The 144,179-nt window shown below is 38.0% G+C and overlaps 4 protein-coding genes across 4 annotated transcripts; 2 read left to right on the top strand and 2 right to left on the bottom strand.

The window, feature by feature from the left end:
• The first annotated feature begins 9,759 nt into the window (after nt 1-9,759).
• On the top strand, nt 9,760-10,626 carry LOC114269930 (uncharacterized). The gene has a single exon (XM_082908523.1). The coding sequence runs from the start codon at nt 9,760-9,762 to the stop codon at nt 10,624-10,626; it is 867 nt and encodes a 288-aa protein (XP_082764649.1).
• An 8,914-nt stretch (nt 10,627-19,540) lies between these two features.
• Nucleotides 19,541-19,924, top strand: LOC114269763 (uncharacterized). The gene has a single exon (XM_028211119.2). The coding sequence runs from the start codon at nt 19,541-19,543 to the stop codon at nt 19,922-19,924; it is 384 nt and encodes a 127-aa protein (XP_028066920.2).
• Nucleotides 19,925-50,875: 30,951 nt separating this feature from the next.
• LOC114269965 (formin-like protein 20) lies at nt 50,876-94,021 on the bottom strand. Its single transcript, XM_082908141.1, has 17 exons — nt 93,402-94,021; nt 91,735-92,441; nt 91,433-91,654; nt 87,620-91,353; nt 87,184-87,310; nt 83,094-83,165; nt 80,135-80,233; nt 79,921-79,962; nt 75,014-75,094; nt 74,873-74,923; nt 74,712-74,793; nt 63,480-63,574; nt 54,471-54,542; nt 54,277-54,393; nt 53,878-53,946; nt 53,728-53,794; nt 50,876-51,955 (listed from the first exon to the last, which is right to left on the bottom strand). The coding sequence occupies exons 1-17, from the start codon at nt 93,472-93,474 to the stop codon at nt 51,801-51,803; spliced, it is 5,865 nt and encodes a 1,954-aa protein (XP_082764267.1). The 5' UTR covers nt 93,475-94,021; the 3' UTR covers nt 50,876-51,800.
• Nucleotides 94,022-100,936: 6,915 nt separating this feature from the next.
• On the bottom strand, nt 100,937-108,266 carry LOC145812748 (uncharacterized). The gene is made up of 2 exons (XM_082907888.1): nt 107,854-108,266; nt 100,937-107,767 (listed from the first exon to the last, which is right to left on the bottom strand). The coding sequence occupies exons 1-2, from the start codon at nt 108,257-108,259 to the stop codon at nt 106,602-106,604; spliced, it is 1,572 nt and encodes a 523-aa protein (XP_082764014.1). The 5' UTR covers nt 108,260-108,266; the 3' UTR covers nt 100,937-106,601.
• Nucleotides 108,267-144,179: the final 35,913 nt, after the last annotated feature.

Genomic DNA, 144,179 nt, shown 5'->3' on the forward strand with positions numbered 1-144,179 from the left:
CTGCCGCCACAAGATCCACTGGGCAGACGGGATGAATCCCGGGTCAGAATTCAGCAACAAAATCGGCCAATGTCTGGGCCTTTATGGCAGTGCATGGCTGGAACTTGACGTCAAACTGTCCCAATTCGACCGCCCACTTGAGAATTCAACCAGAGAAGTCTGCTCGCTCGAACAAAACTTTGAGGGGGAACTCGGTCAAAACAATGATTGTATGAGTATGGAAATAGTGCACCAACTTCCTGGAGGCCATTATCAATGCCAACACAAGTTTTTCCAGCGGCAAGTATCTCGACTCTGCCGGTAGCAAGGTTTTACTTACGTAGAAGATAGAGAGGCGCTTGATTCCTTCCAACTGGACAAGTACCGCACTAACTACATGCTGAGAAACGGCCAGATAAAGGTAAAGTTCCTCGCAAGGCATCTGTGTTACCAACAGTGGTGCTGAAGACAGATACTCCTTGAGCTTGGCCAAAGCCCGGTCACATTCTTCATCCCATGAGAACTTTGATTTCAAAGCTTGAAAGAAAGGACGGCAGCGATCTGATGACCGGCTTATGAATTAGTTAAGCGCGGCGGCCATTCCGGCCAGATGCTGCAAGTCCTTAGCCGAGTTTGGCTGCTTTAATTCTTGTACGGCTCTGATTTGTGTGGGGTCTGCCTCGATACCTCGATTTGTGACTAGGAAGCTTAAGAATTTTCCGGATCCCATGCTAAAGGCACACTTGGACGCATTCAGGTGTAGCTTGTGTCGTTTGAGAATGGCAAACATCTCGGCCAAGTCGGACAAGTGGTCTGCTTGATGCTGGCTTTTGACCACTATATCATCAATATAAGTCTCCATTGTCTGGCCTAGCAGAGGAGCAAACATCTTGGTCACCATCCTTTGAAAAGTTGCCCTGGCGTTCTTCAAACCAAAAGGCATGACTCGGTAGCAGAAAAGTCCCCTTGGAGTAGTGAAAGAGGTGATCTCACGATCGGGGCCATGCATGGCAATCTGATGATGGCCGCGGTAGGCATCCAAAAAACTGAGCCTGTTATGTTCGGCCATTAGATCGACAAGCTGGTCTATTCTGGGCAAAGAAAAGTTATCTTTAGGGCAAGCTCGGTTGACGATCTTGTAGTGGACGCAAAGTCGTCACTTCCCATTCTTCTTAGGTACAACGACTGTGTTTGAAATTAACCAAGGGTAGTGCACTTCCTGAATAGCTCGTGCCTCAAGCAAGTTCTTCACCTCTTCTGCAACTACCTCGGCATGGTGTAGCGCCGATCTCCTCGTTCTCTGAATAACTGGCTTTGCCCCAAGGAAAACATTGAGGTGATGGCAAATAAAACTCGGATCGATGTCGGGCATGTCGTAAGGCGACCATGCGAAGACTTCGATATTTGCCATAAAAAATTCCACCATCTCGATCCTTTCTTAGGCGGTAAGGTTTGATCCGAGCAAGAAGAATTTGTTCAGGCTCTCCGTGTCAATCCGCATTTCCACCAACTCTTCAACGGCTTTGTCCTCAGCCTTGGTGCCCACGTCGTCAAGGACTCTCCGGTCTTCCGGTCTTTCAATCATTTGGACGAAGCCTTTGGCAACTCGGCTCCCGTTCACTGCCACGAAACATTGCTTCGACATGACTTGATCGCCCCAAACTTCCTCAATTTCCCTCATAGTCGAGGGGAATCTCATGACCTGGTGGTAGGTCGACGCTACTGCCTGCATAGCGTGAAGCCATCTCCTGCCAAGGATCAAGTTGTACGTTGATGACACCTGCAATACCCAGAACTCCACTTGCTTAACCACGGATCCTACTTTGATCGGCAAAATAATTTTTCCCAAAGGCCACTCCGGTTGCGAATTGAAACCAACTAACGGCGAACTTGTCGGGGCCAAGTCTGTATCTCGGAGTTTGAGTTGTTTGAACACGTCGTAGTACATAATCTCAACCGAGCTTCCCTGGTCGATCAAGATGCGCTTGACATCAAATTTTTTGACGCAGAGTGTGACCACGAGGGCGTCGTTGTGTGGCGTTTGAATGCGCTCTAGGTCCCTTGTGGAGAAACTAATCACGTCTTTCTCCTCGGTCTTGCCCCTCTTGATCGCGGGTTGGACCGACAAAACTTCCCTCATGTGTTCTGCCTTCTTGATCATACCACGGAGCTCGCATACACGCGCCGGCTCCACTATGCCGTGGATGACATTAACAACTCCTTGTGGGGGCGCCTCCAGGTCATCCGGTCCACGTGGGTCAACCAAAACTTGATGTACGACCTTCACACCCCCATCAATGTAAAGGTCCAAGTGTCCGGCTGCGACTAGTTCCTCCAAGTGTTGTTTCAGAGGCAAACAGTCCTCTGTCCGGTGTCCGAGCTCCCGGTGGAATGTGCAGCGGTATCGCGGATTGAAGCCTTTTTGCACATCGCCTAACTTAGCAGGAAATCAGACGTAATCCTTGTCACGGATTTCACTAAGTATGCAATAGATTAGAATCTTAAAGACCGTGGTGATGCCCGTCCGAGCTTTCAACCTTCTATTTGTATCAGCTACGTCGTCGTGGAGGTATTCATCTCAGTCATTCCGCCTACCCCTACCCCAGTTTCGACGATTTGAACCTCGGTCAGATTCCTTGGCGCGTTCATTTGAACGATTGGTCTCCTGTCCGACCGCATGCACCTTGCCAGCCGACCTCTTGTCTGTTGTTACCGGAGTTGCCTTCGCGGTAGATGCTGGCGCATCATCTTTTACTCAGATGTGCTCGTTGATGCGCTGCATTAGTTAGCCCATGGATGTCGGCTGGTGCATGGTAAGCGAGTCCCGCAGTCTATGTCTGATTGGGAGACCACGCTTATATTATGTGATTGCCAAGTTAACCGGGCAATCCAAGATCTTATTGAAGGTTTCCCAGTATCTGGAGTTGTATGTCTTGAGTGTGTTGCTCGGCTCCATCTTGACACTAAGAAGGTGGTCAACTTCCTTTGGCGTTCTGGTGTTGGTTTTGAAACGCGTCACAAAGGCTTCCGCCAACTGCTGCCACCTTTCGATGCTCCCCTCTAGCAGCCTCTCAAACCATTTCAAGCCCAGCTCACCCAAACTTGACGGAAAGATAAGGCACATAAGAGCGTCATTCCGCCTATGTCCGGCCATGACCTATCGGAAGTGGCTTACATGCATGTATGGATCGGTCTTTCCGTCGTAGAGCGTGAACTTTGGCTGGTGGAAGCCCGTGAGAAGCGGTGTTGTCTCTATCTCCAGAAAGAAAGGAGTGGCGCTCAGCCTCGCCAAATCTGTGTCTGGAGGAGGAGGCACAGCAAGGCGGGGTGGAGGCATTACAACCTCTTCACTGGCGTAACCCCCATAGGATGAGCTGGAACGCCGACACCCTCTGAGTCTCCCGCCGGCAAGCCCGCTCTTTCAAGACTACCCGCAAATCCTCTGAATGAGCGGAATAGGAGTACCTTGACGTCGTCGCCGGACGTGAGGGTTGGTAAGTGCTGTCATGCGTGCTAGACTTCTCTACGGGCACGTCAGAATTTCCAACCTTGTAACTTCTGGTGATTGAGAGGGACGGAGTGTGCCGCTGGCTCTGACTGCCTGAACGGCGGGGTTGGGTGCGTTCACTAGGGTCTCCCACTCTAGCTACACCATTCTCTTTGACATGCCGCTTAAGATCCTCCATCTCCGCCGCCATTCTCCGGATGACGGCGTCTTGGTTCCTTAGCTTGTGTTCCAGACGTCTGGCGTGCGATTCTCTCTGCCGCCGGTGACCGTCTGGACTCCGAGAATGACCAAAGCTTCTTCCACACTTATCCCTCGCGTCTCTTGAATGTCCTCCTGGAGAAGTCTCCAGGTCCACCATCGGAGGAATGACGGGGTGTCCTTCTCTCCGTCTAGCTGACTCCGGGGTGACTCCGTCGATGGCGGACAACGGAATCTCATCGTTGTTCGCCATAGACGGCGATCAGATGAGCTGGGAAGGCAAGGTTTTGTCTATCAAGTTCCCACAGACGGCGCCAATTGTACGGGGAGCAAATATTCCGGCAAGCCCGTACTCCTTTCTTCCAAGCTCTCTGTCTGTCCGATCGACCTGCGAACACAACAGCAGTGAGCTACCCGGCGGTGTGTGGCTGGAAAACCCCTCCGACGGTCAAGTTAGCACATACTCAGGGATAGAGAGAGAGGACATAATTAAATGTCTAAGTGTATCTCACCAAATGATCATCTCCCCAAGCATGGGGGGCACAGACACACTTATATACCTTCTGCGCCCCAAATTTACTCCCATTAGTCTCTCGACACGTGGTGCTGCTATCCCATCTGTCAGCACAAATCCAACAATCACCATCTAACCAAACTGTCATGATATCTTGGCGGAGCCCGACAGACCGGCGGAATCACTTCGGCCTCACACTGCGGTGCTGCGCCGCATGCCCGAATGCTCTCTAGCCGAGCTCCATACCGACCGAGCTCAGTTGCATTCCGGCAGAGCCAAGCTTGAAATAGGTCACGCGGGTAAAACAAAGGCCTTCTTGCCGAGCTAAAGGTGCGAGCTTTCCTGTTGAGCTAAAGGCGCGAGCCTTCCTGCCGAGCAACGCAAGTAGCACTCCCACCTGTGCAAGTTCAAGTAGCTTGGTCTTGGGCTTTAGCCGAGCAGCCCCATCTTCGTGCAAGCCCCAAGCTATCCTGGCCCAAACGGGCTCAGCCTTCAACTTGCTCGGCCCTTACCATGGCCCATTTCCAGCTCATAAAATCTCTCTCTCATATATATAAATGTATATATATATATTTATTTATTTTTAGATTTGTCACCTTATATCTTCACCAAAAACTCACTTTAATCATTTTGTTTTTAATTGTGACACTCAACTTCTCACATTTTAATCAAATTACAATGTCATCATTCTATCCATAATTAATGAGGTTGATAGAAATTAAAAATGAAGGGACTAAATTGAGATTACCAAAAAAGTGTAAGAACTAAGTGATATTTTAAATAAAATGTAATGATGCTGATAAGGCGAGGAAAATATCGTGTATGACTCACATAGCAAATTCTGTCAGCCTTATTAATCTCAAATAGATAAAAGAATGATATTGTAACTTGACCTAAAGTGTAAATAATTTATTGTCACAATTAAAAGTAAATGAGTCAAAATGAGATTAATATAAAAGTGCAGGGATACTAAGTATTAATTAACTCTTTTTTTTTTCCTTTTCTTTTTTAAATATGGATTGAAAGAAAAAATTGATGATTATGGGCTTATATGGTATAAACTTATTATAAGCTAAAATCTAATAATAAAAAAGTAGAAACCAAAAGCATTAGTTACCCAGTTTCTAAATATCAAATAGTCTAAAATAAACTGCTAAAATATATAAAAATATTTATAAGTAACTAAGATAAACTGCACTAAATAACCCTATATTACCACTAGGGGTGGAATTGTTAAGGGACTAGGGTCGTCCCGGCCCTGCCGAATGTATAGAAAATTTTACTTATACCCTTCTATAATCTTGAGTATTTATAATATAAATAGTATATTATTCTTAAAATAAATTTGATTTCATCCCCTTAAAATTTGAATTTTTTTTTTTGTTGTCCCTTGAAATCTTTTCTAGAATTTTTACTCATCCCAATATTTTTCAATTTCTCTTTATAATTATAAAACTAAATGTTAGAGAACAAGAATTTAGAAACGAAAAGTACAAAGAAAAAATAATGTGATTTAGATTTATGATGGGGATTCACACATTATTTTTCTTGATACTTTTCTACATCTGAGCTATTCGTCTTTAATATTACTGCACAATTTTTTTTTTTTTTTTGATCAGCAAAAAGAAGGAAACTTTATTGATGAAATGAGCAAAAAACAAGCAACAAAATACATCAATAAAGGAGGGAAGTGCAAAAAGCATCATACCTAACACTCCACAATCCCAACTAGGTTGGCACCAAGGAGGAAGCACAATCATCTGCTAGCACTAAACCCACAGATTGGCGAGAAACCAATCCAAACAAAGAAATAGAAACTAAAATAAAAAGCCAACCAATCACACAGCCTTCCTAATCTGCCAATTTGTATCCCAAAACTGCATCAATTTGTAGCAGACCACCCAATCACAACAGCAGCAAACCCAAATCAAGACTTCTATATAACTTGTGTAGCCCAAAACTGATGCGCTCTCCTAGTGCAACCCAAAACCAAACTGCCCAGACAGCAACCGTTAGAACAAACTGCTCCAGAAGTAGTACACAAATACTCCTTTTCACCATCAGTTACAGCAGATCAGGTCCAACATGCCCAGACAGATCAACATCAGCCAACTGTTGAGAAAAAGGGAAGCAATCCTTCCAGCAAATTGTTGAATACTCCATTAGCAGCCAGCTAACATCAGTGAAGAACAGAATTTTATAGCCAACTAGCAGCACAGAATTATGCAGCCAAAACCAGAATTGTGCAGCAACAATGGCCAATTCACAAAGCTGACTAACAGCACAACTACATGGGATCAGAGGAAAAACACAAACAAAACAGGGCACCCCCTTCAGCCAGCAACACTTGCAACTAGCAGAACTTGGCCTGCATCTACCTATTTATCAGAAAGGTGGCTGCTCTGATGGACTGAAATCCCTAGCAGCAACAAAAGCACCCAAAATGTCTCAATACAACAACACAACAGTCGTCTAACTTAATAGGTAACAACCTGTGAGCCAGTCTATTCACCAACTGAGATCCTAGACAACACCTGACTTGTGAAAAATTAAACACGACATCATTGACTGAAAATGAAGCATCCCTGAACTGAGATCTCATCCAAATTGCTAACCTCACCTTGATACATTCACACAGGGCCTGAAAATTGGGTTGGACTGCCTTAAACACACACTCATTTCTATAACTCCACACAGACCACAACACTGTTGCTGGGAGGGTCTTCCACACCAGATTTACTTTTTTCCTAAACTTCCAACCCATCCACCAGATTAAAAGACCATCTATGGATTTGGGAATAACCCATTGAATACCCCACCAATCGATAATAGCAGACCAAATTTTCCAAGTAAAAGAACAATGGAGCATAACATGGTCAAGAGATTCTCTGGCCTCATGACAGAATATACAATTAAGGACTTCTTCCCCCTCTAGAATTCCAAACCTGTGAAGCAAATCTTTGGTTTTCAGTCTTCCTCTCCAAGCTAGCCAAGAAAAATTTTTTGCTTTCGGTGGGGAAAAATTATTCCAGATAAGATCAACTGATCTGTGAGTAGGACCATCATTGAGCATACCCCAAGCATAAACAGCATTAACCTTAAAAATACCTGGCTGAGCAGCCTTCCAACCCAAACTGTCAGCTACATCACTTCTTAGAAGAGGGCCTGACCCCAGAGCAGTGGTTAATCTGACCAACTCGCCTTCTTCCCAAGCCCGAAGTGGTCTGTTGAAATTGAAAACCCACCCAGATTGAATTTATATCATCATTTTAATTCACTTTCTACACTTTTTAAATAATAATACACAACGTGATAAAATTTATACATCAATTAGATTTTTGAAACTGTACTATTGTAAAAATATATATTTCAAAAGAATGTGGAGAAAAAAATATATTTTAGTCCCCTTCGATTGAAAATCCTTACTACCACTACTCACATTCGTCACTTTCAAACCGTTATCTCACCAATGCCTATAGTTAACAATGATTGATCTTTTATGGAAAAATCTTTTACCCAAGAGAAGTTATTGAAGTGACATAGACACTCTTAAATTATAATGCAAGTCACAGAATGGGTCATGTGCTTCAATCAATTGATCCTATATCTGATATTGAAAATCAACACTAGTTTTTAGAAACTATACTTGAATTTCAAGTTAAAACATGTAACGAATAATTGCTCATGGGAAAGTTCATCAATTTTTTCCCTTTCGTTGGGAACCCACATATTACTACTATACCAAGAGTAGGTTCTAAGCCACCTAAACAGACTCAAGCAATACACCAAAATGGTTCAAAATCTCAAATAAATGTATCATATTGTATTCATGACTACTACCTATTTATCTGATGATGATAATATTTTACTCAACTTCTTTTATCTCTTATAGATAATTTATTATTTTCTAAATATAGTGTTTCTTTCATGTATACTCCGTATGAATGAGTCACACATAACAAGTGAAATATATTTAATTACAAATATCATGTAGTTTTTCTATAGGTCCCTATAACTTACATCGGAAGTATTATTTACGTTTCTCAAATCTGATAATAGTTTTCATGATTCAGGTTTTTTTATTTATTTTTATTTTTTATTTTTTAAATTAAGTGTTAGAAAATGCAAGTTTTGGATCGTCTAGTTTTTGAACCAAAAATCCCCATTGAATCACCAAGATTCCAATCGTCCTTCTAACAAATATCATTTTCTTGTTGTATTATTGTGTATTTCATATTTTCGATAAGAGAATGCAATAGGTCAATGATTTTTTATTTATTAACTTTCTGTATAATTCATCTACATAGATACTCCTGATTAATTCATTGTCAAACATAATCATCAAAAAAATTTGATGAAGGTAACTAAATAGATACTCATGATTAATTTATTGTTAAAAAATAAATAATATTCTATCTCAAGCCTCAAAGCTACAAAATTCCTTCCTCCATCTGTTAATAAAGGTAATGAATTAAAAACCGGGTTGCATAATTTATAACACCAAAAAAAAAAGAAAAGAAAAAGAAAAAAGCATTTAAAGTATAAATTATTCTTTTCATTTTTATAGTTTGATCCAAATTTTACTTTGATTTTTATTATTTGAACTTAAAATTCGATCCCTATACTTTAAATTCAGTTTCAGTTTGTTAGTTCTTTTCAAATTTTCGTTAATTTTTTCTACACGTATATTTTAAGAGATTGATAAGTGTTTCAAAATTATTAATTTTAACTTTCAACTTGAATGAAATGATCAAATTAAAATTAAATCTAAAATATAAGGATCAAATTATTTAATTCGAAACAATAAAAATAAAAATAAAATTCAAATCAAATTATAGGGGTTAAAAGTGTGATTTTACCCCCAAAGTAAAAATAAGAAGTCATCTTTTAATAATCTACTCTTTAAATGCCTCCCAAGTTTTTGACCCAAAAATTAATAACAATAAATGCCCCCAAGTTGACTTCATGGTAATTGCAGATTACAAAGGACACAATCCCTCTCTCCCCCTTCCCCAGTGGAGCAAGGATCTAAAGTTTTCTAGAGTAGTGCATTGTGTGGTTGAGATTTAATGATAAGTCACATCAATTTTTCAGCATTAAATCTCAATCACATAATACACCACTTTAGAAAACTTTAAGAAAAAAATACTCTAGAAGATCCTTATATCCCCAGTGAGTCAAAAACAAACTCATTGGCAAGAACAAGGCTTAAACAACTCCACCTCTGCAGTTGTTAGATGTTAGTTGTTGGCCAATCTATTCTTCCAAAACACAGTCCCCTCCAAACCACCATAGAGAGAGAGAATCAAAGCAATATAATTTGAAAAATATAGGAGGAAACATCAATGTCTTCCAATCTACTCTACTCATATACATACCCCCCATTGTTGAGACCATTTCATTCCCACCTCTAAACTCAATGGAAGAACAATTCCCATCAATCCCAATGGAGAGAACAAGCAAAATATTCAGAAGGTCAATCTTCACTTTCCTCCAAAAATACCAATACTTCACCACAACCTCTCTCCTCCTAGCCCTCCCCTTTTCAGCATCAATTCTCATGTCACAAGCCCTTCTCCCCTTCTTCCCTCTCCTCCCAACCATCCACAACCGCCTCCGGTCCCTCTTCTATGCCGCGGAGTTCCCTCCCTCACAATTCTTTTCTATCCTCAACCTCAATCTCTCTCAAACCATTGCTTCTTCCATTTTTGCCCTTCCCTTCACCCTCTCTTTCCTCCTCATGGCCAAGGCCTCCATAATTCAAGCTCTCAATCACCACTACCACAACAAACCATCTTCTTTATCTTCTTTTTTGTCAATTTACAATCCTATCCTTCTCACCCAATTATGCAACTTCCTTGTCATCCTGTCTGCCAATGCAACTTGCTTTTCTCTCTTCTTTATTGCCTTTAACACTCTAGAAGGTTCTGGATACTACTCCTCCACCTCCCTCCACCTCCTCTCCGCCACCGGGGCTATTGTATACTCCATAGTCCTTGCCAACACCCTCATAATTTGCAATTTAGCTTCGGTTTCATCCGGTATGGACAAGTGTGGAGGCTATCTAGCACTTCTCAAGGCTTGTCTTTTGATTCGTGGAAGAACCGGGACAGCTCTGGCACTGGCAGTACCGGTCAATATTGCCCTCTCGGCAGTTGAGGCCTTGTTTCAATACCGGGTTGTGAGAGCTTTTTACGTGGCTAAAAGTTCATTTTCTTCTATGGCTATAGAAGGGGTTTTAATCGCTTACTTGTATTCGATCATTGTTGTCATTGACACCATTGTGAGTTGTGTGTTCTTCAAGAGCTGCCAAAAGGCGTGTCGGATAGATCAAGAGGGAAGATGTGATTACCGGATTGAAATTGAAAGGCGCGATTTTGATAGACTTAATGCTGCAAAAGTGAAGAATTTAGAAGAATTTCCATGAATTTCATTATTGCAGATCGACAAAATTGGCTATTTTTTCCCCACATCATTGCCAGGAAAGGCTGCAAATTAGCTCATACCAACAAGAAGCAAAATGCTAGGAGTAATTCGGATAAGAAAACTCCATATGCATATATGTTCAGTAGGAGTAAATTCAAAGAAACTGTCAAATATGGATTAGTGTAAGTTTATTTACTCAAATTTCTCTGCTTTTCATTCATCATTTGGTTATTTTTTTTGTATACAGTGTAAAAGTACTTGCAAAGGCTTGTTTGTTAATCAGATTAGAATTGTGTTTGAACCGAGGCGATTATGACAATGTCAAGACAGCTGAAATGAATTTGATTTTGTCATCAATCAATAAATAATCCTTGGTTTGATCAAGAATTTGATGCCATGATGATACTCAATTGCAAGTCCGGTAAAAAAAAAAATTCATCGATGGAACCAAAATGCACCTCTTTCAGGATATAATAGCTGTTGGATATAATTTTTTTTATTTTTAAATTTTTTTTGTACAAAACAAAAATAACAAAAAATTAAAAATAGCCATCGTTTTCATATTATTTTTATTTTTGTGGAAAAACAACTTTTTAGATATTTCTTACGAACTGGGTTGCTTTTCATTTTTGTGCAAAAAAAAAAAACAAAACAAAAAAACTTAGATATTTCCTAAGTAGTGAGGTTGCCTATTTGCTGGTTTTTAGAAACAGTTCTCCAAGAAAATAAAAACAAAAAACCGGAAATGATAACAAATAGGAGTATTCACTCCGTTTACGGTAGGGATGGCAATGGATAACCTACCCTCTGGGTATCCATGGAGACCCAACCCAAATACATGGGTTTTCCCCTCTTTCTCTTATCCATTGGCTAGGGTAAGTGATATTCTTTAAATATCCACAGGGGATGGGTACCCACTAATTTCCCCATATGTTTTTTTTTTTTTTTTTAAAGATTCATAACCAAAACTAAATATACATTCAATCTTTTTTCTTTTATTTATTTATTTATTTTTTCAAGTTCACAACCATTTTTTTTTTTTTAAAGATCCACAACCAAAGCTAAATATACCTCCAATCTTTTTTTTTTTTTTTTTTAAGGTTCACAACCAATTTTTTTTTTTTTTTAATTTTTAAGATTCACAACCAAAGCTAAATATACATTCAATCTTATTTTATTTTATTTGGCTCAACAATAAAATCAAATACACATTAATTAACATTGTCACATTATTCTTGTCAAATTTTATGCATATCTATAATTTTTTAAATTTATTTAAAAAAATTAAGGACACTGTCTAGTGTAGGTTTCGGTTTGCTTTTCTATGTTATTTTATTTTGTTGTGTATTGTAATTTTCAGAATGATTTGCTTGTTCTGAAATTTTAATTAACGAGTATGAATCTATTTGTTTTATGTTATCACACAATTTATACAACATATATATATATATATATATATATATATGAATGTATTTGAAAATAAGGAAATTGTAGAGAATCAAAACAAGCATGAGTCGTGATTGGTTAGAAATGATGGGTTCAAAGATTTATTTGCTAGAAAAATAAAAAGGAGATACAAAGTCTTACTAAATAATTTTTTTTTTAAATTAAAAGAATTTTTCTTAATTATGAACGGATTTAACTGAAATCAGCTTGTTTCCCAATGTTATGCTCCATTTATTTAGATAGAAAATATTTTTTAATGAAAAATATTTTTTATAAAAAAAATTAAAAATATATTTTTTTATATTTGGTGGTGGTGGTGATGGAACGAAGGTGAAAGTAGAGATTGTTACATAGTGGTGGGGTGATGGCGGCGATGATGATGGTAGTGGCTATGGTGATGGTAGTGTGACAGTGAGAATAGTGGTGATGGTGTTGTGAAATTAGTAAAAATTTAATTGAAAAAACATTTTTTGTTTTTTAAAAGTAACAAACAACAAAATTCGTGAGGGACTAAAGGAAGAAGATGGAGGATGGATTGGGTGTGATAATGCATAGATATCTTAAAATGAGTGGTTCAGATTTGTTTAAGGTATAATTAGATTTTGGATAAATTAAAATAAATGGTTCAAATTTGCTAATAGAAAGATGGTTTAATGTCTAAAATATTCGTGGCTAACAGATCAACAAACAATTCCTTGTTTATGCCCTGATGCAATTTAATATGAGTCTTATAACACTTTCTTCAAACAGGTTCTTTCACATTTTATTTCTTCAAACAGGCTCTTATAACATTGTAATCAGGTTCTTATAACATGTAGGGGAGAGAGTGAGAGTGAGAGAGAGAGATAGTTCTAATTTTTTTTAATCTTCCACGTTCTTCCACATTTTTTTTTCAATTACCAAAACTTATTTGATTGTCTCAAAATTATATATTTGACTATTATAAAACAAACTTTTTAATTAATTAATTAATGTGTATTTGATTTTGTTGTTGAACCAAATAAAATAAAATAAGATTGAATGTATATTTAGCTTTTGTTGTGAACCTTAAAAAAATAAAAAATAAATAAAAAAATAAGTTGTTAACATTAAATATATTAAAAAAGAAAGAAAAAAGATTGAAGGTATATTTAGCTAAAACCTTTATAAAAAAAAATAAATAAAAAAAATAAGAAGGTTGTTAACATTAAATATATTAAAAAAGAAAGAAAAAAGATTGAAGGTATATTTAACTTTTGTTGTGAACCTTAAAAAAATAAATAAATAAAATATAAAAAATTGTTAACATTAAATATATTAAAAAAGAAAGAAAAAAGATTGAAGGTATATTTAGTTTTTGTTGTGAACCTTAAAAAAAAAAAAAAAAAAGTGGTTATTAACATTAAATATAAAAAATAAAAATGGGGATTAAAGTGGGTTGGGGAAAATCCATACCCATTAAAAAATGGGGAGGGTGGTACCCATGGGGAATGGGGAATGAGGAAAATTTATTATAGGGGAATGGAGATGGGGAATTAATATCCACCCCATTGCCCCCCATTGCCATTCCTAGTTTACAGGTGTCACGACCCAAACCCGGCCCTATGGGTTTAGCACCGTAACCGGCCAGTAATCCGAGATTACCGAAGGCCTGCCTAACAGTAAACCAGTAAAACAGAGTACAGGGCCTGGCGGGAGCCAATATAGTAAATGAATAATGTCCAATGAGCTGTGGCAGTCTACACATACATGCACAATCATTCAGAACAGGGATCTAATCCCTATTAAACGGTACAGTAACAGTCTATACAGTCTATACAGTAAACAAAACAGTTACAGGGACGGACAGGGAATATTAAAACACCCCAAAGCCGAAGCTTGAACGGCTTAGAACCTCACAGTGAGGCACAGTGGTTGGCTGACAAAACAAAAACTTGCCTGACGCTCCTAGCAGCGGTCCAGTGCCTGAACACCTACATATATATATATATAGGAGCAGTGAGCTAAAGCCCAGTGAATAACATAATACGTAAAGAGGTTTAGGATGAATGTCTTTTCAATATTTAAACAGTTCATTGATTCAATATATCGGCCAGTCAGTTTGTGGCTCATATTGATGCCGTAACAGTCATTTAGAAATCATAGTAATCGTACGTGGCACATCCGTTAGCAGTACTAGTAGCAGTGTCTGTACAGTAGCAGTAACGGTAACAATATAGTAACAGTACAGTAGCAGTACAGTAGCAGTAACAGTAACAGTACAGTAGCAGTACAGTAGCAGTAACAGTAACAGTAACAGTAACAGTAACAGTGACAGTACAGTAGCAGTACAGTAGCAGTAACAGTAACAGTAATAGTGACAGTACAGTTCTTATGGATTCAAGAGGTGTCTCGCACAGATTCTAGAGGTGGCTCACTTTGTAGCACTTAGTTCCGTGCAGCACTTTGCTCCAAGTTTCACAGATTATAACAGTCATATGTGGTACATCCAGTAGCTAAACAGTACAGTAGGTCTTAATAGACCGGGTCTTAATAGACCAAACAGTGAATGATGGCCATCATATCAGTAAACAGTAGTGGTTCCAACATGGGAACCGACAGAGATCTCTGTAACAGTAGTTGTCAATAACAGTAGTTGCTAAGGATGCCACAATACAGTTCAGAATATAGGTCATACATTCATTCATTCAGTTAACAATACCGTTCAGAAACAGTTCAGTTAAATTGTTCAGAAGATAATCAGTTTGAACATATCTTTACACAAACGTTACTCACAGAGTTCTGGGCTATAGTAAGCTAGAGCGTGTCTCCCCAGTCGCCAACCCTCAAGTCTTGTAGTTCAAGAAGGGAGCTCAAACATGCAATTTCTTCAACAATTTCTTCAATTAGCAAGCAAACCCAAGATGGAAGACAAGTTCTCTCACTCTCTCCCTCTCCTGGTCGGCTAAGCTCAAGAGAAAAGGCTGATGGAAATGTTTTGAGTCAAGTATGCAAGGCTCTTGCATCACTAGGTAGTGGGCCACTAAGGGTGGCAAAAGTGTAAATAAATCAAACTATGCAATTGATCAATATTAATCTAATTTAATCATACCTAATCAGTTTTCAGGTAAATATACCATAAACTCACATTAATTATGAGGATTATAAAACATTAATCGATTCCCGGTTCGGCCGCCGATAAGGCCTTCAATTAGCAGTTTAAACATAAAACATGAACAGATAATCAAACAATCAAACAGATAGGTTATGCATTTAAACAGATACAGTCAGTCAATTAATTCCAGACTCCAGTCAGTCAGTTCAGTACTTTTAATCAGCTCAATTATCAGTCATAATCAATTCAGTTTAACGGTAATCAGTGTCTATCGGTAATCAATCAGTCATTAATCGGTAAGCAGTATGAGGGTTGTTACAACAGGGTTAGTGAATTGGTCAGCTAAAATTCGGGTTAATGATTTACAAATCTCATGCCAAACAATTTTAGTGGTATATGAAAAATGCAAAATGGATGATGAAATGATTAAAAAGCAGTTTATTTTTCGAGTGATGCTGCATCCCCTAATATATTTTTTATGTTTTGATCTCTAATGAGCTGAGAGAGAGAGAATAGAAGAGAGAGATGAAGGATGAGAAGTGAGAAGTGAGATCCATTCCACATCATTAAGGGTGAATTAGGGGTGCTCAATTAGGACTCTCATATATTTTTTGTATTTTTTGATAGACTTTTACAAAATCTATTGTAATGTAATGGCAAAAAAACTAGCATGACATCTAAAAATCTATCCTATGTGTATTTTTTGTACTCCAAAAAATCGGCTTGGTCAATTTATAACGTGTCTAAAATCGAAATACCATCGATGCATTTATATCTTAGAGGGGACTTAAAATAATTTAAATAAGTATCTTTTTAAATTTTTTATGAAAATATGTGTGAAAAAAATAATATAACTTAAAATAGATAAAAAAATAAAAATATATATATTTTTATAAGGGATCCCAAATAGTGCTTAATCTCCTTTCTCTTCACTCATCGACCTCAACTCCCTTGCTTCCACTACACTGACCCCATGTATTGAAAAAATGCAGAGTTGGTGAATTGAAAGAATGTCATAGTGCAGCTGACAAAGTCAACCACGATAAATATTTATTTTACGATAAATTACTACGGTAGTCTCTATTTATATTTTAATTTTTGTGTCATTTTAATTCTGATAATTTTAATTTACTTGATTTTGATTTTGATTTTGAATTTATGATTTGTCTCAATTTGGTCTAATTAATTACAACTTTTAGCATATTTTTTAAAAGATGCACATAAGTGTTATGTGTCATATTTTGAAGGGCAAAATTATGAACTTGTTAAACTTAGTGAGTTAACTTTAACCAATTTAGTGATAGTTTTTTTGTAAAAAACACTACTAATATTATCAATTAGAATAAATTGAAATAAAATTTAAGATTGAGAGTCAAAATTGAGTCAATTAAGAATATAAAGACCAAAATGATGAATGGATAAAATATAGAGACTACCGGTATAATTTTCAGTTTATTTTAAAACAGATTCCATAACATGAATTTCTGGGCGAATGAGATTTCAGAAGCCAAGTCATGGCCACAAAAAGGATGCACATTATATAAATAAGAAGCAGGTATGAGAAGAAAATACTTGGTAAAAGGTTACATAATTTAATTTGTATGAACCAACTCCACGTGAAAATATTCAATTAGAGCAACTTCAACAAACAGGCAAAAATGGACAATTTATGTCACAATTTTTGGTTATCTTTTGTAAGCCGAAAGGGTTAACAATTTAATAATACTGATGATTAGAAATAAAAAAAATCTTAGTTTTGGTTTTGCCTTTGGACCGATTCCAATTTGCCAGAAACCTGCTTTGAGATCAAATTTGGAGAAAAAAAGGAAAAAAAAAGAAAAACGGAGGCAAATTCTTCCTCAAAAGAAATCAAATTTGTTTAAGTTGGTAAGTCTATTGACTATTGTGCCAACTATCTTCTCCCTACATCAATCTGCAAGAAAATCATCAATGGTGTAGCCAAAAATGCACATCTTGATGAAGATGTAGTACTTGGTGTGACCCTCACTATTTACAGATTCAGTCATCAATCTTCTACGAGGTTTCGACTAATTTTCACATCATACACGAGTTGCTAACCTTATATCAGTGACTACCAACTTTTTTTTTTTTATTATTATTTTTTTTATGTGAGTACAATTATTAGATCAATTTGATTTTTTTTTAATTGTTGCCTATGAAATGAACCAGTCAAATCATTAAAATGGGGCCAAACTGGATCAGCCTAGTGCAAATAATGGGTGGGAGACGCGCCATTTAAAAAAATTCCAAAATGGCTGAACACAACCCATAAATTTGGTTTAACACCCCACATTTTATAAACTTTTAGGGAATTTCGATTTACACACCACTAGTTTTCTCAATACCCACCATCATTCTAATTTTTTTTTATGGACAAAGTTCACTTTACTTCCAGTGGTTTAGGTCGGATGCAGTTTACTCTCATGGTATTTGGAAATCACTATATAACTCTCATGTGGTTTGTGGACTAAAAGCACCGTTAGTTTTTTTTTCTAAGATAGCAGGATGTGAAAGTTACGCTCCTTTATAGAGAGTGAGTCAGTTTTTATGACGAAAATACCATTTTTACCTCTTCAATATTCTTTTCCTATTTCTATTTTTCAACCATTAGCAGCTCCACTCTTCCTTCCTTACTTTTCTTCACCTCTCTCTCTCTCTCTCTCTCCCCTCAAGCCACCACAACCTATATCTATCGCACCACCACCGTCACCCTTCCCCTCATACGCCATCCTTAAACCCCTTCCCACATCAAATTGATTCATTTCCAAAATTATATTTTACACACACACACACACACACACACACACACATGTACAGTGAAGAAAGAACATGGCTATACAAATATATATATATATATATATGTAATAACTCCAACCTATGATTAACGTTAATCCATGATTTAATATGCCCAATAAGTTATTAAAATTAGATTTTGAATTAATTGCATATGTGTTGCATAATTTGTGTTTTTATCTATTCATTGTAGACATATCTGTTTGAATTTCTATTCTGTTCTGTAAATCGAAGGCCTTATCAGCATCCGATCACGAAATTGGCTTGATATATGTGTTATTTGGAATTTTTAAAATTTTATGATAGGTTTAATTGAAATTCGATTCGGAACGATTAAATTTGAGTAATTAATGCTCAATTAAGACTAATTAATGAATTCTTTAATCCAAGCCTAACTATGGCACTAGTGGACTCTAATATGCACCTATACACTCTCATTTCATTCTTTTTGAGCTACAAACGTGGGGACAGAGAGAGAGAGAGAGAGAGAGAGAGAGAGCAAAAGTGAGAGTGAGTTCAACAAGGGAGAAGGGGTGAATTGCTAGGAATTGTTGGAAACTTGAGGAGAGTTTAGAAATTTAAGCCTCTACACTTGTGAATCCAAAGTATAAGGTGAAAATTCAAGCCTTTAGTCTTGCTTTTGAGTTGGTAAGTTCATGAATACAAGAGAATTAAATTGAAATTGAACTAAAATAAAGGAGTATAAATCATACTATGTATGCATACATATTTCATGACATTTTGAAGTTGTCTTCAAAGATTTTCTCTCATGCATGTTGTAATTCTAGCATGGTTTGAAGAAATCATACCATTTCTCACTATTGGACCTCATTTGATCATGTTTTGGAAGCCATGAACCCAAGTGAATACATGTATGTCACGTTCATATCATGTTCTTACATTTCAAGTTAAATTTTTACATAATTGATTTACTCTTGGGCCTTGATTTTGTGCAAGGATCTTTAATTCTTAATGTTTTCAAAGTCTCAACTTGTTTTCTCAAGTTTTGGGGGCCAAAAGTTGTGTTTTGATGAGTTAGATTCGAGTTTTTAGCTTAGGAGTGCAATTTGGAAATTCCAGGTTTTGTACTTTCGCTCGAGCGACGACTTTGAGTGCGCGTACTCCCGCTTGAGCGACCAGAAGTCCGCTCAAGCGTGAAATGCAAGCTCCCAGAAGTTCTTATGTTTTGCAGTCCGTTCGAGCGACAAAAGTTGTGCTCGAGCGAGGGCATGTCTCTTACGCTCGAGCGAGCATCGAGCGGGAAAATCAAGCAACCAACACTTTTACAAAAGTTTACTGACCGCTTTCAATCACCATTACCACAACAAACCATCTTCTTTATCTTTTTTTTTTGTCAATTTACAATCCTATCCTTCTCACCCAATTATGCAACTCCCTTATCATTCTCTCTGCCAATGCAACTTGCTTTTCTCTCTTCTTTATTGCCTTTAACACTCTAGAAGGTTCTGGATACTACTCCTCTACCTCCCCCCACCTCCTCTCCGCCACCGGGGCTATTGCATACTCCATAGTCCTTGCCAACACCCTCATAATATGCAATTTAGCGTCGGTTTCATCGGGTATGGACAAGTGTGGAGGCTATCCAGCACTTCTCAAGGCTTGTCTTTTGATTCGTGGAAGAACCGGGACAGCTCTGGCACTGGCAATACCGGTCAATGTTGCCCTCTCGGCAGTTGAGGCCTTGTTTCAATACCGGGTTGTGAGAGCTTTTTACGCGGCTAAAAGTTCATTTTCTTCTATGGCTATAGAAGGGTTTTTAATCGCTTACTTGTATTCGATCATTGTTGTCATTGACACCATTGTGAGTTGTGTGTTCTTCAAGAGCTGCCAAAAGGCGTGTCGGATAGATCAAGAGGGAAGATGTGATTACCGGATTGAAATTGAAAGGCGCAATTTTGATGGACTTAATGCTGCGAAAGTGAAGAATTTAGAAGAATTTCCATGAATTTCATTATTGCAGATTGACAAAATTGGCTATTTTTTCACCACATCATTGCCAGGAAAGGCTGCAAATTAGATCATACCAACAAGAAGCAAAATGCTAGGAGTAATTCGGATAAGAAAACTCCATATGCATATATGTTCAGTAGGAGTAAATTCAAAGAAACTGTCAAATATGGATTAGTGTAAGTTTATTTACTCAAATTTCTCTGCTTTTCATTCATCATTTGGTTATTTTTTTTGTATACAGTGTAAAAGTACTTGCAAAGGCTTTTTTGTTAATCAGATTAGAATTGTGTTTGAACCGAGCCGATTATGACAATGTCAAGACTGCTGAAATGAATTTTATTTTGTCATCAATCAATAAATAATCCTTGGTTTGATCAAGAATTTGATGCCATGATGATACTCAATTGCAAGTCCGGTAAAAAAAAAATTCATCGATGGAACCAAAATGCACCTCTTTCAGGATATAATAGCTGTTGGATGTAATTTTTTATTTTTTTTTGTAGAAAACAAAAATAAAAAATAGCCATCATTTTCATATTAATTTCATTTTTGTGGAAAAACAACTTTTTAGATATTTCCTAAGAATTGGGTTGCTTTTCATTTTTGTGCAAAAAAAAAACTTAGATATTTCCTAAGTAGTGAGGTTTCCTATTTGCTAGTTTTTAGAAACAGTTCTCCAAGAAAATAAAAACAAAAAACCGGAAATGATAACAAATAAAAGTATTCACTCCGTTTACAGAGTTAGTGAATTGGTAAGCTAAAATTCGGTTTAATGATTTACAAATCTCATGCCAAACAATTTTAGCAGCATATGGAAAACGCAAAACGGATGATGAAATGATTAAAACGCAGTTTATTTTTTGAGTAGTGCTACATCTCCTAATATATTACTTATATTTTGATCTCTAATGAGGTGAGAGAGAGAATAGAAAAAGATAGAGAGATGAATGATGAAAAGTGAGGAGTGAAATCCATTTCACGTCATTAAGGGTGAATTAAGAATACTCAATTAGCACTCCCAAATATTTTTTGTATTTTCTTGATGAACTTTTACAAAATCTATTGTAATGTAATGGCAAAAGTACTAGCATGACATCTAAAAATCTATTGTATGTGTATTTTTTGTGCTCTAAAAAACCATCTTGGTCAATTCATAACGTGCCCAAAATTGAAATATCATCGATGTATTTATATCTTAGAAGATATTTGAGATGATATAAATAAATATATATTTTTATTTTTTTATAAAAAGATGTGTAAAAAATAAAAAAAAAATGATTTAACTTAAAATAAATAAAAAGAAATAAAAAAATGTATAAATACTTTTATGAGGGATCCCAAATAGTGTTTAGTCTCCTTTCTCTGCACCCATCGACCTCAACTCCCTTGGTTCAACTACACTGACCCCATGTCATCACTTACTACTACTAGTCAAAAAATTTCTTCAAAATAGCCAAATTCTTGAAAAACGCGGAGTTGGTGAATTGAAAGAAAGTCATAGTGCAGCTGACAAAGTCAACCACGACGAACATTTATTTTAAGACAAATTATGGCAGTAGTCTCTATTTATATTTTAATTCTTGTGTCATTTTAATTTTAGTAATTTTAATTGATTCGATTTTGATCTTAAATTTATGATTTGTCTCAATTTGGTCCAATTAATTATAACTTTTAGCCTATTTTTAAAAATATGCACACAAGTATTATGTGTCATATTTTGAAAGGCAAAATTTTGAACTTATTAAATTCAGTGAGTTAATTTTAACTATTTTTCATAAAAAAATACTAACGATATTATTAATTGGACTAAATTAAAACAAAATTTAAAATTAAGAATCCAAATTGAGTCGATTGAAAATGTAAAGACTAAAATGATATAATAGATAAAATGTAAGGACTAGTGGTATAATTTTTCGTTTATTTTAAAATAGATTCCATAACATGAATTTCTTGGTGAATGAGATTTCTGAAGCCAAGTCATGGCCACAAAAAGGATGCACATTATACAAATAAGAAGCAGGTATGAGAAGAAAATACTTGGTAAAAGGTTACATAATTTAATTTGTATGAACAACTCTACATGAAAATATTCAATTGGAGCAACCTCAACAAACAGGCAAAAATGGACAATTTATGCTATAATTTACTCAATCTCTCTTTCATTCATTTTGGTTATCTTTTGTAAGCCGAAAAGGGTTAATAGTCAAATGATACCAATGATTAGGAATACAACATTTCGGTTTTCGAATTGCCTCTGGACCGATTCTCATTTGCCAGAAATCTACTTTGAGATCAAATTTAGGAAAAAAAAGAAAAAAAAAGATTGAGACAAATTCTTTCCCAGAAGAAATCAAATTTGTTTAAATTGGTGAGTCTATTGACTATTGTGCCAACCATCTTCTCCCTGCATCAATCTGCTAGAAAATCATCAATGGTGTAGCAAAAATGCACATCTTGATGAAGATATAGTACTTCTTGTGAGCTTCACTATTTACAGATTCAGTCATCAATCTTCTACAAGGTTTCGGCTAATTTTCACATCATACACGAGTTGCTAACCTTACATCAGTAATTACCAACTTTTTTTATGTGAGTACGATTATTAGATCAGTGTGATTTTTTTTTTTTAATTGTTGTCTATAAGATGAACGGGTCAAATCATTGAAATGAACCCCAAACTGGATCAGCCTAGTGCAAATAATGGATACGAGACATGCCATTTAAAAAAATTCCAAAATGGCTAAACACAACCCATAAATTTGGTTTAACACCCCACATTACATAAACTTTTAGGAAAATTCTATTTACACACCACTAATTTTCTCAATACCCACCATCATCCTAATTTTTTTTTTATGGGCAAACTTCACTTTACCCCTTGTGGTTTGCGCCAGATGCGGTTTGTCCTCCTAACATTTGAAAATCACCACATAACCCCATGTGGTTTGTCGACTAAAGCGTACTATTAGCTTTTTTTGTCTAAAATAGCAGAATATGAAAGTCATGCGCCTTTATAGAGAATGAGTCAGTTTTATGGCGAAAATGTCCTTTCTACCTCTTCAAATTTATAAAAAATGCCATTATTTTCCTATTTCTATTTTTCAACCATTAACAGCTCCACTCTTCTTTTCTTTTTTTTCTTCACCTCTTCTCTTTCACTCTCTCTCTCTCCTCCCCTTAAACTACCACCACCCATATCCATCGCACCACCACCGTAACCCCTCCCTCATACGCCATCCTGAAATCCCCTCCAACATCAAATTGATTCATCCCCAAAATTATATTTTACACACACACACACACACACACACACACACATATATGTATAGTGAAGAAAGAACATGGTTATAGAAACATATATACATTCATATACATATACATCATTAGATATTTATTTTTCTAGAATCATATACATCATCATATATATTCATATACATATACATCATTATATATATATATATATATATATGTTTTTTTGGAATCAACATCATGTTTTTGGAATCATAAAATTATTTTGGATTTGTCAATATCATCATCCGAAACACAGAACAAAAATCACGGAGTTTATGAATTTGAGTATAATCAAAGAGCAAAAACCATGATTTGGGTTTTTGTGGGTTTTTATTTTTGATTTGGGAGAAAAAGAGACATTTTTCATGGCTCTTGTTCCCAATTTCGCTTCAGAAGGCTCCATTAATTTGCAAACGCAATTCCATATATATATATATATATCTGTGTTGAACTGATGCTCAATTTCAGGGTCTTTCATTTTCACAAACCCAATTCCAATCACTTTTTTGCTACTTGTTTCTTTTTCTTTTATTGATTTTTTTTTTTTTTTTTGGAAGTATATTTCATAGTTGGTAGGTGATTAAGTTACTAGATTGAAAGCATAGTTGGATTAAATTTTATATTTATATGTATATTTATTTATTTATTTAATTCAGAAGAAGAATGTATATACATATATATCTACCTTCTAGCTTTTGGGTTTGTGAAAAGAAAAGAAGAATGGAGAAGAGGAGAAGTAGAATTGAGAAGAAAATGAAGAAGATGAAGATGAGGGTATAACTGTCAATTTACATCTTCTGTTAACAGAAGTTAGTATGCACTTCAATTCAGTAACCACATGGGGGTTATGTGGTGATTTCTAAATGTCAAGGGGGTAAACTGCACCCGGCCCAAATCACAGGGGATAAAGTGAAATTTGCCTCTTTTTTTTTTTATTTATTACATCTTTGTCCCTCTATCAAGTTACTCTTTTGTCCTTCAAGCCATTTCTCAATACACCCCTCATTCATAGTCACTCACTATCACCATCAGTCTCCACCACCATCGCCGCCAGCGACCTTTCCCTAGCCTCTCATTTCCACAACAACCACGCAACCCCCACTGGTGAACCTCTTTCGATCTGGGTTCCCAAATCTAGAGGGAAATAAATCGAGAGATCGAGAGAGAAAGAGATCGCTATTGTGATGATCGGTGTGTAATTGCCTTGTTCTCATGAGTTATGTTGGACTTACCTTCGTTAAAATGTCGGACTTCAAAGTGTGGTCCGGTCAACAGTTGAGTTCATTGTTTTTGAAAACTACTCTTTAAAAATTTTCGTCTTTGTTTGTTTCAAATTCCGAGTTTCCACTTGTTCCGGAGGGTGCAAGATCGACTCTGGAATGTTGGGAGAGAAACCAAGGATTTTCCGGGCTAGAAGGCCAAAATCGCATGTACGGAGCCTTGGGCCGCACGTGCGGGAAGTAGGGGAAGGCTGTGTGCACACTGCAATATATACAGGTGCGGAGAGGAGGTGTGGGGGAGAACCGCACGTGCGGGGGTGAAAGCCGCACGTGCGGGGGTGAAAGCCGCACGTGCGGGGGTGAAAGCCGCACGTGCAGGAGAATGCTCCGCACGTGCGGGAGAAGGCGCTGCACGTGCCGCCAAGGGCGTGTTTTGTCTCGTTTTTCGTGCATTTCAGCTATGTATTGCCCTTGTTGCCTCCTTTCACTCATTTCTGATTATATCTCTCTCTCTACAATCTTTCTCTCTTTTTCTCTCATCTCTCTTTACCCAAACCCTCAAAACTTTGCATTTTCTTTTGATCTCAAGAATCCATTGGGATTTTGGTACTTGTTCCTTATATCAAAATGATGAGCATACCGAGAGCTTCGTTTTGACCGATGGAGATCGAATTCCGGCAAAGTTGATTTTTGGGCTTTTCTCCCCTTCTCTCTTGAGGTAGGGATTTTTTTGATCTTTTTCAATACTTCATCTATAGATAGACATATGGTAAGTTTTATTGCATAAAAATCATATTGTTATGGATTTTTTGAAAATCATGTTAGAGGATCTAAGATTTGGTAGTTGAGATTGAAGCCTTGTGAACTTGGTTGTTGTTGGGTTAAATTGGGAAGTGATTTATCATGTTCATGTTTGGAGGGAGATAAAGCCCTAATTTTTGTAAAATGCCTAATAGGTAAAAAGGGTTGAAGTTGTGAAATAATTGTGTTATAAATTAAGGGATTTGATTAATGATTTGGTTATTAATTTGAGATTAAATTGGGTCTTATGATTTTACTTTGTGTTGGGTTGATTATATTTGAATATAACGAATTGATAATTTGCTAATTGTTAAAAAGGACTTAATCATGAGATTAGAAATTTTGGGTAACAACCTTGTTGAGTTGCAATTGAGCAGATTAGGACTTTGTTATCTATGGGTTGAGTTATTGGTTAAATGAAGGAAATGAGTGTCATTTATTTTATATATATGTATATATATAATTGGTGTATTGTGAATTGGAAGAATTGGAAATTGAGTTTGGAAATTGACTTTTTTACAAATTAAGAAAGAACCTTGGTAAAAGTTGAAAACCTTGGAACATTATTGTGCCGTTGGACTTAATACCTAATAAGAATTGGATGATTGTATTTCGTGCATTTAATACATATTGCTTAGAGGTTTTGTCCTTGGTTATCGATGGATGATGACATGGTGAATGTTGAAACGGTTAAGTGTCTGTAGTACACTTGAGTTATCTATGAATGTTGTATAAAGTGATGGTTAGAAAATGTGTAATGCGTTGAAAATGAGAGGTACCATTACCTTCCAGCTAGCGCTTGGAGAATTGGTAGAGGTACCATTACCTTCTAGCTACTGTCTGGTAAATTGGCATTTCATTGTGGAAAGATGTATCATTGGCTTACCATGCTTGAGGCAGGTAGAGCGGAATTTATTTATTATTATTGCTCCGGTATATTTGAGTATGTTATGTGTCATGATGGTTGTGGTTTTTGGAAGGCCGAATTGCCTAAATTGTAGAAGCAGATAGTTATTGGATGCTTGTTGTGTTTCATTTTGTACTAAAGGTATACTTGCAAGGGCATGAATGGGTGGGAAGTAGACGTGAGTAATGTGTTGAGATTGGAAGTGATGTGAAAGATATCGGATAATCGTGAACATGTTTTTGAAAAGTCAAATCAGGTGCAAGTCTAAAAAGTGTGAGAAAGTGTAAAAGGTTTTTGGTGAAATTCTTACTTTCAGAAATTTGTTACTGTCATATAAATCTTGGTAAAAAGGTAATAAGAAGGAGGAAGGGTGAATTGCTTACGTTATGGAATGAAATGTATGGTTTTGATAAAAAGTACTTATATGCGTATATTTCTGTATAAACCATCACATTATTTATACAGTATGAGACTAAGCATTCATGATCATAGCTATCTATAAGTTGTTATTGTTGAGGATCATGTTGAGATCCCTACTAGACTATATGTTCATCCCACGTTGCTAATCTTTTTCAAGTGAACATAGAGAAGCGTTTCAAGGTCATGGATCTTCCTTATCTGTTGGCCACGGGGCCTTTTATTTGCAAGCGGAATGCCATTTCTGTATAAGGGTTGAGCCCTTTATCTTTTTTTAAGATGTAAGCTCTTGGGCAATTTATTTGGATATACTCCGGTTGCATTCATTTTGTGTTCGAATGAGAGAATTATTATTTATGTATTCCTTGTAAATATAACGAGCTTCTATACACTATCTCCGAAACTGAATTTATAGTAATGGTCTTGGTAATAGAAATCCGAGTAATAAAAAGTGGGGTGTGACAGTTATCTTCGTTTTCGCTGGCAACCGATGCAAACCTTATCGTCAGTGTACTACTGCAAAAACCTAACCTATTCTTTTTCTTCATCTTCTACTTCTTTTTTGTCACCATAAAACCCTAACCCAACCCCCCACCATTGCTGCAACTTCCCTCCCTCGCTATCTCTCTTCCAGTCGTGAACCCCCTCCCTTATCACGAATCCCTTTCTAGCCCTTATCCACAAACCCCTTTCTTCACCATTGCTGCTCCACCGCAACCCCTAGATCTAGGGTTTTTAGAACTAGAAGAAAAAGAAGAAGAAGAATGAGTGGTTATTTCAGATCTAGGGTTTGGAGAGTAGTGGAAAAGGTGGCGATTGAGCGATGCGGTTGGGGAGGTAACGACGGTGAGGGGTCATGACAGTAGAGGTAGAGGTGTTGGTAATGGATGGTTGTTGAGGGTTAGGGTTATGGTTTGGGATAGAGATTTGAAGAAGATGAGGGTAATTTTGGATTTTTTGAAAGTTGATAATGTGAAGTGAAAAGAAATCAAAGAATTGAAAATGTGTGTAGTGTGTATTGAGAAAATGGTGTGCACTGAGAGTATTGGTGATACGTAAATAGAATCACCCAAATTTTTAATTCCCTTAAATCAAATTATCAAAAAGGACAAAACTTGCCCATCTCTGGCAGCCATCATTGCCATATCCAGTAGCTACCCCAATTCCCCCACCCTTCTCTAGCTCCCTTGACCACTCTCCAACCCATTCCCACCTTCCACAGTCGCCACCACCACGACCTAGCCCCACTGCATCTCTTTTTTTTTTTTCTTCCCTAAACTCTAGATCTAAAAACCTAAACCTATTCTCTCTCTCTCTCTCTCTCTCTCTCTTGCAAGGATTGTAGTGGGAAGGTGGTTCACAGCAAGGAGAAGGCTAAGATGGGTATTTGTGATGGGGAGAAAGAGGGAGGTTGGGTTTGGGCGTTACGGTGGGAAAGGGGATTGTGGCAGGGAAGGATTTGGGTTGGAGAGACTAGGGGTGGTGGGGAAGGGTGGGGATGGACAAGGGGTGCTAGTTGGGAGTGGTGGGTGGAGATAAGGTTAGGGTTTGCGGCTTAGGTGGGGTAAGATTGTAATTAATTGGGGTATTGAGAAAAACAACAAAATTCAAATTTGGAAATGACTTGTTCAAAGAGATGAGATGTCCAACCAAATTTTTGTAGTGCATTTTGAGACACCCGAATTGGAGACAAGCTGTTTAAAATTTTTCAAAATGGATAATCATGACACCACTGTGGAATCCAATTGAACAACCCACCATGTGCCATACATTTTTATAGCAATGTGAAAAATAGGTGAGAATCTGCTTGGAACTTGCACTATTGAACATCAGATCTAACAGTTTTACCAAATTTGCTTGGTGAAAACATCTTTGGAACTTTTGCCAAATCTGTTGTAAGCATAATGGTAAAAAGTACATGGTGAGTTTAGAGTTCAATTGTTATCAAGCATTCAAAAACAAGAGATTGCATCCTTTACACTTGTCTTTCTGTCTTTGGACACACTTGGACAAATTGTTAGAAGTCATTTGGACTAACCTCTATGGTTCTGGAAAAACTAGATAATTTCTTCATTTTTGAGATTTTTTTCACAATTTTCAAAATTTGGATATTATTTGATATGTCACTAATGCCTTGGTATAAAGCATATAATATGTAGCCCATTAAATAATACTCAAATTTAGTCACTATAACATAACATTGCATCAATTGTGATAGAATCATATAATTGTTCAAGTTTTTCACTAAATTAGAGACTCCAAGAACCCATGGAGTACCATAAAAAGACACATACAAAAGTAGTAATCAAGTTGTAACATCTCAACCAAATCATTTGAACACTTCTCCAATAATTTCAATTTGAGTCAAATGCTTAAAATCACCACAATTGTCTAAGATAGTTACATGAAACCTATCTCCCAATCCTATCCTGTTTAGGAATGCACTATTGCTTCATTATCACATTTTCCATCAATTTTATTTTATTTGGTAGGTAAGCTGATTATATATATATATATATATACATGTTCTAGTGAGGCTCGATATATTCTTAGGGAACAAGAAAGATGACGGACCATGCCATCAAACCACAACATTCAATTCAAAGGCCTAACACTAAGAAAAAAAACTCACAATGTGATAGTTAGGCCAAATCAATAAATAACATGCAAAATTAGAAGGCCACTCTTAATTTTTTTTCATCAACTTAACCAATATGTAGATATAGAAGTGGGGCCATTTCCCTAAATAAGCCAATTATCAATTCAATTCCCAAACTAGGCCTAGTTTTGAAAGAATTCCCAAAATAGGCTAAAACGTGGTTTACAACCACGCTTTCAACGTTTGTGTACCTGCCCCGCGTGAAAATTGGGAAGTCTTAAAAGCGTGGTTACAAAATGCGCTTTTAATTAAGAAAGCGCGGTTACAAAAGGTGCTTTTAATTAAATTTTTTTCTTCTGAAATCGCTGTTCTGAACCACGCTTTTAACTTACATTTTTTTTCTTCTGAAAGCGCGGTTCACGCTTTTAACCAAAAAAAATTTCTTCTGAAATCGTGGTTACGAACCACGCTTTTAGCTTAAATTTTTTTTCTTCTGAAAACGTGGTTATGAACTACGCTTTTTGGCAAAAAAAAAAATTTCTTCTGAAAGCGTGTTTGTTAACCACGCTTTTTTATAGGATTTTTTTCTTTAAATGAAAGCGTGTTTTGTAATCACGCTTTTAAAACTTATATAAAATCTCCCCAGCCCCGTGTTTTGCATTCACACTTGTTTCATTCACCCTCGCTGCCTGCTCTCTCTCTCGCTACCCGCTCTCTCTCACTCTTACTACTCTCTCTCGCTCTTATTGCTCTCTCTCTGTCGCTGTGCTCGAGCTCTTTCTGCTTCAGTACTGTCGCTCTCTGTGCTCTCTCTCGTTGGTATGGCTTCTGTCTCTCTCTGTTGATCTACTTTAATGCGTTTTTTGTGTTTGTGAAAATGTGAATGTGGATATAATGTTGGTAGAATGGGGTTCATGAATGTGAAAATGTTGTGAAATCAGAAATAATAAATTAGGGTTAGGGTTTATAATTGTGAAATCAGAAATTACGATTACGGTTTGAGAAATTAGGGTTTTGAATTGTGAAATTTGTTTAAAAATTTGTGAAATCTGTTTAGAAATGTGAAATTTGTTTATAATTGTGAAATCTGTTGAATGTGAAATCAAATTTCTATTGAATGTGAAATCAGATTTCTGTTCAATGTGACATCTGTTGAATGTGAAATCTATTGAATGTTGAATTTGTTTAGAAAAATTTAAATATTATGTTTGAAATGAGAAAATGAGGGTTATGGTTTTCTATTGAATGTAAAATCAGAAATGAGGGTTTTGGTTTTCAATTAGGGTTTTGAATTGATGAATGTGAAATCATTTTTCAATTAGGGTTAGGGTTTTAAATTGTGAAATCAGAAATGAGGGTTATGGTTTCAGTAATTAGGGTTTAAGAAATTTATGATAAGTTAATTTTTTTTAATAATGTTATATGATTTTTTTTAGGAACAAATAATTATCTATAATAATAATAATTTTCTTGTATATTATTATCGTAACTAACTTTATAATTTCTTGGAAAAAAATATGGCAAAACACAAGAAAATCTAATTGTGTCTATATAAAAATTATCTATAATTAAAATTTCAAAATTTTCTATCCCTTTCTTTCAAAATTTCCAAATTATTATTATTTTTTCTTTTCACTTTCTCTTTCCACAAATTTTTCTTTTTAATCAAAACATATTTAAGGAATAATCATGCCATTCCCTTTTATTTTCATTCCAATAAATTAAGCACAGCCTAACAATATTTACGATATATTAAAAAAAAATAAAAATAAAATCATATAATATATATCAGTGTCATACAAAATTGAATTACAAGGAATTATGTTTAAAGTTGTCATGGTTAGTCTAGTACTAATTATCCCGAGTCCATAGATCCAACTGATCATTATATCATTTTTTCTTTCTCTATTATGGAAAGTATAAGGGGATGTTTGGCATAAAAGAAAAACAAGTTCAGCCAAAAGAAAATGAGGAGAAAATTTAAGGGAAAGGGGGAGAAAATTTTCAGTTGTGAGAGGGTGGCCGTGTCCTTCGCCGTGAATAGTCTGAGTGAAACCCAAGATGGTTGTCGACGACGTTCTTCTGATTGTGAATTACAAATATATTTTATAGGGTTTTCAATTGTGAAATCAGAAATTAGGATTATGGTTTCAGGAATTTGGGTTTTGAATTGTGAATCCTGTATATATTTATTGCACTGTGAACTGTGAATCCTATCTATTATTTTACAAATTAGGTTTTTGAATTTTGAATCATGAATCCTGACTATATTTTTTGAATTGAAAATTTAATTTCTGATTGCTTCTTAGTCCTGTCGATATGGTTAAATCTTGTTATTCTTTCACTTATCTCTTCAGCTTCATCATTAGGCCACTATAACTAGTACAAACAATTTTTTGGGTTGTTTTAGGAAATAAGTTAAAAGCTAATTTTTTGTATTTAATTTTTTTTTTTGGAAAAACGTGTAAAAAAATATTGAAAATGCCTTTTTACCTCGCCAAAAAATTACCAAAACATTAGAAGTCAGAAAATTTGATATAAATAAATGACTTTTTACAAAAAAAATTTGATATAAACATTAGAGATCAAAAAATTTGATCCAGAAAAAATTTGATATAAACATTAGAGGTGATCCACAAAAAATTAGAAGTCAAGAAATGACTTTTTACCTCTTTGCCAAAAGAGGCCTTTGAAGTCGTCCTGGAAAATGCTATTATCAAAACATTTGATATAAATAAAAAAAATTTGTTTAAAAATTATGTTTGAAAAAATTGAAATATTTGATTTATAAAATGACTCATTCTCGATAATTTTTACCCACTTGAATTATCCAATTGACTTATTCTCTATGCGCCTGCATTATGTTTATTCAATTAAATTTTAATTTTTTATGATAGTCGGATGTCTGAATCACCTTACGTATTTATGGACTAATCTTACAATCCACGCCAAACGTCCTTTCCACATAGATCCGACAAATCTCAATTAATACCTATAAACATGACACATACTGAGAGTTCAACTTGAGACCTGAAAGGAGCATACCTAATTTTTAGCACATAACGAGAGGTCATTAATATTAATGAAACTCAAGTTTGACTCGGTTCAGGTCGATAATTTTTTTGTTATGTTATTTATATTGCTTAAAATTATGAGAGCTCATTAATTTTTTATTTAGGTTATTTCTTACGTTATTTCCCTAAGTTATTTCCTACGTTATTTCGTATGAGGTTATTTCCCTAAGGGAATAATCTCATAGGAAATAACCTACCAAATAACTTTGTCATTAAGGTCCCTAATGGCAGAAGCTTTAGCAAATAAAAGTAACTTCTCTTTAATTGTCCTTAAGTCTCACTAATCGGACCACCAGTTTTACAAAATTACGTGAACAATGTTTGAAATAAAAATTAAGAACAAGTCATACAAAATCAGTCAAGTTATTTCAACTCAATGAAAAAAATAATAATTTCATAGAAAAAAGTTACACTATGATTTAAGATTTTTGTATGACTTGTCTAATTTTGTCCAATCGCGCTGAATAAATACAATACTTGATACAAATTATACTATAAAATTATATGAACAGAAAAATAAAAGAAGAATCTTCATAATGTCTTCACATTCAAAATTATTGATATATCTGTCTAGTTTATTGAAATACTAAAAAAATAGATCAAGATTTATCAAAATATCCTCAAAATAAGTGTTTTTTAAATTGTTACCATTTACATGCGTACCATTAAATCATTGCCCAAATTAGGGGCTTTTCCCAAATTAAGGCAAAATAATAATTTATTTCCTAAAGTAGGCTTAGTTTGGACAGAATTCCTAAACTAAGCTAAAACGCGGATACAAATCACGCTTTCAGCGTTTTTGTGGCCCTCCCGCGGACAATTTGTAAAATCTTAAAAGCGTGGTACAATCCACGCTTTTAATTAACAAAACGTGGTTACAAATCACGCTTTTAAGGAAATTTAATTTATACATAATTTTTTAAGTAATTATTTTTTTTAAAGTAAATCTGATTAAGGAAATTTGATTTATACATAACCATGATTTTGTTAAGTAATTCTTTTTATCTTCAGAAAACATGGTTGCAAACCACGGTTTTACTGTTGACCCGTGAATAATAACCACTTTTAAGAAAAATGTAAAAATTTAACAAAAAATTCAAAACCAGCACTCATTATTGTTTCTCACAGACACTCACACTCTCTCTATCTCTCTCTCTGACACACACACCCACAACACTCACACTCACATCAAACATATATAATTTGTAATATATATAAATTTTATTTTGTAAAATTCAGACCAATATTAAATATATATAATAATAATTGATAATAGCAAATAATAATCAACTATATAAAATGATTATTTTTTTACTTTAATTCTTAAAATGTAATTTTTTTTTATTTAGGTAAATTACATTGACACCCCCTCAGGTTTATGTTTATGATAGTTATTCCCCCACCTTTGAAAAGAAAAATTCATTGGCAAAAAAAATAAAATTAATTGGAAAAATAAATTATTCAAAAGAAAAATTAAATTAAAAAAAATTTATTTGTTCTGAATTTTATAAAATAAAATTTATATATATTAAAAATTATATGTTTGATGTGAGTGTGTGTTGTGGGTGTGTCTATCAGAGAAAGAGAGAGAGTGTGTGTGTGTGTGTGACAAAGAAGAGTGAGTGCTGCTTTTGATTTTTTGTTCAAAATGTGTTTTGTATGTGTAAAAGAGCATGATTTTAATCCTAATAAATAATGTAAAAAGCATAACACAAGAGCATGATGTTAATTTTGTATGTGTTGTAAGATTTGTTTCTTAAAAAGTTAAAAAATCTAAAGCATTATCATTATTTTAACTCATATTTTAATTAAAAAATCAATAATGATTGTTGGATTACAATTGCTGATTACTTAAATAAAGTTTTTGCGTCACAAGTAATTATAATTGAATGAGCTAAAATTCATATAATTCTTTTGCAAGTACAAGCAGATATAAGTATATTGTTGATATTTTAATGTTTTTTGTCTTAATTGAAGCAAGTATATGGAGACTGTTCCAATTATTTTCTACTGGAGGGGAAATATAATTCGGGATCCCGATGAAGGCGTCTCATATGATGCTGAGCCGAAAGGGATATATGCAGTGCAAATTGGCATCACGCTTAGCAATTTGGAGGAGATGTTTATGTCAAAGGTGGCAAGTTACAGGGAAAGTGTCCGATTGACGTTCAAATGTAGATATCCTTACCGCCAGTGGCAAGCACACAGCAAATATAAGATATTATCGATCAATGACGATGAGGCGTTGCACACCGTATTAAGTATCGGTGCAAGTTTTCAAGCACCAAATTGTTTGGAATTCTACATTGAGAAAGAGGTTATACACAAGATCTCGAACATGACATAGATGGATTCTCGTCCGTTCACTACATTGCTGACGCATGGGATTGACACAACAGCGTTTCAGTCTCCTATGTATGAATCAGATCAATGTTATCCACTGGGCTACACACAACAGTCATTTGAGGGCCATGGTGTAGAATCAAGTTCACATGGTGGATATGATTATGAATTTGACAATAACACACAAGATGTGCCCACATGCAGCCATCATACCACTCCGATTGAAGTTGCTGGTAATATGGCAGAAACAGTGAACAATGTGCAATTTGCTGACAGTGACATGTACGGTCCTGATGTCGCCCTAAACAATGATGACAATGAAATGTGTGATGAAGAAAATTTATTGGGCGGATCAGATGATGATGATGATGATGAAGATGACGCCGAGGCTCCCGTTGACCCTAAAAATGCCCCCATTCCACCTAGAGTTGAAATCCCTTTCTATGACAACATTCACATGGGTGGTGATTTTGACATTAGTACCCGTGATGTCATTCCCCGTAACTAGATCTGGAGCGCTGAAAATCCAGAGTTGGACAGAGGAATGGTTTTTGTTGATAAGAAACAACTTGTACATGCTGTGAAATTGTACCATGCAACAAATAATCGAGAGTATAAGGTCGTAACCTCCAAGCGAGACGTTTGGGTGTTTGCTTGCAAGCACGACTGCAGTTGGTGGTTGTGTGCATCTCTTAGTAGGAAACATGGTCTTTTTGAAATAAAGCAGTACAGGGGTCCTCACCATTGTTTATATCCACGAATGAACAGGGACCACACTAATATTAGCTCCAGTTACATTGCTTCTCATATTTTGGGACAAGTTGCGGTTAGTATAAAAAATAAATGTTTATATATATATACATATTTGTTTGTTTATAGTGTTTACACCCAGATAATCCAACTCATATGTGATTGTCATATGCAGAATAAACCTGATATGCCAATTAAGAATGTCATCGAAGATATCAAAAAGACCATGAACTATAGTATATCATACAAGAAGGCATGGCATGCAAGGGCAAAGGCAATTAAAATGGTATTCGGTGATTGGGATGAATCATATAGGCAGTTGCCTAAATTCATGCATGCATTACAGACATCTAATCCTGGCACCATCGTCAAATGGAAGCATAGATATATGGGGCATACAACCATTATGCCCGTCTTCCACTTTGTTTTCTGCTCTTTCAAACCCGTCATCGATGGCTTTAGATATTGTAGGCCTGTTATAACTATAGATGGTACATTCTTATACGGTAAATACACTGGTGTGTTGCTTGTAGCAACGATTGTCACTGCCAATGGCAAAATATTACCGCTTGCATTCGCTGTTGTCGACAGGGAGAGTTTGGAGTCTTGGTCGTTCTTCATTCAAAATATGAAGGAACATATTGTCCTGGACCGACAGGGAGTGACTTTGATATCTGATCGAGCTGAGAGTATTTTAGCTACTGTGAGGCAACATTGGTTGAATCCCTCGCTCCAATATGTTGGATATCATCGGCACTGCCTTCGACATGTTTGCAGTAACTTTAACACAAAGTTCAAAAATAAGGAGCTCAAACAACTTCTATGGAAAGCAGAGAGTGCTGATCAACGACGAAAGTGTAATGGTTACTTAGAACAGATACAGGCTATTAACCAAGAAGCCATCAATTGGGTCCACAAGATGAATCTTGAGGACTGGGCCCTTGCATATGACGGTGGATATCGCTGGGGGGTATTGACTAGTAATGATGCAGAGTGCTTCAACAGCGTATTGAAAGGTGCAAGGAACTTACCTATCTCAGCTATGGTTGAATTTACATTTCGACGCCTCGTCAAATATTTTGATGAGATGGGGGCCCAAGCTGAAACAGATGTACAGAATGAGTTCCAATACCCTAGAGAGATGCAAAAAACTATCGAGGAGGGTATCGCAAGGGGAAATACTTTCCAGTTGATATCGTATGACAAGTTAGTTTGTAATGTGAAAAAATTGTTATTATTATGTTGTTAAGTTAATTACACCTAAAAACATGAACTTGATTAGTTTGTATCAATATTGTCTTATAGGCCCCGCCGCGTATTTGAGGTGCAAACATCTTTTTGCCGTGGACGAGGTCGCAATAGACAGATTGTGCGGATGAATTAACCCACGTGCAGTTGTGGGAAATATGAGATAAGACACTATCCATGTTCCCATATGTTCGCTGTAATGTCTGAATGCGGTGACAATCCATTCGAGTACGTTGATCCAGTATATAGGCTTCCTGTATACATGAGGGTTTGGGAAACTAAATTCAATCCAATATCGCATCAAGATTATTGGGATGATCCACAGTGGACCTTAATGCCTAATGTACTTCGTCTGCGAGAAGTAAAATGGGGTCGTACATCCATGGCTCGTATTCCGAATGAGATGGATATATCAGACAGGCGTTTGACAGCTTGTTGCAGTCAGTGCCAGCAGACAGGTCATGACAGGCGAACATGTCCGGCGCGACTTGGTCGATGAAGACAATGTAATACTTACATATTGTAATATATCATTTTGAAATTCTTTATTTGTAATAGATCATTTAATTATGTATTTTTAAATTCTTTATTTGTAAACGGGATCGTACATTTAAAATGTGTATTACAAACTTGTGTACTTGATTCAAAATGTGTAATACAAAATTGAAAATGTATATAATTTATTCAAACTTGTATAATTTATTGAAAATGTGTACTAGTTTTTCACTGTGTACTTGATTCAAAATGTGTATTACAAGATTCGATACTTAATCACGTAGTTCTTCTACCATTTCAAAATTTTATATTTTTGAATAAATTTAATATCGAATGCTGCAATCATTGTTCATTTAAAAAATTTACAAATTTAAAAAAAATTAACCTATTATAAATTAAAATTTTAAAAATTGGAATGCTGCAGTCATTGTTCACAATTACAAATTTTATATGTAGTTTACAAAATTTATAATTTATTCAAACTTTTAGCATTACAAAATCAATATTTAAGTTTTGTCAAATATGCCATAAATGTAATCATTAATTTCAAATTGCTTCCATGTAAGTGGCACATAAATTTGTCTTTTCTCGAACCCATAAGATTTACTTCATTGTATTTTAAATCGTTAAGTACAAAATCAATAATTACAGTTTTTCTGTTATTATGTTATGATTAAATGAGATTTTGATATGGATGATCTAATATTTCACTTGTACAGGCTTCATGGCATATGTACCTGAGGAGGTTCCACTGTTCAGACAGGCACATCGGGCTGACAGTATATGGGAGCGTCCGGTATGCAATAACGTTTGTTGGACTTTACGCTTACAATTAAAATACATTGCATTTTGTTGTATATTTCGTGATAATGCTATTATTTAAACTGGTCATTCTGTTGTGTAGGATGAGGCACGCACCGTGTTGACATGCCGTCGGGCAGATTCTGGATTGTGGGAGCATCCGTTGGACCATAGAGTCTTGCAGTATGTATTAAGCGCGGGATTCTATGGTGTGTATCGTATCGGGCACATTCGACTGGACCACGCACTCATCGCTACTCTCGTCGAGAGGTGGCGCACAGAGACTCATACATTTCATTTCCTGATTGGGGAGGCCACCGTCACATTGCACAACGTATCCGTCCTATATGGTCTTCGGATTGATGGCCGAGCAGTTACTGGAGTTGACCCATCTTTCGCGAGGAAGCAGTGGATAGCCCTATGTGCTGAGCTATTGGGAGTAGCACCTACACCAGCAGATTTAAAGGCAGGTAGACTGAGGGTCAGGTGGCTGGCCGAGCAGTTTGCTCATTTTCCAGATCATGCTCTAGATGAGTTGATACAGCAGCATACCCGAGCATATATTTTGTGGCTTATTGGGGGGGTACTTCTCCCTGATAAGTCACAGAACCTGCTCAAGCTGATGTACTTGCCACTACTGAGAGACATTGACGAGATTGGGCAGTATAGCTGGGGCAGCGCGACTCTGGCATGCTTGTATATGATGTTATGTCGAGCAGCTCAGGTGGGTACGAGGGAGATTGGAGGACCACTTGTGTTGCTACAGGTTAGTAAGAATTTTATTACATGTCAATTCATATTGTATGCCATATATCAGTATTGTAATTGTGTTCAAACTATTGCAGATTTGGGCATGAGAGAGATTGATTCGCATTGCCCCGTCTAGGCGGCAACTGGTTGGTCCTGGTGAGCTTCCTATGGGTGAAGGGGACATGCAGTTGCCCCCCGAACCACGAGGTAGCCGGTAGAGGGTTGACATGAGCCACGAGGTCGTCTTGACCCACGTAGTGGTAGTTTATAGAGACCAGCTGGACCGGATGATCGAGGGCGAGGTATGAAATTTTTTTATTGCATTTTAGTTGTCTTCTTCATTGTATATGTTTTGAGTTTATGAGCAAAATTTAATTTATTTGTCATCATTGTAGTTCATCTGGCAACCTTACGCTGGGGTCTTCGGTACGCTCCCTGACTACTGCCGATTGGGTCAGGAGATATAAATGGCGAGAGTGCCACTTATTTGTTTTGACGTGGTTGAGTGGCATCTCCCCCATCGTGTCCTCCGACAGTTTGGTCGGGTCCAGTCCGTGCCGGATCGGTTCGACACTGAGTGGCAGTTGCACATCACTGATAAGCATGGCTGAGCTGGCACTGAATGGCATCTGTTTTATATGCCATATATACAGTTGTGGGATGCCCGTCGGGACAGTATTGTACAGGCTGACTACAACGATGAGGTGATCCCCTCTTTCGACCCTTATATGTTATGGTATCGGTGACATACACACCTACTAGCCGGGAATCCGAGCCACGTGTCTGAGTCTGGATATCAGGGAGTTGGGCCTTATCTTAAGGCATTAGTGAGTATCAAATTATGTGTCAGATAATTATTAAAATCATACTTGATTTACTTTCAGTCAACTTTAGCCTAATAATACGTCTGAATGTTTGTTCAGGTGGCTGGAGTTGGGAGGTCGTATCACTTGGCTGAGGACGTCCATTTCAGACGTGATGGACAGCATGCCTTGTAGACCGTTGCAGAGATCCGAGAGTTATTGTACCAAGCATTCTAGGTTGCCCATCGGGGAGATCGTCTGCATTACGGCCACTACGGTGTACACAGTTTAGCAGCTGCACCAGACACATCAGCGCCGTCCACGTCAGCGCCTTTCACTTCAGCGCCTGCCATATCAGCTCCTTCGACATCAGTCATCCCACCACATACTACCCCATACATAGCTGGCATACCTTATGTGCCTGACCCTGATTGGACACCGCCCTGATACATGCATGACGTTGTTACCCCACCCACCCAGTTACCACCAACAGACAGTTCGACCGCGACCATGAGTACACATGATGCAGTTCTGACTGACATCTCCCACGTTGACGATGAGGCCCATATTGAGCCCCCCCCAGAGTGCGTGAGAGAGGCCGAGGTTTTGGTCGTGGCGGACGTCGCAGCCGAGGTCGGGGTGCGGGCAGAGGCAGAGGTCGAGGTCCAGCTGCAGATCGTGATACAGTTGCACCAGATGATGGAGTTTCACAGCTCACAGCAGTATCCGATCTTCGGCCACAGACAGGATCAGGGGCAGCACATGCAGTAGAGGGGGGGTCACACTCACAGGCTCCACAGGATACGCATTTACGATTTGAGGAGCCAGATATTCAGAGAGTCAACCGTAGGATACCGAGGAGGGAGGTCCACGGTCGGGGTTGTGGGACTGGAGGCAGGTTAGGGCATTAACGGGTGTGATATGGACTGTATAGTTTATTTTATTTATAGTTTTTGTTATAGTTTTTGTAAATCAAACTTGTACAGATGATGTAAATGTGTCATACTTATTTATTCCAAAAATATAATTTTACAATTTTTTATTCTTACTTGTTTTGATGATTTCCATAAAAATGAAAAGGAAAACAGAAAAAAAGGATAAGAATTGATAGGATTTTATTAACGAGGGAGATTGGAGGACCACTTGTGTTGCTACAGGTTAGTAAAAATTTTATACAAAAAAAATCTGGGAAAAAAATGTAAACATTGCATAATGGATAGTTGTGGGGAGAAATATGAATAAAAAGGAAACAAAATAAATATCTAAACAAACACATAATTTTGTTTTCCCTTTTCTTTCACTTTTCTGAATGATTACATTCACTGCCTTTTTTTCATGTACAAACCAATGATAACCAAACAAAATGTAAACATATATATTTGTTGTTCATCTAGCTTAAACGTGTATTTCAACTATTTGTTATATGAACCTGTAGTTTATTAAGTATCATTATTATATTCCACATCAATAATGCATGAAATCATGAAAGTCTAGTTCAAGTAGCGTTCTTTAAAATAACAATAACGGACAGAAAGTAAAGGTAGAATTACAAGAACTATTCGAAAACAATTGAAATATCTCCCTTCATTGATAAGTCGTGGAAAAGCATTACAAATTACATGCATTACAGAAATGGTTTGGTCGTTTATCCAAACAATTTCATTCATTATCATCATCATTTGACATCTCAATATCAAATTCATACATAACATCCATGCTCCAGGCGAAGTACTGGTGTGCATCATCCATTAACCCATCTTCAGCACGCTCATTTGCGGTCTTCATTAGTCCAGACCTTTGCAAACGTTGGGTCATGCGATTAACCTCGTCGCGGATACGATGCAATGCCCTTTGCAACAACTGTGGAGTGTCAGTTGGCATACGCATGGCTAACCGGCGAGGAAATTTAAGATTAACTTTATGACATAGCTCAACGAGAACGTTTGCTCGAGTTTTGCGAAATTCCCACTCAGCTCTCATGGTATTGACGGTGGCACGTGAGTAACGCAAATTTGGATTTAATAGGTATTCAAATTCATCTCCATCTGCAACCCAATAGCGACCCATTACTGAATAGAGATCAACCACCGTATGTCTCATGATGATATCGCTCGAAATAGTTGTAAAACTTTTGTTGTGGTATGATGCGATATTTATACCATATATACACATGGTAGTTGTATGTATGAAATTATTGTAAACAACTATGCATCAGAGTTGTCACGTCAACTTTTATGACCTGAACAACTATGCATCAACTTGATAGGAGTTGTCACTTCGACTTTTACGAGTTGCATAATTTATTGTTATTTCAAAAAAAAAAAACATAAAAAAAAGTAAAAACGTCTGAATTAGTGAAATTGCTTAAAATATTTTAAAAAATCAATAAAAACTTTGGAAAAAAAACACAAAAATTAAGAAATTAGAATTTTTTGAAAAATATTTTATGAAAAATGAAAAGAACCAAGCTGATCAACCGGCTAAACGTCTGAATTAGTCAAATTTCTCTGCCTGAATTTTTTTTTTAAAAAATAAATGTGAAATTACAATTTAAAATATTTTTAATATTTTTGAAATATTTTTTCACAAATTTGTTTTACTTTTTAAGTGTATTGACATATTGATTAATTTATTGTTATTTTGTTATGACACCCCCTCAAAATTTTAATGAATTGCATAATTCACAAGGGCACAATAGGTATGGTACGATAATAAATTGTAGCTCGGCGCAGTGATACGTCCAACATTTCTCAGTGATGCTCGCCAGTGACTTGAACAGACGTAATAATTTGGATGCTTTGTTTTTTCCTCAGATGCTATGTGACTTTGTGCAGCGATGCATCTGACTTTGTGCAGTGATGCAGTGATGCATGTCACTTTATGCAGTGATGCAGTAATGCATGTGACTTTCTGACTTTGCCATGCTTATATAGTTTGTGACTTTTTTCCTCACATTACGTGATGCATGTGACTTTTTGCAACACAAATAAATGCTTTCTTTTTTTCTCACATTTCAGAATTCAACTAAGTCACATCAATACAACCACATGGCAATAGTGTTGATAAACAATTATGTGATGGATTGAAGGAGTAAAGTGTAATTTACCGAATATAAAAAGAAGCAAAAAATGCAAGGAGGAGAAAATGGGATGACTGTGAAGTTCATTAAGTGAAAATAAGATAAAATATATGCTGCAAAGTTCCAATCGTGTTTACATATCAGGTGACCATTTTATTATTTCGGTGAAAAAAACAACGATAGTTTTGCAGGTCGAAGTGAGTTGGACAGTTGTGTATTTACTTGCACTCTGTTTCATAGTTGTTTATGAAGAATATTACTTTAAAACAAAGAAAATTTAAGCATTTAATTTCATTTATAATTTTTTGAAAACACCAATTTGTACTGAAATCGTCAATTCCAAGTGACTACTTACTGTATTAAAAAAGTAAGCATGAAAAAATAGTTTCATGTGGCGATGTGACAACTCACCGCATGTTGTTTTATTTGACAACTCACTGCTCGAATATGAAGGGATTGCATTGTCATCCTCTGGCCTACAATTATGATTTTATCTGACAACTACGTCCGTGACTACATCACAGGTACACAAAGTCACGGGTGCTCAGGATTGCATGAAATGAATAACATAAAATAATATCACGGGTATCACTTCTTCCATAGTGCCCCAGCATGCATTATCGTCACTAGATCATCTCTAGTTAACCCTCAGTATGATGACTATAAATAGCGACACCCCAGCATGATGTTTGTTCAAGTCATAACAATAGTAATATATCTACAATTACTATTATTATTTGTTTGTTTATTTTATGAACAATGTCTTCAAGAGGTGCAGGAAGTTCACGCCGGCAAAGAAATCCGAAAGTGTGGCTGCTACCTCCATTTACTTATGACTACAAGAGCGAAAAGTACTCGAGTCTGAAAGATTATTTTGCTGGTATCTTAGCAAAATGGGCGTTCAGGGTAACGGAGCAAGAAGGATTGTTTAATGATCTACGTAACTTTGGGGCACCGGTACCTCATCGTCGTTCATTGACCATGGCTAGACGAAATGTGAGTGACTATGAAAAAGCAGTTAGCAGAATTAAGAAGGAGAACAACAGAATGTTGATACGGAGATGTCGACATTTCATGCTTCAGCTAGCCACCGAAATGGTAGAAGCAAGCAACAGAGATTTGAAAGTGATTGTGCGAAATAATATCTTAAACAATGAAAAATATCTCTCTGACTACTACATGTCAGATGAGGAATGAGAAATCAAACACCTTTATCTTTCATATATGTTTGTAGGTTGTCTCATATCTTCGTTACTGGAGTGTAAGACAATGTTGTTGTTCATCTAACGTACGGATATATTTCAAGTATTTGTTTTATGAACCTGAAGTTTATGAAATAACTACATTTATAACTGCACATTTATTAGTTCATGACTTTCTTTATTGAATTGCAATGAGTTAATGAATGTTCTGGATTAATGAATGGATTAATGTATGTTGAATTATGTGAATACTTAAAACAAATAAAACAAAACAGGTAGCTCGGTGAAAAGCTTCCCTTAACTGGGGCTCGTGAAATAGGGATCCTGTACGTAAAGAATTTCAATCTCCATCAGAAAATAAGAAAGAGTCGTCTTACAATTCCTGGAAGTCCAGTCAAAATGATGACTCTGGTAAGGAATGGGGGGCTGACAGATAACTAAACTTGGGGCGCTGGACAAACAAGCTCAAAGCCAAGTGGTAGGTTCAGTTGGGGGACTAATAAAGTTCATACAAACGAACTACCGCCTTCAACAACACATAAAACAAAACAGGTAGCTCGGTGAAAAGCTTCCCTTAACTGGGGCTCGTGAAATAGGGATCCTGTACGTAAAGAATTTCAATCTCCATCAGAAAATAAGAAAGAGTCGCCTTCCAATTCCTGGAAGTCCAGTCAAAATGATGACTCTGGTAAGGAATGGGAGGTTGACAGATAACTAAACTTGGGGGGCTGAACAAACAAGCTCAAAGCCAAGTGGTTGGTCCAGTTGGGGGACTAATAAAGTTCATACAAACGAACTACCGCCTTCAACAACACATAAAACAAAACAGGTAGCTCGGTGAAAAGCTTCCCTTAACTGAGGCTCGTGAAATAGGGATCCTGTATGTAAAGAATTTCAATCTCCATTAGAAAATAAGAAAGAGTCACCTTCCAATTCCTAGAAGTCCAATCAAAATGATGACTCTGGTAAGGAATGGGGGGTTGACAGATAACTAAACTTGGGGGGCTGGACAAACAAGCTCAAAGCCAAGTGGTTGGTCCAGTTGGGGGACTAATAAAGTTCATACAAACGAACTACCGCCTTCAACAACACATAAAACAAAACAGGTAGCTCGGTGAAAAGCTTCCCTTAACTGGGGCTCGTGAAATAGGGATCGTGTATGTAAAGAATTTCAATCTCCATCAGAAAAGAAGAAAGAGTCACCTTCCAATTCTTGGAAGTCTAGTCAAAATGATGACTCTGGTAAGGAATGGGGGCTTGACAGATAACTAAACTTAGAGGGCTGGACAAAAAAGCTCAAAGCCAAGTGGTTGGTCCAGTTGGGGAACTAAATTTAAAACCCAATTGGTTTTACTTGATTTGCTTGTCAAAATCACTATTTACAATTAATTATACACAAACAAATTGTTTTCTGCGCTTTTTTCAAGAAATTGACGATTCTATTAGTATAGAATAGCAATCAACGCAAGGCCAAAAATGTAAGAAACTTGACTTGTACCCAAATGACAAAAAATAATTCAAATAGTCATACTTTTCAATGAAATACACGAACGTTTGGTCATAACAACGAATGATGCATAGCTAAGTGAAACACAACATTGCCTACATAAGCTTCATTTTTTATTATAGTCTCAATTCAGAAAGTCACATGGCAACAGTGAATTCACTGATTTACCTTACAGTGAGCATGCCATTATTTTGTCCGTATATGCAGATGGATTATCAAGTCATGTGACTTGATGCACATGCTTTGGTTTTCTCGATTTTTTGCTCAATTTTTTTATTACAGTGACAACTCATTTCTTATTAATATATGTGGGATTCTCAATTCAGAAAGTCACATGGCAACAGTGAATTCACTGATTTACCTCACAGTGAGCATGCCCTTATTTCTCAGTATATGCAGATGGATTGTCAAGTCATGTGACTTGGTGCATAGGCTTTGGTTTTCTCGATTTTTTGCTCGATTTTTTTATTACAGTGACAACTCAACACCAATTTGATATATGTGGGATTCTCAATTCAGAAAGTCACATAGCAACAGTGAACTCACTAATTTACCTTACAGTGAGCATGCCCTTATTTTCTCGGTATATGCAGATGGATTGTCAAGTCATGTGACTTGGTGCATAGGCTTTGGTTTTCTCGATTTTTTGCTCAATTTTTTTATTACAGTGACAACTCAACACCAATTTGATATATGTGGGATTCTCAATTCATAAAGTCACATGGCAACAGTGAATGCACTGATTTACCTTACAGTGAGCATGCCCTTATTTTCTTGGTATATGCAAATGGATTGTCAAGTCATGTGACTTGGTGCACAGGCTTTGGTTTTCTCGATTTTTTGCTCGATTTTTTTATTGCAGTGACAACTCATCTCTTATTGATATATGTGGGATTCTCAATTCATAAAGTCACATGGCAACAGTGAATTCACTTATTTACCTTACAGTGAGCATGCCTTTATTTTGTCGGTATATGCAGATAGATTGTCAAGTCATGTGACTTGGTGCACAAGCTTTGGTTTTATCGATTTTTTGCTCGATTTTTTTATTACAGTGATTCTCAATTCAGAAAGTCACATGCCAACAGTGAATTAACTTATTTACCTTACAGTGAGCATGCCCTTACTTTGTCAATATATGCAGATGGATTGTCAAGTCACATGACTTGGTACACAGTATTTGCTTTTCTCTGTTTTTTCATTCTAGTGACAACTCATACCTTGTTCGTATATGTGAGATTGTCATTCAGGGGCATCTTTCTAAAGCTGTTCATAACCAACTATTTAAACGACTAAAGGTGAAGACACAACATTACAACTCATTTCGCCCTAGGAAATTATCATTCATTTGTTTTAAAAAATTAGCACGGCTACATGGTTCATGGGAGGGAGTGAGAATCGCAGAGGTGGTAGGAACTTGCAAAGGGGTGACAGTTCACGACGAGGAGGGGGAAGGGGAAGTGGCGATGCTGAAGATGAAACACCATTTACATTGTTAGATGCCTCTTGTGCTTATCATGATAGGTTTGGGAAGCGACATTTTGTCATGCCCAAGTACTATCGAGATTGATGTGGTTTGGTGGAGGATCCATCAGATAATCAAACAGGATATGGTTTAGCAAACGCTAGACTTCTGAAGTGGCTCGCACTATTTATAGAGTGAGTGCAAATGGAAAGATTATGTCCGAAAAATCGACTGAATGTGCCAAAAGCACGTTTTGTTGAGATCCAAAAGAAAGATCCTGATAATGTTGATCGACTATGTGAAAGACTACAACGTAAGATTTCTCAAATGCGCCATAGGTTAGCCCGTGATATGCAGCTATACATAGTTAAGAAGGATGCCCAGAAAAACAGAACAGAACCAAATGTTGCGGCTATCAAGGGTATCATGGAGGATCCTGAACTTGTCTCTGACGCTGAGCTTTCGGATTATTCAGACTCTGAGCCACCTATCGATTTAAGCGCGAATTAGGTGTTAATGTCTACAGTTCGGCAATATTAGGTCATGCATTAATATGTAATGTCTGTGTTAGACTAAGTGTTTCCGTAATGAGTTTGTCAGATTGTCTGGCTAATATTTGTCTGTCTAACTGTTATGTTTATGTATGTATTGTGTGTTCAGTTCATAGTGTCCAGAATGTATTGTTGTCGGAGACTTATGTCTGTACTATCTATGTATTTTTGTGGAAGACTTATGTGTTTTTTCCTCAAGGTTTTCTGAATTACATTATCACCTTCTAACCTAAAACAAAGACAACAGAAAAAAAAAAATTATTTAAATAAAAACGGCTTTAGTAAAGCCAAAACAAATTTCTGAATAAAACCTTCTAACCCAAAACAAAGACAAGAGAAAAAAATAAAAAATAAAAAACTTTACTTGAAAACGGCTTTAGTAAAACGAAAAGAAATTTCTGAATTGCATTATCACCTTCTAACCCAAAACAAAGACAAAAGAAAAAATATATATTTTTAAATGAAAACGGTTTTATTAAAGCCCAAACAAATTACTGAAGAACACCTTCTAACCCAAAACAAAGAGAAAATAAAATAAAAATTTACATCAAAACGGCTTTACTAAAGCTCAAAAAATTTATGAATTACATTATCACCTTCTAACCCAAAACAAACACAAGAAAAAATAAAATAAATTTACTTTAGTAAAGCCAAAAAAAATTCTGAATTACACCTTCTAACCCAAAATAAAGACAAAAGAAAAGAAAAAAAAATTAACATGAGAACGGTTTTAGTAAAACAATTTTAATCCAAAAAATTATTCTGAAATACATTATCACCAAAACAATGACAATAGAAACAAAAAAAAAAAAAAACCTTCTTCAGAGTTCAGTTAAACTGAAACTAAATAATTGGTGTAGTTTATGTAAAACGCGTGGTTCACAAACACGCTTTCACAACAAAAAAATTTTTGCCAAAAAGTGTGGTTCATAACTACGTTTTCAGAAGAAAAAAAATTTAAGCTAAATGCGTGGTTCATAACCACGATTTTAGAAGAAATTTTTTTTTGGTTAAAAGTGTGGTTCACAACCGTGCTTTCAGAAGAAAAAAAATTTAAGTTAAAAGCGTGGTTCAGAACAGCGATTTCAGAAGAAAAAAAAAATGATTAAAAGCGCCTTTTATAACCGCGCTTTATTAATTAAAAGTGCGTTTTGTAACCACGCTTTTAAGACTTCCTAATTTTCACGCGGGACAGGTACACAAATGTTGAAAGCGTGGTTGTGAAGCACGTTTTAGCCTATTTTGAGAATTCTTTCAAAACTAGGCTTAGTTTAAGAATTGAATTGATAATTTGACTTATTTAGAGAAATAACCCATAGAAGTGCCCCAAAAAAAAAAAAGAAAAAAAAAATGTGTGCCATTATGCACATTTTTATTTTTATTTTATTCACATAACATCCCTAACCTTTCTTGTGTCTTGCTTTTCGTACCACAAGAATTGAATGTCAATTTATGGTACGCCAAGCAACCACCTTGGTTTATTCATAATGTGCCAATAGGGGTGTAATCGGTTCGGTATAATTGATATTTATGTAAAAATACTTGTTGCACTTCAGTTTTATTACTTTAAACATTGATATAGATCGTTTCTCTCATCAAATCGTACAAACTGAACCGATTGAAACGTTTTAGTTTAGTACGGTTTAATCGATTTAGGACCTTTTAAACTTGAGTTAATTTTAAATATAATCATTGATCTATATAAAAATATTAAATTAGCTATTTGTCCACTATTTCAAACATTTACAATCCATCCTTTTAATAAATATTTTTCAATTCCGAGATTAACAAAAATAAAAACAAAAAAAAGTTAAAAAATATTAAGGTTTCAAGAATAATTAGTTAGAGTTAAGATTATATATAATAAGAGTTTACAAACTTAGGTTATAAAGATGATATGGTTAATTAATTAAGGTTGATAATTTATTATACTTATTAATATCATTATATTATTATATTATATATATTATAAATACAATATATGTTAAAGTGGTCAGTTTCGGTTTAGTTCGGTACACAAGGTGTTTGAACCGATACCGAATCGAAAATTGAAAAAAATCAAATTTAAAACTGCACAAACCGATTTTTATTAAAAAATAGACCAAATACAGCTTGTTTGGTCCGATTCAATCAGTTTGGTCGATTTTTTCGATTTTTCTTACATCTCTACTAGGGGTGCTCGCGGTTCAGTTGCGGTCGAGGAGCCTCCAATCCGCCATCCGTCTGTCGAATTGGCAGATTGGAAAAAATCAATCCGCATCCATCCGCCGAATTGGCGGATGCGGATTAAACGGATTGGCGGATGGATGCGAATCGATTTGGCGGTTTAAACTTTCACAAATTTTGAACGTACTACAACTTGTCAACATTTTTTTTTTTGGGGGGATAACAATCCAACTCAACATAATCAAAAGATTATTAAATAAATTGTCAAATACCAATAATAAATACATATAAGAAAATCATACATTGTCAAAACTATTTCATTACTTTTTTTTTTAATTCAAAAACTATTTAATTTGAAATTTTTTTTTTTAAATGACAAAATTAAACCTTATATTTTTCACAAAAAAATACCAAATATCAACATTTGCCATTTGATAAAAGGATTTCCAAATTGAAAACGCAACAAAATATTTAAACTCTTTTTCAATTGAAAACAAAAACAGAATATTTAAATAAATTGAAAATACAAAGTCTTACAAATTGCTAAAGGTGCTTGCGGTTTGACGGTTCAGTTGTGGCCGAAGGAATCTCAAACCCATCATCTGTTCAAAACTAGGCAGATTGAAAGAAATAAATCCACAACTATTCGCTCATCATCACACATCTTTCTAAAATATAACAAATCGATTCAATTCAGTTCAATCGATTTGAACAGATCAAAATATCCGCTGAACGCCGTAATCTCTGCATGCCAATGCCGAAGTTGGCAATATGTTATAAGATTGCATTCATATGTCACTCTCCTTCCTCTTATGAGTTTCTATTTGCACACCACAATTCTTCTCAGTTCACACTATCAATTTTGTTCAAATATCAATCACCGAATAAAAATTCATAGCTTGGATATGAATTAATGAATGAGAACACATAGTAAGGCTATACCTTTGGTAGTTCATATCTTAACCATATATTTTTGTTCAATAGTTTATATCAAATGAAATCATTTGTCAAGCTCCATATGCATGCATAATTTGTCTTGTAATGTCCCACACAAAAATTTCTTAAATGGATAATCACATTGTCACAAAAAACGCAAAGTCACCAATGGAAGAAAGTTTTAAAACAAATTCAGACAGATAGCATATCCTAGGATTTGCCAACAAGCACAACCAATTGTTTGGCTGTGTTTTCATCTTCTGTTTTCAAGACACGAATATGCACATTGTGAGAAAACTTGTGCTCAAGATAACTGACCAACATATAAAAGCTAGAAAACATTAAGAAATCAAAAACAAACTTTTATTACTTCCAAAATATAACCACGATGATTAAGATCTTCTAAATTGAGTTGCAAAATCTATCAGCATAAATGTAAAAATTAATCCAGCATGCTTATATCTAAAAAGAGAACGATGAAGCACATTGTGTTGGTAAAAAAGCCAGAATTACCAAATAGACTCGTCAAAAAGCACAAGAGTACAAGAAGATAATAACACAAGCTTTTATATCAAATAAATGAGAATATCTTCAACTAAAAGAAGAATCAATGAAAGAAAAAGCAGTTTTTCTAAGGCAACAACTTATAGCATGATTATATTACAATTGCACAAATGAGAGAACCACTCTCCTACTTCCTCTCTTCTTATCCTATTCCTTCTATACAACAATTTTGTGATGAATTTCGGTCAAAATCTCAATATTCTGAGGGGGGGAAAAAACAAGACCTATGTATCTATGTTACAATGAAAAGAATCAAATTTGAATGTAACTACAGGGTTAGAGCTCTGTACATGGTTCATGGTATACATTGTGTGGTGGTACTTTACAGTCCCGAGTACTCTGTTGCTGAAATGCCAAACGAATGGTGGAAGCCAAAATTGCGTCTATTATATTAGAACGATCCAATGTCACTGAGATCTTCCATATATGAACTGAGAAAGGGTCAGAACCGTTCTTCTGAAAATCATATAAAGAACATCCTACTATTTAGATCCCAAGCATCCATTTGATATCCCATGTGATAGATCTGCCAGCTGAAATAATCCGAGTGATGGGCAGGCATTCGCTCCAGCAAGTGCAGCTGAACTATTCAAAGATCTAGCTTTAGGTCTGCAAGCCTCTTGAATCCCCTTAACGTTATGTTTGGAAGGATTTACGGAGGGAATAGAAAAGGGAAGAGTAATGTCACAAGATTTTATCTTCTATTTCATTCACTTTTCCCTTCCCCTTTTCTTGCCCTCCAGAAATCTTTCACAAATCCAAGATCCAAACACAACCTAAAAGGCATACATATTACAAAAATACTGGATAGAGGGGCGCTCCTTGCCAGTCTTTGAAGACCCATCAGACCTTTGATGCAAGAACTCGACAACTCCCCCTGGTGGGGACTAACGCAAACAATGTCAGCTATTTCCACTCTTCTTTGTTAGATTAATTCCCTTTGCCTTCTCCATTTCAACCTCCTTCTGAGCTTTCTTCTTCTCCAATTCGGCCTGTTTACAGTTCTCATCATGAGCTTTCCGGAACAACCTCACAAAGTTTAAGAGGGTCACAGTAACTGCATAGATCATTAAGTCATTGAATATGCGTAAAGAAGGAAGTAATAGCATTGCAGCATAAAAAATAAAATAAAAAAAGAAGAAAGATTTATGAATCACAAGAACTTAAGAGCAAGATATATCAGGATAATTTCATGTATCAGCAAAACATTTAGGCTGTATTTGGATTTCGGATTTAGGTAGCAATTTGTGTAGGGAAAAGAAATGGCGAGGAAAATATGAATGAAATATAAGCTAAATTTTTTTCACACTTCCTCATCTTTTCTTTTCTTTTCTCTCCACAAATCCTTATTCAAATCTATGATCCAAACGCAACATTGAGTGAAAGTTGGGATGTCCCATAGGAGCTGAATAAAATCCATGTGTGTTTCACAAAGTATTTAAGCCGAGTGACATAATGACATTGCCAGAGAGTCAAAATATTTCAAAAATAAAGCCTGTTCTCCAGAATTGAGTTAGTAGAAGAATCCTTCACTTGGTATCGAGGGAAAAGAACAGGGTAGAAATGCGGATGCAATAGGTTTGAATTGCATCCGTGTTTCTACCCTGTGCTATTGTGTTCGTCCAAAAGTAGATGTATAAACCACAGAATATATGTATGTACCATGAACTTGTCACTATATATATATATATACATATATAAATGTAAGAGTATGCAAGCCAATAACCAACAAGGTCTGATACTTTTAAACCATCTTATCTGTAGATTTTGACAGAACTACCATAACATACACCCTCAGCTAGTCAAACTAAATTTTCAAATGAGTCTAAAGTGATCATCCTCAATTTTTTCCATGTGATTTCATAACTTGAAGCCCCTTTTCTAAAAAACTAGTCCAGTCTAGGAGACATTTTCAGTTCGTAAGTTCAAGTCAACATAACTTCCTTATACAGGAATCTCCCCAAACCAAAGCAATCTGACTGCGTTTATAGAAGACCTCTGATAAGCCATAAAGATCTTATGATTAGAATTTAGAAATAAGGATGTTACACAATTGTCAAAAAAACAAAGACTCAGAGGATTCTAGCATTAAATCGACAATTGCCAGATTCTACAAAAGAGTAAGCCAACTTTCTATTGCCCTATTCACCCAAAAAACTTTCTATTGCCCCCAATAGTTTCTATCAAAGCCTTGGAACAGCAGTCAGTCATTGTTATCACTGAAAAGGAAGATACCATGTATGTTGAAAAGCACTATTGTAAGAGCAGGTTTTTAATTTCAGTCATAAGAGCATCTCCAATTGTGTAGCTAAATTTGAGTGTTAAAGTGTGTTATATGACAAAAAAGTGATAAAAGTGGGGCCCAATTGTGTGTCAAGTGTCAAGTGTTTGTTAGTTTAGAGTGCGTGCTCCAATGGTGTAGTTAAGGTGTGTGTTAAAATGTATATTATGCAAGAGTGGGGTCCACACAAATATATATAAATGTGTATGTGAAGTAAATTAAATAATTAAAAAACTAACTATAGTGCACCGCTGGCGTTAGCGAGGGGTTTAACAATCTGATAACTTAGCAACACAACTAAAGAGCCCATTGGAGAGAAGTGCAAAAAGTGATGGCAGGTAACTGTAGTATTCTGACGCTAATGGGCTCTATGAGAGCCCACTGAAGATGCTCGTAGTGTGTAATGGCAAAAATTCCACACTTCATTTCCCCCCCTCTCCCCCGCAAATAAGAGAGTGCTCTCTTCCTAAAATTCTCTAAACAAGCTAAAAGACATTCATCTACTTCTCAACATAGAAGAATTTGATGATTTTGTTATCACATGCTACCTTGTTCAAATGGGCAACGGGCAGGGTCCTCACCGAAATAAAGGGCTAGTCCATCTGCGTTTCTACCCTGTCCACCAACAAAGAAAATGCTAGAAGATTTTAAAGAGGAAATAGAGAGGCACATAGATGCTTTGATGTAGAGATAATTACCACCACTGAATACAAATTTGTTACAGATGCCACCATTGTCTCAGCAGTACCAATGAATTCCTTCAATGTCTAAACAACAAATAACAATAATAATAATCTATTAGGTAGGGCGGGTACAATTACAGTACTAAAATAAAATAAAAACCTCTCAACGAACAAAATATTTAAAAGATTTTCTATATAGAAAAAGTAATTACTTCAACATTCAGACTGAAGTCGTGTTTATAATATTAGATACTTTCAGTGATACTTTTAATACTTTCTTCCAAAATTTGAAAAAAGAAATACAAATTGAAGTTCAAATCTTTGTCCAAAGGGACAATTAGAAGTTGTATCACTCAATGACACATAAGAATCTACTGTTGCAGAATGAGAAACATACAAAACATGTTGGGATACCTTATGGAAAACTTCAGATACAGGGCCGTCATTTTCAGATGCAACCAGCTCCTGCGTTACCTTTTCTAATCCTTTGATAATAGCTTGCATCTCTTCTGCTAAGGACTTCAATTGTATCTGCAAAGAAGTCACAATTGACAAAATTCAAACAATTCCTACCACATCAAATCAGCAATAAGAAAGCGCATGCGAACCTTCGATGCAGCTTCCAGACTAACAAGATCTTGATGAAAACCCAACAGGGCTGGTGACTTGGCAGCAAGGACCTGAGGCACAATACAAGCCTAGTACTAAGGCACAATGTTTTTTCTATCACAAAAAAGATCTTTTATAAATTAGTATTGTTCAAAAAGTACCAACAGATGCTCTACTCTATACACTAAGGAGTACACATAATCAAAATAAAATACCATAACCAAACTAAGCCTTGTGTCTATATGAATAATTTTTTACCATTACACTCTATCAAGGGCTATATACGCTCAATTAAATTAAGAAATATTCAAATAATTTTTAATACCGCATCCCATGTCAATTTAAGTCTCCCCCCCCCCCCCCCCCCAACCCACATTCCATTTTGGTGATCATATCACTCTTCCTTATTGTTGCATTGTACATGACCAAACCATCTTAGCATGTTCTCTCTTAACTTATCTTCAATTGGTGCTACTCCCACCATTTTGCAAATACATTCATTTCTAATTCCATCTTTTTTAATCTTTTTTTATTATTATTATTATTTTTTTTTTTTTTGGGATCAACAACAAAATTTAATTTTATTGACTAATCGAAAGGAAGAAATGAGGATATGGCATCCTCTACAAGTTAGAACAACAAAGTAAAAATACAAAATCCAAACAAATGACTTCCATCTTTTTAATCTTATTACAACACAACCATCTAATCATTCTCATATCAACCACACTCATTTTATGCACATGTTGTTTCAATGGCCTTATAGTTGTTCTATAAAATTTTCCTTTCAATTTTGTAGGTATTAGTCAATCACATAATATGCCAAACTTAGTCCTCCACTTGAATCAACCTACTTTGATTCTAGAGATCACATCATCTCTAACCTCAACATCTTTATTAATAATCGAACCTAGGTAATGAAAATGTTCACTATTATTTCCCGCTTTTCAATCTTCAATTCTTATTTTTACTTCCAATGTCACTAAAATTACATTTCATATATTCAATTTTATTTCTATTAATTTTAAACCATTTTGACTCAAGTACTTTTCTCCAAATTTCTAATTTAGTGTTTAATTCCTTCCTTAGTTTATCCACTAGAACAATATCATCTACGAACAACATACACTACATCACTGGTTGAATTCCAAGAATAGCAAAAGGGCAAACCCCATAACTCTCTCACACTCTCACAATGGAGCAATGAATGATCTACTGATTCACCTGCCTTCAAACACACACACACACCACCAATTGGCCTTAAAACATCCATTAGTGAATTGTTTGAGGTAAGGAAAAAATCTAAGGTAGTTGACCAAATGGAAACAGCACATTGGCAGATACCCATGATTTCCTAACACTGCTCTACAGAAAATAAGTCCAGTCTTTTATTCCCAACCCTAAACAAATCAGAGTGAACATTAACTGCACGAAAATCCAAAATAATGACCGCAAATAATTCGCCACAAGAGCCTTTTTTTTTTTTTTTTTATCAACAGCAATGCTATACAAATTTGAGAAAGCTATTGACAATGGGATATCCCTAAACCAATATCATGCCAAAATTTCACTCTATGGCCATTGCCACTCACAAAGATAATTGTTTGGTTTTGGAATTTACAAAAACAGTTTATGAGTTTTCAATCAGTTTTTTATTTTTTATTTTTTTTTAGTGAATTTTTTAAATATTTTAATCAATGTTTTTTACCTTTTAGATCCACTTAATCTAAATACACTAAAAAAGTATAAACTTTATAAAAAAAAGTCTTCTAAAAATTCACTAAATAGATACAAAAAGAAAAAGAAATACAAAAATTCAATACACTTTCATATTTTTTGTATTTGTTGAATTTTTTTAAAGATTTCTTCACAAATATTTTACTTTGGAAGTATATCTAGATTAGATGCATCTAAAAAATAAAATAAAAAAATTAACCAAGATATTAAAAAAATTTACTAAAAATAAAAAAAAAATACAGACTGAAAACTCAAAAACTGTTTTTAAAAACTCAAAACCAAACAGGCGGAATTCTTGAAAATTCAGGCCAACCCTTTTTAACCCCTTTCCATAAGCCAACACCACAAGTCCTAAACCTCCTTCAATGTCCATCCTCGGAGGACCAAACTTGCAATCCACTACCCTTTTCCATAACTGGCCATCATCCATGGCATACCTCCACAACCAATTAGCCAACATGGCTTGATGAAATTGCATGAAATAACAGATACCTAATTCTCCTTTGACTGGGTTGCACACCACGTCTCAATTGACCAGTTAAGACTTTAACTTATCCCCCATACATTCCCTTGAATAATCTACTAGCCAAGATCCAGCACTGGCAGTGATGAAGGATGTCAAACAAAGCTCAAGTTAAGGAAAGGAAGGAAAAAGAAAGAACAAAGTATTCAGTTTAAACCAAGCAGAGAATGTACTCCATAATGCAAGTGGAAGATATAAAAGTTTAAAAAAAGCAGTGATTTATAATTGCTCTAAAACTCGATAAATTTCAAACTTCTTTCTCACCCACCCACCCACCCACAAACCCCCTTTTCATCAATCTGCATCTAACAAACACTAGGGAAACCTGATATTACATACGACCTAAGAAGCATGGGCATGGGACATGATGATTTAAAAAAAATGGGGACATGAATACGGCAATAAATTTTTTTTTTGGTCATATATTTTTATTTTCTATTTAGATTAATATTACATCCACAAACAATCAAAATTAACAAAAACTAATACTAATTCGATATTTATAAATAAATAAATCACTTTTAATTAACAATTATCGTTTATATCATTTTTATGGATGATATCGATAGTATTTAAATTTAAGAAAAAAGTTATAAACATTCAACATCTAACATCCATCAAAAGCACTAAAGAAAAAGAGAGGGAAAAAAAAACTAGTTGGTGTGTCCCCTAAAAACAAATTAATTAAATAAAGTATGTGTCCCCGTCATGTCCCCGTGTCCGATCCTACGGCACTTGTTTTGAAGTATCGATGCTTCATTTCAATAAAACAATAATTTCATATTAACTTTTCAAATATATCAAACTTTTTATTCTCCCTTCTATTTATATAAGCCTCTAAGTCACTCCAATTGGAAATACTTTCACACATTTCGAAACAATTTCAGCCCTCTATTACTAAATCAATATAAAACTTTTACATTCATCAATGATCAAAACAAAAATGGCAAAAAAAAAGGAGGGGGGGGGGGGGGGGGGTGGAGTAAAGTTGTTACCAATGCTATTTTACCATATTGACCAACCAATACTTGTGAGGGGTACAAGATGGTAAAGGTTTAAATAGAATAATAGGCTACCATGCAAGCGGTCATCCACTGTGATGGTGAGATGTGTAGCATCACTTAAGATGTAAATACTACAAATATAAATAATGAAGATGCATTGAAAGGTGATTACCATGCTCAAATCCGCGGCCACTCTCCTATGCAATGTTATCTTTGACTTCACTCATGACACGTCTTTTTCTCTTGCCCAAGAAATAAAAATAAATTTCTAAATCAGAAAAGGGGGAAAGGGCATAGTTGCATCTCACAAATCTTTTTAGAAAAATATTTATAGTTTTATATCATCGGTAGTTTGATACATGTATAATGAGATTGTGACTACAATTAGATTATCTATAGGAAAAGTGAGTGAATTTTCAATCAAGGGTCAACTTTGAGTCTATCTATTTGCCTGAGTCGCGGATGAATTAATTAAACACATTTACGATGATGTCTCATGGTGTATGTTGTTTGCATATTATATTGTTTTAGTAGATGAAACAAAGGGAAGAATTAACACTAAAATAAAAATATGGAAAGAAAACCTTCAAGTCAAAAAGGTATAAAATTATTAGAACTAAAACTGAATCCGTTGAATGTAACTTTAGTAACAATACAAGTAAAAATAATAAAGAAATGACGATTGAAAACCAAGAGAGAACAAAGAGTGAATACTTTTTATGCTTAGGTTTGATTATTAAGAAGGATGGAGAGGTTGAAGATGATGTGATCCATAGAATAAGAGTAGGTTGACTCAAGTGGAGAAGTGATTCTGACATATAATGCGACGAATACCAACAACATTAAAAAAATAATAATAATTTATGCAACAACTATAAAGCAAACGATGCTATACAGGACAAAATGATTGGCAACTAAGAAACAACACATTCATTAAATTAGTGTAGTTGAGATAAAAATGCTTAGATGGATGTGTGGTACTTCTAAGAAATACATAATTAGAAATGAAAACGTTTGTAAAATGGTAAGAGTAGCACCAACTGAAGATATGTAGATAGAGAACAAACTAAGATGGTTTGGTTATGTACAACCACCACCTGTGGATGTGACAAAAAGAAAGAGTGATATGATACCATAAATGGAATGTTGTACTAAAAAATGACATGAATTTCAATTTAATTGATCGTATAGCCTTCGACAAACATAAATGATAAAAGAAGATTCATGTGACTGACCACACTTGATTGGGACACAATGCTTAGTTGGGTTTGATTTGATTAATTGTCTATAATTTGATATAACTAAAGTCTAATAGCTTATGACGAGAACAATAAGTGTCCCAATATAAGCATTTTTTAACAGCAACTACACTTACATGTGAAATACCTCAAATTTTTCTTCAATGCAATTTTTATTATTTTTTCCTAGTGTTATTTTCACTTTTTGCAGCCTATATATACGAATCTCATAAGAAAAAAATATATCATGCCCCTAGTCCAAAACAAGAATAAATATAGATAATAAAAATGTATGAAATAAGGAAGGAGCATTGCTTTGGTGCCATGGTAAAAACTCAAGCCACGTATGATGACTTGACTTCAAGTTTAAGAGCAACCACTATGTGCAAATAATGTCAAAGGTTAGATTTAGATCAAATAATACTATGCTCTTTTTCTCTCAAATTTAGCAATATATTCACATTGATATTTACCTAATTGCTAAATATGTCTGCAACAAGGGTTCCACATACCATAGGTACATGAAGGCCAAGCTAGTTTTATAGAAACATACAACTACATATTATTGTTTCTTCCCCCTCCTCAGGTCCTAGCTTTTCTAAGTTTGCAGCATCAATGTCTCTGCATCGTGTTCACCTTGTGTCCTGGGTTTGTGCTGATGCAGCTATGGGTCATTGCCATAGCCGAAAGCTTACGTACACTGGCCACCAATCAGCCTACACTGTCCATTGCCCCTCCCTTTTCTGGAACTAACACCACAAATGTTTTTTCTCAAACTAGAAAGGGAAGGTTTTTGTCAAGCCCCCCAACCTCATGTACATGGCTTAAAACCACTTTAACATTACCACTTCTTAGAGAAACATTGTTACCCTATCGGACCCAATGGCTTTGTCGACATCAAATTTTCTGGTGCTACAGCTAACACAGAAGCATGCCAACTAGGACCTAAACTTCCATGTGGATGGCAAAGATATCTCTGAGATCGACAGCGTGCTCGATCCAGTAGCTTTTTTCGCCTCTCCCTGTAAATGGCTTGAAACGATGAAGCCTCTTTTCTTGCCACTAGACACAAGTCTAGCATCAACACCATGATTAACCACCTGGCAAATCCCCCCATCTTCACACGCTTCGGCAGATCTTCTTTTTATTATGAGGAACACATTTTTTACTATTTTTACATCATCCTCTCTCTCTCATAATGCCTTGGACAGTAACCCGATGCCTTTTCTCTCTCTCTCACTTCCCCGTTGTCTCCCACATGGTCCCCTTTATTTTCTTTTCTTTTCTATATGCTCCACCCACACAACGCCTTTTTTTTTTTTTTTTATTCAATGGGCTGATCATTGTTTATGTTGAAAGCTACCCAATGCACTTTAATCTCTCTCCCAGGCACACCTAACGCACATATATGTTTATTATAATATTTTGTCATCATAACCCACACTACACAACCCCTTTCTTTTCTTTTCTTTATTCTCCACTCACAAAACATTATCATCACCTTTTGCACCTCACCCGTTGCTCCACATTTTTTCTTTTCTTTTATTTTATTTATGTATTTATTTAAAAAAAAAAAAAAAAACAGACAAACAAAGAGGAAGAAGACGAACTGCAAACTCATTTTATTCATATCGGGCCTCACCCCGATCACCATTTTACACAAAAAAAAAAAAAAAAAAACAACCACACCCACCGTGGGATTTTTCTCCTCTACTCTACTGCAGGTCTCTTCTTTTTGCCTCCGTCTTGGGCAGTCCTTGCCGGTGTTGCCTCCGTGTTTCCCACTCCACTGGGCACAATCACTACTCCCTGTTCCTCCACTGCAGCATATGGCGGCCCTCCAAATCGGAACATCACGGTGGCCTTCCGTTTCAGCTCCTTGTTTTCTGCCCTTAGCACGCTTATCTCTGCTCGCGCATCCTTATACATGCGTTGGAGCAGAGCCAGCTGGGAATTTAAATGCTGCACCTCATTTGTCCTACTCTGCAGCCGGTTCGACAAGTTTGTGACCGCCGTCATGCTTTCCACACATGCCTTCAAAGTATACTGATTAGCCTCCACATCCGTTTGCACTGCCATTTTTTGCTCCACCGACTGCATCGGAAAATTCAACGGAGCAAACCCAGTGTTGTTTGGTTGAGGTTCACGGGACACCGCACCAGTTATCTCTCTTGTGGACTCGTTGAGGTCGGGAAAGAGAGTAAGCAGAGGGCGGGACGAAGAGGCCATTTTCTCAGACAACAGAGTGTTACAGAATATCTCTCTCAGAAATCTCTCTCAGAAACTCTCAGAATATCTCTCGCAAGTTTTTTGTCTCCGCCTCAGCCTCAGCCTCAGCCTTCGTCTTATAGCCGAGGCAGCCACGCGCATTGCGCGCCTCTTACCACCAGCCGACAAACGGGCGCGCCAACCAAGGCACTCACGTGCCTCGCCATGATGAATCCGGCACACCTTTTGATGAATTGGGCTCGCCTTTTGATGGCACGCCTTTTGAAAAATTGGGCACACCTTTTGAGGGTGCAACTTTTACAACGGTCCGACATGACCCTATAAACTGTCCCGACATTTGATTCCGGTTAGCATCTACAACGGTCCGACATGACCCCATAAACTGTCCCGACATTGATTCCGGTTAGCTCCTTTATGGGTCCGACAAGACTCTGTAAACTGTCCCGACATTGATTCCGGTTAGCTCCTTTATGGGTCCGACAAGACTCTGTAAACTGTCCCGACATAGATTCCGGTTAGTTTCTACAAGGGTCCGACAAGACTCTGTAAACTGTCCCGACATTGATTCCGGTTAGTTTCTACAAGGGTCCAGCAAGACTCCGTAAACTGTCACAACATTGTCTTCTACAACGGTCCGACATGACCCCATAAACTGTCTTCTACAAGGGTCCGACAAGACTCTGTAAACTGTCCCGACATTGATTCCGGTTAGTTTCTACAAGGGTCCAGCAAGACTCCGTAAACTGTCACAACATTGTCTTCTACAACGGTCCGACATGACTCCATAAACTGTCTTCTACAATGGTCCGACATGACCCCATAAACTGTCTTCTACAACGGTCCGACATGACCCCATAAACTGTCTTCTACATCGGTCTGACACCACCATACAGTGTCCTCTACAACGTTATGACACCCCATACAGTGTCTTCACCAACGGTCTGACACGACCATACAGTGTCTCCTATCCTTTTTTATTTTTATGTATTTTCTTGTTTTGTTCCTCTCTTCAAACTCAAGTTGGTTAGTTTCTATCCTCCTTGAGTTTGCGGGGGGCTGTTAGAATTTACCTTCACCTACTCCACTACACACTCCACTTCACCTACCTCCACTTCACCACACACTCCACTTCACCTAACCCACTATCACCTCCACTACACCTACTACCACATTTTCTTCTATATATAGATTGTATAGGAATTGTAATGTATCAATCTTGTAAATCATCAATCAATCAATCAATAATACATATATGTTTACACACTGCAATACTACAAAAATGCAGGCACTAATTAAAATCCAAACCCTCACCTTTTCAGACATAAACTCCACTCAATGAGGGCCTAGCTTTAATTGATATGAGGAAGAACTCATAGTTACTAAGGAAGCATTTCTTCTTAAGAGGGAATGCCAAAATCAATGCAGCATTAGGATACTGCTAGTTGATGAATCTAGTGTTTCATATATCGATCCCATGCCCTTTCCATGATGTGGAAAGTGTTTAATGATGTGTCTACAGTAGTCTGTGTCCCAACTCCGTACTATGCAACTTCGAAGCTGAGCAGCCCTTGCAGTGGAGTAAAAGAATCTTGAAGTTGAAGTTTTTGATAGGGTTATGTTATTAGACAAAATTAGATTTATTATTATTATTATTATCATGATAAAAAGGGCGTATTAATGTCTGTAGTATTTCAGATTGTTTCAAATATTGGATCAATATTAATCCAGATGTACACACCGCAAAATTAAATTTTGGTGTGTGAATCATCATTTGGTCAGCTCAATAATGCAAACAATATAAGAGTGTTACAAAAAAAAAAAAAAAAAGGCTCTAGAAATCTATGGAAATGCTTGGGAAAAATTTTGAAAAAACAAAAAATCAAATGCAAGGCAAATAAAGGTGAACAATTCAAAGAAACACCCTAGAAATTGCTAAAGATGAAGCCACTGCATTGTTATGGTGTCAACCATCTTTCCCTTGTTTCAATATTCCAGAATCAATGGAGCCCATGAACATGCCTTAAAATATTGTAATGAAGACATCCTCTCAAACCCAACAGTTATGAGCCAAAAGGTAATATATTTATCAATTTTCTTAACATTTTCTCAGCAAGTCATAGAAACATTTATAAAATTTTGCAATATTTGTTTCAAAAAAAATCTATTATTGTTAAATTTTTCGGAGCTTAATACAGTAACTAACACAGTTAGAATGGACAACTTCTTACCAGAAAGATCTGATTCAATAACAAGATGGAGAAAATAGGGTAGCCATACCTTGCAAAGATAGTGCATCAGTGTCATCCTGCTGTTGGAAGCACGTGTATCAGTAAGTTTTAAAAGACTGTCCAACTTGAATCCAACTGCAGAACCTGAAAAAAATAGACATTTATTTCAACAAATTCATTGAAACACACGATCTTATCCTATGCCACTTGTATATTACTTTGCCTTTTTCTTTAAAGCAGGTCACGAAGTTATGATGTAATTGGGATACCCCCAGTAAAATTCTGCAACATGTTTGAAGTGGTAAAACAGTAGTGTGATGTACTTCACATGGAAAAAGTGGTTGCAGAGAATTGAGGCCGCACAAGTTCTTGTTTCACCTTAACATATTTAGCTTAGTAGCAGGAACCTTCTACTCGAGTGGTATTACTAGCTCCCGTTGAGAAAGAAACTCACTCCCAATTGAGAGAGAAACCTCTCAAACATATAAATCTCATAGAAACAAAAGAAAAACAACTTCAATTTATTCTAGTAGTTTCTATTTATATAATATTTATTTATACTAAATAAAGACAATTTGTAGTTGACATGAATTACTAATATTTATTCATATTTAATACATATATTACAACTAAGTAGCAAAAATAAATGTTAGAATATTTTTACATATTTAATAAATTCATATGTGCATGCTCCCATAGGCGCTCCCAACCTAAGAAACTTCTATATGCCCTCGCTCCGCCCCCCCGCTCCCATCCCTGTCCCCGTCCCCGTCCCCGCTTCATGCAACTAAGATATTTAGCATTGTAAACAAAAAATCTCTAGTCTCCTAAAAACATACTTACAAATGCATTCCTGAAAGGAAATTTGAGTAATCATCAACACTTTAGAAGTATAAAGGGAAGGCCTTTGGACACGAATCTTGTTACGATAAATTCTTGTATTATATTAGTGCTTGGGGTACTTTAGTCTTTTGCTTCTCTATTTTATTAGGGTTTATATCATTGTTTTTTTTTTTTTGATAAATATATCATTGTTTATTTTGACTCTCTAGAATTATGTATTCTTCGGATTAAAGCATGTTGGAATACAGAATATTGTATATTTAGGAGATCTCGTGATTTCTATAAATTACGATTATTTAGGGATTTGAGTTTTAGGATTTAATTGTGTAATTATTTAATTCCTTTTTCCTGTGTATCTTATATTGATTATAAATAGACATGGTCTTGCCCAAATTAGGGTAAGCCAATATTGTACAACTTTCTTCTTGGTATCAAAGCCAAAGAAACCCTAGCTGCACCTACCCATCACCACCGCTAGCCTCCCCTCCCTTTCCTAGTAGCCGACTCACCTACCCAGCCCCTTTTCACCACCTTACACCACCCGAAACCCTTTCTCTCTCCCTCGGCAGTCTTTTCCAGTCACTGCCGAGGTTCCTACAGCAGCCGACCAGGCTCTATCCTGGTTCTGTGCAGTTCGGCATCCTTCTAGGGTGGCCTGGGCTGGTTTCTAGGGTTATGTGTTACTGATGTAGTAAGCAACCTGTGTGTGTTCCTTATTACTTGGGCTACCGGTTTGTTCGGTAGCATCTCTTTTGTGTGACGCCGCTACTTTAGGTTCGTGGTGTTTCAGAATGTCTGACTTTGTTACACAAACCAAAAGCATTATGCCTCGTTTAGATGTTTCCCTTGCCTCCCATGTTCTAGTTCATCGGATTACTAGTGTGTTGCTTAATGGTCGCAACTTTGCTGCTTAGAGCCGGTCTATACGTCTTTACCTTGGGGGTAGAGGCAAATCTGGATGGCTTCTGGAAACCGTGACACAACCTCCCGCTAATGATCCTAAGCGGATTCAATGGGATATTGACAATTGCACCTTACTTGGTTGGCTGTTCAACTCTATAGAAGAACACATCTACAACGTGTTCATGTATTGTGATACAGTTCCTCGGTTGTAGAGTGCTCTTACCCAAATGCACGCACATGCCCACAATGATGCTAGTATTTTCGAACTCTATCAGGATATTTCTCATGCCTCTCAGGAAGCTTTGGGCTTTACCGTTGCCAAATTTTTTAGGTATTTTCAGTCTTGCTGGAAGGAGTTAGCACAGTATGAGCCATTGAGTGATTTTCCAACTGTTGCCGCTCCTATTATGTCTGCTTGTCTTGCTCGCCAACACACCTATCAATTTCTAATAGGTTTAAAACCTGAATTTGAGTCTCTTTATTTTCAGATTTTGAACACATCACCTATGCCATCCTTATATGAGGCTATTGCTACTATTGACAACGAGGAGTGTCGTCGTCGATTGATTCAACCGGTGACTCCGCTTCTTTCCTTCGTTCCTGCCTTATCTTCAGTTTCAGATCAGATGGCTCTTGCTTCCAAGTTTAGTTCTCGTGCTTCTAGTAGCAAGGTTATTTGCCACCATTGTGGCGCAGCTGGTCATGTCCAAGCACGGTGCTTCAAGCTTCATCCCGGGTTAAAGCAACGCTTTGCAAGGACACGCCCTTCAGGCCATCCCCATACTGCTATTATTGCTGACACATCTAGTACTCCTCAACCGATTCATTTTGTTGATCTTCATCAGCTTCAATCTCAGATTGATTTCCTTCAAGAGCAACTTGGTTCATTCACTATCATGTCTCCAAGTGTCCCTTCCACTGCCACACACGCTACAGGTACTGCTACAACCTTTCATGTTCGCATTGCACCTACTTGGGTATTGGATTCTGAGACCAATCATCATATGACCGGTGAGTTTTCTTGTTTATCATCTCCTGTCTCTACTACCGCTCAGACTGTATGTCTTGCTGATGGGTCTATTTCACATGTCCAACATAAGGGTGATGTGTCATTGTCGTCTGATATTACACTTACTTTTGTCTTACATGTGCCCCATTTTGTTTATAATCTTCTCTCTATTAGTCGCCTTGCTAAAAACCTTCATTGTACTGTTATTTTCTTACCTACTCATTGCTTATTACAAGACTTGACTTCGAAAAAGATTTTTGGTAGGGGATTTGAGCGCGACGGGCTATATTACTTTGGAGACCCCAACACCTTTCCATCCTACCACCTTTGGCCTGCAAGCAACTATGTTACCTGAGTCGTCTTCCTATGTGTTTTCTTTTTAGACTTAAGCCTTGTGGCATGCTCGTTTAGGACATGCAAACTTTAATTATTTATGTTTACTTTTTCTGTCACTTAATAAAGCTTGCAAGGATCATCAATTTCATTGTGTTGTTTGTGAACTGTCTAAACATACTCGTACTTCTTATATTCTTTGCATGTATCACACCTACTGTATGTTTGGCCTTATTCACTTTGATATTTGGGACCCTTCTCCTCTTTTGGCTTTTTTTGGGCATCGCTATTATGTGACTTTCATAGATGACCATTCTAGGTGTACTTGGGTTTATTTGCTTAAAAAGAAGTTTGATGTGTTTCCACTTTTTATTCAATTTCTACAAATGGTCAACACCCAATTCCACACCGTTGTACGCAATATTCGTTCTGATAATAGAGGGGAGTACATATCTGATGCATTTCGCTCCCAACTTAATCAACAAAGAATTTTGCAGCAACTCACTTGTACTTATACCCCTGAACAAAATGGGATTGTCGAACATAAAAACTGTCATATTATGTCTGTTGTCTGGTGTCTTCTTTGTGGGATGAATGTTCCTATATCCTACGGGCATATGGCTGTGCTTACTACGGTTAACCTCATTAATCAGACACCTAGTCGGATTCTTCACAGGTTGGCCCCTTTTCAATTACTTCGTTTAGATACTGTGTTATTTCCTCTTGTGCCTCGTGTGTTAGGTTGTACTTGTTTTGTTCAGGATCGTAGTCCTACTCGAACCAAGTTAGATAACAAGTCTCTTAAATACATCTTCTTGGGCTATTCAGCTCTCTGTAAAGGCTATAGGTGCTATGATCCGTTGTCTCGTCGTTTTTATCATTCTATGGATGTCACATTTTGCGAAGACATGCCATTTTTTTGTTCTAACCCTGTGTTTCAGGATTCTACCTCGAGTGCACCACTTCCTGATGTGTCCCTGAGTGCTCGCCTTGTTCCTATCATTGATTCATTTGCTCCTTCTTCATCGTCTGTATCTGCACCTGCCAGTCCTCCGCCATTACAAACATACTCTCGTCACCCTCGTGCTCAACCCCCTCCAGCATCTTCTTCACCCTCAAGCCTAGGTACTCCCTCTACTATTCACTCCCTAGCTCCTTCCCGTTATCTAACCCATGAATACCGTCCCCCTAATTGGTTTGGTTGGTTTAATAGTACTAATCACCCTATTTTCTAGTTTTTATGTTATGATGCCCTTTTAGCTTCTCATTTGTCTTTTCTTACTTTTCTTGGCAAAGCTTAAGTCGGTCTCTATCCTGCGGTCTGTGTTTAAGGCTCTCCAAAATCCCCAGTGGGTTGCAGCTCTACAAACTAAAATGGCTGCTTTGGAGCATAATCACACTTGGGATCTTGTCTCTTTACCTTCTGATGAGACGACTGTTGGGTGCAAGTGGGTTTTTATTGTCAAATACTTGGTTGATGGTATAATGGACCGATATAAAGCTCGTCTTGTTGCTAAGAGCTTTACTCAGGTTCCTGGCAAGGATTTTGGGGCTACGTTTGCACCGGTTGCTAAATTGACCACTATTCGTTTGCTTATTTCCTTGGTTGCTTCTTCTTCTTGGCCCCTTCATCAACTTGATGTCAAGAATGCTTTTCTACATGGGGACTTACTTGAGATGATCTACATAGATCCTCCACCTGAGTTTCAGGCTAAGGAGGAGTATGCTGGCAAGGTCTGTCGTCTGCGTAAGTCTCTCTATGGCTTGAAGCAATCTCCTCGTGCATGGTTCCACCGTTTCAGCTCTGTTATCCTATCCATAGATTTTATTGAGTGTCACTCCGACCATACATGCTTCATTCGTCATCAGCCCAATGGTCAATGTATCATTTTGTTGGCCTATGTGGATGATATCATCCTCACAGGAGATGACTCCATTGGTATTGCTAAGGTAAAACAAGAGCTTAGTCAAGTATTTGACATCAAGGACTTGGGTCCTCTCAAATATTTCTTGGGGATTGAAGTAGCTCGTTCTCACAGTGGGATACCATTGTCCCAACGGAAGTATACTTTGGATCTTCTTCGGGACACCGGTATGATAGAGTGCAAGCCTGCATCTACTCCTATGGATCCAAATCTGAAACTTTTGACAAAGTCAGGTGAGTTGCTTTCTGATCCATCTCGCTACCAGAGATTGGTAGGACGTTTGATCTATTTGACTAATACACGACCATATTTGACATTTGCTGTAAGTGTGGTTAGTTAGTTTATGCATTCACCTCGTACTGCTCACGTTGATGCTATTCACCACATCTTAGGATATCTCAAGTCATGTCTAGGTTTGGATTTATTCTTCAATGGTGGGATTCAGACAGGATTGTCCTGTTTTACTTATGCAGACTATGTAGGTTCATTGACTGACAGACGTTCTACTTCTGGGGTATTGCACTTTCCTTGGTACTTATCTTCTATCATGGAAAAGCAAAAACCAAGCAGTTGTTTCTCAATCATCTGCTGAAACTGGGTACCAAGCCATGGCTCATGGGACATGTGAATTACTATGGCTTTGGTCCATTCTTACTGAGTTACGCTTTGAGGAGAATAATTCCTCCAAGCTATTTCGTGACAATAAGTCTGCCATCTTACTTGCCTCTGACTCTGTGCTTCATGAGCGTACTAAGCATATTGAAATTGATATTCATTTCATCCGGGAAAAGGTTCGAGCTGGCATTGTATCTCCCTCGTTTGTTCCATCTTCTGATCAAACTGCCGACATCTTCACCAAATCTGTCGGACCATCCCTACTTCGATCTTCCATTAACAAGCTGGGTTTGGTTGACATCTTTGATCCAGCTTGAGGGGGAGTGTTGGAATACAGAATATTGTATATTTAGGAGATCCCATGATTTCTATAAACTACGGTTATTTAGGGATATGAATTTTAGGATTTGATTGTGTAATTATTTAATTCATTTTTCCTATGTATCTTATATTGATTATAAATAGACATGGTCTCACCCAAATTAGGGTAAGTCAATATTGTCCAACTTTCTTCTAAGCAACATGAGAGCAGCTATGAGAGTTTTGTTCTCTTCCTCCTAAGCAATGTTAATTAACATGGTATGACAGCAAGGTCATTAAACAGCTTCGAACCTTGGCATTTTGTCTTTTGACCTTGCTGCTATACTCCTCAACCATTGTCCCCGATCTATCTCGAACCAGCATCATTCCCACACCAGTCGATCTCACCTCGCGACTTGAACCCAGACTAGTTGAAGCCTCTTTGAATCTCATTGCACCTGTTTCATCACAGCCCTGTTTCACACCAGCATCCAGTCTCAGCCAAACAGCAGACCCCTAGTCTCATCTGTTTGCACCAACAGTCAATGAACTCTCTGCCATGAATAATCTGGTTCATTGCTGCATCCCAATTGATCTTCACCCCTATTGCACCCATTCGATTCTCGCCTTCAAAGTTCAAACCCAGATCACTCCATCATCTTCCTATCTCCTTCACAGTCTTCTTCCCCTTTGATACATACACCAGTATTCAAGCCATACCTTACTTGGATCCACATCCTTGCACTTTGAATCTTCTGACACAGTTAGTACAACCTCTTGCTTTGACAAGTTGACTCCCTGCTTTAACAAGTCAACCTCTGGCTTCACCAAAAAAAAAAAAAAAAAAACTGTGGCTTCAATTAGTCTATTTATTGCTTTATTTTCATATTTGATACCATGGCAGAAGACATATGTTTTATGGCTTTACGGTAAAAGGGATTACTTCTTTTACCTAGTCTCGTCCTAAAACTTGTCAGACAAGTACACAAAGAACACTTTCATAGCTCTTGATGAGTGCAATTCTTTTCATCACAAAAATCAACAAAAGGCCCAGTGCCCTAAACTTTTGGGTAGTCAGAAATGTGGAAAACAGCAGACTTTGAAGAAGACACCATCTGTAGAGGGTCTGTCCCAATTAGTCCCCTCATTGACTCTTATTGCTAAACAGTTGAATCCAATACATAAACTTCTTTCTACAAATTCCTTAGCTTACCTAATTCTTCACCTATAGGTTTGTCTTCATTAACTCCTCAAGGTATATCTCACTGCACTTATGTATTTTCTTCTGGTTCTACACACCAAGACTGACAATCCTTCTTTGTTCCTCTCTACTTTCTCTCCTCTTTTCTCTTCTATTGTTATGGTTGCCAATGGCACTCACATGCCCATGGCAAGTATTGGTTCCATTATAACTGCTTAACTATCTCTTTCTCATGTGTATCCCTCTAATTATCATTGAATTTGATCTCTGTTAGTCAACACTGTCACTAAACATATTGAGATTGATTATCATTTTGTGTGCCATAGCCTATATCCTTACCTTTTTGTCTCCTCCACTACGTAGTTAGCTAACTTTTTCACTAAATCCCATGCTGTTCTGCGCTTCTGCTTCCTTCTTGCAAACTCTCACTGATTTGTACCGTCACCTCTCGAGTTTGAGGGGGATGTTAAGATATATATTCTTGTATCATATTAGAGTTTTGGGTAGTTTAGTCTTTTGCTTCTCTTTTTTGTTAGGGCTTATATCGTTGTTCATTTTGACCATTGTATTATGTATTCTTTACTGCAACATTAGAGCAGCTATGAGAATTTTTTCCATTTCTCCTTTGCAATGTTAATTAACAAATCTAAATAATTCCTTTTAAGCATCTAATAAACCTCTACTGGAATTGACAAAGCTATAGAAACTACCAAATTTGCACTATCAAATTGAGCGTAACTTACAAGCTAGTAATGAACAAGGACACAAAGTCAATTCACTAAATACATATGTCACATTTGTTTGCAAGAAGTCTCCAATGTTTGCATATAACGATCAAAGTATTGAGGTCAGAATTCAGAGGCACAGATTGCTCAAGTCTCTACATATATATAGGTCACTAAATAGACCCTCACATAGGACCCAATTAAGTGACCGGCCATATGGTCCTCGCCATGATTGATAAGGATTATCAAAATACAATATGATGTATGCAGCTTGTACAGGTGTATATTAACCTCAGCAATTCAACACAAGAAACAATTAAATCAACATAAATTTCAAGTCACATCCTCTAACTGGAATACAGATACTTAAAGAGCCTCAGGTTCTGCACTGCAGAATGTTATTCTAGCATCATAAGTAAGAACGCACTTGAAAATTAGTAATGCTCTTTTGTTGTTGTTCTGCTCTTCTTCTTGATCATTGGTGAAAAACTCAAGTTTCTTTCCTATTTATTTTTCATAAGCAAATAAATTAGGATGCACTTTTTTCTTTTTTTCAAATACTAGGATACACATAAACTAAGGGGTTATACAAGCCCTAATCAGAGCAAGACGGAAGAAACCCCTTCAATTTGCAGAGAAGCTACAAAATGAAATTTCATGAGAGCTCTGAATCTAAGAAGCACAAACAGTTCTATCGAGGAGGCATGACGTGTCGAACATAGACACTCTGTGGACACTCCTAAAAGCGAGTCCAACACTTCTTCAATGTGTCTTAATTAAAATTTTAAATTCACAATATCGGACATTTTGCAGACCATTCAGCAATATTTCCTGAACCTTCCGAACACAACCTATGTGATGTGATTAATCTCATCATAATAACAATGTTTTTGCATTCTTTGAAATGCAATTTGCGCATTTTAAATATGTTTTGAAATAGTTGTAAGATGAATACATCATGTGTATTTCAATATTCTACAATTGTTTTGCATTATTTAGAATGAAATTGTTACACGAATGATATCTTGATGTTTAAGTAATAGAATATATGGTTAATAATTGTAAAAAATAAATTGATAGAGAGAGAATAAATTGTATGTATTATTTATTGATTGATCTAATGTTATATATATTACAATGATTCATGATTCCTATATATAGAAGAGGGTGAGTGTTTAGTAGGTAAGGAGTAGGTGAAGTGGAGGTGGTAGTGGTGTAGTGGGTTAGGTTTAGTGGAGTAGGTGAGGTGGTAGTGGTGTAGTGGGTTAGGTTTAGCGGAGTAGGTTTAAGTGGGTGAAGTAGGTGATAGGTTTTAACAGCCCCCCGCAAACTCAAGGGGGATAGGAACTAGCCAACTTGAGTTTGGAGAGAGTAACAAAACAAGAAAATAGACGAATACATAAAGAAAAGAGGATAGGAGACACTGTATGGTCGTGTCAGACCGATGGTGAAGACACTGTATGGTGGTGTCATAACGTTGTAGAGGACACTGGATGGTTGTGTCAGACCGATGTAGAAGACAGTTTATGGGGTCATGTCGGACCGTTGTAGCAGACAATGTTGTGATAGTTGTTGTGACAGTTTACGGAGTCTTGCTGGACCCTTGTAGAAACTAACCGAAATCAATGTCGGGACAGTTTACAGAGTCTTGTCGGACCCATGAAGGAGCTAACCGGAATCAATGTCAGGACAGTTTACAGAGTCTTGTCGGACCCTTGAAGGAGCTAACCGGAATTAATGTCGGGACAGTTTACAGAGTCTTGTCGGACCCTTAAAAAATACATTGTATGATGGTGTATATAGGCTGCCCAAATATATATATATATATGGATATATATAGTGAGCCCTCAAAAGTCGCGCCCTCAAAAGGCGCGCCCACTTCATCAAAAGGCGTGTCTGACAGAAAGCGTCGAGCCATCAAAAGGTGAGCCGGAGACGCGGCGAGGCACGTGAGCGACAGAGTGGCGTGTCGGCCTCGGCTATTTAACCAAGGTTGAGGCGGAGGCTGTGCAAACCAGTCTGAAACCGCCGAAAATCCTTTGAAAAAACTCTTCCGTTTCTGAGAAAGAGATTCTGGAACACTCTGTTGCCATTCTGTAACCAACCTTTCTCTGAAACACTCAGCAACCCATAACATGGCCTCGTCTTCCCGTTCAGCTACCCAGAATATGGCCTCTTCGTCCCGTGGTCTGCTCACTCTTTTTCCCGACCTCAACGAGTCAACAAGAGAGATAACTGGTGCGGTGGCCAGTGAACCTCAACCAAGCGCCTCTGGTTTTGCTCCGTTGAACTTTCCGATGCGGTCGGTGGAGCAAAAAATGGCGGTGCAAACTGATATTGAGGCCAATCAGTATACTTTGAAGTCATGTGTGGAGACCATGACGGCGGTCACAAACCTGTCGCACCGGCTGCAGAGTAGGACAAATGAGGTGCAGCAGTTAAACGCCCAACTGGCTCTGCTCCAGCGCATGTATAAGGATGCGCGAGCAGAGATAAGTGTGCTAAAGGCGGAAAATAAGGAGCTGAAGCGGAAGGCCACCGTTATGTTCCGATTTGGAGGTCCGCCATATGCTGCAGTGGAGGAGTATGGGGGAGTAAACGTGCTCGGCGGCGTAGGAAACACGGAGGCAGCACCGGCAAGGGCCACCCAGGACGGAGGCAAGAAGAAGAGATCAGCGGCAGAGTAGAGAAGGGATGTCGGTGTGTGGCCGTCTGCAGAAAAGAAAAACAAAGCCGTTGTTGTTGTGGGTGTTGGATTTGCGGGTTTTTTTTTTTTTTTTTTTTTCGCTGTAAAATTCTGATCGGGGTTGATCCCCGGCATGAAGAAACAACAAGTTTGTGGAATGATGAATTTTATTTTTTATTATAAAACTATTCGTCTTGTTCCCCACTCCATCCTTTATTATTTTTATTCATTCTTATATATTCATCATCACCATGCTTATCATTTCATCACCATCTCCATATACCATGTAAAAAATAAATTGATAGAGAGAGAATAAATTGTATGTATTATTTATTGATTGATCTAATGTTATATATATTACAATGATTCATGATTCCTATATATAGAAGAGGGTGAGTGTGTAGTAGGTAAGGAGTAGGTGAAGTGGAGGTGGTAGTGGTGTAGTGGGTTAGGTTTACTGGAGTAGGTGAGGTGGTAGTGGTGTAGTGGGTTAGGTTTAGTGGAGTAGGTTTAAGTGGGTGAAGTAGGTGATAGGTTTTAACATTATTGTTATGGTACTTCAATTTTCATTACCTTTGAATAAACTATTCATATATTTGATGTATAGTAAATTTATAAAAATATAAATTTTTAATGCGTGGGCATATCCTGTCTTGCAGTTTTGAAAACTGCCGTGTCATTGTGTCCATATCGTGCCCGTGTCCATACTACTTAGTTCTGAATCAATATAAAGGTCATTACCTCTCGCAGTTCCTTGATTTAATGTGTTCCCCAGAAATAAGATTTTCTTCATGATTTCCTTCAATTCGAGGGAATTACGAACCTAACAAATCAGTGAAAACCATATTAGATCAAAACAAAATGACGCTACTGCATGAAAAGCTTTGTTACCGGTGGAATACCTCTTCACATGCAGAATTCACAGTGTTTAAACTCTTCTTAAAATCTGATATCTGCAACAGATGTCAAGAATTTGACAACTGAGACAAATGCTAATTTAAGAAATACTCCAAGAAGAACCAACAAAATCGTTAGAACCAGACCTGAGAATTGAACTGTATCTTGAAAAGAAACACTCTTAGTTTAGACTCCACACGTGGCACCTTCATCAGCACCAAAAAGAACTGAATGGGACAAAGTGCAAGAATAAGATTAGGTAACAACAATATTAGATGGTTTTATTTATAAGTAAAATCTATTAGAGGCGGCGCCAAAAACAGGGGTGCCAGCCCTTTACATATGAAGTATACCTCAACAAGCTAAGCCACTATATCTCTACAGTAATATACAGTTTCCCAGAAGCTCAAAAGGAAACTAAAGCAAAAGGGAAAAAATCTCTCTGCCAAAAGTAAAGGGAGATGAGGAACCTGCCCTTCAAGCACTGCATCAAGTTCACATTCTCAAAAGATCTCCTATTTCTCTCCCTCTATAAACACTAGAAAACACACAAAGGGGCAGTCTCCCAAGCCTTCTTACATCTTCCTCTTGGACAATCCCAACTCCAAGAAGCAAACAGGTCCTTCGCAGTATGGGCCATGGACTTCAATTTTAACTCCCAAGAATTCTATTTTAGAATTCATGTTCAAAGAATACACCTAGAGAGCGGCCAACTGCTCCAGTTGCTTAGAGACTTCACGTGCCATGTTCACCAGCAGTGTTCCAGTCCCTGGCCCTAACCCAGTCCCCTATAAAGATGTATTCCTGATGTTCTTATGCTGACCCAATATATATATATATATGTAATAGCTCTTTCAAAGTTATAATTCACAAAAACATAACCTAAACATCTTTTCGAGCAACTCAAATCATAAAAACAGATATAACATCACATAATATGCCATTGTAGCCTCATCCACCAAAACAAGATTTTTGTTTATAAGCTATCCTCTGTTAGTAAAATCTTATTATTCATGATACAATTCAGAATATTCATGCATAGATCGATGTGAATCTATGGCCGAATTTATTTTGAAATGAAATTGATGGTGAAACACATAATTCACAATTCGATTCACGTTTTACAATTCATGTGATACATGAAACTATTGGGTCACACAAATTCTGACATCTTTTTGCCTCATTTGTTTGGTGAAAATGTCATAATACAATTTACAAGATTGTTTAGTATGAAAATAATCAAGACCTATGAATTGGTCATCATGGGGTTTAATAGGACCCAATCACATCCAGTCATACCCAATATAGGTTCTTAACTTATTTTCTCATTTTTTCTTCATCAAAAAAATGTTAAATACATTTTCTAAGGATGTTTAAGGTTAAAGTAACTTGCACCTATGAATAATCTATTGATATTTTGGTGAAACAAACATGGTTCAATACGAAATGGGACAGGTCAGTTACTAACTAGGGCAAACTTCACTTTTGGGCCATATGTGGTTTACCTCTTAACGTTTGGAAATGACCACATAACCCCCACGTGGCTCGTGGACTGAAATGCACCGTTAAGCCCGTTAATGATTTAATAAAAAAAATACTCAAATATCCTTGTATATAAGTAACTTAAGCGTGTGAATTATGAATATTTTCATCACTTGTTTGGAAGGCAAAGTGCACTTTGCCCCCTTGTGCTTTATTCCATGTGCAATTTACCCCCTTATGTCTGTCACGTGTTTCACACTTGTAGTTAAATTGGACAAAATATTTAAAGGTACACTTCAGTCCACAAACTACATGGGAGTTACGTAATCATTTCCAAACGTTAGGGGTAAACCGCACATGGCCTAAACCACATAGGGTAAAGTGAAGTTAAATATTCCATAGTTTTTTTATAAGTTTTTTTTTTTTTTTGGTTAAAAAATAAGAACACACACTTGTTAAAGCATTTTAGGTTTTGAAATAGAGTGCTGCTATTTACCTCTACCCTATTTCTTTGGAACCCCCACTTCTTTGAACCCCTGCCCACTTAATTGAGTCCCTCCCATTTTCTCTTTGAACCCCCACTTTAATCCCAACTATACCCCTCTTCTTTGAACCCCCAACTCATCTTTTGATAACCTTTTCTCACCGCCAGCCACCGTCGTTGCTCCACCGCCCCACCGCCGCCTTCCCAACTCATCACTCCACCGTTGTCGCCTTCCCAACCCCGTCACTCTGCTGCCATCGTCATTGTTTTTCCAGCCCGTTACTCCGTTGTTGCCTTCCCAACTCCATCACTTCAGCAACCATTCCTAATGACCCACCACTCCGTGAGCACCACCATTGCGCCCCCAAACCCTAGTGACCCACCATGCACACAGAGAGAGAGAAAGAGAGATCTGTGTTTAAAAAAGGGGATGGAGGTGGTGTTTGGAGGGAGCGGCAGGGTCGCGATGGGTAGGGGGCTGCATGGTAGGGGCTACAATGGTGGTAAGGCAACGGAGTGGCGGCCTGCGATCACAATCGCAACGTCGGGGATGGAGATCACTATTGTAGTGGCAGCGGCTAGGGTTCACAATTGAAGAAGATGAACGGCCAACGATGGAGGTGACGGGAAGGTGGACAGCCTATGTTGGAGACGACGGGAGGGTGAGCGGCGACTGCCGGATGTGATAGGGATGGCCGGTGGAATTAGGGTTAGGGTTTGGGACATTAGGGTTGAAGGTTAGGGATAAGGGTAGAAATTAAATTTTATATTTGGGCAAATTTGAAATTAAAAAAAAAAAAAAAAAAAAAAAGAAAAGCAAAAGAAAGCATGGGGGGTCCAAAGAAATAAAGTAGGTGTAAATAGTAGCACTCTTTGAAATAAAGGATTTTCACTTATTCATTCTTCTTATTCCACTCTCTTTATGGTTTCTAGGTCCATCTTTTTTTAGTATCAAGAGAATATCTTATAGCTTTTACATAAATTATGGTTGGTGGGATATGGACCCATACCACTTTCTATGAAGGTAATGCTTGCAAATTAGATAGTGTAATCATGTTCTAATATAAGAACTATTGCATAACATGTGTCAAAATCAACTTATTTTATTTTTTACATGAAGACGACTGTTTAATATCATTATTTTTTAAAAAAAATTTGTACCAAATCTAACAATTCTCAATTCAATTCAAAAAATTAAGATTTCGATTCAAGATATGCTTCTTGATTTGACAACCATGAAGCTACCCACCAAAACAAGAGTAGATTAAGGGGTTGTTTGGGATAAACTAAATAAGTGCACTTTTTGATTTTTTATGAAATATGGGTTGCGTTTGAAGTGATGTGGTAGAGAGGTGACGTGACTTAAATAAGATGAAGTGATTTAAATAGGATAGTGACTTTTTGACTTTTTGGCTTTTTTAGGTTATGCCAAACCAAGCCTAAATTTTGAGCCCAGAGAAAGCCAACCTTCCCACCACCTATAATTTAAACATCTCAAGATGGTGAAGCCGTAAGGGCCAAAATGAATATTATTAATGAAAATAAAGAACTAGGGTTTGCTCAAATTAGAACCAAAAGTAATCTCTTGTAAGCTACAAATGGATAAAAAATAGATTTCCCATAAACAATAAACAGTACTCAAATTGGATCCAAAGAAAAAATCTTGTAAACAATTACATTCTACATTGCCAACCTATTACACAGCTCCCCCATATGGCCTGAGTTTTTTGAAATCTTCCAATTCTAATGGTTTGTAATTTTCCACATTTTCCAAATTCCAATTACAACCAAAAATAACAAAAATGTTCTCCGTGATCATTCCAACCTTAATACTACATACCAAATTCCTATATTTTACTAATTTCCATAATATTGAATCCCACTCCTCCAACAAAGATGACCATGCATAATATCTTTTTGGCAGCTAAATCCCATGTTCCACCCTTTATTTCCGTTGTAAGGCAAGAACCTGTCGCCTTTCAGGCTCATCTCTTCCAGTTCTCAAAACATCAATAACACTACAAAATTTTCACCATAGATACCTCAAGCTCCTTACAATAAATGGGTCGCATGCATTGTCAAAACACCAAATAGGGAGCACCATAATTGCATTGTTTTTTGTCTTTGTTTCCTTTTTTTTTTCTTCTTCTTCTTTTTTAAACTCAACAATAATGTTACTTAGTTGTTAGGTACTAAAGACGGGGATTCTCTAACACTATCAAAGAAAGCAGGTTCTTATGTAATAATTCCTTGCACTATTTGCCTTAAAACATTAGTTACCCATTATTTTGCTTTACTTTTTTTTTTTTCTAAGTACTTTTTAACTTTAATATATGAGGGCACATCAACAGGTACACCATTAAAAGGCTTTTCCCTTATAAAATAGTAAAGGGGATGCACTCTTTCTTCCCAAAAAACAATTCAAGTATCACAGCAAACATGCAAGAAGGCAGTGTGCACACTGGAATTCACCAACAGTTACCCTAGACCTAAAGAGTCCATGACAACTAGAAATTTTAAAATAATAATAATAAAATCATATCCAAGAACCTTGAGGGAAAGATAACAAACAGATGCTTGCCGAAAATAATATAAATAAAAACAATAATAGGAACACAGACAAAACATCTAAAATGAGATTTCATGAGTCACAATACAAACAAAGGATTCACTCTTATAACCTTAAAGAACGTAAAAAAGAAGCGATACATTAAATACACAGGATGGGACAGATATATGTACGTATAATGTGAGAGTGGGTGAGAACGAGAGAGATCAACATATAAACTTTACTTCTGAACTTAAAATTAGCAAAATCATAAAAAGGAAAAAAAAAAAAAAGAAGAAGACAACATTTAAGACTTTTAAAGTTGTCGAGTAAACAGATAAATACACATCATATACAGCTACGCAAGACCAAATCAAATTTCATAGTGTCCACACAATTTAGTCAAGGAAAAATTATTCATTGATGCACCACAGAGAACACTTTTTCCTTGTCTAAACATTCAGATCTATATAGTCCACAAATCTTCTGAACACTACCATAATCAACAAATAGCAGAGTATCTGATCTGGTTTACAGACCTGTTCACATTTCCCCAGGATCTCCTTGTCACCAGTGTAGCCCTAAACAGTCATAAAATATGAAAATCAATACAAAAGCAAAGGGGGAAAAAAACAATGACCAAATTAAAATATTCAAACCACTTCTACACAGCAGAAATCCATATCATGTCATAGGAATGACAATACAGATAACAAAATATGAAGCGCATGATGCTTTATGATATAGCATCACCTTAAGAAGGTCCATTTCTTCTTTAGTAGGGCAGAATTTTATAAGATTTTCCACCTGATCAGCATCTAAAATTGACTCATCCATTGCTAGTGCTGCAGCCTGCGGAAGTCAAGCATAAATGTAGTTAGTCCTCTTATTGAAAGGGAAAAGCCTTAATATTTGAAGAAAAACACCAACCAACATCAATGACAAATAAAGTATCCTAGAGAGTATTAAGAAATACATTTTCATACTACACATTGAACTTGTCGGAATAAAAACCAAGTTTACAAAAAATATTGAATATCAACAAAGTAAATAGTAACAAGTAATTTCCATTTTCCTCCACATTAAAAACCAAATTTGTTTCTCATTTAATCTTGATTCGAAATGTTATTTATAATTTACTCCCTGTCTCAATTTATTTGTCCATTATAGAAAATCCAACTTATTAAGGAGATGTGTAATCATTACATTTTAATTCAAATTTTGAAATATTTTTCCCACCATTGCCCTTTTATTTAAATTTTAAAATGTGTTTATAATGATTTATAGGGGGCAATTTCGGAAATCTAACAAAATTTAGTATCCCAAAATAGCAAGTGGACAAACATTTAGGGACAAACTAAAATGGAAAAGTGGACCAATAAAATGGGACAGAGGGAGTATTTGTTAACGTGTTGGTGATATCTAGAACCATAACTTAAATGAGATATCTTTCAGATTATGAAATGGCATTGCATTGCATGTGTTAATAATGTGTTAAGATGCTAGAGGATGCCAAATCATATGAGTGTACAACAATCTATGTCACACTTACATAGGCTCTTCTAAATGCATTAAGTACCCGTGTCAAACATGAGACCCTTGGATAAGGATAAGGATAAGAGGTATGTGTCCAACATGTATCGTTGGATATGCATCAAGCAAACATGCTCATGGGATCGAAGTTTACTAAATAATTGCACGTAAAACTTCATTAACATGTACTTTTGGGATATGGTTGCTACAAAATGAGAGAAGCAACCATATTTAATGCTCTATGTTTGGCAAAACATTATACCTCTTGGCCCGGACACCCAGAGTTATCAAAAAAAAAAAAAAAAAAACATTATACCTCTTGGAAATGAGATGAAATCCTTGGAAAAAAGAATTTAAATCTTTGCTTTGAGATATAGCTGCACCAACACACATACCCGATCCATGTAGCATGAAAAACATGTAGTTGCACATATCGACATGCACTTCCGTTCTTTAGTTTAATGAAGATTATTTTACATATGTTTTCCCTGTGCACAGTGCATATTTCAGGCTCTAAGTTCCAATTCACAGATTTCAAGTTCATATCATGTGTCCTTCTCATTTGAATTCCTAGCTTGCCTTCAAATGCAAAATCAAGAATACAAAAATTATAACTCCAGAAAATCTAAGCATTCTTAAAAGACTTTCTGGTTGAGGAAGCAAAAGCAATCTCTAACTCTTTCTCTTCACCATTAAGATGTTTTCAAAATAATTGTTTTGAACTAAACAGCTAAATTGATTGACCTATTTAGAATGCATACAATTGTGTAATGTATATAACTTGAATCACATAAATGATCCACATGACTTGAATAATATTGTATGAGAATTCAAATAGATACTACAAAATTTTGATACTAGTCATGAAAGCCCAAACAGGCAAAATGTAATAACCATCCCCCGCCCTGTACTCCCAAATATTTTCTTCTCCTCTGTCACATTTCATCTATTCCTTCTTCCTCTATTCTCTTAAACACCAGTTTCCAAGGCTCCAATCACAGACTTCAACTCAACCTAAACTTATAGGTGCTCTAATCACAGAGCTGCATCTCACGCAATATGAACCAAAGCAACCAGAAACCTTTTCTTTTTTTTTTGGACTGAAAGATTTTTTTGTTGTCAAGCTGCAACGGTGATGAAATTCTTCAGTCTGAATTAAGTTTCAAGTCAAGGTTAGACATAGGCATCAAGCAACCCTGTCCCAACTTCCTATACACATACAACATATGTGTACCCACATAACATTTGTGTGTAACTTAGTATTTAAATCAATCAATTTTTTTTTTTTCTCCTACGGCCATTGGATCTTATACATGGGACTAAATTGTCATTTAAACAACAGAAATATAGGGTGTAACCATGTAAGATTACAAGCAATTAAGTGGTCATGACCAAACCCAACTAAGCCCGAATTATTTTTGGGCAACTTGAGCCAAACCCAAATTAATTAAGTGGCACTGGGAACCGTGTGAGGTTAGGGTGTAACCATGTAAGATTGCAAGCAATTAAGTGGTCATGACCAAACCCAACTAAGCCCGAATTATTTTTGGGCAACTTGAGCCAAACAAAAATTAATTAAGTGGCACTAGGAACCATAAGCATAAGTTCAAGCCTGGGTAAATGATAGCACTACAGGTTGCACTTGACTAGGCTTCTAGCTCGAACAAAACCACATAAGATCCTGCCCTATTTATCATTGTGGAACATGGCAATGTAACACATTTACCATGATTGCAGTACTTTCTTTAGATACTGCCTATAACTATTTAATCTCCAGTAATATGCATAAAGTTATCCACAAAAGAGGCTAGTTTGTTAAATAATGTAACAAGATGCCTATTATCAATCAATGATAGTCTGGCTAATTATCATGTCAACCCAATTTTGCATTCATGGGTGCATGCAAGTTTCTATTTTACATTTCCAAAACATGAAATGCAAATGGATTTACTTCCAAAATTTGATATGTTATCTGTAATGTATGCGTGTAAGTATCATTGTGTTTGTTTTATGCAAAAAAAATCTTTACCTCATTAATAGAAACCATCTGTATAGATTTCCTCAAAAATCCAGTACGTAAGTTTCCAAGAAAATGCCATGCCAAGCACCTTATTTGTGATGAAGAGAGAAATAAGGTTCCATGTACACAAATTATTAAGTTTGATTATGTTAACCTTACCATCATGTCAGAAAGCGGCATCTTTACTTTTGTGAGCATAATTTCAGTGTTATTGGCCCTCCTTAAATCAACCTACAATGTGCAAAGAAGAACATTCGTCAATAACATACTAAAGAGAAGAAGAAATAAGCATCAAATTGCAAAACTACTAACAATATTTGAGGGATAAATTGTGACAAATTGTTTTGAAACCATCCATTACTTTAAAGTCATCGTTCAAAAAAAAATCAATAAAATAAAATAATTTAATTGTGTAGAGATTTATTTTCAGAGAGAACACATATAAGGAGCACTACAACTAATCAAACTTTTATGTAGTAAGCATCACGATACTGAAAGGGCATTTTGGCTTAATGATAAGGCTTGCAATTAGCGTCCCTGATAATACAGGTTTCAGTCACAAAAACAAATCTCTCTAGAAAGAGAAAAGTTAGAGAGACTAGCACACTCACAAGCTTTGTGTGGGTCTCATACCAAGTAAATTTTGGGCCCTACCAAGGCTTGTGAGTATGTTAGCAAGAGTGTCAGTGTCCCCAACATTGTTGGCCCAAAAATGAGGATAAAGTTGAGTACATCTTGTCTTTCCCAAGCCCGCTTTAGCGGGAGCCTCATGCACTTGGCTGTCCTTTTAACCAAATAAGTTTTGGATACAAAGTGGGATCACTTCTCACTGCTTATCTTTGCTTACCATTGTGGTCTTTTTTTAAAGAGAAAAAGTTTGGCATGGGGTGGTACAGTTGGTTTCAGAAAAGACTAGCTGGGTGGAAGAGATAACATTTATCTAAAGAGGCGAGGTCTACTTTAATCAAGAGCAAGTTGCAAAGCCTTCCAAGTTATTGAATTAGATGGATGTGTAGTAAGATTAGGAAAAATAAAATTGGAAATAAATATATTCACAAAATGGTTAGCGTAGCACCAATCAAAGATAAATTGAGAAAGAACAAGCTATGATAGTTTGGTCATGTACAACGACAACCTATAGATACAACGATAAAGAAGAGTGATATGATCACCATAAATGGAAATGTTAGGAGGGAAAGACCTAAACTAACATAAGATGTGGCAGCAAAAAATGATGTGAATTTATTTCATTTAATTGAGCATATAGTCTTTGACAGAGCAAACTGGCGAAACAAGATTGATGTACCCAACCAAACTTGATTAAGAGACGAAGCTTAGTTTGGTTTGGTAATAGGCCTAGAAAATTGTATAATGATTTCCTTTGGGAAAGGTTAGGTGAGGAGTTTAAACACATTTGGTGGATTGAAATAGAGTGTTTGGTCACATTAATGAAGACGGATTGGGGATTAAAAGATTAAGTCAGTAAGGTTCTTAGGCAAATGGTTTAAGAGATTTGCTTGCAAGTAGGATAGGTATTGGAGAAGGGTGGTAGCTCCTAAGTATCGTTCCCCATGGCGTGATTGGCTACTCCAGATGTCTCCTTGTCACATGGTAGAGATCTTTGGAAAGGGATCTAGATTGTTTCAGGTGACTTTACGGGTCATATTAGTTTAGTATCTGGGAAGGAGAAATGGTGAAAGTTTGGTGCCACAGGATCTTCGGCTAGGTTAAGAGAAGCTTTTTCTACTATTTTAAATTTGCCATAGATTAGGATGATTCAATTGTACTTTATGTTCAAAAAGGTGGATAATCAAGTGTCTTGGGAGATTACTCCTAGGAGGAACTTACAGGATTGGGAGATTGATGAGTTTGTGGAGATTCTCCATTTGACTCATTTAGTGAGAGGAGTAGGGGAGAAGCAGGATCACATACAGTATTCACAAAGTTAAATTTGGGATGAAGTCTATCTATGAGGCACTTATGGGGATAGAGGGATATATCTCCCTTTGAATAGGATAGTGGTATTGTGGAGCACCTACTAAGGTAGTGTTTTTTGTGTACATTGGCACACAAGAAGATCCTTACTATTGATTATCTAATTAAAGACTTCGAGTTTTATTTAATTGGTGTTGTTTATACAAGCAAGACAGGGAAGCTATGCCTTAATTTTCTCCTTCATTGTGTTGCTGCTAGGGAGTTTTGGGCATTGATGCCAACCATTTTTGGGATGCCTTTGGTTTTCCCTTGGAGTGTTTTAGAGTTGCTGCATAGTTAGTGGAAGGTAGAGCAGGGGACACTCTTTTGCTTAATGTGGATCATTTCAGGAGAACAGAATAGTAGAACTTTCCAGGTATAGTGCAGGCACTGTACAGATTAAAGTGCAACTTGTTGGCTATTTTATATAATTGGCTTTCAGGATGGGTTAATCCCAACCTAGGTCTTTTTCTGACTCTTTAGAAACCATGAAAGTCAGGAGGCGTGAGGACTAAGGAGTGTATAGCTCTTAGCCTTTTGTTTTTGTGAGCTCTTTTTTTTTTTTTTTTTTTTTTTCCGTTCTCGGTACATGAGTTGGATCCCCTTAATGCTATCTTAATATAGATTATATTTATACAAAAAAGAAAAAGAAAAAGGTCATTAATCAACAAAGAAAAGAAAGAACGATATAATGCACTAGCAAAGACAATATAAACCAAACCAAACCAAACCAAACCAAGCCAAGCCAAGCCAAGCCTTAAGTCCCATCAAATGGGGACGGCCACATGAATCCTTCTTCTCCACGCGTTTCTATCAAAGGCCATTTCGTTAGTCAAATTAAGTATATTCATATCTCTATTTACAACGCTAGCCAACGTTAATCTAGGCCTACCTGATCCCCTAACACTTCCATCTACCGTCACTGAATCGCATCTCTTCACTGCTGCCTCTATTGGTCTCCGTTGAATATGACCAAGCCATCTCAATCGATTCTCTCTCAACTTATCTTCTATCGGTGCTACTCCTACCCATTCCCGAATACACTCATTCCTAATTCTGTCTTGTCTAGTCTTGCCACACATCCACCTTAGCATCGTCATCTCAACCACACTCATCTTATCTACGTGTTGTTTCTTGGTTGTCCAACACTCCATCCCATACAAAATCGCTGGTCTAATACCTGTTCTATAGAACTTCAAAAAAATACATATATTAAAAAAATAATCTTGCTAACATGATACTGCTATGAGGATCAATTTTCTGAAAGATGAATAGTTAGCTGCACTATCATCAGCGAATAACATGAAAAATGAAAATCTTCTAGGGTCATATATATTGCTTCTCTCATATGTTAGCATTGTATCAAGTATCAGCAGATTCCCCTATTTTAGGGCAAAAACAATATCATGATGATCCTGTATGGAAAAAACAGCAACCAAAGTAACAAAACATATCAACTCTGCAAATACAATTCCTCAATATGGGCATGCATGCAACTAATAACAAAAAATCACTTTTGCCGCCAACAAATCCCCTAAGCACTGCAGATCAAACAAGGAAGGAACAAAATGTGTAGGCATTAGAAGTGTTTACAAGATGACAGATCAAAAAGTCTACCAGAAAAAAATATGCAAGATTTACACACACATCAAAGCACTGGGATGGACATCATGCAGTATAAATTTCATTGGATTAACCAAAAAACTCATTTCTCACATTAAAAGGGAAAGATAAGGAGAAAGGTATTTCTATCAAGAAGATTTAAAAGTGATATGGCATGGGCAGGGGATGGGAGCATCAGTTTACCAGTATTACATCAATTCATCTTAGTCCAAGCCTCATCGCATGTCTCTGTCAGAACCTTATTTAGCCATATCAATTAATCAATATTTTCAAATTCACCAACTAATAGATTGGTTGACTAGGTTGTTATACAGCAACTATTCTTTGCATAAATCAATTGTTCTCATTTTATAACATTAGATGTGTATGCGAATGTGGGTGTAACTGACAGACAAATATAATTATTTATAAAATCTAGTTCACAAAGCATGATATTTGGACTCAAATCACAAGAATAAGTTAAACGAGTCACTAATAAGGCAACAAACAACAAAACTGCAACAGGACAGACTATGAGAACCATATCATGTTATTGCTACAACTTTCTCCAAAAAAAATTTAAGTAATCATCATTCAAAGAATAAAAATCTTCCAAGATGGAAATTTTCTACACCAAATATATATATTTAGTATTGAAGTAACTTTGCATTACCAGGTGGACTTTGTCAGTTTTAGACCCAGCGGGCTTCAGCCGGTCTCCTGATTTACCTCCGGCATTAGACTTTGGGACTGTGGCAGAGAAAAGAGTCTCAAGTTCTGACACATCAAATTCTGGCGCACTAGGATAGAGGGTACAACATCAGTGAGTTACAAGGGGGCTAATAACAAATAACAAAAGTAAGAGGTACAATCACATTTCAAACGCCATGACTTAGAACTATATGTATTGGCTTCCACTATCCAGTCTATGTCTCAGCAAATGGGAAAAAACAGATGCACATTACAGAACCAAACAACGGTAAATGACCTTGACCACAATACTGAACCACAACTCAATAACTATAAGGAATTAGAGAAACTGTAATTGTGGCCAACCACTAATATCATGGTAAACTAGTAAACTGGATTCATGAGAGAAGTTGTTATACATTTGAGGCTCTCCATGTCTTTGCAATTCCTCCCATAAGCTTCCTTGCAAAACCCTGGTTACCTTGCTCCAATGTAGAGGCTTTAAATTAGATCTTCGAGGGGCTGGAGCAGGTGCTGCAGAACATGAAAGCCCACGCCCTCTTCCAGGAGGTGGAGGAGGAGCACCCCCTGCTGCTGGTCCTTTGGAACCAAAGGGTGGAGGTGGGGGAGGTGCACCACCTGGAGGCCTAGGCAGTCCAGGTGGTGGGGGAGGACCAGGTGCACGACCTCCAGGAGGAGGAGGTGGAGGTGGTGCTCCATGCAATGCTGGAGGTGGTGGAGGAGGTGGGGCTCCACGGCTTGGAGGTGGAGGAGGAGGTGGGGCTCCACGACTTGGAGGAGGTGGTGGTGGAGGCGGTGCTCCATTTATTGGTGAAGGAGGTCGTGGAAGTGAGGCTCCATGCATTGGAGAAGGCGGTGCTCCACGTAAAGGAGGCGGAGGCGGAGGCGGAGGCGGAGGTGGAGGTGGAGCCCCATGTAAAGGAGGTGGGGATGGCGGAGGTGGAGGTGGAGCCCCATGTAAAGGAGGTGGGGGTGGCGGAGGTGGAGCACCACGTAAAGGAGGTGGGGGTGGTGGAGGTGGTGCTCCACGTAAAGGAGGTGGGGTTGGTGGAGGTGGTGCTCCATGTAAAGAAGGTGGAGGTGGTGGAGGTGGAGCACCACGTAAAGAAGGTGGAGGTGGTGGAGGAGGAGGAGGAGGCGGTGGTGGAGTCATCGCATGATGAGAGAGTAGGGGTGGCGTTGGAGGAGGAGGAGATGGAACTCCATACATAGGAGAAGGTGGAGGTGGAGGTGGAGGTGGAAGGGGAGTGCCACGAGGTGGAGGCTGAGGTGGCGGGGGAGGCGGAGCAACTCCAGCAAGTTTTGAAGTATAAAATGCATTTAGAATGGGAGGGGGTTGTAGTGACGGTGGAAAACTTGATGATGTCACTGTAGCAGTTGCAAAAGCCCCAATGTCCCAAGGTGGTGGAGGAGGGGGAGGAGGCAAAACCTTACTGACATTCTGCATGCTTGATGGAGGCGGAGGGGGAGGGGGAGGGGTTCCATGAGGAGTTGCCCTTAAGCTCATAGATGGCAGGGGTGGGGGTGGCGGAGGTTGTGGCGGAGGTGGAGAAGTCATAAAAACAGAATTTCGTGGTGGTGGTGGGGGTGGTGGAGGAGGTGGGGGAATACTCTTTGCTTTCACTTGCATAGTGGAAGCAGGTGGCAAAGAAAATTTAGACGAAGAAGTATGCAATGAAAAGCTAGAAAAGGGGGGTGGAGGGGAAGCTGGAGAAGGTGGAGAGGCTTGCCTTGCTACTGCTTGTGGAAGTATTGCAGGATCCTGTGGGAAAAGGACATTTGAAGAGTTATTGAAGGATGGAGGGGGAGGGGGAACAACTTTAAGTGTTGAAGTTGAAGAGGGAGAAGAAGCAACTTGAAGTGGTGGCATATGCAAAGACGGTAGATAGGAAATGGGTTTCACTGGTTCACTGTCTGCATTTCTCCAATAAACCACCATATGACTTCCAGATTCAGGAGTATCATCAGTTGCAACCACAGCTCCAAAGGAATCATTAGCAGCAGAAGCCTTCGATTTTCCATCTGCGTGAGAATCCTTCTCAAGGGCCAGTGCAGGAGGTGCGCTGTTATATCTTGATGGTGGATAAGGTACATACATTGAATTAGTGTAAGATTTGTCAGGAAGAATCCACCGAGACACCGTATTTGGCTTTGCCTGCCTTGCAATACTGCCCTGATGTTCTGGCTGTTTAATTTTTTGTTTTGTAGGAGATAAATCTGCAGCTGTTTTTCCATTTGAAGGTTGTTGTTTCTTTGGTGTGGGTGGAAGTGATTTATCAGATTTTTGTCTACTAATATGAGCACTCAACTTCTTCTGTGAATCCAGCCTTTCTAAGTTCTTCCGCACAGCAGAGTCTTCTGCTTCTTGTTTATTCTCCATCTCTTCTAGCTTGCCACTCATATCTGCAGTTACTATCTTTGGTGAGGGCGGAAGTGACTCATCAGATTTTTGTCCACTAATATGAGCACTCAACTTCTGCTGTGAATCCTGCCTTTCTAAGTTCTTCTGCATACCAGATTCTTCTGTTTCTTGTCCATTCTCCATCTCTTCTAGCTTGCCACTCATATATGCAGTTACTACCTTTGGTGTGGGTGGAAGTGACTCATCAGATTTTTGTCTACTAATATGAGCACTCAACTTGTGCTGTGAATCCTGCCTTTCTAAGTTCTTCTGCATAGCAGAGTCTTCTGTTTCTTGTCTATTCTCTGTCTCATCTAGCTTGCCACTCATTTCTGCAGTTACTACCTTTGGAGTGGCTGGAAGTGACACATCAGATTTTTGTCTGCTGGTATGAGCACTCAACTTTTGCTGTGAATCCTGCCTTCCTAAGTTCTTCTGCATAGCAGAGTCTTCTGTTTCTTGTCTATTCTCCATCTCTTCTAGCTTGCCACTCATATCTGTAGTTACTACCTTTGGCGTGGCTGGAAGTGACTCATCAGATTTTTGTCTGCTAATATGAACACTCAACTTCTGCTGTGAATCCTGCCTTTCTAAGTTCTTCTGCATAGCAGAGTCTTCTGTTTCTTGTCTATTCTCCATCTCTTCAAGTTTGCCACTCATATCTGCAGTTACTACCTTTGGCATGGCTGGAAGTGACTCATCAGATTTTTGTCTGCTAATATGATCACTCAACTTCTGCGGTGAATCCTGCCTTTCTAAGTTCTTCTGCATAGCAGAGTCTTCCGTTTCTTGTCTATTCCCCATCTCTTCCAGCTTGCCACTCATATCTGCAGCTTCTACCTTTGGTGTGGGTGGAAGTAACTGATCAGATTTTTGTATACTAATACGAGCGCTCAGCTTCTGCTCTGAATCCTGCCTTTCTAAGTTCTTCTGCATAGCAGATTCTTCTGTTTCTTGTCTATTCTCCATCTCTTCTAGCTTGCCACTCATATCTGCAGTTACTACCTTTGGTATGGACGGAAGTGACTCATCAGATTTTTGTCCACTAATATGAGCACTCAACTTCTGCTGTGAATCCTGCCTTTCTAAGTTCTTCTGCATGCCAGATTCTTCTGTTTCTTGTCCATTCTCCATCTCTTCTAGCCTGCCACTCATATATGCAGTTACTACCTCTGGTGTGGGTGGAAGTGACTCATCAGATTTTTGTCTACTAATATGAGCACTCAACTTCTGCTGTGAATCCTGCCTTTCTAAGTTCTTCTGCATAGCAGAGTCTTCTCTTTCTTGTCTATTCTCCATCTCTTCTAACTTGCCATTCATATCTGCAGTTACTACCTTGCTCTCTAAACTGCTGGGCACATCAGCAATCATGATTATGGAACCTGACAGATCCCTATCATCAAATGCAATGACTTCAGCTGAAATAGATTTAGAATAAAAACCCCCATCCTGTTTGTGATTTCCATCATCCGATGCACAGTCTTCAAATGCATGAGGCTCCAAAGCCTCAGTCCAAACTACTTTATTATTCTCCTCAAGAACTACTTTATTATTCTCCTCAAGAACTATATGAGTATCCAAGTTCCCCTTTCTGTCCTGCCCATCTACTACATTACTGAAGATCTCCTCGACCTCAAAAAATTCTTCAGGGGAAGCACTTTCTTCTTCATCCTCATCTTCACTTTCTGTGGTGATGATAGGTAGAACTGCATCAGCATCCGAAAAGATAACCTGATACAAATATGAGTATGCATTCAACCCATACAGCTTCAGATAAAGGATATGCCACCTAAGTAAAACAAGATCATACCTCTGCTTTGAACTCCTTTGGAAACTGGTCCTTTGCACCCCACAAAACATCAACTTCATCACGATTCAACATCAAAACATTTGAACGGACAAATGCAGTGTGGAACATAACTCTGAACATCATTTCCTCCCTTACTAGGTCATTGTCCAAGTGGATGCACTCAAGAACAACATCCCCTTGAACACGACAATGAATATCTATTTTCACTAGTTCACACTCTTCCTGCAGGTAGAAGTCATAAGTACACTACAAATCCTTGTCGCATAATCCTTTAGCTTTGAAATGTGTGAATTTGGCATTACCTGTTGGTAATGGCGAGCACGTTTCTTTGTCTTGGAAGTCGAAAACAGAAGCTTTGAACTTTTAGTGGCTGTGGTAGAAGAAGAGTCCTGACCATAAATGTGAACAACCGGTCGGCAACCCCTTCCTCCGTCAAACAAGGGAATAACTCCAAGAATAATACAATCCAAATCTAAGGGAGTATCTGATGGTGGCCAATCTGAACCCAAATCCCGTCTGGAAATGTACTGAAGATATCTCAGCTGAGAAGGTTGTGGATTTAAAGGAGACAAAAGATGAAGAAGTTGCCTAGGAGCTTGCTTGTATACCATTTCAAGAGTCTTCTGCTCACCACTATACTGTTTTCGGTACAACAGAAGACCAGCAAGAATAAATGCAAGCACAGGCCATCCTCCCCTTTCGCAGTGCATCAACAGTACATTTTGTTGACCCTCCAATGATAACCAGCTCTCACTGGACCGAAGGAAGTGGTAAATCATCTCTAATGGTAACAGTGGACACCCTTCATAATGCCTAGGATAATCCATCACTGTCATGTCATACTGAGACAATAAATCCGAAATTTGGCTCCTCCTTTCCTTTTCTCTAAAGTTAAAAACCATGAAAGAAGCATCCGGATAGTGGTCCTGTAGCTGAGCTACAATGCCACCCATGTAAATTTTGAATTCATCTTCTTCCAATACGTCAGTGGAGAAGCAACAATCGAACACTGCGAATGGAGGGAGGAAAAAAAAATAAAGAATCATATAACCAACATCCAAAATCAAAAATCATCACAAGAATCATACACAACAATTCCTGAAGGAATTGTCGAGAAATCCAGCTTAGCAATAATGCTCTATTTGGTTCATTGGAATGACAAGGAATGGAATGGAATTGTGATTCTTTAGGTTTTCCTATGGAATGACCATTCCTTTAAAATGGTGAAAGATTATTTCATTTGTAATGCATTTGTCTATCACTTTTTTAGTCCAACCAAACATGGGAATGAACATTTTAATGGAATGATCATTCCATTCCGCTTCATTCTAGTGAACCAAATGCTACCTAAGGCTATGTTTGGTTATTTGGGAAGGAATTAGGAAAGGGAAAGCGAAAAAGTAGGTGAAATGTGAATAAAATATACCTATATTTCACATAGTTTTACACACCTTTTTCCGTTCCCTTTCCAAATCTCTCCTCAAATCCATGAACCAAATGCTGCCTAAGAGTTTTACTACGCCAGTTACTGTACCGAGTACATTAATAAAGTAATATATCCTAGAAAACTCTCCCTGTTCTTCTACCTACGAAATTTCAATATTTGGACAAAAGTATAGCAAATTAGTAACTTTGTGACATAAACATGTTGTTGGGTTAATCCTCAATTCAAACTTACTTTATAGACATGACATTGAAAATTGTGAAATACTATATCAATTTGTGAGAATTCTAGTGTACTAGATACAAAATAATGAAACTTCAAATTAGAGATTAACGTACTAATTTCCCAATTTACAAAATACCCAATGTAATTAAGAACATTAAACAAACAAATACATTAAAAAAATAACATAATTCAGAAATTAAACGACTTGAAACCCCACCAAGAAAAAAATAAAAATAAAAATAAAAGAGGAAAGAAAACCCTAATTTGAAGTATGAGCTGAATGAGCAAGGAAGAACGAACCGTAGACGCGTTCGGAAATCTCGAGAAGACGATCAGGCGGCTTCCGATAGAAGAACCTTCTGAACAGCGCCATTATCTAATGGCGCTGTTGCTCCTCCGATTGGATCCAAAACGATGTTTGATTCAACGATAAGCCTCCATGCAGATCAAACGAACCAAATTCAATCGCAGAAACCAATTGATCAACGAAATTGAGAAACAGAGAGCAATAAGAATCGACCAAATTCAGAATTGGGAATAGAAATTGAATCGCAAGAGGTGGATTGGAATTCTAGAGAGAGAAGGAGTAGAGAGGAAGGAAGAGTGAGAGTGATGAGGGTTGATGATGAGGGTTTTTGGAGAAAAAGGGTGTGAAATGAATGAATGAATGAATGATTTCATTCCATTGTTTTTTAGCAAATCAAAAGCAATCACATGGAGAGAGAGAGAGAGAGAGAGAGAGAGAGAGCAAAGAGGGGACTGAAAAGGTGAAGAAGAATTCACTGAGACCCTCCTTTCCTTTCCCTTCGCTTCGACGGCTTTTCTCCCCACAAGGCCTCTCCCTCTCTCTCTCTCTTTTTCTCTCTGTTTCTGTTTGTGTCTGTAACTTGGTGGTGGGTTGGATGAATGTCCTGGTGTATGTACACGTGGGCAAGGTGACAGAGATTACATTACAAACAGACAGATGACGAAGAGAGGGTCTTTGTCTGTTTGTTCCGTAACCCCAAAAAGGCACGTGATCCCTCGGGAAAATTATCGGAAATGCACATGTTCATATTTTTCCATTAATTGTCCTTCATTATATTTTTTCATCTTTTTTAAGGGATTTTTATTAATAAGTCCAATTTAGAAGTGTTTTAATTCAAGAAGTTCATGAAGAAATTTTTTAAGCCATTTAGTTCCATATATGTATAGTTTTATTCCATAAAGTCCATTTTCTTGATTTTACACTATTTTCTTGGACACTTATGCCCTTATATTTAATTTTGATATCCTTATAAATATTTTTTCAACGATTAGCAATTTAATGATGTGAACATTCATATTTTAAAATTCACATTTGTAGGAATGTAAATTGGCCCGTGGGCGGCCCGAAACCCTCCCGCGAGCCAGGGCGGGCCCGGCCCATTGACAAAGTGAATATTCACATTGACATGTTAAAATTCATATTAATAGGAGTGTAAAATTGGCCACCGTCCCGTGATGGCGCGAAACCAGCCCGCGGCCCATGGGCGGCCCGGGGCGGGCCCGGTCCGGCCCGTTGACAATGTGAATATTCACATTGACATGTTAACATTCACATTGATAAAAGTATAAAATTGAGTCGCGGCCCATGGGCAGCCAAAAGCCCGCCCGCAGCCCAAGGCGGGCCCGGCCCAGCCCGTTGACAATGTGAATATTCACATTGACATATTAACATTCACATTGATAGGAGTGTAAAATTAGCCCGCGCCTCGTAGCTGCCCGAAACCCGCCCACGGCTGGTGGGCGGGCCCGACCCGGCCTGTTGACAATGTGAATGTTCACATTGACATGTTAACATTCACATTGATAAGAGTATAAAACTAGATAGCAGCCCAGGGGGGACCCGACTCGGCCCGGCCCGTTGACAATGTGAATATTCACATTAACATGTTAACATTCACATTAATAGGAGTGTAAAATTGGCCCCCGTCCCGTGGCCGCGCGAAACCCGCCCGCGGCCCATGGGCTGCCCGGGGCGGGCCTGGTCCGGCCCGTTGACAATGTGAATATTCACATTGACATGTTAACATTCACATTAATAAGAGTATAAAATTGGCCCGCAGCCCATGGACGGCCAAAAGCCCGCCCGCGGCCCGGGGCGGGCCCGGCTCGACTCGTTGACAATGTGAATATTCACATTGACATGTTAACATTCACATTGATAATAGTGTAAAATTGGCCCGCAGCCCGTGGGCAGCCCGAAGCCCGACCGCAGCCAGAGGCGGGCTTGGCCCGACCCGTGACAATGTGAATATTCACATTGACATGTTAACATGCACATTGATAGGAGTGTAAAATTACCCCGCGTCCCGTGGCTGCCCGAATCCCGTCCACGGCCCGTGGGCGGCCCGTGGCGGGTCCGGTCCGGCCTGTTGACAATGTGAATATTCACATTGACATGTTAACATTCACATTGATAAGAGTGTACAATTGGCCCGTGACCCGTGGGCAGCCCAAAGCCCGACCTCGGGCCAGGGCGGGCCCGGCCCGTTGGCAATGTGAATATTCACATTGACATGTTAACATTCACATTGATAGGAGTGTAAAATTGGCCCGCAGCTCGTGGGCGGCCCGAAGCCCGATCGCAGCCCAAGACGGGCTTGGCCCTACCCGTGACAATGTGAATATTCACATTGAGATGTTAACATTAACATTGATAGGAGTGTAAAACTTGTCCGCTGCCCGAAACTCGTTCGCGGCCCGGGGTAGGCTTGGACCCAAACCCGGGCCGGCCCGGGCCGCCCACAGGCTTCGGGCCGCCTATGGGACGCGAGTCAATTTTACACTCTTATCAATGTGAATGTTAATATGTCAATGTGAATATTCACATTGTCAACAGGCCGGGCCGGGCCCGCCTCGGGCCGGCCACGGGCCGTGGGCGTGTTTCGAACAGCCACGGGACACGGGCTAATGTTACACTCTTATCAATGTGAATGTTAACATGTCAATGTGAATATTCACGTTGTCAACGGGCCGGGCTCGCGTCGGCCCGAGGCCGGGCTTCGGGCTGCCCACGGGTCACAGGCTAATTTTACACTCTTATCAATGTTAATGTTAATATGTCAATGTGAATATTCACATTGTCAACGAGCCGAGCTGGGCCCGCCCTGGGCAGCCGGCGGGCTTCGGGCCGCCCACGGGCCACGGGCCAATTTTACACTCCTATCAATGTGAATGTTAATATGTCAATGTGAATATTCACATTGTCAACGGGCCAGACCGGGCTCGCCCCGGGCCGCCCATGGGACGCGAGTCAATTCTACACTCTTATCAATGTGAATGTTAATATGTCAATGTGAATATTCACATTGTCAACAAGCTGGGTCGGGCCCGTCCCGGGCCGCCCACGGGCCGTGGGCTAGTTTCGGGCAGCCACGGGGCGCGGGCTAATTTTATACTCTTATCAATGTGAATGTTAACATGTCAATGTGAATATTTGCATTATCAACAGGTTGGGCCGGGCCCGTCCAGGGCAGCCCACGAGCTGCAGGCGGGTTTCGGGCCGGCCACAGGCCGCGGGCTAATTTTACACTCCTATTAATGTGAATGTTAACATGTCAATGTGAATATTCACATTGTCAACAGGCCGGGCCGGGCCCATCCCGACCCGGGCCTGGGCTTCGGGCTGCCCACAGATCATGGGCCAATTTTACACTCTTATCAATGTTAATGTTAATGTTAATATGTCAATATGAATATTCATATTGTGAACGGGCCGGCCCGGGCCCGCCCCGGGCGATGGGCTTGTTTCTGGCCGCCCATGAGCCACAGGCCAATTTTACACTCCTATCAATATGAATGTTAACTTGTCAATGTGAATATTCATATTATCAACGGGCCGGGTCGGGCCTATTTTTTTAGCTTGTGGGCCGGTCTGGCCCGACTCGAATTTTTCCGGGCACCCACGAGGATCGACATGAGCCGGGCCCCTACACATTGACAATATAAACATTTATATTGACGGTGTGAACATTCACATTAAAGGTATTTTGGTAATTATGTCACCCATAGGATTTATTGAAACATAAGAAAATAATGTGAACTAAATGGAACATAAGTAGATGAAAAGGGTATTTTGGCCTTCTTATCTCAAATTGGACCTAATGGAATAGTCAAAAAGAATATGGGTTGGATGGAATAAAGCTCTTAGAAAATGGATTTATCAAAAAAGCTCCCCTTTTTCAATCGTACAACATAAAATTATAGGTCTTGTTTAGTTTGATTTTGAGAGAGTAATTTTAGAAAAAAAAAAATTTTATTTTATTTGATTTAATGATTTTAGAAAAAAAAATTTAAATCACTTTTTTTTTTTTATACATCAATCAATCACTTTTTCTTTCTCCTTTCTCCTTCTCAATAATTTTTTCTCTCACATATATCTACTCAACTATAATAAAATATCAAATCATCTCAAACTCTCGTACTCTAAAACTATTTCGAAAATATACAACCAAATAAATTAAGAAAATTTCTAAACTTTCTCCTCAAATTTTTTTTGAAAATCTATCTCCCAAAATCAAACCAAACACACCCATAATATCTCACATTTTCTATCAACAGGGATGAAATTATGAAAAGATTATAGAGGCTATAGTTTTCATTAATTATCATTCATCATATTCTTTCATCTTCCACAACCACTCAACATAAATTATAGGGCTTGTTTGGCTTACTTTTGGGAGAGTTATTTTTGAAATTTTTTTTTGAAATTTTGTTTGGTTTGTGGTTTTTTCTCAAAAAAATTTCAAAATCATTTTTTTTCTCTCACACATCAATCAATCACTTTTTCTCTCTCTCCTATCTCCTTTTCAACCACTTTTTCTCTTACATATATATACTCAATTACAACAAAACATCAAATTATCTGTTGGCTACATATTTTGTAAAAGCCAGTTACAGTTCGACACGTGGCATAGTAAGGGTAATAAAGGAAGGTTATTCAAGCCTTTAATCCTGATCGTACACGTGACAATAAACATTGGTCCTCACATGATCCGAGTAACACTAGATCAAATAAACGGGATGCAAGATGACGTGTCTTCAAACGGTTACTCATATTCAAATCTAAGTACAAGAGGGAAGCTCAACTGCCAGTAATGGCGTAATGGAGCTACTTGTAAGGAAGCATGACCAGCGATCATGGAGGAGCAGTTCGACAGTTCGAAGTGCAGTTCGAAGGTCATCACTGACGAGTATAAATAGCAGGGTAGCCCCCAGAAAGAGGGACAGACTCAGACCATACAAACCAGTCATTTACTTCATATATTTTCTTTCCAGTCATTTACATTTCCAGTCCTTAAATACCTGTTCTTTAAATACCTGCACTTTAAATACTCGCACTGCACTTCGATTCATAGGAGTAGCTTCAAGTAGATTCAAGTAGATTGCTGTTGTAAACCTCTCCGAGGCTGAGTTCGGACCGTTGTAAGTGTTCATTTTTATGAAATACTTCAATTGTTCTTCATATTACTGTTATTTCTCTTAATTTCTCCTAAGTCAAGCCACCAGTAAAAGTCCTCTTCATTGAGGCTGAAAAGAACTAAAACACAATCGTCTGATAATTGGTTGGCAATTATAATTTCTGTAAGGACTGATTGATCCTTGCTGGCACGCTCACATTCACAAAAATACCCTTCGAAAAGCCAAAAAGCCAACATATATTTTTGGCACGCCCAGTGGGACTTAATTAAAAATGGCTAGAAGAAGACGACAAGGAGAAAATGAACGCTTCGAAGAAGGCGTGGAAGGAGAGGTAGAAATACCAAATCCAGAGGATAATGTGGTAACACATCCTGTGGAAACTCCTATATTGTCAGAACCCATGGTCGAGCAGACCAGTACTTCTGGACAAGAACCATATGTTCATATTATTGGACAAAACCAAGGAATTGGACCGTCCACTATGCCAACAAATCCATGGGATGGTTTAGTGAATGCCATGGGACAACAACTAATGAACACAATGGAAAGGTGGGCAACATCCTTTTTGGATCGAATGAATAACCACCAACCAACAAACACAAGACAAACGGAGGAAGTTGTAAATGTCCCCCAACAAAGATTGGCTAGAGAAAAACAGCCTATGCAAGTTAATGGTCAAACTAGTACCCAAAACTTTGAAAGACCATCACCTCAGTCTTGGTATGAACCCATTTCAAGGCCTATAGCAGGCCAAAATACCTCAGCACTTAATAATGAAGCCACACAAGTTGGTGGATCTGGCCAAGTACAAGAAATTGGTGTAAGAATGGTTACAAATCCTATGTTCGAAGCCATACCTGGCACAAGAGGGTACACCAATCCCTTATTCGAATTTACACCCGGGGGGTTGGAGGGTTTTCCTACAAATGGTAGAGACACGACACCTGTCCCAGCACCTGTTGCAGGTCCTTTCGCAGGTCATGCTCAAAGAGGTTACCCATACCCTCAACAGCAACCTGCACCGCAAGGACAACCAGCCCCAAATTTACCACCTTATGGACCAAGAGGACCACAAGCACAAGTTTATCCACCAAATCCTGTGTTTGCTCCTCCAGTAGTGGTTCAGCAGGCACAAAATATGGTCCCTAGAGACCAGATTGTTGATATTGTTAGGGAGATATGTGGACCAATGGCTCGGGGGGTCCAGACTCCTATATACAGAAAACCATACCCAGAATGGGTAGATAGGGTACATGAATACCCAAGGGGATTCAGGATACCAGATTTTACCCTTTTTTATGGGACTGGAAATCAATCAACGATAGAACATATTGCTAGATTTGCTGCTCAATGCGGTGAATTCACTAACCATGATTATATGAAATTGAGATTATTTCCAAATTCCCTAACGGGAGGAGCATTTGTATGGTACATCAACCTTACACCTGGCTCCATTCAAAATTGGCAACAAATGGAAGAGGCATTTCATGCCCAATTCTTCCAATCAGAACCAGAAGTATCTATGGCAGATTTGGCTAGGTTGAGTCAAAGGCCTGAAGAAAAGGCTACTCAGTTTATTGCCAGATTTAAAAGGGCTCGAAATAAATGTAGAGTCATCCTGCCAGAGCCAGAATTCGTCAGATTGGCTCAAAATGGTTTAGAATTCAGGCTTCGAAAGAAGTTTGATTCAACTGAATTCAGAGATTTGGTCGAACTGACCTATAAGGTGTCTCGATATGAAACATTATTAGAAGAGGAACAAGATCGAAATAATGCATCATATAAGACATATTATAGAGATCCTAATTATGAAATAGATGCAGCAGAGATTGTAGGCAAAGAACCTGTAATCTGTGAAGCATTAATTCGTAAGGATACAACTATAGACCAGCAGTTTAAAAAGAAAGACTTTCACAGAAAATACTCTTTCGATTTAACAAAAGCAGATGACATCTTTGATCATTTGCTCGCGGCTAATTTCCTTAAGTTGCCTAAAGGAGTAAAACTACCATCTCCGGATGAACTGAAAGGAAAAGTATACTGTAAATGGCATAATTCTTGGTCTCACTCGACTAAAAACTGCATTGTTTTTCGAGACAGGATCCAAGAACAGATTCGGAAAGGAAGTTTGAAGTTCTCAGCTAAAACAGAAAAAGCCATGGGAATTGACAGTGATCCCTTTCCAGAAGTTGGAGAGGCAGCAGCCAATGTCATTACATCAGATTTCCAGAACTTGTCCTTGACAGAATTGGAGGAAGTCAATGTGCAGATGCATGTTGCTAATCAAACCAACGTCAAGAAGAATACTAGAAGACTACCAGTTATTGAACAAGGTTCCTCACACCAGATGGAATGTTCTGATGAAGAGTCACTGGATGATGATTCTTTAGAAGCAGCAGTGATGCAGAGAATGTGCCCCAGGTGCAGACTCAGTTACAAGTGGTTGAAGGGGCTTCCAACTGATGGGAAGCAATACTACAGGGATGTTCAGAGACGTCCTAAATCAACCAATGCTTACAACAAAAGGCCGTATCCGGCTAGTGATAGGCAGAGACCACCAGTGGTTGAGCCTGTGGTAAACAGAATGCATGACAAAGGCAAGGAACTCTTGCATGAATCCAGACCACATAACTATTATAGAATGCAGAGTAGCCATTCTGAAAGAAAGCTGGAGAGGAGTTCAGTCCATGGAATCAAAGCCAGAGATTGGCTCCCTAGATCAGTTTCACGCAGGTCAGAAAATGGTCACCCTTATCGAAGGTCTGAACCAGATTCAAAACATGAGGACAAAACCAAGCACTTACCTTCACGGCCAGTTTCGAAGATGGCTTCGAAGGTGGAAAAAGGCAGGTCAGCTTCTGAATCAGTAAGCTCATGGGTACCTGGGGTCCCGGATTGGTTTGTAATGCAAAACAAACCTAGGGAGGTACGGGCTTATGGAGATACTGTAAACCAAGGCAGGATGATCAAGCCTCCTATGGTGGCTCCGAACAACTGGGTACTGCTTAAACACCCAAAGACGAGGGAACCCGACATGATCCCAGTCATCTCAAGATCACAGAGGAGAAAAATTCAGCGCAGGTACACCCAGTACCAAAAGGATCTGAAGGAAGGTGGAGAAAATTCTTCATCAGTCAAAACGGAAGGGAGGAAGAACCTAAAATCAGACCATGCTCCAAAGCCAGTTCCACAGAGCACAGTGGTTTGCAGCCGAGAACAGTTGGCCAAGGTTCATTCTGAACTGAAAACCAGAGAAAAGGCCAGTTTGGTAGGGTTGGAGAAAGCTCTGATGGAAACAGATAGTGAGACTGAAGAAGAGATTAGCGTGAGTCAGAAGAAAGAAGTTGTGGAGGAAGAGATGTTTGAAGCCTTCATGGCTGAGCAAACGTTTCTGACTAAAGAGCCAGTTGAAAAAAATCCTTCGAAGGGATCAGTTAGTGATGAAATACCAGAATGCATCATGCAGGATGTTTCTGAGGGAGTCAACCAAAGTAACCAAGAGGGGAAACAAGTACAGCCAGCCATCCAGTTTGGCTCGTTTCCCCCAGTATCAGTAAACATGGTGCACATATTGCCACAAGAATTTCAAGCTGGAGATGAGAATCAAGAGGGGCAGGAAGCTGACCCAGTTCAGATCTCCAGTGAAGATTCACAAGCAAGTATGGTGCAAGATAACTTCGAAATGGTCATCCCGATGGAAGATGGATATGAGAGTGAAGAGGTGGTAAGCATCAATCTATCATATCCATTTGAGTACCCCTCGGATTCGATGACACAGCACGTCAGGCCCTTGTACATCAAAGCTTTCTTTGATGGGGTACAGCTGAACCGAGTCCTAGTAGACAATGGGGCAGCAGTGAACCTTCTCCCGAAATCTTCTTTGAAGAAACTAGGGAAAAAGAATCCCAGGTTGATACCAACCAGCACAACCATTGCTGGATTTGCTGGAGATAAACAAATGGCTCAGGGGATTCTACCCATTAATTTAAGTGTGGGAACCAGGGATTGTATGACAGCATTTTTCGTAATCGACAGTAATGCTAAATACAATGCTTTGCTTGGAAGGGACTGGATCCACACTAACAAGTGTGTGCCTTCTTCTTTACATCAGAAAATCATGATGGCCTTGGGCAATGGAGAGACAGAGGAGATCGACGCAGATCCTCAACCCTTCATAGCCTGTGCAGACTTTGCGGAGGCTAAATTGTATATTGAGGGAGTGACACCTCTCAGTATACTGTTGAAAGATGACAATTCAGCCGAAGTGACGGCTGATGAAGAGGTGACACACCTGAAGCACTTAGTCCAAAAAAGTGCTGGTGAAGAGGTTGTCCTTAGAGATGACAATGATGCCTGGTTATAGGCAAAGAGAGGAATCACCAGAAGCCAAGTCCTTGGCTTTGATCAAGTTTTCAGCATTGGACATAAAAGCAATAGTCCAGAAAGTTCAGGAGCAAGAGAGAGAGGCCATGATAATTGGCTGCAAACAGCAGCAGCAACAGGCTAGAGTCTTGACTCTTGGTAAGTACTGTGCCTTGGACATTGAAACAAAAGTCCAAGAAATACAGGAAGAGGAAGCCTTGTGGACAGATTTTGTCTATGAGGAGGAGGGCAGAGATATTGAACTGAAGAACTTAGGGGCAGAACCAAGCTCGAAGATCACTTCAAAGGCAGCAGAAACTAGAGGGAGTTCTCATGCACAAGATCCTTTAGAAGAAGTAAATCTAGGGGAAGGTTCTGTACAACAGCCCACTTATGTAAGTGCTTGTTTGAATGATCTGGACAGAAACCAGCTTTTGGTTGTTCTGAAGAAATACAAAGATTGCTTTGCATGGTCTTATAATGAACTACCAGGATTGGACAGGTCATTAGTGGAACATAGGCTCCCTATGAAGCCTAATTTCAGGCCCTATAAGCAGAGACCAAGAAGGATGAGTCCAGAAGTAATTCAGAAGGTCAAGGAAGAGATCCTTAGACTCCTCAAGGCAGGTTTTATTAGAACAGCCAGGTATGTTGAGTGGCTATCTAATATTGTGCCTGTAGTCAAGAAGAATGGCAAAATGAGGGTATGTATCGATTTCAGAAATTTAAATCTAGCAACTCCCAAAGATGAGTACCCTATGCCTATAGTGGACTTGCTGGTAGATAGTTCAGCAGGTCACCAAGTCTTGTCAATGATGGATGGGCATTCCGGCTACAACCAAATATGCATTGCAGAGGAAGATATCCACAAGACAGCGTTCAGATGTCCTGGGAATATTGGCACCTTTGAGTGGGTTAAAATGCCATTTGGTCTAAAGAATGCTGGAGCTACATACCAAAGAGCCATGAACACTATCTTTCATGATCTTATTGGAGGATATCTGGAATGTTATATTGATGATATTGTAGTTAAATCCCAATCCATGAAAGAGCACCTGTTTCACTTAGAAGCAGCTTTTGAAAGGATGAGGAAGTTCAAGTTAAAGCTCAATCCTCTTAAATGTGCTTTTGGGGTATCATCTGGAAATTTCTTGGGCTATGTTGTTCACAAGAAAGGAATACAGATTGATCAGAATAAAGCCAAAGCAATCATCGAAGCCAAACCCCCATCAAGTAAGAAAGAATTACAAAGGTTCCTTGGGCAGGTTAACTTTCTTCGAAGGTTCATTTCTAACACTGCAGGGAAAACTAAAATATTTTCTTCCTTGTTAAGGCTGAAAGATGAAGAGGAATTTGTGTGGACAGCAGAGCATCAGATTGCTTTCGAAGGTATCAAGGCCTATTTGGCTAAACCTCCAGTGCTGATGCCACCAAAGGGGAACAAGCCCTTGAAGTTATACATAGCTGCAGCAGAGGATTCATTGGGAGCTTTCTTAGCCCAAGATAATGAAGAAGGCAAGGAGCAAGCTATTTATTACCTTAGTAGGTTTTTAAGTTCGTGTGAATGTAAATACTCAGCTGTTGAAAAGCTGTGTCTTGCTTTGTATTTTGCTGCAATAAAATTAAGATATTATCTTTTGCCTACAACTGTCTTGGTAATTGCAACCACAGATTTGGTTAAATATATGTTATCTAGACCAATGTTGAGGGGAAGAATTGGCAAATGGATACTTGCCTTATCAGAATTTCATCTAGAATATGTCCCTCAAAGGGCAGTAAAAGGGCAGGTTTTAGCCAATTTCTTGGCAGACCATCCATCTCAAACTGAGAACCAGGAGATCATGGAACTTGGTATGACCAGTGTTGAGCCATGGCAAATGTGGTTCGATGGGTCGAAAGCAAATGGGTTAATTGGAATTGGTATTGTAATCAAGTCTCCACAGGGGACAGAAACTACCCATGGTTTTAGAGTGGATGAAGCTACCTGTTCCAATAACCAGGCTGAATATGAAGCCTTAATTGTGGGACTAGAGATTCTTATTGGATTACAAGTACATGCAGTTGACATATTTGGGGATTCTCAATTGGTGATTAACCAAGTGAAAGGAATTTTCAAGTGTCAAAGCATAAGTATCTTGCCATATTATGTTGTTGCATTACATTTGCTTTCTCAGTTTCAAATAGCAAATGTAACCCATGTTCCAAGATTCTTGAACAATAGAGCCAATGATGTGGCTCAAAAGGCTTCGAACTTCAAGAGAAGGGATAATACCCAAAGGGACATAAGCCAAACAACATATCAGAGATTAATTCAACCTTTGAATAAAAGGAATGTGATCTTGGAAGTCAATCATAATGACTTACAAGAACAAGATTGGAGGCATCCAATAATGCAGTACTTGGCTGGTCCATCTTCGAAGGCCAGTAGAAAAGTTAAATTGCAGTCTATGCAATATATGATATATGGTAATGCTCTCTACAAAAGGGGGGGAGATGGCTTATTGTTGGAATGTCTAGGCCCTAAAGAAGCATTAACAGCCATGGCTGAGGTTCATGAAGGCATCTGTGGTGCTCATCAACCTGGTGTAAAAATGAGATGGTTGCTTCGAAGGCATTCCTATTATTGGCCAACCATTCTTAAAGACTGCATAGAATATGCAAAGGGGTGTCAGGCATGTCAAAAGCATGGCACAATAAGGCACGTGCCCATAACTGACCTACATGCAGTAGTAAAGCCTTGGCCATTCAGAGGGTGGGCCATGGATATGATGGGAAAAATACACCCACCTTCTTCGAAACATCATTGTTTCATTCTAGTGGCTACTGACTACTTCACTAAATGGGTCGAAGCTAAGCCATACAAGGCTGTAGACCAAACAGAGGTTATTGGTTTTATTAAAGATTTGATCCATAGATTTGGAATCCCGCAAACCATAACAGTTGATAATGGAACTGTGTTTGATGGGAAGATGGTGAAGGCTTTTGCGGCAGAATTTGGAATTAGCCTTGTTAATTCCACACCCTATTATGCACAAGCTAATGGTCAAGCTGAGTCATCCAATAAGTCCTTGAAAAAAGGAATACAAAAGGTTGTGGATGACAATCCCAGGGATTGGCATAACCTATTGTTGGATGTTCTGTGGGCATATAGAACCTCACCGAGGTCAAGCACAGGGGTCACTCCTTATGCCTTGGTGTATGGACATGACGCAGTCTTACCAGTGGAGATTAATGTCAAATCTTTGAGAGTAAGATGTCAAGATCAATTGAATCCTGAACAATACCATCAAAGTATGTGCTTAGAATTAGAAGGCATAGATGAAGCCAGAATTTTGGCATTAAATAGCATTCTTTTCCAAAAGAAGAAAGCAGCCGAGAATTATAATAAGAAAGTCAAACACATTGGCTTTGATGAAGGTGATTTGGTATGGAAGACAATACTCCCAATTGGGATTAAAAGCCATAAGTTTGGCAAATGGTCACCTAATTGGGAAGGTCCATATCAAATTCATAGGGTTCTGCCTTTCGGAGCATACCATTTAAGAAATTTGAATGGTTATGTACATCCCAAAAAGATTAATGGCAGATATCTAAAACCTTATTTTCCAACTGTTTGGGAGACACAAGGGATAGAGTAAACACCATATGCAAAAACACAAAGCTTGTTCAAATTATATTCAAAATAGTGTGCTTTCATAAAGAATCAAGTACATTATGCCACAAGTTGGCCCAAAAATCATTACAATGCTTTAATTGTTTTTGTACAATAGCTTTCCTATTACTAAGGGAAGGAAATAATTGAATAGCTGCAGCCATGTTTTCTTTTCGATCAGCCAGTCCTTGATTGGTGATGTGCAATTTCTTATCAGTTCGAACCAAGGCTTGGTTTACTGCAGCTAACTCCTCTTCGAGCTGAGCTTTCTTCTCCAGAAGTTGGACTCGAAAGTGGGAGGCAGAAGAGTGTTGTTCTTTCAGAGTTGATACTTCAGTATGCACCTGAGAAACAAAACTCTGGTCCTTAACCAGCTTATCATCCGCAGCTTTAGCAGCATGGCAAATGTTGAGATAGAAATCAATAGTAGCTGCAGCCTGAGATAGATGACTTGAAACACTCATGGCAGACTGCTCAGCAATGTTACAGCATTGAAGGAACCCGTTCCTGATGATAGGCCTTTGTAGAGCCTCGAAGGGGATCCTCGAAAAGGAAGTCAACAGTTGCAAGCATGTGTCCAAATCTACTAAAGGTACAAAAGGCTTGTTGCTGGAGGAAGGAGAACTCTCGAAGATTTCCAAAAGGGAGTTAGCCAAGGCTAATGGCTCAGCTTCAGTAGTAGAAGTAGGAGAGGTAGAAGGAATGTCAAAAAGACTAGCTAGTCTTTCTTCAAAAATGTCTACCTCATCCCTTGACATGAAGGGCATAGAGAGTGTTGTGGTGGAAGACACAAAGGGCTGCATAGGGATGGGAGAAACAGATGGAGCATCTTTGGCAGCCTCTATGGTCTTGGCCACTAGCAAATCAAGTGAGGAAGGGCTGGAAGTAGGCATTGGTGATGAGTCATGAATTGGAAAATTATCGGCATCCCCTGAAGGAGAATCAACTGCCATGCGAGATGAAGTAGCAGTAGGAGGAAGAGTGAGGATCGAAGAAACAAACTGAGGCAGATCAAGAGTCAAGAAAGGGAGGTATGGCTCTAAGCCAAGGAAAAGAGATGCAGGGATACTCGGCCTCGGTAAAGACGTATCGAATATAGGCTTAGGAAGTGGGAGCGTGATTTGAATGGTTTTCACGCGTTGCATCTGATCAACTTCGACTGAAATTGGGGAAGTTTCCGTTGGGAAGATTAATGCAGTGGTCGTTGCTGTAAAAAGAAGAAAATGTGAGGTAATGTCAAGTCTTAGTCTTGAAAAGTCGACAAGAAAAGAATAAAGGCATGCAGAAACTTACTTGTCCCAAGGAATTGTTGCTGCTGCCTCTCCTCAGCTCTTTCAAGAACAACTATGGCTTTGGGATATTCTTGTTCTACAACCTCATGGATGGGATCTTCAAACGAGCTGGTAGCTAGAACAGTGATCTTCCTCCTCTTTTTTATTACTTGAGCAATTGTCTCGGAATCAGAATCTTCGGTAAAATCGGAAGGAGAAACGGTAATTTTTCTTCTCCTTTTCCTTTGAGTTGGAATCATTCGCTCCTCCATTGTCTTCTCGACCTTTTTAGGTTGGGGTCCAGACTCTTCAAAAGTGAGCTTCTCCTCTTCTTCCCTAGCGGCTATCCCCTCTTGAGCCAATTGAGGGTCTCTTTTGTTTCTTTTCAAGGGAGACTCCTGTTCTTGATCATTTTCTTCTTCCTCCATCTCTGGAAGTTCAGTTTTTTCCCTTTCTAGCTCAAAGAGTCTCTTCTTCTTTTGTTGTTGACCACCTTCATAAAAGAAGGATTAGAGATAAGATAGCAAGCATTATATGAAGAGGTTAGAGAAAAGGAGAAAGGGGTACATACTTCGAGTGACCCTGGGAGGAATTGAAGCAGCAGAAGTAAACTGAGTTGTAGCAGTTACTGTAATTGGAATAGTGGAAGAAATGACAGTCTCAGCTTCTTTGGGCTTGGGCACATCCAGCACCTCCAATAGGTTTTGAGAGGAGATGGCCAAATAAACTTCCATGTTGCTCACCCACCAATTTTGATATCTCTTCAATGCAGTACCATGAGGGGAGAAAGGGATGAACTCAAAACTGGCCAAATCATCCATAAACTTGAAGGTTGCCTCTTCTAATCTCGATTTTCGAACCTTCAAATCCCTCTTAGTAAGACTCAGATTGGTGTTGCTGCAAAGAGGTATTGGAACTCCTTGTGTGAGGCCAAATTGTCTAGCAAATTGAGCAGGACAATAAGGCTCAGCTATGCATTTATAGGCTCTGGGGTTGGTGGTCCCAATAAACAGTTCCCTAGGGATCAGTAGGGAAGCCCACATATCTTTATGAATAGGCAAAGCACAGAGCCTATCACTAAGGAAGTGATTTAACCAGGTTGGACCTATGCTAGCTTCGAAGGGACGGAAACGATGATCAGGAAGAGCAGCTGGTAGTTGATGAAAGAAGGAGAAATAAAAGGCAAAAGTAGCTGGATAAAGTGAAGCATTGGCCAGTTTTATGCCATGAGTGAGGGAGTGTAGCCCAGAAAATTTAAGACATTTGGATTGTAGTTCAGAAAAATAGGCAAAGAGCCAAAGCTGAAGAATCCAAAATGGTCCCCCTTGATTGGCATCTAGGGGTTTCTCACAAAAGAGGGAACAAACTCTATATACATGACCCAGAATGTATGGGGCTAAGGCTATTCTTTTCTGCAAAACCAAGGCTTTGGCAAGAGGAGCAAATTCGAGCATGATTCTTTGGGAGGAGGTGCAGAAAAGAAATTTGCAAAGCCAATATAATAAAAAGGAAAAGAATTCCCTATCAGTTACTGGACCCATTCTTTTGTTCTCGACTCTAACAAAATCACTGTAAGATACATTAAGAGAGGGGAGGGAGAAAGGGACTACTAAGTCAGGAAAATCTGGTGTGATGGGGGTACCAATGGGGGATACTCCTAATAGGTGGCAAATATCAAGAACAGTGGGAGCCATCATCCCACACCTAAACTGAAAGAAATTGAAAATAGGGTTCCAGAAACATAAAGCAGCGGGGATTAGAAAAGGGTCTTCTGGGATAGTTACCCTAGATAGTCGAAGAGCATCAAGAAGGCAGAGTTCTTGAAGGTCCAATGTCCTAGCAGGGACAACTCGGTCGTACCATTCTTGCCACTCTGGTCTCATCGTGGGCCAGCATCGGTGAGGACGATTGACTTTCCAGCCTTGCCAGTCGAGACCACCTTCATACAGAAGGCATTGATTCTCCAAGCGAGGATATAGGGCGGGAAGCTCGGAAGGGATCTCCTTGAAAATAGGTCCTAGCACGTACTCTCGCTGCACATGGCGACGAGGGATAAAGAAACGCCCATCGATAACACTTTTCTCATCACCCTTGTATTTCTCACATTCAGCATCAATAAGCCGCTTCAAAGCCACAGATGAGCTTACGCGCTCTATGGTCGGAACTTTTGATGGGGAAGAAGCCATTGATCGTGGGTTTTCGGAAAATATAGAAGGGAGTAGAGAGAAATGGAAATCCAAAGGGGATTTGAATGTGTAAGCAATTCCGGGGCACAGAGTGAAAAGGTTTTAAATAACTTTTGTGTGCGGGGATACATCTCGTAAGTCATTAAGTACTAAAACGTGCGAAAACAAGGAATCTCTTTCAACATCGATAATTTCTGGAGGGAAAAGCACATTGATGCCAGCTTCGAAGCCACATTTTTGCGCTAAAATTTCAAACAAAAACGGCTTCGAAATGCAGGAGCCGACTTCGAAGCATACTGCATGCTTAAAAATGTCTGAATATTCAAAGTATTGGTCTACTTCAAAAAATCTAAAGACCTGTTCGAAGTGATAACATTCGAAGCAAGCCCTAGAACTCTTTAAGGAAAAAAGGGCATTGTTCGGAACATCCAAACCAGTTATTGGTTTGAGCAAGAAGGAATTACCATAGTTTGCCCTTCGAAGCCAAAAGAGATCAGTTTCAAATTGATTGGCTATATCAACTATGACCATATATTGGTTACAGTTAATATAAAGTCATTAAAATCAAAGTACTAAAATGATATCTGCCAGAATTGTCAATTTTACTCCATGAATTGGAAGAAGACATGATTGGTTCTTTTAGTACTTCATTAAACAGTTGATTCGAAGTATGAAATTGTTCAATTCAAAGTTATGAGTTAGCTTTTAGAGATAAAAGGAAACAGAGTCAAACAGTGTTAAGTACAGAAAGACTTTGTTTATTACATTAAGTAACTCTATCTCGGTACAAATTCAAGCTCATAAAAATAAGGAATAGAATAAATAACAAGGTCATGAAATTTTGTCCAGCAATGGTCAATAAATTTCTGTTCTTTCTTTATTATTTCTTCTATTTCTTCTAAAGTCGATTGCATAAGCTGATGAGCCCTCACTTCATAATAGAGTTCTTCAGCCTTTGCTTCGAAGGCCTCTTCCCTCGATTTTTGTTCCAAGTCATCCATAACCAAACCATCCCAGTACGTAGAATCTTTATTCCTGAAGTCATCGAGCTCTTCGATGAGATTCTCTGCTTCATATTGGGCATGAATTCGGAGAGATAAAAGTTCATCCAGATTTTGGATGGTGATCTTAGAATTCTGATGCCAGTAGAGGAGCACTGGGAGTTGGTCCAAAAACAAATGGAGCTCTGCTTGAGCAAGAGGGTTGAGGACATGACCCCTAGTGAGGATATCACAAGCCCATTGGAAATTCTTAAGAGGAATATCATCCTCAAGAACATTGAAGGGCAGGTGGGAGAAAGCCGCAAGCAAAAGTTGAGCTTGCTTTCGCTCGGCTGGAGAAGGGGGTGACGGAGGTTGGTAAGGTGGAAAGACTTTGTCCATTGGAAGGGCAAGTCTTAGTTTTTCTGTCCAGGAAAGGATGGGAGGAGGAGAAGGAGAAGATGATTCTGCTTCAGAAGACGAAGGGGAAGGAGCAGGTGTTTCTATCTCAGAGGATGCAGATGCAGAAGAAGGTGTGGATGCTTCTATTATGGGAGATGGCACGGGAACAGAAGGAGCAAAAGCATTAATATAGTCAAGCCAATCAGAAGAACAAATCTTCGCCTTTTTGGCTAAAAATGAAGGGGTATACCCTTGTGCTTCTTCTGAACGTTGGGCAGGATGCATTATCTTCGTAGGCATGGAAGAAGTATACCAAGCCACAAGCAGATTCTCCTCCAAGCTACGTCGAAGGTCAATGGGCGCGTAAGGGTAGACCACTGAGCTTCGAGCGTAGGAGGGAAACTCCAAAGGGTCAGTAAACTCAACAAAATGATGATTGATTCGCTCCCTTAGATCATAAGTCTCAGGAGAGGACCAGATTGTCCAGCCAGAAGCTCCAGAGGATGAAGAGGTCACAATTTCATCCCATGCAGAGGTCTGTGAAGAAGAGTTTCCTAGATCCATATTTTCAACTTGTCGAAGCAAAGGCTCGAGGGTAGTTCGGTCAGAATACAAAGGGAGCTTAGGGGAAGAATTCTTTGTATCTGTAAGTTTGTAAACCAAGGGATTAAAAGCAATGTGTTCATAGTCCAGAGGTTTATAATCTACAAAAGCCTCCATTACCTGAATATAGAAGGGCGGGTAAAGGTGGCTAATGAATGCGTGGAGGTTCTTTCGAGGGGGAACAACATCACTCAAAGGCTCTTCATATGCTTGATCAATAGAAAGGGAAGTTGATGCAGCCATAACCTGTTCGAATACTAAGGTATTGGGATGTTCGACGAGTTAATGTAGATGATCTCCAAATGGATGACGGTTGTATTTCCAGAATATGGACTTCATACACGTTCTGGAAGCGCGGGAAAATTGCAATCCACTAATATCACCAAGTATTGGGTATATTAGTGCGGGGGGTAATGTTGGCTACATATTTTGTAAAAGCCAGTTACAGTTCGACACGTGGCATAGTAAGGGTAATAAAGGAAGGTTATTCAAGCCTTTAATCCTGATCGTACACGTGACAATAAACATTGGTCCTCACATGATCCGAGTAACACTAGATCAAATAAACGGGATGCAAGATGACGTGTCTTCAAACGGTTACTCATATTCAAATCTAAGTACAAGAGGGAAGCTCAACTGCCAGTAATGGCGTAATGGAGCTACTTGTAAGGAAGCATGACCAGCGATCATGGAGGAGCAGTTCGACAGTTCGAAGTGCAGTTCGAAGGTCATCACTGACGAGTATAAATAGCAGGGTAGCCCCCAGAAAGAGGGACAGACTCAGACCATACAAACCAGTCATTTACTTCATATATTTTCTTTCCAGTCATTTACATTTCCAGTCCTTAAATACCTGTTCTTTAAATACCTGCACTTTAAATACTCGCACTGCACTTCGATTCATAGGAGTAGCTTCAAGTAGATTCAAGTAGATTGCTGTTGTAAACCTCTCCGAGGCTGAGTTCGGACCGTTGTAAGTGTTCATTTTTATGAAATACTTCAATTGTTCTTCATATTACTGTTATTTCTCTTAATTTCTCCTAAGTCAAGCCACCAGTAAAAGTCCTCTTCATTGAGGCTGAAAAGAACTAAAACACAATCGTCTGATAATTGGTTGGCAATTATAATTTCTGTAAGGACTGATTGATCCTTGCTGGCACGCTCACATTCACAAAAATACCCTTCGAAAAGCCAAAAAGCCAACATTATCCCAAACTTTCAAACTCCAAAATTATTTTCAAAATATACAACCAAACAAATTAAAAAAAATTCTAAACTCTCTCCCAAATTTTTTTTTTTTGAAAATCACTCTCTCAAAAATAAACGAAACACACCCATAATATCTCATATTTTCTATCAACATGAATGAAACTAGGAGAAGACTACGGGGCCATAGCCTTTGTTTCTATGAAAAATATTATTTGTTATAGAACTTTAAAAATATATATATCATTTTGTACATAAATGGCTCTCTAGTACAAAAATATATATATCTTATTATTTTCCTATCTTGTCTTTTTTTTTTTTTTGGTACTAAATTTTTTTCCTTCATCTTATTAGAAATTGCTTCTATAATATTTTAAAAAATATTCTATATATATATATATATATATAATTTATATATCATATTATACATACATGTATACTTGTGCACAGTGGCGGAGGCAGCCAAGGACGAGGGGGGTCACGTGCCCCCTGAATTTTGGGATTTTTTTTTTTTTTTTTTTTTGCAAATATAAAGAAAGTGGGTGATTATTGATTTAATGGTTAAGACTTGGCCTAATAATCTTGGGACCACCACTTTTTGTATTATGTCAAAGGTTAGGTGTGTACTCAAATTTTCTCCTCCCAAACACATATTAATGTGTATTAATTGGGCGTTGTTGTTGTTGTTTTGTTGCAAATGTAAAGAAAATATTTTAAATAAAAAAAATTACAAAAATATTATTAGAGTGAAATGTCAATAACATTTTAAAAATTATGAGAACAATTACGGTTGTTTGAATGAAAATGAAGAGACTTTTATAAACCACATCATCTATGAAAATTTTAGAAAATTTTTTGAATGTAACGGTGATGTCATTATTATTGACATGCAAGTATAACTAATCTCATTATAAAGATATGAAATTTATTAGATTGTTAGTTACATCTGACATGTGAGGTTCACTCTCTATGTGTTTATTTACTATTAGTTGGTGACATCATATACTAATGATGACGTAGTATTACCATTATATTGAATTTTTAATCAAATTTTGTATAATTTTTTTTTTATCATTATATAATTTATTTTAAGACTTATATCCATATTTTTCTATATTGTCCATGATACACTAGTTATAAATAACATTATTTTTTTTTGATGTTCCTCGAAATCAATCGTAAAAACTTGCGTTAAATATTTTTGTAAAATTTTTCAATAATATAATTAATAGGTGCCCTCTCTAATTTGATTTTCTGGCTCCGCCACTGCTTGTGCATATGGTGATTTTTTTTTTCGGCATCTTCAGTAATAAAATTCTAGTTTCGTCCTATCTATCAATCATAATATTATAAAACATCATGTAACCATACTCCCGAAATAGAAAAAGATGATTATCGATAAAACTGTGTAAATTATTATCTAATTCGTTAAAATTATTCAATTTGAGAGGGTAATTTTTGGGAAAGAATTGGGCCGAGCTGTGAGTTGGGCCTTGCGGCCCAAAGTGTGAAGGAATCGGTAAGAAGCCGTAATGTTATTTCGGCCCAGTAGAGGTATAGCTACTCCGGCCCAGGAGAAGTGAAGTTATTCCGGCCCAGGAGAGATGTGGTCACCCCGGTTCAAGAATGTGTAAAGCAACTCCGGTCCGGTGGCAGTTTGAAGTGAGTCCGGCCTTGCATTTAGTCCGGTCGTGACATATTATGGCTAGGTCGGTCAGAACTTGCTACTTGGAAGTTTGATCTAAACACACCATGGTCGAACAGGGGAAAACCGAGATAAAGAGTTGGAGGAGAAGACCGAGCTAAGGACAGTTCGGCCTTCTCTGTGGCTCTGCGTAGCCAAGCTTATTTCGGTCATATAGTAGTTCGGCCAAAGTGAAAACCATCCCACTTGGTTTAAGCAGTGGGGGAGGGTGTAAAAGGATAAGCATTATCCTTAGGAGTATGAATCCTAAGAGGACTCTGCATGGAGAAATAAAAGTCCTACTAGGATTGTGCCACTCGAAACCTATAAAAGCTCACAAGCACCATCTTGGAGGAGGTAATTGAACACAATTTTTTCTGAGAACATAGAGCTTTGTCTATTTGTCAAGTTTTCTGACTTAGGCATCGGAGAGGTTTCCGGCACACACCCGCCGGCTAGCTCACGTTTGTGTTTTCAGATAACAAAGCGACGTCGTACGGAGGAGCGTGGACTTGGTCAACAGGATTATACGAGGAGAATTATTTCCTCCCCGTACAATTGGCGTCGTCTGTGGGAACATACAGACAAGAACAAAAACCTCTTGACTAAGCTTCTCCTTTTTTCAATCAATGGCACACATTGAAGAACTACCGCAGTCCGCCGTTGATGGGCTAACTCCAGACGGGGGCGCAAGGCGAGAAGGATTACCCTCTGTCCCTCCTATGGCAGATCTGGAGCCCCAACAACATAACTCCAGGAGGAGTGGCAGGGGAAGGCTGAATAACAGCCCTCGTCACTCTCAAAGTCCTGACAGGCAAAGGAGGAGGATTGATCCTCAAGCCCTGGAAGATCGCGTGAAGGAGCAAGATGAACTAATTCGGAAGATGGCGGCAGACATGGAGGCTTTGAAACACCAGATGAAGACTAAAGATGTGGCGACAGGAGAGGGGCGCAAGCACAAGACGCCCCCTCGCCACTCAGAGAATCATAGTAGGAATACTACACCCTCCCAAGGAAGGAGCAGAAGCCTCAGGACAGGCGACACTCATTTCTTATCTTCCAGGACTCGTCACTCCAGGTCGGAGAAGACGAGATCCGAAAGATCATACACTGAAGGAAGCACGTATTGGCCTTCACATTCACACCAAACCAGATCTAGACAAACAGAGCTGCCCAGGTCATCCGACTTACGAACCGTGCTCGAAGAAAAAGCACGATGCAAGGAGGATGCCAGGGCAAGGGACCCACACCGAGTCTCGGCCTTACAACGGTTGGCTCCTCGGACGCATGGAAACGTCGAGGTTGGAATGCCAATACCTCGACCGGCCTATGAACCAACGGACAAAGCATTGGCAAGACTACAGACTTCGCCGTTTGTTCCAGCAATCAAAAACGCGCCCCTACCATCAGGCTTCCTTCAGCCGAAATTCAATACATATGAAGGGAAGACGGACCCGTATTCACACCTGAGCCACTTTCGCCAAGTCATGGCTGTGTACAGGCGAAACGAGGCCTTAATGTGCATACTCTTCCCGTCAAGTCTTGGCGACCTAGGCTTGACTTGGTTCGAAAAGCTCCCAGAGGGCAGCATAGCCTCCTGGGCCCAATTGGCAGAAGCGTTCGTAACGAGGTTTCGAACAAATACTAAAACACCGGTGGAGATAGACCAGTTACTCTCCATCGACATGGGTGAAAAAGAGACCCTCAGATCTTACAACAGTCGCTACTGGGAGACATTCAACTAGATTGGAGACTGCCCCACCAATCTAGTCATTGCGCAATATAAAAGAGGCCTACCAGTAGGGAACAGACTAAGGGATTCGATTACCATGACGCCACCCCTCACCATGGAGGCCCTGATGGAAAGAGTGCATCAGCACATCAGGGTAGAAGAGGATGACGCACGTGCAAAAGCAAAATCTAGTGCAACCGCAGTACCAGAAAAGAAGACCTCAGCAAAGGTCAATACAGTAGATCGGCAGAATAGAAACGGGCGTGGCAGACGAGATAATGGAGAAGACCCAGACAAAAGATGGTTGAGAATCCGCACTGCCATAACAACGGTGTTCAAAAAGCCAATATATCGGATTCTGAGCGAAATAAAAGATGAGCCTTTCGTCAAGTGGCCAGCCAAGCTAGGGGAAGCTCAGAAAGATTACGACGACAGATCACGTTGCACCTTCCACAAAGAAAAGGGGCACCGAACTGAGAATTGCACACCGTTAAGACAACACTTGGAAGAGTTGGTGGCAGCAGGCCACTTGGACAAATATATTGAAGGAGGGACGCAACCAGCCCTCCAAGATCATAATAACCATCCCAATGGGATGCCGATCGACGCCCCACCACAAGGCATCATCAATATAATACATGGAGTCTTTGAACCTGAGCGTGTATGCGAGCTCAGAGGATCAATCAAGAAGGCTGAGCACTTTAGGGAAGTATTAAGTGCCCAACCTGCCATCAAGAAGGGGAAAACAGAGGCAACAAACGTCATGTCTTTTTCAGATAAGGACCTGGATCGAATATACTGTCCTCACAATGATGCTCTGGTTGTCACTCTCCGAGTCAAAGATTTTGACGTCAAGTGGATTCTGATTGACCAGGGTAGTTCATGTGAGATCATGTACTACGACACATTTAAACAACTGAAGCTGCAAGACAAAGACTTGGCGCCTGCAGTTTCTCCCCTGATTAGATTCAACTCCATGCCAGAGTGGCCTGTCAGCAAAATAATTTTTCCAGTCAGAGCAGGGAGTGTAACAAAACAAGTGGAGTTCTGGGTATTGAAGGTCCCCTCCACATACAACATCATCTTGGGCAGAACATGGCTGCATGCCATGCGTTCGGTAGCGTCATCATACCATCAGGTAATGCGGTTTCCCAATGACACCGGCATAATTGAAGAAGTCTATGGCGATCAGATCATGTCAAAACAATGCTTCGCCACAGCGAATGGAAGCCGAGCGGCCAAAGGATACGTTCATTCGGTGGAAGAACTAGAAAGTAATGAACTATTCGCGGACGTCGGCAAAGAGGCTGATCAGAAAGCGGTGGAGGACTTGGTGGAGGTAAAAATAGATGAGAAGAACCCGGATAAGTTCTTCTTGCTTGGCTCATCGTTGTCCAGCACTGAGAGATTAGAGGTCTTGGAATTCTTGACCTCTAATATCGAAGTGTTTGCCTGGACGCCTTACGACATGCCAGGTATTGATCCAAACTTCATCAGTCACCAACTCAATGTCCACCCATCCGCCAGACCAGTCATCCAACGCACACGCAGATCGGCACTCCACCACGCTGAAATAGTGGCAGAAGAGGTAGGCAACCTGCTGGAGGCAGGAGCAATAAGAGAAGTGCACTACCCAAGATGGATCTCCAACACAGTCGTAGTGCCAAAAAAGAATGGTAAATGGCGTGTCTGCGTCGACTACAAAACAGTCAACAAGGCGTGCCCAAAAGATAGTTTTCCTCTACCAAGGATAGATCAACTGGTGGACCTAACGGCAGGGCATAACCGACTTAGCTTTCTGGATGCATACAGAGGCTACCACCAGATCGCCATGCATGAACCAGACCAGGAGGTCACTTCCTTCACAACACCAAGGGGGTTATATTGCTACAAGGTCATGCCCTTTGGCCTAAAGAACGCAGGGGCGACATTCCAACGGATGGTCACCAAGATGCTTGAACCATTGTTAGGCAGAACAATGGAGGCTTACATCGACGACATGGTGGTCAAAAGCAAGGATGAGAATGACCATCTTAAAGATCTAGGCGAGATGTTCCAGATCCTAAAGAAACACAATTTGCGCCTCAATGCGTCCAAATGCGCATTCGGAGTTGGATCTGGCAAATTCTTGGGCTTCCTAGTGACCAACCGAGGTATAGAAGCAGACCCCTCTCAGATTAAAGCAATCCAGGAATTGGAGAGACCAAACTCAGTCAAAGAAGTGCAGCATCTCACTGGTATGGCAGCTGCGCTCAACCGGTTCATAAGCAGGTCGTCAGACAGACTACGACCATTCTTCCAAGCTTTAAAAGCCAAGTTTGAGTGGGATGAAGAATGCGACCGGGCTCTGGAAAGCTTGAAGGAGTACATGTCTTCCCCAACACTACTTGTTACTCCAGTACCTGGTGAAGAACTCTTTTTGTACCTGGCAGTCTCTCAGCACGCAGTCAGCGCAGTGTTGGTTCGTGCAGAAGGAATACAACACTTGTCCATCTTTTATGTCAGCAAGACATTGTTGGGAGCCGAAACAAGGTACTTGCCCTTGGAGAAACTAGCATTAGCATTAATGATGGCATCCAGAAAATTGGCGCACTACTTTCACGCCCACACCATAGTCGTCCTCACAGTCTTTCCACTAAAAGCTCTATTTGAAAGGGCGAACTTTAGCGAGCGAATTTTGAAGTGGGCAGTAGAGTTGGGACAATTCGACATCAAGTTCCAACCCAAGACCGCAATAAAAGCCCAATCTTTGGCAGACTTCGTCGCAGAGTTTACTCCTGGAAGTCATCATATCTGCCCAGTCGACCTAACCGACACAACCGAACTAGGGACGGAAGTTGACACCGGAATAACGCAACCCCTAGTGGAAGGTAGTCAATCAAGCACCAAGGCAGACCATACTAAGGACAACAAGGAAGAGACAAACAAAGGCTCACCAGCAGTTCAAACAGAGGACAAAGGGCAGACAGCCAACATGGACCTTGAGGAAAACACCATTCTTGACCCCACGACATCATCTGATCCTTCCACTTGCTGGAAATTATTCGTTGGAGAGATGTGGAAGCTCTTTGTGGATGGAGCATCCAACCGACATGGTGCTGGGCTTGGCATAGTCCTCATCTCTCTAGACGGCCTGGTTGTAGAGCAAGCAATCAACCTTGGCTTCCCACCATCCAACAATGAAGTGGAGTATGAGGCGCTTCTCGCAGGACTTAAGTCAGCATACTACATGAAGGCCACCGAACTAATGGTATATAGTGACTCTCTGCTGGTGGTAAACCAAATTTCTGGCGAATACGAAGCAAAGGACGACAGAATGGCCAAGTACCAAGAGTTAGTCAGAACAGAGATCAAGAAGTTTGATGTAGTAAGAATAGAACAAATTGGCAGAGAGGAAAACTGCCGAGCGGACGAACTAGCAGGCCTTGCCTCAATGGCAAATACATCAATCCCTCATCCATTACTCATTGACTTCTTACCAAGACCAAGCATAGAAGACCCCGAAGCGGAAGAAGTATGTTGCACAGAATTAGGCCCTTCATGGATGGATCCCATCATCCTATTCCTAAAAGACGGCATCCTACCAGAAGAGAAAAAAGAAGCCAACAGAATAAGGGCAAAGTCGCAACGATTTTGGCTATCTCCATCTTTGGCATTATACAAGAAGTCATTCTCTGGGCCTTACCTCAAGTGCGTTCATCCCAGCAAAGTAAAAGCATTCTTGTTCGAAATACACGAAGGGGTGTGTGGAAGTCATCAAGGGGGAAGGTCGCTCGCTTACAGGGCTATTTCGCAAGGATATTGGTGGCCATATATGCAAGCAGACTCAGAGAAATATGTGAAGAAGTGTGAGAAATGCCAAAAATTCGCGCACCAAATACATCAACCAGCAAGAGAACTCCTACCATTAACTAGCCCATGGCCTTTCGCAATGTGGGGCTTGGACATAGTAGGACCACTTCCAACAGCGCCCGGGGGCAGAAAATTCTTTCTCGCAGCAACAGACTACTTCACAAAGTGGGTGGAAGCAGAAGCATTGGCGTCAATCAAAGAAAAAGATGTGAAGAAGTTTGTTTGGCAAAATATCATCACTCGGTTTGGCATACCAAAAGCACTGATCTCAGACAATGGAACTCAGTTCGACAGCAGAATCTTTAGAAGCTTTTGTGAAGAGTACAAGATAGAGTTCTACAATTCTACACCGGCATATCCTCAAGCAAATGGGCAAGCTGAAGCATCAAATAAAGTCGTCTTGGATGGACTAAAGAAAAGGCTAGAGAAAGCAAAAGGCAAGTGGGCAGATGAACTTCCTCACGTCTTATGGGCTTACCGCACCACGCCTCGGCGATCAACTGGAGAAACACCATTCTCCTTAGCCTATGGAATGGAAGCAGTGATCCCACTAGAAGTTGGCCTCCCCACAATTCGAAGCGAAAATTTTGATCCAAACTTAAATGGAGAAGCCATAGCCTTAGAACTCGACCTTGCAGAAGAAAGAAGAGAAAGAGCACTAGTCCATATCGCCTCATACCAACGAGAGTTAATCAGAAAATACAGCAAAAAGGTTCATCCAAGACAATTCAAGATTGGGGATTGGGTACTACGCAAAGTAATGGGAAACACCTTGATCCCAGGAGACGGCAAGTTAGGCCCAAATTGGGAAGGTCCTTATAAGGTGGTTGGGTTAGCAGGCAAAGGGGCATACCACCTAGAAGACAAGGATGGCAAGGCAATCCCTAGGCCATGGAATACGGCCAATCTCAAGTTATTTTACTTTTAGCTTTTCTTTTTCAAACATATGTAATTTTTTCTTCCTTCAATAAAATGAGAAATTCTTTTTAGCAGAAGTTGTTCCTTGTAAAAGTTAGCTTTAGTAAAGATTAGGCGCATTGCGAGCATTTTAGGGGTTGGCTGGAATAAACCAACACCCTTCCTAAGCCAAGGATAAGAATCCAGGCTGCAGGACATTTGGTCGGAATAACCAAATACTATAAGTTAGCTGGAAAAACTAACTTCGATGGTTGGCTGGAATAAACCAACACTTGTTACTCTTCAGCCGAAGTAAGTGCAAGGCTGAAGAGTGGTTGGCTGGAATAAACCAACACTTCTTACTCTTCAGCCGAAGTAAGTGCAAGGCTGAAGAGTGGTTGGCTGGAATAAACCAACACTTCTTACTCTTCAGCCAAAGTAAGTGCAAGGCTGAAGAGTGGTTGGCTGGAATAAACCAACTCTTGTTACTCTTCAGCCGAAGTAAGTGCATGGCTGAAGAGTGGTTGGCTGGAATAAACCAACACTTGTTACTCTTCAGCCGAAGTAAGTGCATGGCTGAAGAGTGGTTGGCTGGAATAAACCAACTCTTGTTACTCTTCAGCCGAAGTAAGTGCATGGCTGAAGAGTGGTTGGCTGGAATAAACCAACACTTGTTACTCTTCAGCCGAAGTAAGTGCTGGAATAAACCAACACTTGTTACTCTTCAGCCGAAGTAAGTGCATGGCTGAAGAGTGGTTGGCTGGAATAAACCAACACTTGTTACTCTTCAGCCGAAGTAAGTGCAAGGCTGAAGAGTGGTTGGCTGGAATAAACCAACACTTGTTACCCTTCAGCCATAGTAAGGGTATGGCTGAAGTTGGATTGACCGGATTAAGCACTTTGTACTCCTCAGCCGAAGTGATTATATCGGCTAAGTAGTGGTTGGCCGGTAAACATAGTTTAAAAAGCCAAAACCGAAATAGAAGTTGGAGTAATAAAAGGCATTACAAAGTACAGGCATACATATCAGAACCGGAACAAGAGTTGAAGCAAAATTTTTCATTCATTGAAACTATTACAAAGGAGGTTCATAGTTCGGTTACAACGGCAAAAAGCAACAAAGAAAAAATACACAATCAGGAAAAAAGTTCTTCAATTTCGGCGTCAAAAGCCGCATCTCCATCAACTGGAAGACCGGTCTCAGGAGGAAGTTCACTCTCGGTTGCCAGGATGGTTTCGGTTGGAACCACGGTTTCATTTGGCTGATCAACAGGTGGGTCCTCTACCATGGGCTCCAACCGAAGTGATGGGTCTGCACTAGCAACCAGAATGTCTTCAGGAGCAGAGGAGTCATCAGAATCTGAGTCCTCCAGAAACTCTTGTTGCAAGGCGTCTGCATACTCCGCAAGGGACTTCGGTATAAAGTAAGCTGGAGGCTCGAAGACCTCGGTCTGTTGATCATGACCGAGCTTCTCCACAGCCGCCCTCCAGCTGCACTTGAAGAACAGCTCCTTGGCGGCGTCGCATTGTTTGATATAGGCGTCTTCTGCCTTCTTATAACCTTGCTTGTACCCCTCCTTTTCGGCCTCCTCCACGCTCTTTTTTAGTTGGCTTATTTTGGTATCTTTTCTCTTTTCAAGTTTTACCAGCTCACGCAGGTATTTGTCCTTCATAGCAATGGCCGCTTTCTGCCTTTCTGCCTCCGCCGAACTAACCAGATCGGCAAGACGGCCGTTCTCCGCTTGTAGTTCGGCCATTTTCTTTTCGGCTTCTTCTAGCTCGGCTGCTTTTGCTTCGACTTTAGCCATTGCCTGCCTTGTGGCTTTTCTGAGTTCTTGGACTTTCTTGTAAGTAATGTTATTCTTCTGTAAGGCCTGACAAAACAAAGACTTCTCTTAAACCGAAGTAAAAATTGGAAATTAGACAAAAGAAACGGACAGAGCTACTTACCAAGATCATGGACTTCGATGTGGACCGGATTGACTTCATTTCGGTGTTTAATTGCTTTAAGTGGTGCTCCATGTCCTTGGGGAGGCACACACTTTTGGCCAGGTTAAAGGCCAATTGGTGATCTTTTTCAGCCACAACCGAGTCAGTAGCTTTGATGTCTCGGTCGTTGAAGGTCAGCGGCGGAGCCCATTTCAGAGATTCAGCTCGGTCAGTTTGCTCCGGTTTGAGGGCTGGTTGAGGACTTTGGGGGATGGATTCAACCTCATCGACAAGTTGCTGTTCGGTCGATGTAGATCGGGCACGTTTGGAAGGACGAGATGAAGAAGGCTGCTGAGAAGGGAGGGCCACAACGGCAGGCTGCGTTTCTAAGGATGGTTGCACTTCGGCCCTGGTTGTTGTGGTCAGAAGGGCCCTCACTCTGCTTTTCTTCGCCATCTCTTCTTCAGCTGTCAATGGGACAAGTCGTATTTCGGGCAAGTTTGGGTCCGGTTCAGGTGCTTCCTCTAGAAGGAAATCGGTCACTCGGGCCTTTCGACGACCGCTATATCGGTAGGTCGGTTCAAAGTTTAGAAGCTTGGCCCAACTCCTTTCTTTACACCGTAGTGCGGCTCGCAAAATCGCAAGGTTGGGATAGCTATATAGGGAACGGAGGTGGGCGAAATCTGCAAAAAGAGAAGTGTTAGTTCGGTTAATAGACTAAAAAAAAACCGAGATAACATACAAGGAAGAAGACCGAAGTTAAATTACCGGGCTCTCCCTTTTTCCAATTTATAGGTCGGCCAGGAATTTGGGCTTGAAAATCCTCAAAGTTCCCAGAGATCCAGAAAAAATCATCGTCGTTAAGATCTTTGTCCGGTGTGTGTTTAACTATCTTCTCTCGGCGGCGGTGAATCCTAAGGTAATAGACCCACCCAGCATCTTTTGAGCCGATGGAGTATTGATGGAAAATTTCGGCCAGGCCGAGGTTTAGTCCGGTTTGGTGGTTCAGTGCGGCTATTCCCATTATAATGCGATATGTATTGGTGGACAGTTGGGTGGGGCATAACCTAGTCTGCCTAAGAAATTCACAGATCAGCAGTTGGACAGGAAACCGTAGTCCGGTTTCTATTATGGATTGAAGGGTAAAAGGGACGTAGCCTTCTTTTTCCCAGGGAATAACATCTTTTTCGGCTAACATCAGATGGACGTCTTCAGGAATATGGTAATCTTTCCTAAATTCGGCCATACCACCAGGGGTCTCAACTAGATACCTATACTTACCCATCTGATGTATAATTTACTTATAATTTATATCGGTGCAAAAATCGTGCTCAGTAGCTCGGTTGAGCGCACGCAGGAGTGCTTGGGTAACCTAAATCTGCAAAGTAGAAAACAGAGGGGGTTAAAGCATTGATCGTTGGACCGTGCTACAATTTAAAAGCAAGGTATAAGAGCCCTACTTCAGCCTCAAAAAACTGGTTCTATCTCGGTTCATCAAAAGGTTTGGTAGCTCGGTTTGGGCAGGTTGCTCGGTAGACCGGTTTAACGTCTAGGGGCAGCTTTCTGAGTTCGGTCTAAAAAACTAAGAAAGTTGGTTTAGCCCCAAGGCCTAAATCGGTTGCAGTATGAATAAAGTTACTTCGGTTAAGCCTCTAGGGGCGGCTTTCTGAGTTCGGTTTAGGAACTAAGAAAGCCTGCTTGGCCCCAAAAGCTTAGTTCGGTTGAAAACCGAGGTTCCTAGTTTGATATATTCAAAACTCGGTGATCTTATTTCGGCTAAAGTGAGTCAGGCTCTGGTAACTTTTTGAAACTTTCAAGTTCTAGTTCGGTTATTGACTACGGTGATCTACCTATTTAATGCAAACAGGATTCTAGTTCGGTTGCTACCTAATTTTGGATCTAAAGCAAGTTTTTTTACAAAAGTTCATACACGTATGAGCTCTGCTATTATTTTTTCATAAAAGTACAGAAGCGAAGCGTCAAAAATGAAAGAAAATGTTTGCAAAAAGCATGCAAAACAAAACTATACAGATTCGAAAGCAAAATAAAGGAAGCAAAGTGAGTCTACTTACCAGGTGGAAGAAGAGGGATCTGATGATGGGAAAGTGGCAGCAAAATCAGTTCTCAAAAGTGAAGGAAGAACACGAACAGCAAGAACACAGAGAGAGAAGATGAAGAATGGAAGGTGAATGATTCAAGAGAAAGAAAGGTTATTTTGTGAAAGAGGAGAGAGAAAAAAAGCGGCAAAAAGGGGCGGGACTGTTCAAAAAGTTCGAAGTACGAAGGCGGCGTGATAACAGCTCACGGCCTATCAAAGCCCGCCACGTGGCAAGGGAAAGGGAAGCGTTACAGTCGTGATTGAAGAGACGTTTTGACCGGATAAAGCAGAGTTCGGAGTAAAACTAGCTCGGCTGGATACACTGAAGGGTTTTTATCTCGGCTGAAAAGGCTTGTAGAACTTCAGCTCAGTTGAAGGATTTGTAATCTCAATCATGCTCTGCAGATGAAATTAAGGGGCAATTGAGAGGGTAATTTTTGGGAAAGAATTGGGCCGAGCTGTGAGTTGGGCCTTACGGCCCAAAGTGTGAAGGAATCGGTAAGAAGCCGTAATGTTATTTCGGCCCAGTAGAGGTATAGCTACTCCGGCCCAGGAGAAGTGAAGTTATTCCGGCCCAGGAGAGGTGTGGTCACTCCGGTTCAAGAATGTGTAAAGCAACTCCGGTCCGGTGGCAGTTTGAAGTGAGTCCGGCCTTGCATTTAGTCCGGTCGTGACATATTATGGCTAGGTCGGTCAGAACTTGCTACTTGGAAGTTTGATCTAAACACACCATGGTCGAACAGGGGAAAACCGAGATAAAGAGTTGGAGGAGAAGACCGAGCTAAGGACAGTTCGGCCTTCTCTGTGGCTCTGCGTAGCCAAGCTTATTTCGGTCATATAGTAGTTCGGCCAAAGTGAAAACCATCCCACTTGGTTTAAGCAGTGGGGGAGGGTGTAAAAGGATAAGCATTATCCTTAGGAGTATGAATCCTAAGAGGACTCTGCATGGAGAAATAAAAGTCCTACTAGGATTGTGCCACTCGAAACCTATAAAAGCTCACAAGCACCATCTTGGAGGAGGTAATTGAACACAATTTTTTCTGAGAACATAGAGTTTTGTCTATTTGTCAAGTTTTCTGACTTAGGCATCGGAGAGGTTTCCGGCACACACCCGCCGGCTAGCTCACGTTTGTGTTTTCAGGTAACAAAGCGACGTCGTACGGAGGAGCGTGGACTTGGTCAACAGGATTATACGAAGAGAATTATTTCCTCCCCGTACACAATTCATATCAATTCGTTAGCTAGTTATGAGTTAATTTGATCCATATTTTAAAATTTATAATTATCTTTTAAAATCGTCCCATTTTATTGTAATTAATACATATATTTTAATTAAATTTTTTTTTCATCCCTTGATGTTTTTTTCCCTCCCCAAAACTGCCCAGATGTTTGGAGGGATTTTTTTTTTTTATATAGCATTTTTAATGTGAGAAATTTAAAATATAAAACTTATTATAAATTAGTTTTTTATATATGAAAAATATAATGTGAAATTAGTTAGTATTATATATATGAAAAACTCTCCCCACATGATTGGAGGGAGTTATTTAATTTTTTTTTTACATTATATGAAAAATATAATATAAAATTAGTTATATGAAAAATATAATATAAAATTAGTTTTTTTTTTAACCTGTTATAAAATTAGTTAGTGTTATATAATGTAAAAATCTCCCCCCCCCCCAATGATTGGAGGGAGTTTTTTTTTTTTGGTTCATAGCATTTTTAATGTGAGAGTGATTTAAAATATAAAATTTATTATAAATTAGTGTTATATTATGAAAAATATAATATCAAATTAGTTAGTGTTATATGTATGAAAAATATTATGTAGATTAATGTTATATATTATAAAAATGCTTGATAATTGTTTAAAATCATTTTTCAGGCCTCGTTTGGGAAGTAACATTTTTAGCTTAAGGGTCAAAAAGTCACTAAAAAAATTAAAAAACCAACAACTTATACAAAAAAATCAAAGATTCTATTTTTCTCTCTATTTTTTGCATATCTTTTCGTAAAAAATCAAAAATTCATCTCAAACAAAGCTAAAAAGTTACTAAGAAAGCCTAATCCCAAACAAGGCCTAACAAATTAAAATCATCCAAACCGCAGCTTGAGTATTTGTTAATCCGTCATTGAAGATTTGGTTTATAATTTTACACTTAAACCGCATTTTACACATTCTAGTTCGCAGTTATGGTCCGATGGTGTCTCAAAGTGTTGTAATTTTTATTGATACATTAGTAGCTGTGGTGTCTAAAAGTGTTGTAATTAATAAATGGAGTGAGATTCATAACTTTGGTGATTAGTGACAAGGGTTTGCATAGTACGATTCAATGTGAGAGTGAGAGTATAAATCAAATCGTAAATGGCAAATTGACAAATAGTCATATTACGGTTTGAGCGATTTCAATTTATTAATTGATTAAAAAAATAATCTTAAATAATTATCAATTATTTGTATAATATAACGTTAATTTGCATATTATACTATATCTATATATATATATGTACGTAGCACTAATAAATTTTACATAATATTATATATATATAACACTAATTTATAATAAATTTCATATTTTAAGTCTCTTTCACACTTATTTTTACTTTGATATTTCATTAGAAGTAATAAAAAAAATTGTATTAATTATAGCGGAGTGGAACAGTTTCGAAAGCGAATTACAAATTTCAAATCACAATTCAAATTAACCCTCAGTTAGCATGCAAATCGGTGCGAATTGAGCGATATTTTGACCTTAATTAGGGAGGACAAAACACGTCCATTTGGTTTAGTTTTAGAATCATAATTTGAGTGTGGAGTTGTATTTTGAATTATGAGTTTTGAGTTGCGTTTCGAAAATAGAAATTTGTTTGGTTATGAATTTTGAAAAGAGTTTTGACTATTAAAAAGAGTTTTGAGTTGTATTTGAGTTTTTGAGTTTTGAGTTATATTATAAAAAATTTTGGATTTATTTTTTTAAATATTTAAAAATTTACTTAATTTTATTTTTTTAGGGAAAATATTTTTTTTATTGTAATTATTTTTTTTAACGGGTGTTGTATTTATTACATGTGTGCGTTGTATTTTTTTTAAATATTTTAAATATTAAAAAATTTAACATTTTTATTTTAAATATTTTATTTTATTTTATTAATATTTCAGATATTTTTTTAATTTTTTTAATATTTAATTTTTAAAATTTTTAAAAAAATTTGAATCTCTCATATATATCTAAATCATGACAAATTATTTGGACAATACTTAAAAAAATAACAAAATATTTTTTTCAAAAAAATAAAAAAATATTTCTCTTCAAAAATAAAAATAAACAAAATATTTTTTGAAATTTTATATTTTTTCCAAAAAAATAAAAAAATAATTTTAAAGAACAAAATTAAAAACAAAAATTTGAATTCTTTTTTTTTAAATAAAGTTTTGAAAAGAGTTTGAATACGAGTTTTGAAAGAAAAAAAATTGAATTAAGTTTTGAGTTGTGTTTTTTATTATGAGTTTTAAATAGTTTTTTAATTGAATTTTAAATTGTGTGTTTAGTTATGAATTTAAAAAAAAAATTAATTGGAATCACGACTCCAAAATTAAACCAAAGACTACCATGGTGCTCTTAAATCACCTAATAATTTTTTCAAGATGTGTTATTACGCCATTTTTGGGTTTCCTAATTGAGTTTAGCATCACTTTACTCGTTTATGTTTTATTTCGGTACTTTAAAATAATTTGAATAAATTGTGCTAATACCCTTGATGTTTTATGCTACTACATTAATAGCTTATATTTTTTAAAATTACACATCATCCCTGAGGTTTATGGTCACATTATAAAATACATGATATCGTCGAAGTCAGTAATCAGATAAATTTCATTGACCTAGACTAAGGCTAGGTTTGGCATCCTCTAAAAACGTCAAAAAATTACTATCCTATTTAAGTCACATCATCTTATTTAAGTCGTATCACCTCTCTACCACATCACTTCAAGCCCAACCCATATTTCATAAAAAGTCAAAAAATCCACTTATTTAGAACATCTCAAACAATCCCTAAATGTTATTGAAATTTCTCTGACCTGGTACAATTTTACTAGATTCAGATTAAAAGTCAATGAAACTTCACTGACTCAGTGAATTTGCACTAACTAAGAAAGTAAAAAAAAAAAATATTTAAATTTATCTGCAAAAGTTAGTTGTTAATTGTTAGATTAGCACATATGGGAGTTAATCTCTCCACTATTTGCAAAGCACCAAGTGCTTACCCCTTTAATGAAACTCCTCCTAGGGAGAGTTGAACCGATAACATCCCCCTATGGATTAAGCCCTAAAAAAATCATGGTGGCCAACAAGAGTCAAAATTTAATTGACTTTCATTTTTTTTACTTTTAACCATCAATTAGCTGCGAAATTTCATTATATTTTGGCTAGGGTTTAAGGTTTACACAGAAAATTCTTTGTGCTAACACAATAAAATTTCATTCATATAACTGTGCTAACTCAAGAAAAAAATTATTGTGTTTTTTGTTTCGAAAATCAATAAAATTTCACTGACTAAAAGTAGGGGTGAAATTTCACTTTGTCAAAAAAGTCGTTGGAAAATTTCATTATGCTAAGTTACTGAAATTTCACTTTGCTAGAAAGTCATCAGAATAATGTCATTTGCAACCAACGGTAGTCATCGGCGACTAAAGGTGGTGACCAAAAATGGCAATGACAGTGGCAGTGGCAATAGGAGGTAGTAGAGTAGTATCATCCTTCAACGAACAAGCATATTTTAATTATTCTAACATAAAACAGTTTCTAGGAAGTTGAATATAAAAAAGAAAGCACCATTAAATCCCAAATTTAGATATTTTAAACCATTTAATCCTGCCTTTATTTTTGTAGATTGAAAAGTCCCATTTCAATGTTAATTTACATTGGCGTTCATGAAATCAACGCATGCGTGGCATATGTTAGGGGTAAATGTGGTTTTTAGGTGATATTGTAGTTACCAAATTGCCCAAAAGCATATTGTTGCATTTTTTGGTTTCCTTCCTAGGCGATCAAAACGAACGAGACGAAATGGAAAGTTCTGGTTTCCATCCCAATGTTACAACGTTGATCATCACCCCATTTCTTTGCATAACCTAAAATGGCAACGTTAAACTTGTACTCGTCATTCCATAATTAACATTGGACATCCCCCAAACCTTAGAAAAGCAAAATCCCCCTTTTAGTACATTTCAGAGTCAATTCGGCGTGGGCATCGAGCCATTTTGACTTGCAATTGGCGGTGTGGATGTAACACCGACGTGTTCACATCAACTGTTGGTCAGCGTCGTTGTTCGTGTCATTGTGCGATGACGTTTTGTTTATGTTTTTTTGTATATTTGTGGCATAGAACAAAGTGTGTTTGTTGTTAAACATATATACTAATTGGATTTGATTGTTTGTAATCATCATAATGTGGATGTTTGAAATCATCACAATGTGTTAGTGGCAGTGTGGGTTTGGATTTTTCTCGAGGGTATAGTTGTGAGTGTGGGGTTGGACTTGTTGGAAATGGTTATAAAATTCTGGATAAAACCAGAATTTTTTCCTAAGTTCGGTCTATTTTTTAGGTGGGCCCCGAGTGTCGATTTACTCGGGTCAAAGTGGTAACGCGTTCTATGCCGCGTTGTGATTCACGTGGTATATTTGGTTGCTCAAAACCATTACCGAGTGAATGGGAAATTGAAGCCAAAGTGTGCTCCATGGAAATGGAGTTTTGGTGGAAATTCCTTAAAGTTGTAAATTGGCTTGTCCCACATTGATTTGGTGGGAAGTTTTGAAAGGGTTTATAAGGCTTAGGGTGAGATACTTGGGGTGTGCCCCAAGGGGTACCCAAGTGTTTTAGAAGGAGAGGTTATGGGCAAAATGGGCTAGACCCATTGGACCCAAAAGTTGGGCTTCTAAATCTTTTTTGGGCCAAAAACATTTGAATTTAATTTTATTTTTATTAAAATAAAATCCAAAATTCAAATTAAATTGGTTTGGATTTTTTGTTCATCCAAACAGGGCCCTTCCCGGTTTCAAACAGAAATAAACTGTTTTGGAATTAGTGCACACCCAAACAGGGCCCTTCCCGTAATTGCTATCTGTTTGAATTGTTGAATCTGTTTGAAATTCAAAACCCAACAGGTATCATACCTGTTCAATTCAAAACCAAGAGCCACATACCTGTTCAATTCAAAACCAAGAGCCACCTTCACATCTATAAATAGGACCACCCTCATTTGATGTTTTTCAATTCAGAAATTTCGTATTTTACTTCTGCTATTTATATTCTTCATCTTGCTGCATTTTTATTTCCGAAAGAAAGAGTGTAAACACTTAGTGTGTTCGTAAGGCAAACAATTTGTAGTGCTGCTATTGTTTGCAGTAAGATCATTTCATCCTGGGAGATAGACGTCCAAATTCTGAAAGCACCATGGAGAGGACGAATCTGTCTTAAGGACACAGTGTTAAACACTGGGCTTGATCAGAAAAGTTATTCAAATAAATTAACCAAGTAAGTTGTTTAATTTTATTCTGTTTTTATTTGTTTATTTAATCAGATTTTATTTTTGTTTTTGTAACAAAATAAAATCTGTGGTTTTATTTATTTATTATTATTTCGAGTTTGATTTTTGTAATCAAACATATTCTCTCCTTTTCTTTATTTCTTTATATTCTGATTGTTGTTTAGTACACAACAGAATTTAATTAATTTAAATACAGTGAAGATTGTCCTACAATCTTAAGACAGATTCCTTTTTGGGTATCTTCATTGTATTTAATTTTCTGTGTTTTCAAATTAATATTCTGGTTGGAAAAACAAATAGTGATTTATGCTATTTGACAGATAGTAGTAATATACTGTCTCTTTTCTTTGACAACAACTAGTAGTACGATACTGGTGTCATTAACAATTCAGAATATTATTTGGTATTACAGAAAATTCTTGGTATTTTATTTTTCTAGTTTTAGTAACAAGGAAAATAAAATTATATTATTTTCTAGTTTTAGTAACAAAGAAAATAAAATTATTTTGTATTTTAATTTATTTTCTGGTTTTGGTAACTAGAAAATTATTTTGTGTTTGTTCTGATTTTTGTAATCAGATAGTTTTGTGGTATTTTATTTTCTAGTTTTAGTAACAAGAAAAATAAAATGATTTTGTGTTATAATTTATTTTCTGGTTTAAGTAACTAGAAAATTAATTTGTGGTTTGGTTTTCTGATTTTTGTAATCAGATATTATTTCGGTATTTTATTTTACTAGTTTTAGTAACAAGGAAAATAAAATTATTTTGTATTGTAATTTATTTTCTGGTTTTAGTAACTAGAAAATTAATTTTGTTAATCAATCATGTAATCTTTGTGACTCGGTCACAATCTGTTAATTTTGTAAGTAACTTATGGTTTCGTTTGGTAGACCACTTATTTTTGAACCCTTTGTGAAAAGGTGTTAATTATTTTGACTTTATCATAGTTCATCGTGAGTATACATGGAAGAATTTGTTTCTAGAGTAAAATATTAGTTTTACAAACTAATTTTATTTTTATTACAATGTGGATTCATAGTCTTGAATTGTTTCTACACTTGAGTCGGAAAATATATATATATATATATTCACAAGAACATTTTAATGCATATTTAATTTGTTTATTTATGTACAAATCAAACTTATTAAATGAAGGTATGCTTTGTCATTTTGAAGTTTAAAGTTTAAATGCGTTGGATTTTATTTATGAGTTGAGAATCCTTTTATTTCATGATGCAAGTGTTGGGATCGTGCATGATTAATTTATTTTGTTGATTCAATATTTTTAGTTGATGCGTTTGATATGCATGTATGATTTCAACTCAAGTTATTTCTTAACAATAATTTCAAGTGATTTAGAATGATAAATTGTTATGTCGACTTAGGACATAAGCAGGTTAATTTGAATATTTCTAATCAATTTTGAATGGGTGTTTAAACACCAGAGAAATTTAAACATGAAGATGTATGTAATTATATCGGTCCGTTTAATTGGGAAGTAATTTGAGAAATCTTTTATATTGATTATTGAATTATGTGACATAAGATGTCATTAATAATTATTTTACTTGCGTAGTAGAATTTATTAAATCATGAACCATTTTATTAATATGGGAGTGTATCTCTTACATTAGTTGAGATAATTTAATTTTCTTCGGTTATTGAATTGCAAGAATGTATACAATCAAATGGGTTTTTGAATTGTTTGATTCTTAGGCAAAATTTTTTATGAGGATATGATTTTGTCAAAACATTAATTCTGACTTAAGTAGTCATAATTATTTTGGTTTTTTCTTGAATTTGTTTTAAAAAATTCATTGATTTATAATAGAAGTGATAGGGGTGGTGAATATGATGCACCATTAAATGAATTTTGTGCACAACATGGCATTATTCACCAAACTACAACCCCTTATTCTCCACAGCAAAATGGAATTGCTGAAAGGAAGAATAGAACCCTAAAAGAAATGATGAATGCCATGTTACTAAATTCAGGCTTACCACAGAACTTGTGGGGGGAAGCAATATTGTCTGCTAATTATGTTCTTAATAGAATACCCCACAAGAAAACCAAAAGCATTCCTTATGAATTGTGGAAAGGTCGACCACCTTCCTACAAATACTTAAAAGTGTGGTGGTGTTTGGCAAAAGTTGAGGTACCTGTTCCTAAAAAGACTAAGATTGGACCAAAAACAGTAGATTGTGTGTTTATTGGTTATGCTCAGAATAGTAGTGCATATCGGTTTCTGACTTATAAACCAGAAATACCTGATATAAATGTGAACACTATTATAGAGCCAAGGAATGCTGTGTTTTTTGAACATGTCTTTCTTTACAAGAAAGAACAGGAATTAAGTTCACAGAAAAGAACTTATGATTGTACACAAAGTCAAGAGACTAATGACAATCAAACACAAGAGACTAATAATAGTCTTGACCAACAGGATTTAACTAATGATGAACCTAGACGAAGTAAGAGAGCGAGAACATCAAAATCCTTTGGTCCAGATTTTCTGACATACTTGTTAGAAAATGAACCTCAAAGCTTTAAGGCAGCAATGACAGGTCCTGAAGCACCTTTGTGGAAAGAGGCTGTTAATAATGAAATTGAATCCATTATGCAAAATCATACTTGGGAATTGGTGGATCTTCCACCAGGTTCTAAAACCTCTTGGATATAAATGAATATTCAAGAGAAAAATGAAAGTAGATGGTTCAATTGATAAGTATAAAGCAAGACTTGTTGTTAAAGGTTACAGACAAAAGGAAGGTCTGGATTATTTTGACACATATTCCCCTGTGACAAGAATAACATCCATTCGCATGCTTATTGCTATAGCAGCGTTGTTTAATTTAGAAATACATCAAATGAATGTTAAGACAGCTTTCTTAAACGGTGATCTAAATGAAGAGATCTATATGGAACAACCCGAAGGGTTTGTAGTATCAGGGCAAGAAAAGAAAGTTTGTCGACTTGTAAAATCCCTTTATGGATTAAAACAAGCACCTAAGCAATGGCATGGAAAATTTGATCATGCAATGCTTACTAATGGGTTTAAGATAAACGAATGTGACAAATGCGTCTATGTTAAAAACACTGACCAAGGATATGTCATAGTTTGTCTTTATGTGGATGACATGCTTATCATTGGAAGCAGTCAAAACATGATCAAATCAACTAAGCAGATGCTTAACAAAAGATTTGATATGAAAGATATGGGGGTCGCAGATGTTATATTAGGAATGAAAATTACTAAAACATCTGACGGATATGCATTATCTCAATCTCATTATATTGAGAAAATTCTTGATAAATTTATCAAGGATGATTTGAATTTAGCTAGAACACCTGTAGACATCAGTCTTTATTTATCGAAAAATAAAGGTGATGCAGTGTCTCAGTTAAAATACTCCCAAATGATTGGAAGCCTAATGTACCTAATGAATTGTACTCGTCCTGATATAGCTTATGCTATAAGTAAATTGAGTAGGTACACTAGTAACCCTGGAGAAGACCATTGGAAAGCGATCATTCGAGTTCTTAGATATCTAAGATTTACTCGTGATCATGGTTTGAACTTTACTCGATATCCAGCAGTACTCGAAGGTTATTGTGATGCCAATTGGATATCGGATACTAAAGATTCAAAATCCACTAGTGGATATGTCTTTACTCTAGGAGGCGCTGCTGTTTCTTGGAAGTCCACGAAACAAACTTGCATCGCACGATCCACAATGGAATCCGAGTTTATTGCTTTAGACAAAGCAGGTGAAGAAGCAGAATGGCTTCGTCACTTCTTAGAAGACATTCCAATGTGGCCAAAACCTGTGCCAGCTATTTGCATTCATTGTGATAGTCAATCTGCAATAGGCAGGGCACAGAATCACATGTATAACGGTAAGTCACGACATATACGTCGTCGACATAATACCGTAAGGCAATTGTTGTCAAACGGAATAATCTCAATAGATTATATAAAATCTAAAGAGAATATTGCGGATCCGTTAACAAAAGGTTTGACAAAAGAGCTAGTGTATAGTTCATCGAAGGGGATGGGATTAAAGCCTATTACATAAGAGTCGTCATAATGGTAACCCTACTTATATGACTGGAGATCCCAAGAACTAAGTTCAAAGGGACAACTAAGTTATGTATGGCTCGCCAGAAATCACCAAGGGATTAAAATTCTTACCCATTCCTATGATGAGAGTGATATCTGCAACATATGTTGTCTGCAGGGGTATAAGGATAAGCTTTGCTTTTAATGATTACTTATATCTTGATTAAGACATAAAATCAAGATGAGTATAAGAAGATACTCACAATAAGAATCACCTATATGAGTGTTGAACTGGGGCCGGTTCTATGAGAATGAAAAGGCTAAATTCTCTAGAAACACTTATGAAAACCAGGCGCGTTCAAGGCCAAAATGAACACAACAGTGAGAACCACGATGTGTTAGAAGATATTTTGTGTGAAATCTATTGTCTTGGCTTACACAAACGGCTGAACAATTCAAGGCATCGCGTCCATTGGTTAGCCAGTAAGTCCGATAGGTTATCACTAGGGAAGGTTCAAAGCCGAAAACTACCTATCCTGATGCAAGATATTTTCGACTTATACTCTTTCGTTAAAGTCTGCATATTGTTGCATTTCCGTTGTCATCAAATTCCATTCATGTGGGGGATTGTTGGAAATGGTTATAAAATTCTGGATAAAATCAGAATTTTTTCCTAAGTTCGGTCTATTTTTTAGGTGGGCCCCGAGTGTCGATTTACTCGGGTCAAAGTGGTAACGCGTTCTATGCCGCGTTGTGATTCACGTGGTATATTTGGTTGATCAAAACCATTACCGAGTGAATGGGAAATTGAAGCCAAAGTGTGCTCCATGGAAATGGAGTTTTGGTGGAAATTCCTTAAAGTTGTAAATTGGCTTGTCCCACATTGATTTGGTGGGAAGTTTTGAAAGGATTTATAAGGCTTAGGGTGAGATACTTGGGGTGTGCCCCAAGGGGTACCCAAGTGTTTTAGAAGGAGAGGTTATGGGCAAAATGGGCTAGACCCATTGGACCCAAAAATCACCACACGCGCGCGCGCCGCCGCCGTCCGTCCGGCTGGTCGGGCGGGCTGGGCTTGGGCGCTGGTGTGTGGTTGGGTTGGGCTTCTAAATCTTTTTTGGGCCAAAAACATTTGAATTTAATTTTATTTTTATTAAAATAAAATCCAAAATTCAAATTAAATTGGTTTGGATTTTTTGTTCATCCAAACAGGGCCCTTCCCGGTTTCAAACAGAAATAAACTGTTTTGGAATTAGTGCACACCCAAACAGGACCCTTCCCGTAATTGCTATCTGTTTGAATTGTTGAATCTGTTTGAAATTCAAAACCCAACAGGTATCATACCTGTTCAATTCAAAACCAAGAGCCACATACCTGTTCAATTCAAAACCAAGAGCCACCTTCACATCTATAAATAGGACCACCCTCATTTGATGTTTTTCAATTCAGAAATTTCGTATTTTACTTCTGCTATTTATATTCTTCATCTTGCTGCATTTTTATTTCCGAAAGAAAGAGTGTAAACACTTAGTGTGTTCGTAAGGCAAACAATTTGTAGTGCTGCTATTGTTTGCAGTAAGATCATTTCATCCTGGGAGATAGACGTCCAAATTCTGAAAGCACCATGGAGAGGACGAATCTGTCTTAAGGACACAGTGTTAAACACTGGGCTTGATCAGAAAAGTTATTCAAATAAATTAACCAAGTAAGTTGTTTAATTTTATTCTGTTTTTATTTGTTTATTTAATCAGATTTTATTTTTGTTTTTGTAACAAAATAAAATCTGTGGTTTTATTTATTTATTATTATTTCGAGTTTGATTTTTGTAATCAAACATATTCTCTCCTTTTCTTTATTTCTTTATATTCTGATTGTTGTTTAGTACACAACAAAATTTAATTAATTTAAATACTGTGAATATTGTCCTACAGGACTTTTGTTGATGGTATGGTCGTGTTGCGCCATTCAATTAGGATGTTTGCCATGCTGTTGTCAGTCGGTGTGTTAGGGTGCGCCCTCCATTTGGGGTCCCCTGTATGTGTGGTAATGGTTTGCAAGTGTATTTTATGGTGTTTGATCATACCTCAAAAAATAAAAGTGTTAGACCAAACAGGTAACATCACCCAAACAGGTAACATCACCTATCCCCCAATCACTCCACGAAATCCCCTAAAAAAATAAAAATGTTGGACCATACCTTATTTACACACACCCAACACCAGGGAACAATCAAAATGAAATCACAAATAAAGGCAAATAAGTAAATTTTAAAATCACTAAATCAAATAAATATATTATACCAAAAATAAAAAGGACTATTTGGTTTATAAAAAAAATCTAAGACTAAATGGACTAACATTTCTCCATATAAGATTTATGAGTAATTTTTTCATATAAAAATCCGTTTAATATATATACCTTCATGTGAAAGGTTAGGTATAAGTAATATCTTCATTTAATTTTATATTATTTTTGTTTTTTTACAGGAAATATTGACATTTTAGAAATAGAATTTGGTTGAGAAATAGGATTTAAATTGATGGAAATGAATGAATAAATAATTTTTATACATGAAAAAAAAAAATTAGTTGTTAGAGAATATGACAGTCTAAAAACATAATCGTTCAAAGAATATGATCATTTGAATATACCTTGTAAAAACATTATTTTAAAAATAAAATAAAATAATATATTTAAAAAAAATTATATTCACAAATGTCACGTGGTCACTAGTTGTATATATGTAATATGACATAAATAAAATAAAAAAATGTGTTTTTTATTTTATGTTTACAAAAAAAAAATTAATTTACTTTGTTTTTTTTTTTTTTTTTTGAACATAGTTTACTTAGTTTAATCAGCTAAATCAGTTCGGTAAAATAAAAAACATGATTTTACGTGTACTTTTGCTAAACATTTTGTCTAACAGTATTAGAGGTCCAAAAAAAAAAAAAAAAAAAAAAAAAAAAAAAAAAAAAGCCCTATCATAGGGGGGCAATTTCTGAGGCTAAACCCTATAAGGAGCTAAGGTTTCAGATGTCACCCTTAGGTGATTGATACATAGTAGGGTCACTCAACTATATAGCAATAAGTCACGGACTTATACGTATATAGAAATTCGAACTTACACTCTTAACACTAGGCACGATTTGTCCAAATCTGAAAAGTTCGCCTTATCAATCATATAGTCTTGACCAATGAGAATGAAATTGTCCCAAGCCCACCAATTAATTTTTCTTTCAAAAGAGAGCTACGAGAGCAACTCTAATTTATGAGAGATAATATAATAACATTAAGAATAAGGAAATTAAATACAAAATTAGATATAATTCTCTCATAAGAGGTGAGTCTCATATATAGATCTTATGCATATGAACCTCACCTTTGTGAAAGAATTATATTCTATTTTGTATTTAGTTTCTATCCATATAAACTTACTCTAATAAATATAATATATTGAATGGCGTGAAATGTTACTCTTATACTACTAAATAATCACTCTTTTTGAAAAGTTCAAATAAAGATATACTTTGTAGCCTTTCTAAAAAAAAAAAAAAAAAAAAAAAAAGATATACTTTGGAGAATTAAGAGCAAGGAACAAAGCACATTCATTATCTGCGGTGGTGACATGCACTGGTCCATAATTGGACACCTTTTCTAGCCTTATCATTATCATGTTGTCAAATTACGAAAACACCCATGGTATGATCATTTCCCATCATATGCCTCCCCCTAATTGAATGTGGCTTTATTGGAACTTTCACCCTTTGTAAGTTGTAACCCCCCTAGACTGTGATATCGTGTGTCCTCACGTCAGTCATGGATGCTCCAATATAACAACTACCAGATGTAAATTTAACTTCATGTTTTAGATTATCGAATCCACATAAATTTATAAAGAAATAATTTTACTGTGTGGGTGATTTTTCGACCACACTGCCCGCTTAGTAACCAGCTGGAGAGCACTGGCAGAATAGATGGCACCTGACTGACCTGCAACAGAAATATAAGAATCCCGCGGTGGTTTCGACCACCCGGAGACACTCCGACGATCAAGTCAGTATATCTCTAAAAAATAATCAAGTACTAAATGTTAGGCAATCTTCACTGTATTTAAATAGATTAAATTCTGTTGTGTACAAAACAACAACAGGAATATAAAGAAATAAAGAAAATGAGAGAATTTGTTTGATTACAAAAATCAAACTCGAATAATAAATAAATAAATAAAACCACAGATTTTATTTTGTTACAAAAACAAAAAATAAAATCTGATTAAATAAACAAATAAAAACAGAATAAAATTAAACAACTTACTTGGTTAATTTATTTGAATAACTTTTCTGATCAAGTCCAGTGTTTAACACTGTGTCCTTAAGACAGATTCGTCCTCTCCACGGTACTTTCAGAATTTGGACGTCTATCTCCCAGGATGAAATGATCTCACCACAAACAATAGCAGCACTACAAATTGTTTGCCTTACGAACACACTAAGTGTTTACACTCTTTCTTTCAGAAATAAAATGCAGCAAGATGAAGAATATAATTAGCAGAAGTGAAATACGAAATTTCTGAATGCAAAATATCAAATGAGGGTGGTCCTATTTATAGATGTAAAGGTGACTCTTGATTTTGAATTGAACATGTATGAAACCTGTTAGTTTCAAAATTAAACAGATTTGAATCTGTTGGGTTAATAAATCAAACAGATAAAAAACGGGAAGGGCTCTGTTTGGAATTCTGTTTGAAAACAGGAAGGGCCCTGTTTGGATGTACAGAAAATCCAAATCAGTTTAATTTGAATTATGGATTTTATTTTACCAAAAAATAAAATTAAATTCAAATGTTTTTGGCCCAAAAAGATTAGAAGCCCAACCCCACACCACGTACCCGCGCCCAACCCCAGGCCCAGCTGGACGGACGGCGGCGGCGCGCGCGCGTGTGGTGATTTTTGGGTCCAATGGGTATAACCCATTTTGTCCATAACCTCTCCCTCTAAAACACTTGGGTACCCCTTGGGGCACACCCCAAGTATCTCACCCTAAGCCTTATAAACCCTTTCAAAACTTCCCACCAAATCAATGTGGGACAAGCCAATTTACAACCTTAAGGAATTTCCACCATAACTCCATTTCCATGGAGCACACTTTGGCTTCAATTTCCCATTCACTCGGTAATGGTTTTGAGCAACCAAATATACCACGTGAATCACAACGCGGCATAGAACGCGTTACCACTTTGACCCGAGTAAATCGACACTCGGGGCCCACCTAAAAAATAGACCAAACTTGAGGAAAAATTCTGGTTTTACCCAGAATTTTTTCTACCATTTCCAACACTAAACTCACAAGCTTGAGTATCAAAAGCATACCTTAGACCCATGGGGGTGCCTCTCTTTTACAGCCAATACAATCCTAGTCCCAATAGGAGCCTGGCCCTAATGGACTTAGGATTACTGCTAATCTGGGACTCCCAGTGGGATTAGGATAAACTCTCTAAGAGTCTTATCTTTACCCAAACTGAAGTCTTCTCCCAATCTAGGACTCTTGTCCATATCCGAGTTGAGTTCCCTCTTCATTGCTTATCTTGGATTCCGATATCTTCGGAGGCAACCTCGGCTTAGCCGAGATGACCTCGGCACAACGACCAAGACACGTGGCACCTCGGCTGACACGTCGGCGTCACCTTGCCACGTGTTGGTACTCAGAAAATATATCCCCACAACTGCCCCCTAGGTTCTATTACCTCGGCATTCTGAGGTGATGGAACCTACATTGTTCATTCATCTGTGCCCCTCTGTCCGAGATCAAACTTGCCGACCTCAAAGTTCCCTGGACTTTACTATCCACTGGTGTCAAGAATCAAGTTTCATGCTTTCCAAGCTGCTTGAAATCGCACCTCCTAGCCAAGGTTCTGGTTCCATTAATTCATAAACTCCAAGAGCTTTGCAACTGCGTATGAGCTACCATGCTGTCACGACCCAAACCCGGTCCTATGGGTTTAGCACCGTAACCGGCCAGTAATCCGAGATTACCGAAGGCCTGCAGAACAGTAGTATAGTAAAACAGAGTACAGGGCCTGGCGGCAGCCAAAATAGTAAATAAATAATGTCCATTGAGCTGTGACAGTCTGTATGCCAAAAAGATTTTTCATGCATTCACATATACAAACAGTACAGTCTATACAAAATTTACAGTCACACAGTACAGGGACCAAATCCCTTGATAACAGTACCGTTAGTAGCTGACAGTCTATATAGTAAACCAAACAGTACGGAGACAGACGGGGGAAAAACAAGACACCCCAAAGCCATAGCATGGCAACTCGGAACCTCGCAGTGAGGCACAAAGGCTGGCTTGACAAAACTGGAGTCTAACCTACGCTCCTAGCTCCGATCTGGCGACTGAGCACCTACATATATATATAAACAGTGAGCTAAAGCCCAGTGAATAACATAATGTGTAAGGACGTTAAGAATGAAATGTCCTTACAGTAATGAAATCAGTTCATTAAACAATACTTCAGTCTTTCAGTCAAAACAGTTATTCAGTCATATGTGGTACATCCATTAGCATAGCAGTAAACAGTAGGTCTTAAAGACCGAACAGTAATGATGGCCATCAATCAGTAAACAGTAGTGGTTCCACGAGGGAACCGACAGAGATCTCTGTAACAGTAACAGTCAGTAACAGTAGTTGCTAAGGATGCCACAATACAGTTCAGAATAGAGGACATACATTCATTCAATTAACAGTAACAGTTCAGAAAGCAGTACAGTTCAATTGTTTAGAAAGATAATCATTTTGAACATATCTTTACACAGTTGTTACTCACAGAGTTTGGGCTACAGTATGCTAGAGCGCGTCCCCCCAGTCGCCAACCCTACACAGTTAACAGATTGAACACACACTAAGCTACACAGTTGGGAAATAACATAATTTAACCCCCTAATGCCTCGGTGTGTTCTACATCTATCCTCAACAAGATGTCTTAAACTAGGCCTAAGAATGCCTAGAATGGAATGAGGATGCAAAGATGTGATCAGAAGACCGTTTTAGGATTTTCAGAAAAACAGAGTCCCGCTCGAGCGCATGTTTCCCCGCTCGAGCGGTCATGCAACAACGGTACACGCTCGAGCGTCAACTTTCCCGCTCGAGCGTATTGTAAAAGTACTGGATGAGTGAAATCTCCGCTCGACGCCCGCTCGAGCTTGAGACATGACTCCGCTCGAACGCCTAATCCTCCGCTCGAGCGAACTGTAAAACAGTGCAGAGATACTGGATGCTCGGATTCCACGCTCGAGCGGCACTTCCCCCGCTCGAGCGGAAGTGCAGAATCTGGGAATTCCAGATTGCACCTCCAAGCTCAAACTCACATTCAAATGCATCAAAACCAATCCTCTTGGGCCCATTTTCTGGAAAAACATTTATAAACACATAGAATATCATAGTTCAAAGCTCAATTTTGAGAAATCAAAACCCAAGGGTGTTTAATTCAAACTCAATTTCAAATCAATTTCATGAACAATATGAACACGCAAACATGCATGAATTCAAATCATTTGGAAGTTCCAATTCGATGCTCTAAGGAGCCAATTGATCCAAAAGCAAGTTGAAAACATGGACCATTACAAAATTATGAACATGCATGTTCCATTTCACCATGGATTCAACTCAAAACTCATCAATTCAAACATGCAAGCATGAATTTTGTTCTAATCCTACATGTATGAACTAAAACATGGCTTAACTCTACAAATGAAGCATGAATCATGCAAGAATCAAGTCTATGACAACAACAAGAAGATGAATGTCCTACCTTAGTCTTGTGTTCAAGGTTTAGGTGTCTAATTTGACAATTTGCACTTCAATTCCAAGCTATTCAAGCCAATTCACTAGAACAATTCAACTCTCTCCCTTCCTCTCTCTCTAAGGCCGGTTGAACAAGGAGAAGGAACTCATGAAATGTTTTGATTCAAGCATGCAAGGGCTCTAATGTGTTATATTGAGTGGGCCACTAAGAGTGGCAATTTGGTAATAAGTCCAGTTCATGTCATTTAGCACCATTAATCTAATTTAATCATACCTAATCAGTTTTCAGATAAGTATACCATAAAATCACATTAATTATGAGGATCCTAAAACATCATTCAATTCCCAGTTCAG

The sequence above is a fragment of the Camellia sinensis genome, chromosome 15 (genome assembly GCF_055761805.1).
Source record: "Camellia sinensis isolate YWXY chromosome 15, ASM5576180v1, whole genome shotgun sequence".
In the NCBI taxonomy this organism is placed as follows: Eukaryota; Viridiplantae; Streptophyta; class Magnoliopsida; order Ericales; family Theaceae; genus Camellia; species Camellia sinensis.

What these genes read in the sequence shown, in the direction of transcription:
- LOC114269930 (XM_082908523.1), top strand. Translation starts at nt 9,760, where the DNA reads ATGTCACAAGCCCTTCTCCCCTTCTTCCCTCTCCTCCCAACCATCCAC.
- LOC114269763 (XM_028211119.2), top strand. Translation starts at nt 19,541, where the DNA reads ATGGACAAGTGTGGAGGCTATCCAGCACTTCTCAAGGCTTGTCTTTTG.
- LOC114269965 (XM_082908141.1), bottom strand. Translation starts at nt 93,474, where the DNA reads ATGGCGCTGTTCAGAAGGTTCTTCTATCGGAAGCCGCCTGATCGTCTT. An exon ending in GTGCTCGCCATTACCAACAG is followed by an intron (nt 91,655 to 91,734) that starts GTAATGCCAAAT and finishes TTCTACCTGCAG; the next exon opens with GAAGAGTGTGAACTAGTGAA. An exon ending in TATCTGAAGTTTTCCATAAG is followed by an intron (nt 53,947 to 54,276) that starts GTATCCCAACAT and finishes TTTGTTGTTTAG; the next exon opens with ACATTGAAGGAATTCATTGG.
- LOC145812748 (XM_082907888.1), bottom strand. Translation starts at nt 108,259, where the DNA reads ATGGAGGAAGAAGAAAATGATCAAGAACAGGAGTCTCCCTTGAAAAGA. An exon ending in GCAACAATTCCTTGGGACAA is followed by an intron (nt 107,768 to 107,853) that starts GTAAGTTTCTGC and finishes TTCTTTTTACAG; the next exon opens with CAACGACCACTGCATTAATC.